The sequence below is a fragment of the Staurois parvus genome, unplaced genomic scaffold, assembly GCF_062004578.1.
Source record: "Staurois parvus isolate SC_StPar_1 unplaced genomic scaffold, SC_StPar_1.0 ptg000157l, whole genome shotgun sequence".
Lineage (NCBI taxonomy): Eukaryota > Metazoa > Chordata > Amphibia > Anura > Ranidae > Staurois > Staurois parvus.
In genome coordinates, this window is record NW_028317953.1 from 640,248 (window position 1) to 784,426 (window position 144,179).

The 144,179-nt window shown below is 40.1% G+C and overlaps 1 protein-coding gene across 1 annotated transcript; it reads right to left on the reverse strand.

Moving 5' to 3' along the window:
* Positions 1 to 7,074: 7,074 nt before the first annotated feature.
* Positions 7,075 to 80,019, reverse strand: DSG4 (desmoglein 4). Its single transcript, XM_089675697.1, has 16 exons — positions 79,853 to 80,019; positions 52,715 to 52,750; positions 51,143 to 51,283; positions 46,101 to 46,262; positions 43,355 to 43,499; positions 42,608 to 42,774; positions 38,380 to 38,514; positions 29,901 to 30,086; positions 29,527 to 29,798; positions 26,445 to 26,590; positions 23,880 to 24,089; positions 22,269 to 22,499; positions 18,059 to 18,186; positions 16,867 to 16,909; positions 16,311 to 16,576; positions 7,075 to 14,808 (listed from the first exon to the last, which is right to left on the reverse strand). The coding sequence occupies exons 1-16, from the start codon at positions 79,898 to 79,900 to the stop codon at positions 13,756 to 13,758; spliced, it is 3,369 nt and encodes a 1,122-aa protein (XP_089531823.1). The 5' UTR covers positions 79,901 to 80,019; the 3' UTR covers positions 7,075 to 13,755.
* Between the last annotated feature and the right edge of the window lie 64,160 nt (positions 80,020 to 144,179).

Genomic DNA, 144,179 nt, shown 5'->3' on the forward strand with positions numbered 1-144,179 from the left:
TATAAATATAGTATGTGTGTGGATAGATTGGACAGAGACCTAAATGTCTAGCGCAAAAATCCATAAAGTTAATCAGTAGTCACTGGGCCTGATTTATTATAAGAGTAGAGGTTGTTCACTTAGCGAGGACGTATGTTCACTTTGCATTGTGTATGCCAGTAAATAAGGTGAAGCTGTGTATACATTGAATACGCAATCATTGCTAACAAAAATGTGTTTTGACATATTAAATTTCTCTAACATATAATTGTTTTTTCTTGGTGAATCCAAGTTCATCCTATTTACCAACATTTACGTTGCTAATTGAACTGCCTATCTCGCTGTTGTTGCTGTCTGTTATAGGAGAAAGGTGAATTTGGTAAATTTTGGCCAAGATTTATGATGAAATAATATTTATTTGCAAAATTTTATAAGAAAAACACTTTTTTTCAAAATGTTTGGACATTTTCATTTACATAGCAAAAAAAATTAAAATTCCAGTGATGAATAAATACCACCAAAATAAAGCTTTATCTGTCTCAAAAAAATGCTAAAAAATGCATATGGGTACCGTGTTGCATGACCGCGCAATTGTCATTCAAAGTGTGATAGCACCGAAAGCTGAAAATTGGCCTGGACAGGAAGGGGGTAAAAGTGTCCCGGCTGGAAGTGGTTAAATAGGAAAACATAACGCAGACACCACATGTAAGGATTGGTAAGCTGCAATATATTACATTTTTGTGTTTGGATTTAGTACTGCTTTAAGCTACCCTGTGGCATCATATAATTAAGAAGTTTTACGACAACTATGCTATGTTGGAAATGGATTAAATTTCTTTTGAACAAAAACAAAAGTGAGCTAAAGAGTGCTTTCCCTTTAATTACAAATGCTGGATCCAATCAACATACAAGCCAAGTAGTGAATGATCACTAATGACCCCGGAACATTTTGGCCTTAGAAGCATAGTTTTGCTGACAGTGTTTTATAGGATGTTCAAAAACAGGCAATTATCTATACATTTTCAAAACTTGGCTGGAGTCCAACATTTTTGATAGAAAATATGTTAACTGACAAAGTGCTTCAGGTATAGGGTGGGGTCCTAATCTGTGATGCTATGTTGCACGCATTTTAGAACTGAAAATTGTTCTAAAATTTAATCCACACCTCTAAAAGTAAAACATATCTGTGTCTCAACATGTTATCCCAGAATGTAATTTCAGGATCTCTATTCATCTTTTCTTCTCTGCAAAGAAGTGACTACCACATACTTTAACTCAAGGACACACCCAATCAAGGTTGGATCTCTGCTGCCTGATTTTAGTATTTCTGGTCTACAGTATATTGTAGCTATTGAAAACTATTCTATATGTGCCCTAGTGTGCATCTATCATTACTGCTAGGGATTTCCTTCATGTTCAAGTCAAACACAAGTTTGACTCGAACATCAGGTGTTTGTACGTTCACATGTTCGTAGAACATACAAACACTTGATGTTCGAGTCAAACATAAGTTTGACTAGAACATCAGGTGTTCGTATGTTCTACGAACACATGAGCGGTTAAGGCGTTTGGTGGGCTGTTCACCCGCCGCGCCCCACAATGCATCTGACCACAGGTCAGGTGCAATGATTGGCCAATCACAGCACAATTGGCCGTAGCAGGTGGTGATTTCACCACCAGCTCTTCTCAATTGTTTACATCTGACTGGCAAATGTCAAATGTGGCGAGTGCACTGCGGGCACAACGAGTTGGCATCATCGTGACAATGCTGGGTGCCGTGATTGACGATGGATTACATTAATGGAACCATTTTTTTTTTCTTTTTTTTAATAAAGGACTTGTCAAAGACTGTCTACGGTCATTTTTTACACTACACACTTTTTTTTTGGGAATGTACCATGTACCCCATACTCATTCACATGGGCGGGGGGCTGGGATCTTGGGCCTCACTTGTTAAAGGGGGCTTCCAGATTCCAATAAGTCACCCCCGCAGACCCCCACAATCACAGGACAGGGTTGTGGGGAAGAGGCCCTTGTCCCCATCAACATGGGGACAAGGTGTTTGGGGGGGATTGTTGAGGGCATGTGGTGTGGCATGGTTCGAGGTGGGGGGTGCTCGTTTGTCCCCCCTTTCCTGGCCTGCCAGGCCTGTGCCCGGATCAAGGGTCTGGTAGGAATTTACGGGGGACCCCACACTTTTTTCCTTATATTTATTTGCATGTGGGGTTCCAATTAAAACCTACCAGGCCTAAAGGGTCTGGTATGGCTTTTAGGGGGAACTCCACGCACTTTAAAAATAATAAAAAAGAAAATTACTGTGGGGTCCCTCCTAACCTTCCTACCAGACCTAAAAAACAGTTTTGTTTTTTTTTTTATAAAAATGTAATTTTTTAAAAAATGTCAGGTTCTATACATTATTCAGATGTGCAACTTGGCAGGTAGTTTGAGGGGACCCCGCAGGCATGATATTTAAAGAAATATGGGGACAACTCACTTAGCGGTATCTTACCACAGCCGCGTATGCAGTAAGATACCGCACAACATTTTCAGGACGTGGTGGGAGCGCTTGCTTACAGGATGTTTTCACTACTAAAATACTGCAGGACTTAAAATAAAATAACTCATGCGGTATTTTAGTAGCTTTTTTTTAGTGAATGTTAACTTTTTTTGGAAAAATGTTGTGTGGTATCTTACCACATACTCGAATGTGGTAAGATACCGCTTAGTGAGCTGTCTCCTGGGTTTGAAGTTTGTGGTCGAACTTTCGTTAGGTTCTAATGTCCGACCGCAAACTGAACAGGGGGATGTTCGGCCCGTCACTAGTTACTGCAACCATCAGGTAATATCATGACACTAATGGGAAGATTTACAAAACCTGGAGCATTCAGAATCTGGTGCGGCTATGCATAGTGCCCCAATCAACTTCTAACTTCAGTTCGTTCAGTTAAGCTTTAACGATAAAATCTGGCAGCTGATTGGTTACTATGTACAGTTGCACCAGATTCTGTGTGTACCACTTTCAGTAAATCCTCCCCTAAATGTGCACTTAGAATATTGCAGTTTGCTAAAACATGTCATATAAGTAATACAATATAAAACTGACTTACCAAGGTTATAAGTTCTTCATCTGCCTGAGAAAAACAAAAGTTTAATTAGGCCAATGCCATTTAAAGGGTATCTAAATCAAAAAACCTACTTACTTATCCTTAGATGTGGTGGCCTCATTAGGTTTCTGTTCATAATTTTTTGTTCTTTATTTTCACCTAATGATCCTGACAGTAACACACTTCCTTTTTTTTAGGACGGCTCCTCTATTTATGGAGGTATAACAGAGACATTCTTAGCCAGCAGCATTTTTTGCGTAGGTTAGTGTTAGATAAACTAGTAGATTTAGATGACCTTTACATAAGGGATAAATAAATTAAAGCCCAACTCCATGTAACAGTTTGTAAGCAGTTACAGAAAAACGTTTTCCTTTTGGGATAAAGGTTAAATGCTATGTCTCAACACTCACAATTTCCACAGCTTGGTCATTAAAGGAAGTTGAAAATTAACAGACTTCAGGAGAGGATGAACAGGTAATACAACTATGTTACGGGGAACTCAGAAAAACAAAGACTGCTTTATTAGTGACACTGAGGGGGGGATTTACTAAAGCTGGTTCACTCAGGCTAGGTTCAAATCTGTGCGGGTGGTGCCACTGCGGATCCGCACGAAAATCCGTGCAGCCGCACAGAGAAATGTGGACCTGCGGGTGGGTGCCATTAGTTCTAATGGCACGCTGCATGCACTGGAAAATGCAACCGTACTGGGAACCATTCAAATGAATGGGCTCTTGTGCCCATGCACAACACGGCCCACATAGTCGCATATATGTGAACCAGGGCTCAGAATCTCATGCACCTGTGCATGGTAGCCAATCAGCTTCTAACCTGTCAGCTGATTGTTTCCCAAGTGCACCAGATTATGTGTGAACCAGCTTTAGTAAATAAACCCCTGACAGGCTGCATCTTTTATGTCATTTTTGATTTTGCCTGAATACCACTTTAAGGGTAATGGTATGTACATACCTTTATGCAGCACTGGCTTGTAATGGTAGAAGCAAGGTACAAGCATGTAATAACGTCACTGTTTCACATGCGGGGCTGCGGAACACTGAAACACATGATACAGATAAAATCAAGTACATTTAATACATTTTAAATGATGCTATGGGCTGTTTGGCTGGGCTCACACTTTTTTTGGAGCTTAAAATCTGATGCTGCTTTATTTGAATCTTTTTGAAAGACCAATTTGAAAATGAGACATCGGAGTGATAAAACAGCACCTGTGATTGTTTAAGGTGAAGCTATTTTGTTATAAGGTATTTCAGGGCAGCATTGTGGTAATCTGTATCAATTTCTAAAATTAAAAACCCATTCAGGCTATCATAGACAATTCGAATCTTCACCGGTTCAGCAGGAAGCCGTGAAGAATCAAACCATGTATGGGCAGGATGAATGTACCTAAGTTGATCGATCGATCGATCAACTTGGGTACAATCAGCCTGCCAGATTTTATATGAAAATATTGCTAGTGACTGGCACGGGGGTGGGGGATCAAACCCCACCGGTAGAACACAATGGTTCCACTGGTAGGATTCCCCTGTCAACACTGTCTATATTGATGGGAGAATTGACTCGTGGTTGAAGGAAAGAAGTTTTCTAAGTCTATGGCCAGCCTTAAAGTAGATCAAAACCCAATCACTAAAATCGCATATAAGCTTTACCATGTTCCAGCTTTTATTCAAAATACTCAGTGCTCCTTGTTCAGGCATTTACTGGTATTGTGTGACAACGGTCTATCATTCGGGCTTCTGCGTTGTCACACTCTCACGTGTGCTTCTGGTGAGACTGAAAGTGTCACCATCATTAAACTGGTCTGGAGCAATGTGCATGTAGTCAGGAAGTGGCTGAAAGAGACTGCAGGAAATCAGATGTACTGAAATTATAAAAAAGTGCAAACAACATAAAAAAAAACCCTAAATACCAGATAGGACTTACATCTACTTTAAGAGTTGCCATTACTGAAAACATTTCTTTGAAACCACAAATTAACTGGGCAAGGCATGTTTGTATGCGTATATATCTGTGTGTACATCTATGTATGTATGTGAATAAAAAATGAATCCCCTTATATTTTGATATCTCTGTTTTTGTTGAATACTACAGCTGGCCATGCACTCTTAGATTATTTTCATTCAACCTGTGGGCTGAACAAAAAAAGTAAGGCTGGTCAGACTCTATAGTTTTCTTGTACAATCGTTATTCAATCTTCCTTAGATTTACTAAAACTATGTAACATGAGGAGAAACCTAAACAATCCATTCAAATAGTATCATATAAGCCAGGCCCCTGTATTGCATAGTTGATGCAAGATCTAAAATAGATTGTACAATCAGATTTTATAGTGCCTGTTCAAGTTTACAGATTCCTTCTTTCATTCTACAGGTGAAACTCAAAAAATTAGAATATTGTGCAAAAGTTCATTTATTTCAGTAATGCAACTTAAAAGGTGAAACTAATATATGAGATAGACTCATTACATGCAAAGCAAGATAGTTCAAGCCGTGATTTGTCATAACTGTGATGATTATGGCTTACAGCTCATGAAAACCCCAAATCCACAATCTCAGAAAATTAGATTACATGCAATCAATAAAACAAGGATTGTACATAGAACAATATCGGACCTCTGAAAAATATAAGCATGCATATGTACTCAGAACTTGGGCCCCTTTTGTAGCAATTACTGCCTCAATGCGGCGTGGCATGGAAGCTATCAGCCTGTGGCACTGCTGAGGTGTTATGGAAGACCAGGATGCTTCAATAGCGGCCTTCAGCTCTTATGCATTGTTCGGTCTCATGTCTCTCATCTTTCTCTTTGAACTTTTGCACAATATTCAAATTTTTCGAGTTTCACTTGTATATGGTGCAGATAGGTAAATCTCCCACTAGACCTGTTGTATTCTCAGTTGCTGTTGGTGGTTGTCAGAATACCAGAAGAGCTGCTGCATCCGATTGTATGTGAGCACTTTTTAGCCTAAAAAAAATTTCTATCCAGCTCTGTCGATTTTTAAACCCAAGAAAGGCGGACGGGACGGGTTGACCCACCCACTGACCCACCCACAGAGAAAATTTCAACTGGTTCACCAAGAGCCAGTTAAAATTGCATAGTGTATGACCAGTTTAAGATTAATAGCACAAGGAAAAAAAGCCTAAACTTACTTATACTATACAGGCAATTGTAATAGTGAGGCTGTTGACAAACAAAATGAATTTGCCTGTAATGTCTGCTTTTAGGCTTGGTTCATATATATGCATTTTGCTTTTGATGCTTTCTCTAGTCCTTTTTGCAGTTTATTTAGCAATTTTCTATATGTGTTGTTGATGCGTTTTTACCACTTAGTTCAGCCCTTTTTTTTTTTTTTCTCCGTTAAGGTGGAATTTTTTTTGTTGCTGGGCAAAATGCAAAACATGGCAAAAAACACACTACTATGAATTTCAGCATCTTCTCCATTGAAAGCAAAAACACTGCTTTTTGTTTTTAAAAAGAGTCTCTGACCCTTTTCCAAAAACACAGCAGCTCAAAAAAGCATAGATGTGAATGGACTGTAGTGAGTTCTGAAAAAAGCACAAAAAATGCATTTGTGTGAACGGAGCCTTAGGGTCGGTTCACACTAGAACACGGTGTGGGAAAGGTGTGTTCCGTGCATGTTTCATGCACCATATTCAAAACACACTACTTTTCCGATCTGCTGTGGGTGCTAATACATTCTTAATGACACCCCAAGCACAGATTGCAAATGCAGTGCGTTTGTAGGCAACAGATTGCATGATACCACAGTACCATGCGATCTGGTGCTTTCCATTTTTGAAAAGTAGTTCATGCACTACTTATTCTGGGGTCAAATTAGTGGGCTATCAAATTGCACTGCAGGGAATGCACAGGAAATGCATTGGTGCACGTTCCTGTGTGATTCTGGTGTGAACAGGCCTTTAGGAAAAATAACAACAATTTTAAAACAAACCATATAGAATAATAATATACAACAGATTTTGAATTTATTTAAAAGTGCTTTATTAAAATATTCTCCAAATACAAAAATATTGCATAAAGGTTTGTTCATAAAAATGTAGGGCATATTTTTTGCAATGACAATAAGTTCTATGGAAAAAACTTGCCAGTTCTGCTTTTTTTGTAAGGAATTGATGATTTGCCATAAAGTGCAAGTGTATTTTTAAATAATAGCATAAACTTTAAACTACAAAAAAACCAACAGGTAGTAGCACATGCACTTACAGGGCAAGTCACTCACATCATAGATGAATGGTATTATGACATTGTTGGACTTCGTTTAAATTAGCTTTGTTGTGAATTATGGGAGGTGCAGCTCAGCCACAACTTGAATGCCCAGAATTCACAGGTCCAAACCCCACCTACATATAAAAAGTTATAGACACGTTCTGGGGAAACAAAGGCGTCACACACAAATTGTGTGCCCTGAGCTTCTCAAAGGTTTTTTTTATTGTATTTATTATGCTGATTTTCCATTTGAATGTATTCTTTCAAATACAGTAGGATACTCAAGTAAAGTATTATAGTATACAGTATTTGCTGGCATTTTGCTAGTTTACTTTACCACACTTCTGTTTAGACAATTACACATTAAAATATAACAATTACATATTGTTAACACTTCAGTAACTATACATTAAAGCGACTCTATTACAAAAATTAATCTTTAATATTCAGATAAACCTCTATAGAAGGAAAGCAATAACTTGCTTCTTCTGTTCTTGTTGCTGAACACCAATGTAATGAGGAAGAATCGTTCCCTGTTTCTGCAGTAAGTGACATGTAATGCTGGGTATGCAAGTATCAAAAGGTGTCCAGTTCAGCAGAAACCTGCCAAAGTTTGAACTGTGTAACCTTGTCTGTTCAACAGAAGCCAAACATTAGACTAGCTTCTGTCGAGCGGTCCTGCTGGAAGACCAGCATTTGATCAACCACTGCAGCCACTGATCAGTATATTCAGACAAAGGAGGAGTCCCTGCTGTCAGAATACAATAGCACAGTGAAAAAAATGCATGCATCTACGTTTAATGGACTAAAAATTCATAGTGTACACCCAGCTTAAGAGTGCTATACTTATGTGTCCCCCACTGATCTCTGTGGTTCCTCCTGCTGAACCCTACATCACCTCTGAGTCCTGCACTGACTTGGAGTTTTGCAGGAGGAACAACCTAGCACTGCGGGGAACACAAGAGATTGACACTCCTAAAAGTGTTGGTTTCTGCAGAGACTTTGGGGGATGACTTCTTCACATCAGTGCTTGGTGGCAAGGCAGCAGGACAGGTAAGTATTTACATAATTTTTTAGACATTCATTTTTCAGATCGTTCTAAAGTACATCTGTTGTGAGAGAAAAATAGAGGCTGCCTGCTGTCTTTTGAAAATACTAGTGCCCTGGCTGAAAATGAGAGAAAACCATTTACCTGTCAGCGGGGTCAGTTGGATGGAGGCTGTTCCCTTAACAAGTATGCGTTCACTTTGCAGAGGTAATGTTAGTAAATAAGGTGTTCACATGGCATACCTGTTTATGTGCGAACAGAAATCCTCATTCATGATAGGGTATTCAAAATATACATTCACCTGATGTACTAATATTCACTTTGCAAAGTGAACATACCCTTAGCTAAATGAACACTTCCTATTCCTTTAGTAAATCAGCACCACTGACTGAGCTAATGCCCTGGCTGTCAATTTGGCAGCCATGCACCTAGCATTGCCACCTACCGTCTCTTATGACAGGTTCCCTTTAAAAACAATAGAAAAGTAAAGCATTCCATCAAAATATACAATAATTATTTTGTTAAATCAACAATATCAAAGTTTCCTTTCAAGTCTAAACAAAAATATCCCTGGTCTGACAAACTCTTGAGTAATTAATCCTTTCTGTCTAAGCTGTAAACACAGAGAAATAAAACGTTTATTTCAGTTGAAAAAAAAAACAAACATTCTTCAAAAGCTATAACATCACATATGACAAGCCAATTTACTGTGTCAAGTTCTCTTTTAACAGTAATTATTCAGAGCTTTGAGACAACCAACTAATTAAATAAATTAATTTGTAAATACAGAGGCATACATATTTTGAAAGTAAAATTTACTTGGATTAAGACAATTGCCTAGGTGTGATTCCATTGTAGTTCGACACACAAGCATGTTCAAACAGAATAAAAAAAAAATTAAAAGAAGATTTGGTGGTCTATTGTGTTTTACGTATCAGACATTCGGTTGCAACAAGCCTCTAGAAAGTTATATGTTGGTGTCATATAAGAGAAGTCAGTTTATGAAAAGATGCAATTTATGTTGGAGCACAATTTATGTTGTTTTTGTTTTAAACATTTTTGAGCTTTAAAAACATTGTTCTTTTGAGCTTTAAAAACATTGACATTTCTACATAAACCAATTATTGGAGTAATTGTGGTTTAGAGAACTCTACTTTGCAATGCTGCATTTTGGTAAAAATAGTTAGAACTTGACTTTCATTATATTTACAAAATAATTATTTGTCAAACAGATTGCCATCTACAATGCCTGTATACCTACAAGATTATTATGTATTATTATTATTATTACTACAGGTGTTTATATAGTGCCAACAATTTATGAAGCACTTTAATTATTGTACATTCACATCAGTTCTTGTCCTCAAGTAGCTTACAATCTAAAATCCCTACCTCAAATACCTACATACACATACTAGGGCCAATTCAGACAGGAGCCAATTATCCTACCAGCATCTCTTTGGTGTACAGGGCAACGTCAATGATACATCTCCAAACATTTGTAGGAGGAGTTAGGAGAGTTGCACCAATGTGTTCTGGCGGGGATGGGGGGAACATCTCCTTTTTAGAACACAATAGGCCAGCGGGGAGATTGCTTTACTAATGTCACATAGTTGCTACATCGAGCTCCTCAGTTTTTTTTTCGCCTGCTGGGATTAACAATAAAAAACTTCCTGGGTGTACCAGGCTTTAGAACAGTCAGTCACGCTCTTACAGAGTCTGTGGACTTTCTACTTTCTCAGCCGGACTTACCCCCCCCCGCGCTTTGATTGGCTTGCGGCGGTGCACCTCCACAGATGGTGTTTTGGTTGCTAGGCAGCAGATGGCTTGAGCCACCCTGCCTCTTGTGCCTTGCCTTGTCCTGTCTCTCTATTACTGACCATTGCTTTGGATACCAATTCTCTCTCTAGTTGCTGCCCGCCCTGACCCTTGCTTTGGATGTGAACTCTCTCTGACTGCAGCCACTGCTTTGGCTATGGACTCTCTCTCTAAATGCTGCCCCGCCTGTCCCTTGCTTGTATTTACACTACTCTCTCGGAACACCATCTGCCCTGAACCTTCATTGGATTATGGAATACATCCTCTGTAAGTTAATGGCTCAGACTTCCTACCCAGATGTAGATTACCTATGTTCTTGGGATCATCTATCACAGCACTTGAACTCTCTCTCTGGGGTTCTTGGCGGTCATCCCAGTTCTGCAAATATAATGGCCAAGTCCGGGGGACATCCAAGTACTGGTAGGCACACTATCCTTAAGGGAAAGGTGGCTGCTAAGGGTGGAGCCATAACATCACCATACTATTTTCACAGACCAAGATGCAAACCAGTTCTGTTACAGTACATTTTAAAACCAGCATCTTTGGTACCTTACAAAGTAGGATAACATTGTAGTACTTACATTAACCCAAGTTCCCACCCAAGGAAAATTTTTGTATGCACTGATATCTTAGTAGGTTCGGAACTCCAGCTAGCTAATCAGAGTTTGATGAAGCCTAGTAAAGAAAACACTGCTTATAAAACACCAAGCTGCAACACCTAAAGAATGCAATATGCTGAAGATATATTAACTTTTGAGTACTAGTATGAACCACTGCCACTGTGCTAGGAAGGAGCAGGAACAAAACAGTGCCTGTGCATAAAGAATCCCTTTAGGTTTAGCTCAATAATAGTTCTCAGAATGCTTTCAGTTCAAGTAAGCATTTATAGTCAGAAATAGCCTGATGAGCCTGAAGCAACTGTGGTTTACCCAAATAACTGGCGACAGTAAGGCTTCTTTCACACTGATCTGCCGCAAAAACACAGCAAAAACGCATAGGTGTTTTTACTGCGCTTTTTCAGGTGCTTTTTTTAAAGCAAAAATGCTTGAACAACTCCTCAGTGTGAAAGTAGCCTAAAATGTGTTTTATTTATTTCTAAAACTCAAAAAGAACAAGAAGTACAACAGGACATATGATGAAACCCTACATTTATCTATCAACAAAAACAGAATTTTTGACTTAGCACTGTACATTATTTGTAAGGGAGAGAATGGCATTTATTTATGCCACTGTTTGCAACCAATTTCCTAGTAGTCATTAATGTGTATGTCCAGCCAAAATGTATTTTGTTTTAGTTTAGTTTAGGATTGGGAAACGATTGGGGAAGGACTGTGAAGTTCCCACAACTTTGATTTTTGAAATTCTTTGTGGGAGCATTGAAGTGCTGCTCATTTTGTGGTACCACTTCTGACTGAGCACTCTAATTTTTTTGAAATTGGAGGCATGTGTGTGGGCCAGATTTATTCTTTCTGTGGTTATTTATTGATATCTGTGTCCCTGTTGCAAAATTCTCCTCAATTCCAGTTTGGTAAATCAGTTATCTCCATGAATGTTGGAATAGTACCCGTACCCTTCACTCCTCACAGGACCTCCTTCTATCTTGCTCCCTGGTCTCCTCCTCCCACGCACGACTGCAAGACCTCCAGGTCCTCCCCCATCCTCTGGAACTCACTACCCCAATCCATCAGACTGTCACCTTCCCTCCTCACCTTCAGGTGCTCCCTGAAAAACCAACTGTACTGTATAATAATATAGCAGTAAAAAAAAACAATTAAGGATTTTTATTCTTCGTTACTCTATCCAAAACTAAAGAAAAAACATAGTTTTAGCTGGAATTACACTTGAGTGTTGAAATATGTATTTTTTTACTAGCATATTATTAAAAATTATAGGAAAGTTTATAATAAATTTTAGTCCTGAAATGATGATGCAATTTTTAAAAAAATACATATTAATAAACTGATAGATTAATGTGCTGTAGTGATGTCAATACATAACATATGTAAAGTCGTATTGACTTATGCAAATTGATCTACTTCTCTAGAATCTAAAGTGAATGTAAATAATCAGAATTGTATACCAAATGCTTTGGAGCTGATTTATAAACATTTTGAGCAAAACTAAAGCTATTATTTTTCTCAGCTCAAACCTTAAAATTTCAATTCATATATACTAAGGCTGCTTAAAATAAATTACTGCTTTTTTTAAAAAAAGTTACTTAAACAGACTAAGCCTATGAACCAGAAATTGGTAATAGTTATCTGTTCTTTTGTAAACCATAACACAATTGTAACCAAGCTTCTTTTTGTACAGTCTAGTATATGGCAAACATGTATGACATTTCTATATTTACAGCACAGCATAAATGTACATATTTTACATTATATCGTTTCTTACCACAGGCTTGCAGTACAGGACATTCAGTATCAAATATAAAGTAACCTTGCATAAAAATGAATGTCTGAGAAAATAAAAAAAACAACATTCTTCTATGCATAAGATATTTATCCCTTTAAAGAGGATGCAAGTACAGAAAAGTACTCGTTGATCTGCCAAAAATTCAGGGTGCTTATAATTTGCTATAGAGGGCTGACAGCACAGTGCCTCTATTTCACTGAAATCCCAAGCTGTATGGTCAGTCTTGCCCTGTTCTTGTCTCCTGGACTACAGAACATTTCTTTCGCCTCATCTCCATAAAATGGGAGAGATGTTCTCTAGTCCAGGTGACTGGCATAGCTGGCACACAGTCAGAGTATATAAAACGTTAGGTGCCCACTATTTCTATATTTTAATTTATTTATTTATTTTCTGTACTTGCAGAGGTTTTGTAGGCTATAATGTAGTTATTTTATTGGTTTTGTTTAGTGCTCATGGAAAATTTCTGTACCATCATGCACCCATTATTTGATAATATAGTACAAGTGACACCAAGTGATTGTAAAAAATATTCCAAAAGTCAAGATATCCATGCTGAAACTAATGTTATGGCACTTTGCTTTTTATTTCTATTTGTACTTAATTTTTCTGCAGATAAAGGGACTGAATTAATGGTGCGTGTTTAAAGAATAACTCCGCTTTCATTGAAGTTTTAATATATATATCATTTTACATGGGCCATTTGGTAATTTATGGTGGCCCACCATGATTTTCTAATACTGGCAAAACAATACTATCTAGCTTCCTTATACCAAGCCAAAATTTAAGATCATTCCAATGTATATCAGAGATGTCAAACTCCAACAAAACAGAGTACTGTAATTTTTTGAGGGACCACATTATGTCTTTTAGGGCTATACCTGCTATTCCAGAAAAACAATTATACCACTTCAGTACTTTATATTTAAATTTAAAATATTTCTTGAAGTATCAAGCTACGAAAATGACATAGCAAGTGGAGTCTTTCTTAAGTGAAGACTGATAAAATTTTATTTCTTATTTGTGGTTGATGTTTCAGTTGAATAGATCCCACCCTTGCTCAATATTCATGCCCTCCCTCGGTCAATATTAGAGTTTTTACTGTTTACGGAAATCATTTACATGGTATTTGAAGTATTGTCTACAGAAATTTATTGTTTAGTGTACTGCATTGTGCTGTACGTCCTAACAGAGCTGCGGGTTAAACTAGGAGATGTGGAACCTACTGATTGCATCAGCAAAGGTTCTGCACTCAACATATGGGTTGTTGCAGCTGGGCCAGACCGTACAGTTTTCTCTGTCACATATATATTTTGAGAGCTACCCATGTCAGGGCGAATGCTTAAACCTCCTTGAACATTGGAGATTGGCTGTATTACCCTTTCAGTGGAGATTGGTTGAATTACTGTCTCAGTGGTAATTGGCTGTATTACTCTCTCAGTGACTACGACATTTTGTGTATCACTTATGTCTGAAAAGTTGAATGCGTTGGAATGTCTTGAGGCACTAGGAGCTACAACACGTTCCCTTACAACGACATTGGATGCATCAGACAGATTTTGCAAATTTGGTAATCCTATAATTTCATGGACACCAGATGCTGGACGTAGGACCCTCTCTGTTACAATGACATTGGAGCTATTAGGTACATTGCTAAATACCCCATGTGGGGTAGAAGTAGAGCCAACCACCCTTTCCGTCACCAGAATGCTACCAGGGATACTTGGCTCCACAGTGCGTACAACCGGTCTCATGGGGCTCCCAGTGGTTGTATAGGTTTCAGTTACAACTACGTTACCTGGAATGATTGGTTCTGGTACAGGCATAGCTGGTTGGAGGCTAATAGGTGGAAATGAGTTTTCAGTAACAAAGGCAGAACTGTTAACTGATACAGAACGGTTACCATGAACATTCAAGCTAGACTCATCGAAGATAACATTTGTGTCAGTTTCTACTATTGGAACACTGGGAAATGACCTTGACTGATTACCCCCAGGCATATCAATCTCTGTACCAATGCATATTTCTGCTAATGTTTTAAATTTTGGTCCCAATGTATCCAAAAAGTCATCATCCAAATCATCTGCAATAAAACTGCAGCACCCCACAGATCCAGCTGGGCTTCCAACTCCTTCATTGTCGTAGATCAGAAGACAATCATTTGATGGGCGGCCCTCATCCTCATTGGCAAATGCTTCTGCTTTCTAAAATAATAATATTTGTACAATTTTCTAGTGAATACAAGCAGCCACATTATTGTTCTCTATCACTTATTCAATGCATTAAAAACATGTTTTATAAATCATTTAGTTATTTCTGGGTTCAGAGTGTAGCTGGGTGGCCTGTCCCTTGGATTCGGTTGTATGTACATATATGCAACAGGATGATTCATTAGTGTGGAGCTGTCACATTTCAGCTACCGACAGAAGCCATCTAACAAAATAATTTTAATATGATCTGTTTTTATATAATGATTTAAATTTTATTGACTAAGTCAACAATGGCATGAACAATAGGTTTGGATTATCGTTCTCCCAAAGATTACAAATTATCACTCAAGTGTCTATGTTTTTGCCTTGAGCAAATATCTGTCTGCAGCCAAATCCTGCTCTGATCCTGGGGGAACAATAACAAGTGAAATTTTTAAACAGCCAATTGACTTCCTCTTCCCTAGCCTGACTGGATGTATCTACTGAAATCTAAACTTGCTCATAGACACGGCAGTCAATAACCAACTCAGTCAAAAAGGGCAAAGTTTACTTAAGTCTGTGAGTACCTTAAGATTCAAAGGCAATGGCACCCATGCAGTATAATAGTAATAACTTATGCCATGGATGAGGTCAGGCAGCCAGTGAAAGTATTACTTGCATGAATATAGGTCAATCACATTATAAAATTCTCATCCAATTATTGTTAGCCTAACTCTACTACAAAGCAAAAAAAAACAAAAAAAACAAAAAACAGACTAAATAAAAAATGAGTTATACCTTAAAAAGACATGAATAAGCAAAAAAACCCCCAACCACTGATTCTCTGCTTCCCCACAATCTTCTGCTGCTTTGTCCCCTTGTAGAACTTGGGAGTTCAAGACCTGCCCAAGCTCCATGTTGGATACTAGGGGAACTTACACAAGGTAAACTTCTTTCTAACCTCAATCACATGACAGTGCAACTAACCACTCAGACCTTAGCCCTTCACTCTGAGAGAAATCTTCTCCATGTGAGAAAGCAGCGAAGGAGTGCGGAGATGATATCAGCAGATTGGGGGGGTATTCTTTTAAGGGAACTAATCAGGGCTAAATGATAGATAGGAGAGTGACACTAAAGCCATTTAAATGCACCTTTCATGAAAATATAAACAGTATGTACACTAATAACCAGATGAGGCAGACAATTTACTGGCTGTTTGCCATTTAATTTATATAGTGTGAGGACATTCTGAAATACTTTATAGTGTTCTTGCCCCCAGTGGAGCTAATTATCAGAGAAGAATGTTTCTGTGATGTAGGTGGAAAGTGAAGCACCTGAAGGAAACCCATATGAAGAGAATATATGAATCCATGCAGAGCCTTGGTGAAATCCATTTTCAGGATAAAAATTGCTGCAAGCCCAGAGTACCAACCATTAGGCCACCATACTGTTTATCTTTTTGTAATTTTAAATTACACATTTATGTAGAAGCAAAATAATATAGATCTATTACTTACATCAGCGAAGTAGTTTTCCACGTAAGCCATATTCAAGGTGCCACCTTCTTTATATGATGTTCCAAGTAGTGAACCATTAAATTCTTTCTCCAAGTATCTTCCTCCCCCATCTCCAAAGGTTTCAAAGCCAGTAGTAGAAGTACCTCTGCCACCACCACCCATACCAACTAAACCGATTCCACTGACTCCACCAATTCCACCGCTTCCTGATTGGACTGCCCGGTTTTCTTCTTTTAGTGGACCTACATAATTGGTTTGGTGAATCTCTGCAAAATAAACAGCAGATATATGTGGGAAAACTGCCACTAGTATAGTTCCACTATATTTGTTAATCTCTCACAAATTATCATATTATAAAAGCATGCTGCAATCTAAAGTTGATATTTATCCAAAGATATACAGTTTCATATTCATATAGCAATATAACTCTGTTTCAATTTCAGAAAATTTGTAGCTAAATGATTTATTATGGATATATTGCTTGAATTGAAATATAGTGCTGTCTGATATTTGGCTGTAAATTGCAAAGCATTTGAAAATAACTTAGTGGACTTACCTGAGCCTGCTCCAGGTGAAGCAATTAGCATACTTGTCATATCCTATAAAACAAAAAAAAAAACTTCTTTGAAACTGATATATATATATATATATCAGTTCACAGTCTAAGTGCAAATCAGACACTCAATAATTATTTCATTATTTTGTTCGCTGTGATGCTTTTTTTAGCTAAATGGTCATCTCTGACCATGTAAGGGTCTCTGTTGACAGGCTTTTGTTAACATCAGAACTTGCTTCTTTCCCCATACATGTCAATAGGAATGCACAATAGGAGGTCAAACGTAGGTCCAAAAGGAGGTTAACTGTAGGCCCAATGCACCTGTCAATAGACTGTGAATGATCTCAAAAGTGCCTCAAACTGATGTAAAATGAAAGCAAAATGCACTTGGAAGCAAACTGAAGTTGCTCATCAACAAAAGTACAATGCCTGTTGACACAGGCCATAAAACTAATTTCTACCGTGGTTGCAAGAAAGAAGATTGCTTAATGTATTACCTGCTTTTGTTTTATATGGCTGAATGTAAATTAATGAATTTCCCACACTCCCACACTTGGCTAAAAAGTGTTCACAGGTGGTACTAGTCACCAGACCAGAAAGATAAGAGAAATCTTCACATGGTGGTTGCAGACAGCAGTAAATATCTAGTAGACGTTATGACTGGAAAATGAAGCTTGCGAGCCTAAGTAATGGTAAGTAAAAGCCTTAAAGAACTAATTTGTTCCTTTTATAGCTTACATTTAAGATATTGGAAAGTCTCTTAGTGTTAGTTCTATTTAATTAAAATCTAAAGAAAACCTTTGAGAAAAAAAAAGAGAGCTATCATTGTTGACATCTTCTTCTAAATAATGCTAGTTGCCTGACTGTTCTGATACAGTGGCTTTAAGACTTTCAAAGTCACCAATCTGAAGCAAATATGAAGATCAGCAGTAATGTTACTCCCTTGCTGAATACTTGCTCCAGGTCAGGGACTCAAACTACTGAAGCCAGAGACAGCTAGACAAATAGCATTTTCAGAAGTTTTTATGTTTTGGATGTGCAATCCCAAGCCTGTCGTACTACCTAAAGAGTCATTGATAGCTCCAGAGCCTGCACTTACAAACTAAGTGATCATTAACAGTGTCAATATTTATATTCTTGCAGATTCACATTGATTATAATAATAATAATAATAATACAAATAGTAACTTACCACATCTTCGGGTTTTGCACCCTCAGTTCCCCACTCGTGACAGGCACCTTCATATCCAGCAGCAACAGGAACAAAGTGTCCCGCAGCTGCGGGTCCACAAACACACAATGGGAGTAAAAGAAGAGCCACTGGTAGATAGAGACAAGGAGAACAGGAAATTAGCTGTGAGTATGATATTTGTGCGCAACACATCTGTGTCTGTGCAGCTTAAAACCCACACTGGGCTTTTTCTATTAAATAAAAGCACTATGTAGAATAAAAATCAACTGCAATGATTAGCTCCTGTCTGGCGCTATTCTCTGCAGTAATTCTGTGGGTCTTAGACACCTTGCAATAACATACTGTTAGTGCAGGGCATCATAGATCCAGCCCCTGAGGTGGCATCACAATTGTACCCTGCACTCATGAGTGACTGTAGTATAAAACACATTTTGTTTAGATTCAGCTGAACATAATTTTTTCTGTGCAAAATATCTATGTAGCACCCTCCTAGTGTAGGATGCTAGGTAAATTTAGTTTTTGGCTCCTTCTGTAGTCAAAGGATCAGTGATGGTTTGTTCTGGTATGTTCATGGTTTCACAGGCTGCGAGTTTGATTGCTTCCACCTGCTTCTAGAGCTTGAGAGAGGGATTCAAATAACCAGCCAGAATATTAATCATGCTTCAGCCAATCCCTGGAGAGGAATGCCCAAAAGGAGGCTGGAAATGTGATAAATAGTCTGAAGCCCTGGAGAACCTTGTCTCCCTCTCTGCAGGAGAGTCCCAAAACCTGAGGGGCTGCTGCCCTTAGGCAGCCCATGGACTCTGTAGCTGTTCTTGAGACCTCAGCAGTGTCAGGGCTGAGGGCCTAGATGTATATCCTGAGAGGCTGGCTTTTGGACTGCAACACAAGAAATCTAGTTTGCAAAAGGACTGTCTCCCCCACAGGTCCAAGTCTGGAGGAAGCTGGAAGGTAGCAGCTGTCCTGGGTCTTGTGAGCAAAGACCCTGAATTGGTTCCTGGTGATTGGGTGCTTTTAGGGATGTAAGCGCCAGTGGTAGCTGTGGGCTGAGACAGCTTTGAAAGGGTCTCAGAATTCTGGCCAATCCACTGTCTTCAGCAGAATCCTGACGTTCGAGCCTTCAGGAAAAAGGCCCCTTGTTACAGTGCAGTGTTTTGAAAACCACATTAGGTACCAATAGTTTTGCAGTGGCACAAAGTAACCAGACGCCAAAGAGACTTTCCTCATGGTCTACAGCTGTGAGACCTTAGACTGTTCAATATGCACATTTACCTAAGGAGAAGATTGTCCTCCCATAGCTAATTGCTAATCGTTCTTTGGAGTATTTCATGCCCTAACCCCTCTCCTGTAAAAGTTTTCAAGCAATAAATACAAAAATCACATATTCTAGACTTTGTTATGGGGGCCAGTGTATGTGGACTGGTGCTTGCGGTGGTAAACTGCCTCTGTACTATTAGAGAAGAACAAGTTATTACCAGAGGCCCCTAGGGGGGTAGCGCTACACCTAAATAAAACTTTATACATATAATATTCCATGTGGCATATTGTCAGTTAAAAAAACACCTAAAATTAGTATTTTTTCATTTTCATGGTAACTAAAACCATGTACAGTAAACCTTTATGGCACAAAGTGAAATTTTAAGATTGTTACTTTTTGATCATCTAATGTCAACCTCTACTATCATTTTTTATTCCAGGGTATTTCTGATCATACATCTGGCCTAATTCGCATTATATGTAAACTTGGATTTTGCCCCTTATTTTCAGATGTTTATTTTAATTCATTATAAATGTAAGCAGATAATAGAAGGTCTCGCAAGCTTTCTTGATAGTGCAACTGGTGGAAGCACTTCAGACAGCAAGGATCGCCAACCTCTGACTTAGGAACCAATAATAAAATAAAGCATAAAATAGGATTGCTGTAGCCACAACCCTGTCGTGGCCTAGTTCATCCACACTGTTTGGTTTTGCGTTGGACCTCATTTGCCTTTGTATGATACATGCTTTGCTGTATGTCCTATGTACACTTCATCTGTACATTTGCGTGTGATAATTCGTATCTTGTTTTCAATAAACTTTGTTTTTTGGAAAAAAAAAAATAGGATTGCTGTAGCATATGAGCATTCTTTTTATGCTGTTGTCTGTGAAAAGTTGATATTTGATGCAAAGATATTTTAAGTTATATTACAACAGTCACAGTCAGTAAAGGCACATGCTAACTATTCAGTTATGAAAGAGGAAAACCCTTTTAAACCAGCTATCTGGTCCCATAAATCATGTGAATGTATATATGGCTGCATGGGGGCCTCAAATCTTGAGGTGCTCTGATATGCAGGTCAGAAATACGGAGGGTTAAAAAGGAATACCTCTTCCTGCAACTCCCCTATTGGACATTAAAAAAATGCTAAATATGAAGGATCCAGTCTAAGTACGTTATCGACTGTACATCTGCATTCAGGGCCCATGAGAAGTAGTCAGCTAGTGCAGATAATTTATATGAATACAGATGCAAAGAAATAATTTAAAGTCCAACTAAACTTTCAGCTTAAAGAAGCTAAATATACAGTATATTCCAGGTACATTAAATCAAAAGGTGTGCATAGTCTTACAGTTCTGTTTCTTTAGGAAGAAGCCACAGTCCAAGTAGAAAAGCCTGTCCCCCTGCCAGCTTGCTGAAGAGAAGGCTCCCTTCACACAGTTTGAAAGCAGTGTTTTTTTTTGCAGAGGTTTAAAACATGCCCTTCTCAATCAGAGCTAAAACTACCTAATCAGCAGAGAACACAGGCTTTGGTGATTGCAAATCTATAGGCCTGAACAGGGGCAGACTGACAACTCATGGCGCCCCCGGGCAATAGGGGATCATGGGGCCCCTGTGTCCTTGCCCAAACTCAAAAAAGTCTATGAAAGGTACCAGGGGCATCTCATGGGGCCCCCTACTGACCCCGGGCCCTCTGGCAGTGCCTGAGTTTCCAAATGGTCAGTCCGCCCCTGGGCCTGAATCAACAGGGCATATGCCAAACCCTTGCAGAGAGACCACTGCTTCCACACAGAGAAAGGGGGTATTCATTGCAGCACTGTTTAAAAAAACAAACCAAGAGACTTTGGAAACTTTTTGTTTTGACACACCAGAAATGTACTTAGCGACTTAAACTGAAAGTTCAATTGAGCATTAAAGACTAAATCCATGTAAAAATGATCCCAACAGGCTTATCAGACATATACAGATCTCCTTGCTCTGATTTCCAAAACCGCTCTGGTGTCCACAAGCCCAAGACTGTGTGGGAGGTATAACAGATGACCAGAGGCTCAGAGACACACAGTTCACTAATTCCCACAGTCGCTGACAAGCAGAGCATGTGGTGCCATCTGTGCATACGCCTGGCTCCACGCTAGGCTGAGGCCGCTCTTGAACAACTAGGAAGGATCAGACAGAGGGGGAAACAGGCATGAAAGCGTGTTTTGGAGGCATTGCCCTCTTTTCTCAAGGACTGCATCAGCTCTAGTTTCTTAGATATGCTCAAATATATATAATTTTTTTGTCAGTTTTTGAAAAGATCTTGCTGATTAACTTGTTCTTCTGTTACCCAGTTTGTGTTTTTGTGTACAAGGTAGCAGATATAACGAGTGCTTATATACTTCCAACTGTAATTTTACATTGAATTCTAAAGTGTGAGTTATTAACTGTATTATAGTTATGATCCTATGGGAGGTGTGTGTATATTGTCACTCATATCGTCATTCTGATGTATTTTGCTGTATTTATTTTTACTTATTTTGGGTGACCAGAGTGAAGAGTGGTATATGGTTATGCTGTATCTGAAAAACTAAAGGTGATAGGGAAAAAATTGTGCCATTTTTTAAATCAGCGGGTCAGATATACCCAGGAACAGGTCTAATATTTGAGGCTCCAAAATGTGTGTTGGCCTATGCAATCAATACACGGCTTGAGAAGTCTGTCAGGATCCCATGTATAGATTCTTAAGGAAAGATAAATAAATAACTGTGTGTAACTATGAGGAATAACATTTTCATTATAGCCTATAAAGTTTTAGAATCAAACCAAAATATATAACCGATGAACTCTCTGGGGGAAATATAAAGCAGCTTTTTAAACCACTGGTGTCCACTTAAAACAAAAATACAGTTTTCAGGTAGAGCAGACAATTAATTGACATTTTAATAAAATGAAAAGTAATGTTGTGTTACTTACACAAAAGCGCTAAAAATCCTAAAACCATGAGACCAATTGCAGCTGGGCCAAGAGCACCTTTGCTTGCTGTTTTTGTATCATCACAAGTTCCGGCAGGAGTGCATTTACAGACTGATAAAGTAACCTCGATTGGATTTGGACAGGATAAATTGTTTTTGTCAGCAACATAGAATTTCAAAGTGTAATTACCAATGCCCACTGTTGGTCCTGCAACCACGTACACAGCAGTATCTAAAATATAAAAGCATGAGTAAATAAAGACATAAAAAGAAATACTGTAGGTTAAAATTTTTAAATTGCTGTATTAATATGTTATTTTGTTAAAGCTAAACTCCAAGTATGATTCTAATTGCCTTGTTACATTGATCCACTTTGGAACAATGTGAGTATGCATATTTCATACCGGAGGGAAGCTGACAATCACTGTAGTAGTTGGATCTACTACACTGTCTTCCGGATCATGTGCCAAGCAGCTGCTCTTCTGTATAGTGAATACAGGGGGTTGCTTGCTCGGCTCCACTGCCATTCACAAAACAACTTGCATTTTTAGATGAGGTGGAGATTATGACATCACCAACCTGCTCCTCCACCTTATGGAGAATCACTGAGAGACTTGTATTCATTGAAAAAATTTTTTGTTAGCCTTTGGGATTTAAGACTAAATAAAGAAGACTGATATGCCATGAGTGCCCTAGACTTTGTTTTCTTGGAATGCTGGACCCCCTGTTATAGGATGACAACTCTCTGTCCCTGTCTCACAGTTGTCACCCTGTCACACGGGCTTTCCATGGAGACCACAATTGGCTGTTTCAGTACACATTACACAGGCATGAAGCACTGTTGTCACTTGTCACCATCAGGAAACCCACCCTGAGAGATGATCAAATCATCACTGGAGTGCATGTAAGTAAACAGACATGGCTGCAAAGAGGCTGCAGGAGATTTGCAGCGCTGTGGTACAACAAAAAATAAAAATAAAAGAAAACAGTATTTTATTTATAAAAAATGCAGTTTATGATTCAGTGTTTTAGTAAAGTAAGCATCATTCAAGTAGAATTTAAGCCTAAACCTAGGTCTTAAAAATGTCTCCCTCACTAATTCAGTAACAGTGGTGGTTGCAGGGGATAGGAGAGAGCACTCAACAATGTCTGGGAGCCAAGGGAGCGGTGACATCAGCTGTTGTCAGGGCTCCCTGCTCTCCCCTGGAGCTGTCACTAGCTGCCACAGGGGATCCTTATCACATGACCAGAGTGCCAGGGGGCTGAAAATAGTTACGTATATGTATCTTTTTTACACAGGTTAGCCAGCATTGGTGTTGGGAGATGGGGAGACATTTTTAATATCAGTTTAGGCTGGAATTCTACTTTAAGTTGGAGTTTGTACCTACTTTAAAGATATGACACCATGTTGCATGTGATTCTTTGTGCTAACTTTTATACATTGTCATTTCATACCCCTTAACCTATCCAGTTGTATGGCAGAGGCCATACCAAACCATTGGATCACATAAATAGACAAGGCAAGCATTCAAATGATGGCCATGTACATTTGAAGATGAAGTCATCATACAACCCAGATATAAGGTGAGCACATAGTGTATTTAGAACTTACCATTAAAAGGTTCAGTGAACCAGCCAGTGTTAGGTGGCAGACTTATCGAAACAGGAGGATTACTTGGGTTTTGATATGCATTAACGATTGCTTTCCCAGACCCCAGACATATGACACGGGGCTCTGAAGTAACCACTGGGCAATCTGGAATTATAGGTCCAGCATCTATGTTTGCTACAATTGTGCCGGTTACCGTTCGGATAGGACCATCTAAATAATTGTATTAAAAAATAGAACAATGATAAAACATATCAATATATAATAACAATAATAGTAGTGTGCATTCTGTAATAGTTTTACTTTTTCTGATCCTAATCAAAAGTGAAACATGCTATGTAGGGCAGCCATGAAGTTAAACAGCAAAATTATGGTAAACCGCTAAATACAGAGTTGAAGTGCATATATTTTAATCTAACCTTTCCAGACAGCGCAGTCAGGTCAGGGACCTCTCATTTCCCTAGACTCCTGGGAGTCCCCCCTAATTCAAATGAAGTCAGACCTGCTCACCCAAAGTGAGATGCTGGCCCATAACCACATAACATTTACAAAAACTTGAATAGCCACAGATGTGGTCACAAGATGGTTACATACTGTATAGTATAGGCCAATATATGGTATATCAAAAATTAGTACTTTATTATATCATATTTATTTATAACAAAATTAATAGATCCCTGGTGTCCAACCTGTGGCTTGAAGGCCACAAGTGGCCCTTTGGTACTTTCTGTGTGGCCTTTTGCAGACCTCATCAGTCAGTAAAGGAAGCATACATTTTAAGAGGCTATAATGACAGTGATCTAGCAGTTTTATGTAGCATGTGGCCAGTCTCTTTCTATCTTCTGTATTGTGTCTTCAGTCTCCAATCACCCCTATTTCATGTCTCTTGGATTGCCTCCTCTATTATGTCTGACGTTTCTCTGACAGTCTTCTGTCACATATTGAATATTATGTGCAGCCCTGTGGAGCTGTTGGGAGCCCTATACCATGTAAGTTGACAGAAACTGGAATACAGACATCTACTAAACCACCATCACAATAAAATTGACAACAATGTCACTGTAAAACACCACTAGAAGTCCGCACCATATTCACAATACCAAATGGGCTTCTGATATTGCAGTATTAAACTGATATGAAATGTAAACTGCAAGTAATCCGCCTTATGCTTATTTACACATCACAGCTGCATGCAGTACTCTGTTCATGCACATCGCACAGATTCAGGTCACCACCTCCATTTATTGTCACAATTGATCTCCAAAGTTGTATCACTATTGCACACTGGAACCTCATAACAATCATAAATTTATTAGTGGGCTCTGCAGGAGTTAATATGGCAAGCTGACCAAGCTGAAGCTCCCTTGCGTAATGTGCAGCATATGCGCCACAGTTGATCTCTCTTGGAGGATAACAACAGGTCAGCTTTATCACATTTCCACATCTGTACTGTTGCATAAATGCACCAGTTAATCCCCAAGAGCCTTAAAAAATGCAAGATCAATTTATCATATCTGTCTATTGTCACAGTTAATTTTCTAAAGACAAATTCATGTGTCCCATGCTTGTGTCCCTATAGCATACTTGAGGTGTCACAGCAATTGTTTTATAGATAAGATATGAACAACAGAACAGAAAGTGTTAATGTGGCTTGTTCAGTGGTCTACTGCATTTTCTTAACACCCATTGACCAAGTGCCTGTTTATTGTCCCTCTATCCAAGGAACAAGTCCAAGTGACATTAGCAGCAGCTATGAGTGTTTACAATAATGTACCGTAACTGTTCCCCCATAGCCTGGTCAGTTGTTCTAGCGGCAGTGGTCAGCAGTCCTCTCCCTACATAAGTAGAGACATGTGGAAATCAACTGTGGCATATGGCACACAGGGTAAATAGGCAGGCCTCCTGAGTTGCCACATCAACTTGTTTTGCCTGTATGATTGGTGGGCCTTTGTCAGGACCTCTCATTTCCTACTCTGCACTTAGGCAATACAGCTTGGTCAGGTACCCATTCCCAGCTTGCTGACTGGATATTAAAGATTCTCACCAAATTGATAAAGTCATCATTCTGCTTTCCTATCCTCTACAATTTTTTCAGTGTCTGCTGAACTTCATTGTGCTTTCAGTCTTTCAGAGTTACAACTGATCTGTGTCTTCACTGTCTATTACACATGCTGGATAACCCATAACAATTTTGCGGCAAATATATTTATTTTTTAATTTAAAAGGGTCCCATCTGAAAAGAACAGACAGGGAGGAGAACACAGAGAAATGTCAGATCATGGATTCTTTTGGCTATGTATGTAACTTTGAGCTTGAGCTGTTGTACTCTATAAACAGGCTTTTTTTTCAGGAAAGCAGAAAAGACTAGCCTGTTAAACATGTAAAAATGAGACTAGAGCTCCAGTGGCTGAAAATGTTCATATGATATACAGTACTTTATATTTGCAGACTATAACAATATCACAGAGCGTAGATCAATAAATCCACTAACAATAATCATAATAATTACTGTATATCAAATACAATCTAAACTAATAGCATAATACAATGAACAGCTTGTCTTATTACCTTCAGTCTCAGCAAAGATTAGACCAGTGAATGATCCATTGTTAGTTTCTGGACCATTCCCTCGTGCCATCTCGAGGGTCATTTTGATTTCACCAGTTGTAGAATCAATTATAAAATATTTGCTTGAAGCTTCGTCCAACATATACCTATTAGCAGGACAAAAAAACCCCAAAACAATACAATAAGGTCCTGAAAGATCCCTTTATAAGTTTACACACATAGTACATGCAGACTATGTACCTAGTTCCTATAGGCCATAACACGCTAATGCTTATTTCTGTACATTCTGTACAATCAGAAATCCAAGAAGATAAAGCAACTTTGTCAGAGGTAGGCACTGTGTGAATTACACTTCCTTCACTGATGTCCTCCTCGATATATGGCTCCTTAAAGAGACTGGTAGGAATGGGTAAACTGACACAGGTATGGAGTGAAGGCACCAAGAGGTGCTTGGATATAACCTCCCAAATCTTCCTGTCAAGGTCCAATTTTAGCCTATTCTGACAAGCAAAGCTTAAATTTTTCTGAAATGAAAACAGCTAGAGTGCACTGGGAGATCATAAATTTTAGAGGTATGGATTTCTTCTTGAAGAACATCATAAAAAAAAAATCTATATATACTGTACAATACACATACCTCCCACAGAGGTATTTAATTGATCTCTCCAGGATTTCTTTAAAACTGAACTCAGGGATCAGTGAATATTGTCTGAAATCAAATGGCATGTGCATTCTTATGCTTCATGCACACTAGTTGTTTTAAATGTTGCTCTATAAACGCCCCTCAATGTTAGCCTATGTGTCCATACACAGATAGGTGCAGAAAAAAACCCCACAGCCAGCATGTCCAGGAATGTTTCAGCAGAAAATACGCCTGAGGCACCTAAGTGCAAATAAACGCATTTAGGTGCATCAAGCTCTTGGGTGTTCATTAATTTCAGTGGGCAAAATAAATTTATATTCTGACACATGAAATGGATAAACACACAAGCACATCTAAATCGATTGTAATCTCCAATGAGCAGGACCCTCTGTTTCCTCTTGCACCAAATTGTATTGTAACCGTAATGTCTACCTTCATTTTGTAAAGCACTGCACAAACTGTTGGTGCTATATAAATCAGTATAATAATAATAACAAATGCATTTGCAAAAAAGGCGGTTTTAGGGCCCTTTCACAAGGGCTGACCCTGTTAGTTTTTTTCAGACGGACCTGACTGGACCACCCACTGTTCTCTTTGGGGAGGTGGATGTAAACGGACGTGTGTCTGCTTACACCCACCTGCATCTGATCCGCTAAAAACAGATGGATGTGGATCCATTCCCCATTTGTCATCTGCCTGCTCAGCAGGGATCAGCAGACAGATCCCCAAATGAGCAAGTGGATCTACTTGGCAGAGTCCGCTCATGTGAAAGGGCCTTTAGGTACTTTTTGACACTGCTTTTCTCCTGCAGGAAGAAAAGCATTTAGAAGATCTGGTCAAACACCCAGTGTGCGCAAGGCCTAAATTTACAGATCTGTGCAGCAATCCAGTGTGAAATTTTGCCTTAATGCAAGAGCTTCCTGTAATAAAGACTGGTCACTGCTGCTCCCTTTCCTTGCAAACGAAAATTGGTTCTGTAGCAACCACCTCCTGCAGTTGTGTGTAGGTTGTCTGTAGTGTGTAGGCCTGCTTGGTCCCTCCTACAGCTGTACTCTCTGTACAGGCTATGATGTCGCTGCTACTGTTAGAAAGCAATACCTGGGTTTGCAAAGGCACTTGGTGCACACAGTTGCATCTATGTCCTTTGTGACTATCATAGAATATTTTTAAACTAACATTTTTATTCCTGGAGATCTAGGTTATCACTGGGTACAGCAGGGCCATGTGGGGAGAACTTTGGAGGTATTGAAAGTATCTTTAAGCAGTGGTGGGTTTTGGCCACCATCTTATTTCTATTTCTTCGTATTACGAGATTATCACCTCACTTGGCTGCACGGTTATCTGCTTTATCTATTCAAGCTTCAAAAATAAAAAATATTCAGGGTTATTTGAGGGCATTACCTTTCAGTGGAGTTGACAATTAACTGAATGCTTTCTCAAATATATAGTATTCTTTAAAACTATACTAATAAAAGTTATAATCTGTGGCCCATGTATGGCACATATGTCTAAAGAAACAACATTTATGTTTTTAGATATGGTACAAAAGCTATTTGGTTATATTTCCAAACTAGCTTAATATAACTTTGTAGAGTACTGCAACAAACTTCAACTTTGTCTAGGAAAAATCCTAAAAGCACATCTGAAGCAAATGAGACATATACCTATACATGGAATATATCATTATATATATATATATATAGGAGATTGTATAGCCAGAATGTAATATGGTGATCTTTAAACTGAGACTATCAAAATATTTGAGGTTTTTAATTTAGCATAAAAAAAGCAAAAGATGGTGAAAATAGACAAAGTAGGAATAAGAGTTATCAAGGTGTGGATCTAGTAATGTGTATGAGCGGAAGTCACCATGCATGGGGATTTTTATAAAAGCTCCTGGTAGTCATTAGAAACTAATGGAATAGCAGGTATAGCTTGATAGTCTGATTAGGAAAATAGAACATCATAAATATGAAATTATGGCAGGAAAAGGTATTAAAAAAATTGTTTTAAAATATTAGATAAAATGAGATTTAAAGTATATGTAAACCCCCACATTTTAAAACAACCTTTCAGTTTAAAAAAAGAAAGGAAAGGCAAAACATTTGTGTATAGATACGAAAGCATTATAAATTCCTTTTTTCCCTTTATATAAGTGATCCCTCTAAGTTCCTTTTACAGCTGAGAACAGAGAGCTGTGGGAGGAGAAACAGCAACACAGTGAACTTCCCAGTGAATGGCTGTGTGTGTGTGTGTGTGTGTATATATATATGTGTGTGAGTTTGTGTGTCATACAAGTACATGGTACAGCAGGCACCTATCAGGAATATGAAATGTTGGGTTTACATATTCTTTAAATAGCTTTGTCATAGACCCAATATTGTTTACATGGTTTGAATAATGCTGAACAGATCTCATAGTCCTATCTTTATAACTTACACAACATTTGTGGCAGCCTGTCCTGTTTCCTGATTTATAGCTGTAACTTTTGCAAGCACATATTGCAGTAATTGTTCTTGGTTTAAACCATGAGGGATGTTCAGATGAATAGTACTTGGAACAAAAGCAGGTCCTTCATCCACATTTTGTACTTCAACATTAATGGTTGTCATTTTTGCTTGATATTCAGACATCACAGAATAATGAAAAGCAGCTCTGTTGGTCACTAGAATAGCGAGGTTGGACATTCTCATTGATTCATAATCAAGTGCCTATTAAAAAGATGAGATAATGTGGACTTAGAAAAGAAGACAGAAAATCAACCACAGTGTTACCAGAAGAGGCTAATTTTAGCATTATGTAGAAATACATACCTTAACAACTCTCAAAATGCCTTCATTTGTCTGAGCATCTGTATCAATCGCAAACCAACCGCCTTCATTGCCAGACATAATCTCAAATACTGCGATCCAGTTATCAGAGTACATTTCATCGGCATCAAACACTCTCATCCTCAAGTCAGTTAAACCAATCATGTTTTCTGCAATATAGACCGAGTACTGAAGAGAAAGACATACACATTGGTAAAGCTAAACGACACTGCATCTGAACACCACAAACCAAGAATGCCATTTAATTCATTTTTAATATGCTGATCTATATAATTCTATATATAAAATGCACTATTTATCTTTGAATAAGCGTTTTACAATACTAAGCCTTTCATCCAATTTCTAAATGGCCACATTTGTAAATTTCAAATTGCTAATAGGTGTCCCTCATTCCTGCGTTGTTACCTTAAGGGCCAATTCACACTGACTTGCAGTAAAATGTATAGAAAATGGATGTACATTTCCTTCCATTTTAGTAATGCGCTGACATCCATTGACATCCATTTTGACATCCTTTGACATACATTTTTTATGTCTGTTGACATGCATTTTAGTGTGCGTTAAAGCATACTGCATTTTCACAGAATATCCTGTGCATTGTGTTGACATCCACTTACATCCACTGCACTAAAATGCATACATGTTGCGGTGTGAATAGGACACATCAGAAATTATTGTTTTTCAGGCGTCCTTTCGTTGATTTCAGTTTTGCAGCTGCGCTAAAATGCAGCTCAATGCACTGGTGTGAATTGGCCCCAAAAAGAAATCTGCAGGTTCAGAAATATGGGAGCTGCCATTGTTGAAACTTTCTTGACAGTGCATGCTCTGGGGCTACCATCTGGCTATACTCCTAAAGTGTAGGGTATCTGGTACATACATACTTTTCCCAGCTCTGTGGCTCACTAGAATGTAAGCTTGGGATCAGTAGAAGAGACCCTGACCATGCACTTTTTTTTAAAATCCAAATAACTTTTATTGCCAAGACAATGAAAAAAATTGAACAGTACTTACAGATTCTACAATGATATTACTACATCAACGGGATTATACATAAACAGAACAATGTGGATACGCAGATCCCGTGATGGACAGAATAACAGAGATAGTAATCAATCAAAACAAAGAACACAAGGATCCAAGGCCTTCTTGACAATACCTTACTTTTTCCTTTTACCTTTTATTCCTCCCCGTACAGATGTAAACATAAATGGGGGAAAGGAACAAAGCCAAAAACATACCATCAATAAAAAAACCCAACATCAACCTTTGGTTCATCCGAGACATCTCATCAGAGAAAATGGGGGATGCACATAATCTCCCCTAAAGGGAGAAGTGGAGCTACACACCTGATATAAAATGACACACTTGATATAAAATGTCACACCTGCAAAAGTCGATCCACTATTAATTGAGGAGGGGCAAGCCCAGGTGTATCCAACCAACCCTGCCATACCTGCTGGAACTTACGATAAACATTGCGATGTTGGTATGTGAGTTTTTCTTGCGGGAGTAATGAATTAACATAATCTATCCATTGCTTACTAGTTGGCGGAGCCGACGATAATCAGTACTTTGCTGTCAACTTCCTAGCCAGATATAAAAGTCTAGATACCATAATATACACTCCTGGTTGGAACAGTTCTTGGTCCAGTGCCCCCAGCAGACATTGCAAAGGATCCTGGGGAACAGTATATTGTGATACTAGAGAAATAAACTGAACAACCTCACTCTGATATCTATATAACTTTGGGTAGCGCCAGAGCATGTGAATGAAATAGCCCTGTTGGACCCTACACCTCGGGCAATCAGGTGAATTACACCTGCCCCAACGGTACAGTTGCACAGGAGTCCTATACGCCCGATGGAGAATAAACAATTGAGACAATTTATGAGAGGGAGAAGGAGAAATCACTGGAACAGATTCCAGGGCAGCATCCCAGACATCTCCAGAAAACTCTCCAATATCACAGGACCACTGCACCCTACCCCGGAGACTAGCAGAATCCTGTACTGTGGACAACAGCTGGGAGTATACAGGAGAAATCATGCCCTTCCTTTGGGTTGCCTGAATTACATATTTAAGAAAAACTGAGTCTGTCAATGTGAGATTAGAGAGCAAAACTGAGCCTGTACTGCATGGCATAGCTGAAGATATCGATAAAATTGCTTATTTGTAAATGTAAATTCCATTTGCAGTTGTGAAAAGTACTTTAGGATTACCCCCAAATACAGCTGAGATATAAATTTCAGGCCTTAATCCCTCCAGTCATGAAAACCCTCCAGTTTAGCCAGTTCTATATATTGCGGATTGTTCCACAAGGGAGTACAGGAAACCCAATAATATGAAAGGATGCTTTTACTGCACTCCAGACGAGCCTTAAGAGGTCTGCAGTTGGAGCTGTGGATGGAAGGACAGGTAGAGCCATCTCGAGATGAGAGAGAGACGAAATGGTGGAATCAGGAAGGGAAAATCAAACTTATAATGGGATCAGTATTATCAGATGAACCCCAACCAACCAACCAGTTGCTGCAATTGGGCCACCAGGAAATAAAGTCTAGGCTCAGGAACTGCCAGCACCCCCGACTCCTTGCCATATTGCAAACATGGACAATTTTATCCTAGCCGTCTGTTTTTTCCAAATGAGACTCCTAAACTGGGTCTCTATGTGATGAAACCATTTCTTAGGAATCCATATGGGAGAATTATGAAAGATATAAAGAAGTTGCGGGGCCCAAATCATTTTAATTAAATTGACCCTACCCACCACTGACAGCGGGAGTTTTCACCAACTGTTACACTTCAAATTCTGCTGATGAAGTAGAGGTAAAAGATTGACAGAAATATACTGTTTAGTATCAGGAGAGACTACCACCCCCAAATACTTAAATGTAGACACTACTTGGATGTGTTGTGCACAGGCCTAGAGGGGGAGGTCTACAGGATCCATGGGCATCAACACCAATTTACGCCAATTAACTTTAAAACCTGAAAATCTACCAAAACGTTCAATAAGGGGCATAACAGCATCTAAGGATGTGGAAGTATTGCCAAAATATAACAGTGTGTCATCCGCATAAAGCCGAATCTGGACAATACTTCCCATAGAAAAGGCCATTCCACACTATCAAATGCCTTAGCCGCATCCAAAGATAAAATTGCCCTCCCCCCAGGATTGTCCACCGGAATTTGCAAATTCAAAAAAAGTCTCTGAATATTATTGGCGTTGCTCTAGAAGGGATAAACTACGACTGATCTTTATGTACGATATTACCAATAATTCACACCAGTCTAGTAGCTAGAGCCCAGGCCAACAATTTAGCGTCCGTGTTCAGAAGGAGAATAGGTCAGTCGGATTCAGGTTTTAACTGATCTTTTCCAGGCTTCAATAGTACTATAATAACAGCTTCATTCATGAAGGGGGGCAAACCATTTCCATCCATGGCAGCGTTCAGGGCATTGAGCAAGGCCGGGAGGAATTGTTCACCGTATCTATTATAAATTTTGAATTGCAATCTGTCTGAGCCCAGGGATTTATTACTGGGGGTGCCTGCTAAAAGCTTCGGACAGCTCCTCAACAGTAATTGGCAAATCAGTTCACTCTGGTCAAGGTCTGATAAAATAGGAAAAGGGCAGGTGTCTAGAAACTGAAAAAGCTCAGAATGGGTGTCTACAATTTTAGAAGCATACAGATAAAAGTGATGAAAAACTCTCAAGATTTCCGCATGACTCATGCAAATCACTCCATCATCATCCTCAATCTTGTCTATAGTGGACACAATGTGTTTTGATTTCGCCACAAGAGCAAGAAGGTGTCTCGTAGTCTTCCTCTCCTCAAAATATTTTGTTGCAAAAAATATCGCTTCTTATCAGCGATTTGAGTAAGCACTGATTCATAAAGGGTCTGGGCCTCTTTCCAGGAGGTGCAGTTACGGTGGCTTGGATCTTGGATCATCTGAACCACCCACTGTTGAACATCTAACCGTACCTTCTCCTCCCACTCCCTGGATCTAAGCTTAACCGCTGAAATCTCCCTGATAATCAAGCCCCCCAGGAAGGCCTTTATCGCATCCCAAACCATTCATGGTGGGGACAGGCCTTCATTCAGCTGCAGAAAGTCTGACAACTCCCCCTGAATCAATTCGAACTCTGGAAACAGCGTCAACCAAAATGGGTTAACCTTCCACAGCATACAAAAGTGGGTATAACACACCTGTAAATGTAAAATATATAGACACAGCGGCAATAAATTATATATAAAGCTGCAAACCTAACCTAAAAAAAAAGGTAAGTGACAAAAAATATATAAAGGAATGCGCTAAATACCAAATCACATGAAAATACAGATAAATACATAAATAAAATAAAGAATATATTTATAAATGTCCGTAATTCATATATAAGTCCAAACACCAATATAAGTGATAAAAATTCTCTTAAACAAGAAAAAACACTGTGTAGCAAAATCCACCACCGAATAAAATGGGTAAACTCACCAGAGCTATTTGCTGATCAAATTATAAATTGAAGGCATGATGACCACTTGCAGTTAAAGCTGTTCCATGTGTGCTGATTTGGCTGATTGCAGTCTATTGCTCCTGGATACTCCAACAGATCATCGCTCCCAGAGCAATTGCTATTTTTGCTGATTTATAATTTGATCAGCAAATAGCTTTGGTGAATTTACCCATTTCATTCAGTGGTGGATTTTGCTACACAGTGTTTTTTCTTATTTAAGAGATTTTATCACTTATATTGGTGTTTGGACTTATATATTTATAAATATATTTTTTATTTTATTTATGTATTTATCTTCATTTTCATGTGATTTGGTATTTAGCGCATTCCTTTATATATTTTTTAAAACACACCTGTAGTTTGACTCAGAAAGGGGTATGGTCAGACAGAGCCCTGGGTTCATATGCAGCATCAAACACATATGGCAGGATAATCGAGTTCCCAAGGACCAAATCTATTCGTGAGAGCCCATCATAAGTAGCAGAAAAACAAGAATAACATTTTGCTGTCTGATACTTCATCTGCCACACATCCCAGAGGCCCAATTCCACCAATAAATTAGCAAATGGAGTTGGGTGAGAGGATAATTGTCTGCTCCTAACGCCGCCAAGGGCAATCTATCCAATATAGGGAGTAAGCAATTGTTATAATCACCCAACACCAGTAGGGAAACATCAGGATGATTGCCCATAAATTGAGCTAGGAGTTTAATGACCTCTGAAGAGTAGGGTGGAGGGATATATACTGCAGCCACTATGCAGCAAAACCCATTCAAAGTACACAGCAGGAAAATATACCTGCCCTCTGCATTAATCCGCTCCTGCACATGAACAAAGTGAACAGAGTTAGAGATGTGGATACATACAACTCTAGAAAACGTGGAGTGGAAAGAATGATATTGTATGGGAACTAAATTGGAGCAGAGGGTACCGACAGTGTCAGATTTCAAATGGGTTTCCTGCAAACATACTACAGACGGTTTTAAATGTTTAAGTACATGGAAGACAGCACCCCATTTGGTTCTATCCCCCCGGCCCCTTACATTCCAGGATAAAAATATCAATTCTTTATGGGAGACAGACATAATACATATGGAGAAAATAGGAAGGATAACACAGTCGTGAACAGATAAAACGCCCCCCGAGGGGAGCGGTGAGCGGATAGGCAGTAGAAGGGACCCAGATCACATGGGTCAGGGTGGCCAGGAGGACAGCCTACAGGAAGCATGAAAGATAGACCCAGTAGCATGTACTCCACTAAATATAGACATCCCAGGTGAACCATAAACAAAACAAGAGAGAATACTGAAATTATCACCAACATGTAGGCCAACAGAGCCGTAATAATATTGACTGAAAACACTGGGAGGAGGCCAAAAGGTCCCCTCAGGACCAAAAACAGGTTGGGGTTTACACAATGTCTCATGGACAAGCACACAGTAGGTAAATGTAGGGGAAGCATAAGAGGGGAGGAGCCCCAACTTAAGCAGGAAAAAAAGTCAGAAACAAAAAGGGGAGAAAATGTGAGAGCAATAGCCTGCTGTTCTGATAAGCTGAGTTTAAAGCACTAAAGATCAACCAGGTACCCAAGGTCAAGTTCCATGGGAGTTTGCCAGGCAATGTTCTGCTCCATCCAACCACTGCAAGGCTGCATTAGGACTATCAAAGAAGTGAAAAGTGTCATCTGCAATCACTTGAAGTTTAACCGGATATAGCATGGCATATGGAAGGCCCAAAGCCCGAAGATGTTTTTTGACATCTAGGAATTTTGTGCTTTTGAACTTCCACAGAAAAATATGGAAATAAGGATACTTGGACATTATCAACCGACAGGTTACCCTTGCTTCTGTCCCTGGAGAGAATGGTATCTCTGTCCCAATAATTGAGGATTCTGAACAAAAAGGGCCGATGAGGAGCATCGACCGGTGGAGCACGTGCTGGGACTATGTGCGCACGTTCTACTGCAAACATGGGGAAGAATGCATCACTGCCATAGGTAGAGGTCAGCCAGGCTTCAATAAAGGCTACAGGATTTTTACCCTCAGTGTGCTCCGGAATACCCACTACGTGCATATTGCTGCGGCGTAACCGATTTTCCAAATCTATCAATCTAGAGGCATTAGTAGAAGTAGAAGCGATTGCACATATCGCACATTCCTATGTAATATTTGCCAATCATCTTCCAGGGTACTCACTTTCTCCTCCAAGGCTGCAGTGCGATTCCACAATTTCTGTATATCTTGATGCACCAGGGTCAATTCCATCCTCATCCCCTTCACCTCCCCAGTAAGAACTGCTACAGATGAGGTGCATGTAGTGACTGCGGAGAGAATCACGGAGCACACGTCCTACTGCATGTGAAGCTGGCCACGCCCCCCCGACCATGCACTTTTAGAAACAAGTCAACTTCCATAGCCACTTGCTGACTGCCCTATAGCAGTTTTACTACTACAGGGCAACCACTGTGTGCAGAATCACATATATATATATATATATATATATATATATGATTCTACACTTCTGCATAAGGGGCACATAATTTCAGAAGCTGATCAGTGTGTACTGGCCAATGGATGACCACCGGCACACACTGATCGGCAATGAGAGACAGAGAACACAGCTCTGCCTATGTAAACAAGGCAGAGCTGTGCCCTGTCAGCGACAATGTGCTGGGTTTTGTTTCCGTTCAAAGCAAGGAATAAAATCCAGCGCATCCCTTAGTAAAGACCTCACAGTTCACACACAAAGCACTGTTAAGCACACATTTAACCCTTTAATCACCCTTGATGTTAATCCCTTCCCAGCCAGTGTCATTTTTACAGTAGCAGTGCAAATTTTAGCACTGATCACTGTATTAGTGCCACTGGTTCTCACAAAGTGTCAACTAGTGTCACATTGTCCACTGCAATATCGGAGCCTTGCTATAAGTCACTGATTGCCTCCATTATTAGTATAAAAAAGAAAATAAATAAAAATTCCAGTATATATTCCATAATTTGTAGATGCTATAACTTGTGTGCAAACCAATCAATGTACGCATGTCAGGATTTTTTTTACCAAAAATATGTAGCAAAATACATATTGGTCTAAATTTATGAAGAAATTTGATTTTTTTTTATAGGATATGTTTCATATCAGAAAGTAATATATATATATTTGTTCTTCAAAATTGTTTATAGCGGAAAAAAAAAAACCCAGTGGTGATCAAATTCCAGCAAAAGAAAGCTCTATTTGTGGGAAAAAAATGACATAAATGTCATTAATATTCATTTTTGCATGACTGTGCAGAATTGTCAGGTGAAGTAACAGTAACGTATAGCAAAAAATTGCCTGGACATTAAGTGGGGTAAATCTTCCGGAGGTCAAGTGGATAGTTTTGTTGAGGAGTCACAGGCGCTGCACACTATATAAAGGGGTAAAGAAAATAGAAATATTCTTTATAAAAGCGAATATTAGTACAATGCTGTACCCTAACCTACCTGCCTAATAGCTGCAAACTGAAAATTGCTTCTTATGAATTGACACTGATCAGCAACTGCCTCTGTGCAACATTGCTATTTACACACTGATAACAAATATGCTTTTTATTTGTCATAAGGACAATGTTTTCCATAGAGTTTGAAATCTCTTTGTTTCACAGTTTGCCTGTAAAGATTGCACTGGAAAGAAGACTGGTATGTAAAAGGTAAACATATTTCTCATTATAAAGACAGAAAAAAACACATGCACCAGTTTTTGAAAATAAATACGCTGAATGAAATGTTGCTAATTGATTTATATGATTGCAAGGAAAAGACAGTTTTTATTCAACTACGAAATATAATCTCCTATCTGAGCTCCTCTTATGGGAAGTAATAATATAAGTAGCAACTCCATCAGTTTAATTGATGAAAGTAAGATCTAACTTTTTGTATTCTTGGGAAATGTATTTTTCAAAACTACTTACTGTAGGAAATTCAAGTTCAGGAAAGTTGTCGTTCACATCTGCAATTTTGATTTCAGCAGTACACTGCCCAGAAAGTCCACCAGCAGCCCCATTCAAGTCAGAGCCGCTAACCACAAGGCTGTAAGTACTAAACATCTAGAATATAGAAGAAAAGTGAAATAACATGAGTCCATGTAAACTAAAGAAAATTGTAGACTTTTTCCAAGTATAAGAAAATGAGGCAGCTTTTTCCTGTATATCCATTAGCACATATTGTCCTTTTTAAATATTAATGTAGACATACCACAAAAGCTTATTTACATGTATGCTGTCACAATGTTTTAAGCCTGAATATGTAAAACAAGAAAAAGTTCAGTGCAACAAGGATAGTGTTAGCACTGGGGTATTGATTTGGGTTCCAAAGCTTGTGTGCCTACAGGTTCCAATGATGGACTGACTATGATAAATGTATGTGTATTATATATGGGATGGCAGCACCTAGATTATCATTTTGTTTTTATTATATCACATATCTTTTTTTTGTATTTTTAACATTTACTTACAAACCAAGCTGTCCTAGAAAAGTTATAGGAAATATGAAAAACTATAACCCTGCCAGGGAACAGCTTCTTTTTTAAATGCATTTGAAATAATTAAACAATGTCAATAAAAGATAACTGCTGTAGTACCACTCTCAGTGCTACTGTCAAGTTTGCTGGACAGCTTGGTGTGCATGTAAATGTAGAAAAAATATGTGTAAAAGCATGTAAGATAAAACAGATACTTTTATTTACTGGAAGTTACAACAAAAATGTAAGATCAACGGTATTCTTTATATTTCCTAAAAATTTACTTATCCTGAAAAAAGGAAATTAATGCAGCCAACACATTTCAGGACTGGTGAGCTGCAAATGTTTGTGCTTGGGTTTAGATAATCTTTAACCTTGTACAGCTATACTAAAAATAATTACACAAAAAACAATCTGCGCAGTCAATCAACTACCTAATGTGGATTGCAAGCAACACAGAAAAAGTTATTCCACACCACCTAGGTAATAACATAATAAATAAAATAGTGCAGTGCTACCCAAACAACTAAATTATGTGCTCAAATCAAATTACTATGACAAAACATGTATGTGGGATTTTTAGAGATCTTCAATGATTTAGTTTCTCCCCATATTTAGAGGCAGATGTGAAAAAAGTGCAAACACATCATATAATTATATAAATAAAGAAATAGTCCAACAAAAATCTTCAATTATGAACAATGCCGACCATCTTCTGTGAACGTGCTCCCGTTTCACAAACCATGTGACATACATTCCTCGCAGTGGTACATGAGTCCGGTCACCTCTGTACTGGACCACAGAGCTTCCTCAGAGGTCGAAAGAGCTTTTCCATAATAGTTACATCCTTTCAATCTTCCTTTAGCCATAGCTCCTCCCAGTAACATCCTTCACAAGCCACAACAACAAAAATTTAATAAAACAACAAAAAGAGACAAATAGTGCTCACTGTATATATTATTTATTCAAACCAAAAGGTATAAAAACCCATAAAAAGGCATTATACATGTGAACACTCCAGATCACTGCCCTCCTTCAAATGTGCAACGTGATGGCACCAGCAACAGGTGCCTCTCCTACACGCGTTATGCCTCATTTGGAGCTTCCTCAGTAGGTGACCAGTAGGTGGGAGGAGTTATGGTCAAAGGAAGACTGGAAAAATGTACCTATTATGGAAAAGCTCTTTTGACCTCTGAGGAAACTCTGGGGTCCAGTACAGAGGTTAGCAGACTCACGTTCCACTGGGTGGGGTGTATATCACCTGTTTTGAGGAACATGTGAGCACAGTCACAGATGATTGTTGCCACTGTTCATAATTCATTCATTTGGACTATTTCTTTATTGATCTATATGATGTGTTTGGGCTTTTATCACATCTGCCTCTGAATATGGGAAGAAGCCGACTATTTGAAGATTTGACCACATAGTTTTGTTGTTTTGGTAGCGCTACACTATTTTATTCATCATGGACAGCTATGCATCATTGTTTGTTATAGTTGTCTTTTAGAGTGCATGTATGGTCAATATTTGTTTTTAGTTTTGGATAGAATGGGGAAGGATTAGCTTTTTGGGTTTTTTTTTTTGAGACAAGAATGCAGAGCCACACCCAAATTGAGATTTCAAATACAAGTTTGATTTAAGTAAACAAGTGGATATACTCCATTGGAAATTGCAATGCATTTCAGGGGGGCACTGCACATAAAGAGCTATGTGAGCACTTTTATTTTATGGAGTCCGACTCCCATTCTTATCAATATATGCTAAGTCCTGATGAACATATCAAACTGTTTTAATGAAAATAAAACATATATTTGGACTCTCAATTGGGATGTGGCGATCTATATATTAGGCAATAAAACACAACGTGGTTTCTAACCCTCTCCCCACACTAAAACAGTTGAGGTTAGTCGTACAATTTCGGCCTTTTATGCTAAGCTGCTAATCATTTAAATATATGTTTTCACAAAAATATTTGTATTAGCCTTACCAGCTGAAGTTTGATCACATTTTTTACATCTGACCACATCCCCATGCTGTTAATATATGTTTTGCACAAGGCCAAGAATATGGGCTAGACTTAAAGCACTGCCTTTATAATCCTTTGCAATAAACATTACTGCTAAGATAGGACACTGATCAAGTGTCTGAATGTGCACTCTGATACCCGAATAGCTTCTGCTGCATGCATTGCATCATATGATACATTGGACATCCAGACCTTTCAGCTCTACCTAAGTGTAAGAGATGCTATAGACAAGTATAAAACTGATGGGAAAAGTGCTGTATATAAGGAATATACCTTGTGACGATCGCAGCGTCAGACCCTAGCCCTTCTCACCAAACTTGTGACCGAAGGACTAGCCAATCTAAAACAACGCTGTCACATGTGTAATAATGCCACGCTCAGCTGCACCCTGCACAAAGATTTTCCAGCTAATGGACTACAATCTGTGTACCTGCAGCCTGGGAGCGATTGTTACTGGGTCAGGTTAATTACACAATTAACCCTTCACAATGCCACCACCTCCTTTTTGTACAGAGAAAGAGGAAACTCTGCAATATTAGCAATGACACTATGATGGTTGGATAATCATCTGTATACCACTGTCACCGCAGGCAGGTTATACAGAGGGTTAAACACACACAGTAGCGCTCTTCAGAGGCAGGAATTCGTAGTTTGCATTAAAGAGCATTAGAAACAGTTCAACACTTTCAGAAAGTGAGATTTATTACTAATAGGTCAAAAGGGTACAATGAAAATATTTACAGAAAAAGATGTAGCCAATATATATATAAATATACAGAGAACAACAGCACAGCAAAGAGATAACAGAAAGAAGTTTAGATAGATAAAGCACTTGCCAAAAGCCTTGGGTTATGCAGCTTCAGGTTTTCTGAGCAAAAGGGTGTTTTCTCCCAAAGTTGGTTCCGATGTTAAAAGGGAAAATCTTCAACTCTCACACATACCTCAACTCAGCCTAGCCTACTCCACAGGGTGTCTTCCTGAAGCAGTAAACCAATCGCCTCATTTGGGGCGGGAGTTTGTAGGTGGAGACCCAAGCTATGACCAAAAACTCTCATAGCTTATATTATGGTTCATAACTTATTCTCTGTGCATTTAGCAGCCTTGCCACTAGTAGACTAATATGCAGACACATCTGCTGAACGGTTAGATATGAAATATACGCTTGAAAGGTTCAAGAGATATACTTTCCTGCCCTCCTATATATGCCAGCTAGGGGGTGTCAAATATCAGGAAACTTGGATCAAAGTGCCCAGTCTAAATATATGCCTGGTTTTTATGTAAGTCTCATATATTCCAAGATATAAAATCATAGGGGAATATGGATGTTGAATGTGGTGTCTAGTTTATTACTTCTCTGGAATGTCTTTGAATTCAGTGAAGAGCTTGGTTTACATTTTTATGATATCCCAGACTGCACAGCTACCAGATAGCTAGGCCCCAGCTCCGTTGGGGTTCTATAGCTCTGGAGCTCTCCTGCTGTGCTTTGGCTGCCTGTGACCTCTGTCATCACCCGGACCACATGTCACTCCACAGAGAGGGAGGGGGGATGATTGGTGGAGGCAGCCTGCTTTGGGAATGAGAAATGGTACAACATGGAAAATTCTTAACAAAATGGAGGACTGCGTCCATCTCTGTGGGCATGATTGCTACATACCTCTCTGTCCAGAAAATTGGATATTGTGTAGACTTCACCAGTGTACTGATTTATAATGAACATTGGGGGATCCGAAGGTCTCTGAGAAATAATTTTATAAGCGATTTGAGAATTTACAGTATTTGGTTCATCAGCATCAAAAGCACTGAGCTGCATCACCAGCGTATCTAAATTGGACAGACAAGATAAAAAAAGTAAAAAAAACATACATATATTTTTGTGTATAAGGTGTGGAAGGCAACACAGTATAGAGAGTTTGCTTGTCATTTGATATTTATAATAAGGGTTGTTGTTTTTTTCACATACGTTGGCTAGACAACCTTGATGATTTTTTTCCCCTGATTTTCTCTTTGTTTTCTTGATACTTGAATAGTCAGGTATTTCCCCCTTAAAGAGAATTTGGTTCTCTTGACAGGCCAAACCCCACTGTTACCTTCACCACACTACCCTGCTGTTCCACTTATCTGTTGGAGCCCTTGAAAATATTCAGTATTTTCAGGATTGGGGCAGGGAAGAATGTCATAATCCCGTTGTAAACACTCTGACATGGAGCTCACAGGGATTAGACTCGAAAAAAACTAACAGACTAACAGGGCAATGCAGGGAAGGTTAGTATTACAGTTCTAAACTAAATCTAAACATTGAACAGCAGCAACAAGTCTGAGGGTAATGATATGATTCATGAAATAAATTTTAATCAAACTTAACCTAAAATGCTAATTTGTAAGTAAAACATTTGACTCTTACTTGCTTGGCATCTCTCTTCCACTGAACCATGAAATACCAGCAGAGAGAATATCGGTGGATTGTCATTAATATCGTGAATTTTCATAGTCATCTTTAGGGGCTTTTCTACTTCTTGGCCACTTGCGGTCACAGCATGGACTATCATCTAGGTAAACATTGGAATATAAATTTAGCTGTAATTCTAATCACAGTCTAGTAGTTAAATCAAACATAACGTTAACATTTTGAAACATACACTTCAACTATTGCTACATTATTGCAAGCAATACCCTTTGACCACATTTGACAGTATGAACACTGATGGAACAATATATGGTATGTTGCTTTTGCATCTTTGCACTAAATTACAAATGGTGAAACAAAGCTATAGAGAGAGGACATGGAGGCTGCCATTGCAGACCTCTAATTCTGAAAATAATAGTCACCTGATTGTCACAGTGATCCTATTGCTTCACTGCTTTGAGGCACTGAATTAGGACAAGTATGCTGACATTTGTAGATAACCAGTGAACTATTTTTCTTAGAAGGATATACATGTTTCTACTAGTATTAACAAAAAACATACCATGGGGCAAGGTTGGAACCACATTCCATATCACCCCTAGACGGCAGCCTCTGAGCTCATTGTCAACATTCCTCATAATAGGAATAAGCAAGTTAAAGTTTCTTTATAATTTGGGCTCATTCACACAACAGCCCTTCCCTGCAGCTTTAAGATGCTTGGCAGGCAGTTCTGACTCCTGCCGAGTGCCCTGCCACTTCATGGCAAGTGGTGGCACATAAGAGCCCAGTAGTCTGAGAGCTCTCTGCAGCAGCTGCCTATTGTTTCAATGTAGAGATCCAGCATTGACCTCTGTTGGCTGCTCTTTTTAATTGAGTGCGGTGTGAATGAGGTCTAATTTCTGAAATGTCAGTTTTGACCTGTGACTTTCAGTGAGTTTTTAGTCAGGACCCAAGCAACATGCTTGTGAGAGTATTTACCCATTCGCCCATAGGGCAGCTGAGTTGAAGCCTGCTTGATCCCATACACCTTTTTTGTTTGCTTTATAGTCCTGAACTTGCATATTATAATTTGTGACTATTTTGTGAGTGGCAATGCTTCTCCCTCATCAGTGCTCTGTGTTGGCATAGCTGAGTAATGTCCTCATCCATAGCTGGGAAAGGATGACTGCGCTGGGCGCAATGGTTTGCTGTAGGGATGGGAGCACCTTTTTTCTGTTACACAGCTGATAGGAGTAGTGACAGTGGCAGTTATTTTGACAAGTGAGTGACTGCTGGGTGTAGGATCCCCTAAGCTTGCACAGCATGAACTGAGGGGAGCAATTTGGCATCTTTGCCCTGGGTGCTGAATGACCTTGTCCCAGTACTGTCCTAATCCCATGTGTCCTCACACAGATTTGTAATACAGACAGGTGTGGCTGACCAGACTCCTCATACAACATTATATTATTGAAAATGTATGGCATTAACATTTTGTTTACTTGAAAAAAATCTACCAACCCTATTTTAAAAGGGTTATCAGCAATACCAGATTTTACCTGCAAGGGGCTTGCATTAAAGTACCAGTGTATGTTTTGCAAATACATCATTTTTTTCTTTTAACAGGTTCAGCAATAGCCATCACATAATGTATATTACAATTCTTCATGTTTTTTTCTTCAGAGAAACTCACCAATCTCAAAAGAAACAGAGGGTCTATATGTTAAAGGATAAGTTTACCTTTGAGAACATGTCACATGTTCCACCCGTTTTTAGGGTGCAACATGTAACATGTAACATGTTCTCAATTCTGCACCCGCTGACTGCTGCCCCCCCTAACCTCTGACAGAAGTACAGAGAGAAGTTCCTCTGTACTAGCGGTCAGATTTGAAAACAGTTCAGCCATGCGGGCCGCCGTCCACACGGCCGCATCATTCATTCACTGTGAATGAATGAACTGCATGTCCTGGCAGCCTTAGTGGCTGTCGGCTTGTAGTTTTCAATGCACTACCACGGTGCTCTGGAGTGCCATGGTAGTTCATTGAATCTTCCTGTCAGTATATCTGCTTGCCCATACATCTCATACAGGCAAGCAGATATACAGACAAGTCTGCAGGATATCTGCATGACACCAGTGATCTGCTGATCGCTGGTGCGATGCTTTACAGGCTCCTGCAGACAAAAATAATAAATGCACATTTTTTTACAAAATCATCAATGCAAATCATCAATGGGCATCTAATAGACTTGATAAAATTATTTGCATTTTTTTTCTTTTCTTTTTACTTGTATTCTCTCCCTGTCGGAGCAAAAGTGTCAGGATTAATGTCAGGCTGTAAAGCCATCCTGTTCCCTGCATAGACCTGTGCTGATAACAGATGCACAAAATTGTTATATATCAATTTTTTTTATATTTTTTATATTGACCATCTATCAGCTGCAGTAAGATTATGACTCTTTACCCTCTTTTGGTAACTCAAAGTGCTGACAATCAGCCCTGAGCTCAGGCAACAGAAAGAACAGCATCCACAGTGGCTTTACAGCTTGACAGTGTCTTATGTTTCTGTTTTCACAGAGAGATAATATAACTGCATAGCAACATACACAGCTATTCCTGTGAAATAAACCTAAACTACTATAACAATTTAGGAATAGAGATTCAGACTACATTCCTGACTAATTAACATGCTTACAGTAATGCAATTGTAAAGTTATATTTCCTTATTTTAAATACAGTTAAAATGTGAAACAGAGTAGCTTAACTTACTTGTAAATAAGGTATTTGTTCACGATCAATAAGGACCTCAGTCACATTTATGTATCCTGTTCTAGAATCTATAATAAACACATTGAAAGGTGGTAGATCCACACCTTGTCCAGAAAGTCTATAAAGTATAACACCCTTCTTCACTTCCAAATCAGAATGAACCTATTAAGACAATGGGTGTGAAAACAATGTTATATTTCACAGTAGTATTTCCAATAGTGCATTAGTGTTGTAAGGCAAACAAATGCAATGACTACCTCTCTTCTTTGGTTTGGAAAAAAGGAGGGGGTCTGTATGTTTTTTATTTATAGTTGCAAGGCATTGTGAGGCAATGAACAATAAATAAACAAAGGATGCAAATTATAGGCTCCATATAATAATACGTACAGATGTGTGGTACAGGAGAAGGGAAACTTGGTCATCCAGTGTATGCATGCATTTATAATACATCTTAAAGATTTCTCATTCCTATTCATTTACAGCTGTTTTAAACTAGTCAACTTATATTTTGGGTTCACACTCGTGTTCTGTTTGTGCTAGTGAATTTTATTTGGTTTATTACTCCCTCTGGCTCAAAGGGTGTAAGCCCATAGTTCTCAAAGTGGACAATACTGCCCTAATAGGGAAGGTGAAAAGATCCAGGGGCATGTAGGCATTTGCAGGTATTCTTCTTTTCCTGTAGATGGCACTATGCCAATGTTACAGGGGAAGGAGGGGTCTGTTATGAGAAGTTGTACCCTTAGTTCCCTTTCACAAGGGGCTAATTTTGTTCTGATCAATATGGGATCAGTTCATGGATCCCCTGCTGATCAAAGCAGTGAGGGCAAATGACAGAGTCCACTCTACTCTATGGGTGGCTGGGAGTAAACTGACTCTATTGTCCATTTACACTATCTACCCTCCGATCCACTCCACCCAAATGGAAGAGGAAGGATCCCATTCAATTTTTTTTAGCGGACTGGATCAGACCCGGAGGTAGGCAGGTGTAAATGGAAGTCCATTTACACCAGCTTATCCATAAGGATGAATAGGCCTTACAATCACATCCAGCTGACAAACTGACAGGTGGACCTTATCAGAATGGCTATGTAAAAAAGGGGCCTTAGAGACTTCATTAATCCTCTCTGTTCAGGCAGTCACCTTAATGAGGGAGTCTATAAAATAGGGATAGCACACTTTTTGTTCATGCTTTGAGTGAATGGTAGGTTAGGGTGAGGAACCCCTTGGTTAGGGACAGTGCTTAGCACAGGGAAAGGTTCCTGGGGAGTAGAGACAAAGTAAGATATGCTGTACAGTACCAAAAACCTTCTGAGGATCCCTCTCCCATTCAATTTGTTAGTTGTTAGGATGCTGCCAGCATCCTAACAACCAATTATGTGACATCATGCTGCACTTTACAGTGCAAGGGAGAGAGAGAAACTCCATAGAGACCTGTTTCTACCTTCTCTCTGCTCTGCCATGCTGCCTCTCTTCCCTCTAGTTGGAGTGCAATTATGGCATTTCACACGAGGATGTTGGAATATCCTCAATGATGCAGAAGGGATACTTCTTAGGAGTGGCTCCAGATGTGAAGGGGGGCTGAGAACTTTGATGCGATAGGGAGATCCAGATGTGAAGGGGGGTATCCTGATGTTAAGGGGGCTTTGGATGTGAACAGGGGCTCAAGATGTGAAGAGGGGGAGTTTGATGTGAAGGGAGGACCTGATGTGAATGTGGGGTTACAGATTGAAAGGGGATGCTTCACATGTGGAGGGGGGTGCCTATCATTTTATGAATATCTTTCTTATGGTTGGCTAGAAAGCATATATACAGTGGGGAAAAGAATTATTTGATCCCCTGAAGATATTGTAAGTTTGTCCACTTACAAAGAAATGAAGGGTCTATAATTTTTATCATAGGTGTATTATAAATGACAGAGACAGAATATCAACCAAAAATGCAGAAAAAACACAAGATAGAAATGTTATAAATTGAGTTGCAGTTCAGTAAGTAAAATAAGTATCTGATCCCCGAGCAAAACATGATTTAGTACTTGGTGGAGAAACCCTTGTTGACAAGCACATAGGTAAGACGTTTCTTGTAGTTGGTTACCAGGTTTGCACACATCTCAGGAGGAATTTTGGTATACTCCTTTTTACAGTTCTTCTCTAAATCCTAGAACTTTCAGCTCCCTCCATAAATGTTCTATAGGATTAAAGTCTGGAGACTGGCTAGGCCACTCCATGACCTTAATGTGCTTCTTCTTGAGCCAATCCTTTCTTGCCATGGCAGTATGTTTTGGGTCATTGTCATGCTGGAAGACCCATCCATGACCCATTGTCAGTGTTCTGGCTGAGGAAAGAAAGTTCTCATCCAAGATTTTACAATACATGGCCCTGTCCACTGGCCCCTCAATGCGGCAAAGTCAGCTTGTACCTTTAGCAGAGAAATAGCCCCAAAGCATAATGCTTCCACCTCTGTGCTGGACTGTAGGGATGGTGTTCTTAGGGTCATAGTCAGCATTTTTCTTCCTTCAAACTCGGCGAGTCAAGTTCATGCTAAAGAGCTTAATTTTGGTCTCATCTGACTACAGAACTTTCTCCCAATCCTTCTCTGAACCATTTAGATGTTCATTGGCAAACTTCAGACGGGCCTGTATATGTGCCTTCTCGAGGAGGGGGACCTTGTGGGCGCTGCAGGATTTCAATCCATGGCGCTGTATTGAGTTACCAATAGTTTGTTTGGTGACTATGGTCCCAACTGCCTTGAGATCATTCACAAGCTCCTCCAGTGTAGTTCTGGGCTGATTCCTCACTTTTCTCATGATCACCTTACCCCATGAGGCAAAATCTTGTATGGAGCTCCAGAATGAGGGCAATTGATGGTTATTTTGTATTTCTTCCATTTGTGAACAAACGCTCCAGCAGCTGTCTCCTTCTCACCAAGGTTCTTGCTGATTGTCTTGTAGCGCATTCAAGCCTTGTGCAGGTCTACAATCTTGTTCATGATGTCCTTTGACAGCTTTTTGGTCTTGCCGATGGTGGTGCTCAAGAAAGAATCTGTGGACAGGTGTCTTTTATATACATAACGAGTTGTCATTAGGTGCACCTTCTTTAATTGACAGGACCAGGGCTGGTGCTTCCACTAGGCAAACTAGGTGGCCGCCTAGGGTGCACTGCCACCTATGGGTGCCTGGATGCAGCACAGGCTGGCACTCTCTGTGGAACGTCGCCACATCATGAATCATCGTCTAGCTGAGGTGTTTGGGGCCAGTATAGCAGCTGAGCTGCCATTCCTGCCAGTGTTCCCATTACCTGGGGAATTCCAGCCTGGGATCTGTCAGAGTGTGGAATCATCATCCTCCACTAACTGCAACTGTGACCCTTCCAATGCCAGCCACAGATACAGTCCATCCGTGACACTGATTTTGTCATTAATATTGGTGTTGGTGGTATCTTATGGCACTTATTTTTGCAAAGTAAAAGTAGCTGGTCTTGCCTAGGGCGCCGGCCCTGGATAGGACTAATCTGTGTACCACATGAACACATAGCCAGGCTGTGGGAGCCAGAATTGTTGTTGGTTAGTAGGTAATCAAATGCTTTTTACTCACTGAACTGAAACACAATTTATAACCTTTGTATCATTGTTTTTTCTGGATTTTTGGTTGATATTCTGTCTCGGTAATGAGAACAATTATAGACCCTTCATTTCTTTGTAAGTGGACAAACTTACAAAATCTGCAGGGGATCAAATAATTGTTTTCCCCACTGTAATAGAAGTGTTATTTTTTTTTTTACAAAAATGATTGTGTTTGGACATGTTTTTGCCATTGTCTCTTTAAACCCCTTTTACTGGTCATGGAATCTGACCAAGCCCACTAACTGGCTCAGTGTGCTATGTGTGCTGTTTTGTCACTTTTTTTTTTACAAGGATTGTGGGTAGGGGCAGAGAAAAGGGTGTTCTGTGGGTGGTGAAGAGTAACTGCATCTATTCTCTGAGAAAAAAAATCCCTGACTAAATGTATTATTTTACTCGATTAAAGCTGAACTCTAGGCAAGCAGCTGTGTGATGCAGAGCATACAGTACAAGGGAGTTGACAAAGAATTTGTATTTGTCTCCATCTAGTTCTGATATTTACACATATAGAGTATGCCCCACATCCCTGCTAGGCATTGGAGATGACCTCATTTTTCTCTGCTGCAGTTCTGTAACACTTACAGGTCTTGTCCCTCCCCCAGCTAGTGACAGAACAGTTAAAGGGAAATAACAGACCGATAACCTCATTTCTCTAGCACTTAGATCTCACCTCCTACCTCCATGCTCCTTTTACTGCAGCACAACTGATCCCTCTCCTACTCTATTGTACAAGGACTGAAAGAGGCTGATAACAAGTCAAATTCAGGTATTTACACTGCTTGAAAATTATAAAAATAATAAAAAAATGTAAGAAGGTATTCAGGAATAGAGAGCTGCACTGAGCTACATCTTTTATATTCACCTGGATATAGAGTTATTAAATACATATTCTTGTTTACAATGTTATATTATTACTCCCTATTTTAAATTTACAATAGTCCTAATATCAAGAAAAAGGTGTGTGTTTGTACATGTATATGTATTAGAGCGCTAAGGATGAAGCATGGGTGGCAAGGGGTGGTAGCCCAGGAAAATTTGGAACCCTGGGTATTAGCTTAGTGTTGTGTCACAACTCAATGATAAAAGCATAGACCTTTGCAGCTGAGAAAGTTTATGTTACACCTTGTTCATTTGATTGCATCCCAAACTCCCCTTTATGTGGTACAGCATTATGTCATGGGAGCCAATACCACAATCAAAGTTTACTTTCTTTTAATGCCTTACATTCAGGCTACACTAGCAATGGTTAAAGAGTGATTTTGCTACATGTAGCTATTTGCCTTAGGTGCAGCACATTGAGATCAATATGCTGGTAATGAGATGACTGCTAAAGTGAGATCTCTTAGTAAAAAAGATTTAATCCCTAGTGTATCCATAGCCCAGGTGTAAAAAAAAGTTGCAATCACTGATCCAAATGTACTTCATACCTTTGCTATAGGATTCCTGTATCTGTTATCCTCTTCTTCTCTCATACCCAATGGAGGTACAACCCATGTACGCTTTTGGCGTGTGCTATGTTGAAATTCCTGCCATGTTATGTTTCCATATTCATCTTTCCCTTTATTTACCTGCAAAGAATGGGAAATCACAGAAGGATAGACACGTGATCCTTTTCTTATCCACCCATAATCAGTATGGACTGTGCAACATTCATTTTATGTATATACAAACCTTAAGACATTAATTTCAATGATTAGCCTTACATTATAACTCCAGCTAAACGCTAAGTACACACTAATGCATATATGTTTACTGTGTTATTTGTTATTCTGCTGTTGTTATTCTTGCTATTATTTGCTATTTGTTATAGTGCATCTCCTGCCTGACTGTGCAGTGAGGCAATCAATTCAATTGCCTCATGAAGGTAAAACAGGAAACCTGTATTTTAAACTGAATGGATCTGTTGACCTAGGGTTCTGCTTTAAAGAACAAGTTCATTTTAAAAAAATAATAAATGCACAATTTTTTCATAAAAAAAAAAAATGGGGAAATGTACTATTTTTTTTCTTTGGAGCCTGTAAGGCATTGCACCAGCAATCAGTAGATTCTGGGTTCAGTGTCAGTCTCCTGCAGACGGTCAGTGTAGCTGTCGTACCTCCAAGGCAGTTACTGAATGATAGGAGGATCAATAGACTACAAGAGTGCTCACCAGCACCCTCAAAGCTCATTGAGAACTAAAAGCCATCAGCCACAAAGGCTGATGGAGTTTGTAGGCAGAACTCTGTAAATGAATAACACGGTGTGTGGGCAGAGCAGCGCACTTTTTAAATTGTGACAGTGGATGCAGGAAGAAGATCCCTGGCCTGCTGTCACAGGGAGGAGGGATCGGGGGGAGAGCTGCAGGAGTGAGAACATTTTACATGTTGCACCCTAAAAATGGTTGGAACATATGCCATGTACCTAAAGGTGAATGTATTCTTTAAGCTGCTCATATATGTGACTATGACAATATTTTTTTTTAAAGATTTTTCCATAAACCTGCACTCTTGGACCATCCAGGTGTGTATGTTTTCTTCAAGTTTGCTAAAACAGAATTGAATTGACTCATTGGCTGTAGGCTACAGGCTGTTCTGCCTCCTGCTGCCTCCTCAGGCAATGGGTCATTGTAGTTTCCTCATCAGTCCCTCCCTTCTGATGTCATACTGAATCTCCCAAAACCCAGCCAGCTTGATTACTATGCAGGCAGGCCAGGGAAGAAATGTCCTATATCAAGGGAGGCAACCCTTACATACAGGCTCCTTGCCAGTATGGATGACTGCCTGTATCCTGTTATCAACAACGCTGCTTATAAAATGGACTGCTGGAATGCCCATGTGAAGGGGTCTTTAGGCAGGCATAAAGTTATCAACTATGATTTAGGCTCTGTCACTTTATTTTATATGTTTTGTGTTTTTCGGCAAAATGTACTAACTGCAATGGCATGTTAAAAAGTAAAATTTTTAGGTCATAATACGTGCAGTACTAAGTCTCAAAATGAAACATGAATAGACTTTCATTACCTGCACATTCCAGTTACAGCTACACTGCAAAGATATCTAGAAAGAAAAAATAAACATTGGTTAGTATTTAGGTGGTGTACTCCATATAAACATTTTTTTTGCTGGCTTCAGTACTTTGTGCCTTTGACCTGGAACAGGTATGCAGATCAGGAATGTCAAAGAAAGGTCATATGTCCTAAAACACATATAATAATTGTTATTTTTCTATGAATTAAAGCAGTAATAAAAAAGACTCAACATACCTATTTATTTCTCATTAAACCATGTATTGTCAAAAGTTTTTGGATACAGGGGTTTATGCCCCTTGTTTGTTGGTTGTTTATCCATGTCTTGTTGATGAGCTTTACTTAATTTCTTGTCCCAGAAACAGAACAGGACTTAAAAAGAAAATCTCCCCAAAGTAAAGCGATATCTCCTCTTAGATACTGTAGCTGTCACCATAACTAGTATACTCATTGAACGATTTCCCCTCACCTTCTCTTATGACAACTCAAACATTTTGGACTGAACATTACTTCCTGCACTGAGGCATAGGTCACTAGGACCAAAAGAGAGATAAACAAACAATACAAAAACTTACAGGGGTTCTAACCTTTTCACATTATATTTAAAAATGTTGTTATTTACACTGCGGTAGTGAACCGCAGGAAAGGAAAAAAAAGAAAAGTCCCCTACAAGGTAATGTCAATGTGCTTGTATGCATCACATACTAGCACATTATGTAACACTTACCCTAAATTGAAGCCCTCCAGTGGCACACTGTCAGGACTGCAGAGGCTTCCATCTTCACTCGGTCTTCCATTTGGGTTCTAGAGCTCCAGCCGTCTAACAGGCCGGGTCTCGTTGATGTCACTGCCGCTCATGTGCGTAGGAGTACAGGGCCATGGCACCCAGCTCTGAAGGAACAGCACGGGTATGCTGTTCCTTCAAAGTGCATGTGCTGGCTTAAAAAAAAGAGACAATATCTCCTAAATATGTACTGTATTCATTTTACCTACAGGTAAGCTTTATTATAACCTTATCTGTAAGTAAAATTTAAAAAAAACGAGTTTACTACTACTTTAAGGGGCATCGGAGGTGTATTTACCACAAGGCAAAAAAGGCATTTGCCTAAGGTGGCATTTTTTAGGGGGGCAGCACTGCCCCTGGAAGAAGGTACATATGCAGCATGGGGATCAGGTGGGATCTGAGAGAGGTTGCGAACTGCTTGATGGTGTATGCAGAGCCCGATTGGCTCTCTCGGGTGGGGGGACGATGGGGCAGGGGTGTTGTTGGTCACTGACAGGCTTTCTCCACGGGGGGGTGAGGGGGTCTGGTGTTGGTTGGTGTCAGGCTCTCTATGCCGGGGAGGAGAGGTGTCCGATTTTTGTATTGCCTAGGGCAGCACAAAACCTAAATACACCACTGAGGGGCATATTTATAAAGAAGTGAATGTGACAATTACTAAACATTCACTTCAGGTGAGTCAATCACTGTTATTTCAAACATTCACTAGGAAGATTCCTCTGCACTGAATGCTACATTCACTGATTTATATATATCTCCTTGCTGTTTGGTAAATGCTTATCATATCAACTAAATAATTTTAGAGATCACAAATGACTAATTACTGAATGCTGATCTACAGTATGGGAATGCAAGGCTACTGAACACAGGTTTTCTAATTCATACTGAATACAATCATTTTTTATTTTCTGCAAACAATGAACATTAGAACTCTGCAGTATAAAGCTGGCCATACATCAGGGGTGCTGAACCGGTGGTCTGCGGTGCTCTTTGATGTGGCCTGTGGCCTCATGCTCTGGGGTGGTGGGTTGGCAAGCGTAAATCGGGGGTTGCTGACCCACCATCCAAGAGCATCAGAGTGGATGGTGCCAGCACCGGAGGAAGCAAGTGGTTGTGGAGGGAGCAGGGGCCCCACATAAGCCAATACTTCCTCTGTAGGGTAAGCTCCTGTCCCAGGCAAAGTGCATTTGGCATCACTCCAGCTTGGGACAGGAACCTAAGAGCCTAGTGATGCCAGCAGAAGCTGAAAGATAAAAAGGCCAGTTTATTATACATCACATAGTTTTGCAATGGGCATATTAACACTTAAAAAAAAGGGTAATTAGGATGCTTTCACACTGATCCGCAAGTGCAGTGCAGTGTGCCTGCTGCTTTCCTGCAGGTTAGCTGCACTGAGCCATAGACTTCTATTATATCCTGCGGGTGTGCTGCGCTTTTAGAAAGCGCAGCACACTCGCAAGATATAATAGAAGTCTAAGGCAAAGCTCATCTAACCCGCAGGTGCACTGCACTAAATCCATGTTGAGGGTAAACAGCAGCTCATCAGTATGAGGGCAGCCTTAGGCCCCTTTCACATGATTAATCCAATCAGGTCTGCCCACCTGGTAGACCCCATCAGCCCCTCCATTCACCCTTATGGAACAGCAGATATAAACAGACTTGTGTCAGTTTACACCTGCCTACCTCTAATGCGATCTGATTCGCTAACCCCCCCCCCCCAAAAAAAAACAGAAGGGGTTCTGCCCCCCTCCATCTGGGTGGATTGGATCGAAGGGTCGATAGAGCAGAGCTGTATAAAATAAAAAATGTGAAATTCTGAATCATTTAATTTCATTATGGCCCATGAACTGTTACCAAATTACTTAAGTAGTCCTTACTCTTCAAAAGTTTGAGCGCCCTTGCCATACATGGATCGAAATTCAGGTGGCTCAGCAAGGACTGGCTGAGTTTTCATCCACTTGTGGCCACTGTGGTTGAACAATCTACTGGTTGACCTCTGTTCAACCGCCCTGTTGGATAAAAGCTATTTGATCAGCTCTGCAAGTAATAGACTGTGTATTCTGACAGCAGGGGAGTTTCCCCACTGTCAGAATACAGTACCTCAGTGGGGAGGATTCCCCCATTCACCGCAAATGTGTGGATGGAAGAATTGTGTGTTTTTTTTTTTCTTTCAGCCAGTCATGTATGGCCACCTTTATCAATCATATTTCCATGGGCAAAGTTGCAGGAGTTTTAACTGTCCAGAAGAAAGTAGAAAACTGCTCGACATGGCAGTTGATATTGATGGGTAGAGGTGTCCCTGATTGTAAACCCTTGTTCATCAGTTGTTGGCAATCTGGAAAAACTTGTCTTCAGGAATCCTATTAAAAACAATGCTTTGTCTTGCTTGAAAATGGCTGTTTTTTTCTGCACTGTAAACATCTGATTGTTTGGAGACTCTTTTTAATAAGCATCGACTACTACTGTATCTGAAGAGGTTTTTTTACTTTTTTACAGAAAAAAATCAGGGCAATTTCCTTTTATAAGAATAATTCAAAGTTTCAGCCAAATCCAAGGTGAGAATAAAAAGCACTTCTGGTATATTGTAAAACAAACAACATAAAGGTATTTGCATGTAACAAAATGCTGCCAAGCTTGCTGAAGCCGTAATGTTATATTGGATGCCACCAGCTCCAGCTCAGTTTGGTATGGAACACATATCAATAGCATGCTTTCACCCTGTTAGAACAATATAGGATTAATGCTAAGGGTGCCATATATCCATAAATTATTGATTTTATTTTTAAACAAGACCTCTAACCCTGGGATGGCTTTCTTTTACCTTCCCAGTGATTCAAACCTGTCTTTAATACATTTTGAGCACCAAGCAAGTCTTCTTTTGCCTTTCAGCCATCTATGACAGTATATTGACCATCACTGCAGGCACTCTGTAGGTACTCATTTTCCTCCATTAGTAAAAAAAAAAATATAATAATGTCTTATGATCGTCTTCATCTTCTATATCAGTGTGAATAATCAGAACAAATAGGTTTGTTTTAAATGAAGCACCATAGGTAGAAATGATGTAAAGTCCCTGTGCTCCCTTGCTGCTCTGATCTACTCTTCCTGTTTTTCAATATTGCAGTGTTGGGTTGCCTAAGTTGTGAGCCTTCTCACATAGAAGTAAGGTGGAGCCCTGTGCACTACAATTTCTGAGCGCTGTGGAACATTGGGTTGCAGAGAATGTAGGGAAAGTGAGATGTTTGTCTATGCTGTATTCCCTAAAGCAAACGTGCAACTATGTCTATTATAAGCATGTTTTTGCTTTAAGACTTCTTTAGCACTGCAAATTACAATTAAAAAAGGCTGGTAGCCTGTATCTAGGAAAAAAAAATAAAAAATCCAAACAAACAAAAAAAAGAGCACTGGTGAACATGTGGAGCAATTGCCAATAGCCAACAGTCTGGCAAATATTCTGATTGGTTGCTTGGGATAACTTGTCACGTTTTGTAAACCATCCCATGTTCTACATAGAAGATCTTGCTCAGGTTAAAGTGGAAAGAACTCTGGGATGTGCATTAGCTTGGCATAGGCAGACCTGACTTGAGAAAAGTAATACACACCCTGTACAATGAATCATAGATGAGCCAGCCAGCCTGGAGGCATGTATCGCACACCACCCATTATTACCAGCGGTGTGTTTCTGAAACAAGAGCTTTAAGTGGCAGCCTGGCTGAGTAGGTGAGGGTGTGATGGAGGCAGAAACATAAAAAACAATAGTACTAATACTTTAATCACATTTTTATCCACAATAAAGCAGCACATATGGTGTAACACTACAATACAAGTTATATGTCTTTATGTGGAACATATGTGAATTCACAATGATTTGTCATTCATTTGCCAGCAGCAAAAATAGGTAATGCTGATGTCATAATGACTGAATAACAATCACACTGAACTCACTGTTCCCATAGTGCTTATTCTGGAAAGAGAAAGAAATTGTACAATGGGATTTGATCAGTCTCATTATCTTTGGGTACTCAGTACACAATTTAAAAATCAGAGGGCATCACAGGAAACTGATTTGAAACAAGTGAATGACTTATTCATATTCCTAAAGCTAGCCATTCACAAGCAAACCAGGCCATCTATCCTTTATAGATGCACAATGCCTGATTTGCAATAGATTTGGTTTTTCAAATATAGCTTGACTATATATGACCTAAAATAAAATAAAAAAGCATTTCATGCATGGACTATACAGTCCTGGTACAAATACACCCTCTATGTTGGCTGTTTGATTTCTGAGTGGTACTTTTTCCGCTAAGGTGTTCAGGATGGCCCATGCAGGCCAAAAATAGGTCTGGACAATAATCAGGTCATGTATGGGTAGCTCTTCAGACAGGATCCTTTATAGATGGAACATACTGATAATGGAGATAAAAAAATAATGTTTTATAACCTGTACTGTATATGCCTTATAACCTGTTGCTTTTGCATGGTGTCTGATCTTGTGTTCATGCCCTCTGTAATTTTCTGTAGGAAGCCTGTAGTTAAAGGACTTTCTGGGTCTCACGCACATCTCTGCTGTCTGCACAGGCTATGTACAGCAAAATGATGATGCCATCTTTAAATTTACAAGATATTGTTGCACTTAAAGTGATTTTATATTCTTTGTGGAAATTGAGGATTATAATATTATCCTTTGTGGCTATGGAAGAATATATTTATATAAAAGTTTTTGTTTCAGTATTCATCCTGATTGAAAACTGAAACCCATGTTATACAATAAATACAGATATATGTTTTTATACTAAAGATGCAAAGGTTCATTTCAGGCTACCTGCATATTTATTTCTGCATGTACAAGAATGTTATTTTTTCTACAACTCCTATTGTTCTTGTGCAGCTAGACCAGGGGTGGGCAAACTTTTTGACTTGAGGGCCGCAATGGGTTCATATATTGGACCCGAGGGCCGGACCAAGAGTAGATGAATGATGTGTATGTGTCATCCATAGTAAGTATAGTAATATTCCCCCATAGTAAGCATAGTAATTAATCCCCCATATAGTAATTCATCCCCCATATAGTAATTCATCCCCCATATAGTAATTCATCCCCCCTATAGTAATTCATCCCCCATATAGTAATTCATCCCCCCTATAGTAATTCATCCCCCCTATAGTAATTCATCCCCCCTATAGTAATTCATCCCTCATATAGTAATTCATCCCCCATATAGTAATTCATCCCCCATAGTAATTCATCCCCCATAGTAATTCATCCCCCATAGTAATTCATCCCTCATAGTAATTCATCCCCCATATAGTAATTCATCCCCCATATAGTAATTCATCCCCCATATAGTAATTCATCCCCCATATAGTAATTCATCCCCCCTATAGTAATTCATCCCCCATATAGTAATTCATCCCCCCTATAGTAATTCCTCCCCCATATAGTAATTCCTCCCCCATAGTAATTCATCCCCCCTATAGTACTTCATCCCCCATAGTAATTCATCCCCCATATAGTAATTCATCCCCCATATAGTAATTCATCCCCCCTATAGTAATTCATCCCCCATATAGTAATTCATCCCCCATATAGTAATTCATCCCCCATATAGTAATTCATCCCCCATAGTAATTCATCCCCCATAGTAATTTATCCCCCATAGTAATTCATCCCCCATATAGTATTTCACCCCCCATAGTAATTCATTCCCCATATTAATTCATCCCCCATATTAAGCCCCCAAGTCCCCCCTGTGTCAATTCACTTACCTTTGCTCCGCGTGTTCCTCTCGCCGTGTCCCGCGCCGTTCCGGTGTAGCATGAAAATCTGTCTCCTATGAGGATCTGTCCCCCTCGACGTATCTGCGCATGTGCCAGTTTCAGGCATTAGCAGCCGATCGGCGATCTCCGGCACATGCGCAGATACGTCGAGGGGGACAGATCCTCATAGGAGACAGATTTTCATGCTACACCTGTCTTCAGGGCGGACTGTGAGAGGAGCCTAGCTCCGCGGGCCGGATTAAAAGGTCCGCCGGGTCGTATACGGCCCGCAGTTTGCCCATTGCTGAGCTAGACTGAACTAGCCATGGAGGCATGGGTTATCTCCATGGCAAACATATTCTGTTATTGTTTAGTTTTGCATTTCCTTCTTATTCCTCCTTTGCAACCCTTGGCCATTTTAAAAGTTTTGATTTACTGAAGCCCATATGTGTTCTAGTGTTTCGCATCAGGAATTTGTTTCCAAAGATATGAGCTCCATGCTTGCCAGATGGCCATCCATATACTTGGTAAGTCATTGACCTGGAGCAAGCATGTGCTTATAGAATGCTGGAACAATTATATACACATGCTTGTTCAGGGTCATTAATTCAAGTAAAGAGGTAAGGAAAAGATTCAATAGTGACAGCACACATATCTCTATACTGACAGATTCTCTGTAAATCTAGGCTTTGTCTTCATTGTATCATTTTGTTCTTATGTGGTTCATACAATATTATTATTGCATCTTCATTATTGCTAAATGGTTACAATTTGCTAATGCCACATTGATTCAGTTAGTTAAGTAGATAATTTGACATTTAATAGTTGCTGACGTGCTATTGCTATTTCATTTGTTCATGGTCACTGGCAATTTGAGTTACAGGCTAGTTCTGGTGGTGGTAGACACTCCTCTTGCCCAACTATCATGGCCAATACAAAGCTAAATAGTATGATATAGTTTTATTAAATGTAAAGCAAATAAGTAAATTGGAAAGCCCAGCCTTTTAAAAAGATAAGACATTTTTTATAGTATTCTATTAAAAATAACACTTTGTGCCCTTCTTAACAACCCTAAAGATAAAATATCTTTCAGATATGGAGTGTTGCTCAACTAATAGACTTGTATTTCCAAGCAGGAAGCTGAACCTGCATAAGTAATTGGCCGTATGTAATGTGACTGCACCAAGTACATGTATAATTACAAATCATACATGCAAACAAGGCTTTTAAAAAACATTAACATATACTGATAACATTATCTTTTACATGCACTGTATATCTAAAAAATCATAAATCAATGTTTACACAATTGTTCTTTTTTGTTGAATGAAGTACTTGTTTTCACTTATTTCACCTTTTACTGCAACTCAATACTGCTGATATCCTGTAGCCTCTTTGCAGCTCCCTGTTGTTTACATGGACTCCACAGATGGCTGCATGACATTTCTTACCTAATATTGACAACAGTGGACTATGCCTGCGTAAAATATCTCAGCGGAGGGAGATAGCCGCACTAATATTGCTTAGTTAGTACAGCGACCTCAGGTTTTTTTTTTTCGTTCAGCCCGCCGCTGGGTTTATTGAAAAAGAAAAAACCTTATGTGTACCTAGAAGTAGTCTCCATTGAAAACCTGTGGGACAGGGTGACAGTACAGAAGTACTAATTGGAGTTATAAAGCATTGTCACCATAGACGGGAAGTACCCACATAAGCATCATGGCAGGATCACCTAGTATTTTATAAAGGAGGCATGTTTAAAAATATATGGTTGATTACTTCTGAAATTGCATTAACATGTTAAGGCTCATATGAGACCATGTATATTGTGTTGTCACCTTGATCTGTGCACCAAAGCATAACTTATCAATATACATGTGTATTTTTGCACTTTAAAAAGGCATATGTGGGAGCCCTATGCACAGTCTGATATAACAAAACCAGAAATTCTTCTTTAACAGGAGAGGCGGAGCACATTTAGTCACATTTATAGGACATGCCATATATAATGGATACCTAAGTAGGTTTACAGACTCTATGTTGTGCTTACATTTATTGGCTTTGTGCTTTCATCAACAATCAATTATAAGGGAGTCTAATGAATAATGAGTAAGCTGTGTGTTCCACCCGCCACTCCTGTCATTGCAACAAACAACGTTTTGTCTGCATAGAGTATAAAGTAAAATAATGTGTATTGCTTTATGAAAATTGGAAAGACATTGCCGGAATGGCATTAAAAATCAAATGTGTAGAGAAGTAATATGCTGAGAATGAGTTACTTTCAGTTTCAAAATGTTTATGTTACTTTTGTATTGTAAAATTTAGCCAAAGGTAATTTTTGCACAATGTTTCACAATTTTGATTTCTCGTATGTATTAACATCTTTGTCAACAGATTTGGTTTGTACTCAAACATGAGACATGCAGCATGATACTACACAGGTTTATTTATTACCTCTGTATGTAGTGTAAGAACTGACACTTCCTGTGAAAAAACTAGATATCCCACAATCCTTGGGTCTCTGCAGGTGAGAACTACAGTAATTACACACTGACACAGACCCAAGCAGGCACAGCAATTAACAGAGAGATCACCATGTTGTCTTCCATCACATTAGTACTCCAACATCTGTGATGCAAAACATAACAAATGGTGAGGAATAGATTGGACGCTGTGTGACCTAGACCAAGAAGTTGCCTGTCCCTTTAGCCAAATAGGGACAAGCTAGGTGAATGAATACATGGACATAGGGGAATTGATTGGGCATGGCATTACAAACTGCAACTACAACATGTCAGCCAGTCATTACAAGGTAAGGCAAACAAATGACACAGGGAATATATTTACACTAATACCTAGTAAAAATAAAAACAACATTTGAACGTGTTCAATGCCTGGAAAGAAGCTGATTATATGCATTCTACATTAACAATGTAACAGCAACATAAAGAAACACCATTTTATATACTGTATTCAAAAATATTAATTGGATCGTGTGAAAGTTATAGCATCTACAACCTATAAAATATACAGTATATTTGAAAATTGATCAGTCCTGATGTACTGATGGCCTACTTTTTGAGGTCCTTAAAATGCCAGGACAGTACAAATCCCCCCCCCAAATGACCCCTTTTTTGGAAAGTAGACAGACCAAGATATTTAGTAAGAGGCATGGTGTTTTTTTGAAGTTGTAATATTTTGTCACAATTTTTTGGAAAATGAATAAATTAAATAAACATTTTTCCTTCTTTTTTTCACTATTTTTTTTTTACATACTGTTGCAAGGGCAGTACAACATCATCATATGACTGGTGTGGTGGTGATCACGGACATAGACTGACACTGACACTAACACTAAAGATTATTGTACCAGCAATGCTTTAAAATGTAATTAATGAGTTTTATGGTACAGGGTCCTGTGATTGGCCCAGGTACCATGTGATAGCTGTGGGCCAATCACAGCTTACTATTATCAGGAACAGAGCTGCTATGAATGACACAGCTCATGTGATCCTCAGGCTGCTCAAAGCTCCCTTTAGACTTGGTTAACCCAATGTCAAAATGTGCTCACAGTATAACTGTGACTGCCACTGGTTTAAATTGTTTTAGCTGGAAATGTGTTTTTAATTTTTAAATAAAGCCTTGCTTTTTCCAACAAAAGTTTTCTACGTGTGTTTTTTTTATGTGGGCAAGGTTACTCAATTATCAGTTGGGATTCAAGCCTATTCACAGCAGTCATGCCTTTGCAAGGTTCAAGTATACTATATCCACAGCCACTCCTTTGTGTATGTTTTTGCTTTCTTCCTCATAAAAAGAAGACAGATTTGTATGACAACTTCAATCTTTCAAGACTCCATGCTGACTATCCTTTATAAGAAATATCATTTATAGTAAAAGTTTTCTAGGTCGGCCCTTATCAAACTGTCAAGTATCTTCCCAACTATGGGTCTGTTGTTACTTGATAAAGACTTTGATTCCTTTTTAATGATAGACAGCACATTGGCCTTCACTAGCCAGTCACTAGAGAGTCTCTAAAAAGTAGAAACAATGACTCAACACTATGAGGTTGCATGCCATCTGGTCTAGATGGTTTATTCACCTTTATTTTGTCCAACTATTTCTGGGTAATTGTGGTTCATTTGAGGCTATCCTCAATATGGAGTAAAGGAATTACATACCTGATCTTTTTATTAGTACAATACTGTTTTTAAATAATTTTTTTAGGGTTTCCTTATTCTCCTTTGTAACCTATCATTTGTTTTCAATTTTTGAAATCTTGCTTTCCTTTTTATATCTTTTGTTATATTCTTTCAACTTTAAAATAATGGAACTTTTCCATATATATATATATTTTTTTTTTATTAGATGAGCGTAATACAAAAGTCATACAAAAAGAGCCAAAAAAAAAGGCACAAAAAAGGTACAAAACGCTGGTGGCACCAACTGTGCCTAAAGTTGCAGTTCTCCACTCCCTAAACCACCCCTTTTAAGTATGCATAACCACTACAAATAAGGCCTACAAAAGAGGGCAGCAGGAGTAATATATACGATTTCAACCCTTAGTATAGAAAGTAAATAACCATACTTAATAGCATAAGGGGAAGTGTTGAATTAGGATTAAATAAATAACCATAGTGAGGAACAAAAGAAACCTGAAAAAAGGGTTTCTGGCATCTCTTAGAATCAACACATAACCATTTAAAGAGACATACTCACAAAAGAATAGCATTTCATAATAGGACAGCTGAGTCCGGGGTCACCAGCCACAATTACTAAATTTTATCTAATTTATTGGGAGATCTACTACTATAAGCAGCTTTATATAGGGGCAATGCATATACTATCAGTGATTTCCATCTTTCTAAGGTAGGTAGGGCTTGAGTTTCCACTGAAGGACATTGGCATTTCTGGCTTAAAATGACAGAAGGCCAAGCAGAGTCCTGGTCACTTTTGTATTGGTCAGAGGCTCCACCAGGCCCAAGAGACATACCCCAACATCCAAAGTGACCACAATGCTGGTGAGATTGGTAATATATTGCAGAATCCATTAGGGTGTAATGGAGGAGCAGAAAATATGCAAAAAACATGTATGAGGAGCACCTCCAACAGCAGGTTACGAGGAGCACCTCCAACAAGCAGCAGAATGATTCATGGAGACTTTACTTAGCAGAGTTGGTGTGAGGTAACTGCGATTAACTATTTTAAATTGTGTGATAACCATTAAACAAACAAACTGGAGCGTAAATAATTTTGATTAATGCCAACTCCCTTCAATCAGGGTGGTCATTGTAACTCAAAAAGATATAACACCAACTGCTGAACCTAGTAAAGACACCAGGTCAAAAATTGTGACTATTAGTGACTCACGTGGCTTAAATTAAAAAAAGTATACAATAACAATTTTTACTGGTTAAAATTACATACAAATTCAAAAATCAACCTACAAAAATTGTAAACCCAATACCTTTCAATACTCAGTTAAAATTGACAATGTTCTAAAATCAGCAAAGGACAGGCTACACCTGTAGCTCACATGCCAATACTATGCTGTGAAAACCTGTATGTCATAGGAAGCAATAACAAACAAAATGCTCATGTTTGTCACTCAGGAAGCTGTAGAGACGGCATAGAGTATTATCAGTCACTCATGTAGATAGCAGAGAGAAAAGAGATCAGAGAGAAATGTACCTAATGCTTTGGATTGAGGCTTGTGCACACTGCAGAAGGATATGCTTTGTTCATTTTTAATGTTAGAGGTTTACAGCCGCGTCAACTTTGTGACACAAAGGAGCTGATTTACTAAAACTGGAGCATGCAAAATCTGGAGACGCTCTGCATAGAAACCAGTCAGCTTCCAGGTTTTATTGTCAAAGCTTAAAGTGTTACTAAACCCAGGACCCTGCATTCACCATATCTGGTCTCCCACAGTACACAGGACATGAAATGTCAATTATTTTAGTTAATATAAACTTCTAAATACCTTTTCTCCTTAGTAGTATATAGCAGTCTTTTGACTTCTATCAGTCTATCTATCAGTTCTATATAATCTTGCAGGAGGAGTTTCTATTCTTCTCTGACTCTCTTATGAGTCTACGTGACCCCTTCTGACCTTCTGTCTGGACAGTGCTGATTGTCCCTTTGCCGATCACGTGCACCCTTCCCCCCCAAAAAAAACAAAACCTCTCTAGCAATACACACCAAACTGAGCATGTGCTGAGTGTCTCTAAGGGCTCAGGAGGATCAGAAAAGTCAGGATCAAACAGCCTTTTTACATAATGCAGAAGATTAATCCCTTAGGTTCCACAGTGAGTATAACAAGCATGCTTTGGGTTTAGCAACACTTTACCTGACCAAGCAGAGCTTAGAAACTGGCTACCATGCACAGCTGCACCAGAATTTGCACTCTCCTGTTTTAGTAAATCAACCCCAAAGTGACTTGTGTTCTTCACAAAGTCAAACATTAAATATCAGTTTTGGATTGTTAGATACAGTGTTAAGGATCTGCATGCTGCTTATTATTGTATAGTTAAACTCTCTGCCTTGGTTAGTAACTCTCTTTTCACAGCCATATTTCCTCATTTGACTGGGTATAATACAATCAGTGTTCTTGGCTATTTATAATTCTCTGGACAGTAAAAGGGACATGCTTTTTAAGACTGGTATGAAAGTCAAATAGCACTCCAACCTTTACTAATCCAAAGTTGCCAGATAGGTTGGCTTGGTAAGTAAATCATCGTGCCTGTAAAATATAATTGATATATTAAGAGTATCTAAAGGAAAAACCTTTTTAATTTAGTTTTGTCAAAAGTGTATGTGTGTGTTGGCTACACATACAATTTAACTTTAGCCCCCTTTCATACTGACGGTCCATTGGGGTCTGCCTGTCAGTTTTTCAGATGGACCCGATCGACCATCCATAGCCCTCTATGGATCAGTGGGTGTCAGCGGACATGTGTATCTGATCCGATCCTGTCCGCTAAAAACAGATGGATTGGTATCCGTTTCCCATCTGTCTGGCGGATTGGGTGACAGCCGGGTGAAAATGGATAGGCGGTCCATTTCCATCCGACCGCCCCATAGAAAACAGCAGGCTGTGTCTGTGTCCACTCTGCAGCAGTAGAGCAGACACAGGCCTTGCATCCACTTGCTCAGAAGGGATCAGAGGAGAGCTTCCCCGCTGAGCAAGTGGATCTGTTGAAGGGTCTGCCCTGTCTGAAAGAGACCTAATGGTTTGATTTGAGGATGTAAAAATTAATGGAATGCAAACAATAATTCAGTTCATCTATTGTTATGCCAAATATTCAAACAGTATAGTGAATAACACTTTGATATTGTGTATTAATGAATGACTAAATAGAAAAGTATACCCGCAGTGAATGTTTGGTGAATGCCAAATCCAATGCTTTATAAAAAATAGTCTATAGATACTTTGCAGAATCACTTTTGTTATTAATAGACCTTTGAAATTTTTTGTTAGTTTCTAGAATGTTCTAGTGAAATGTTTCTACATAGCTGGATGCTTAATTGTGCTTTCATACCTACACAACATCTATGCAGTAAAATATTATACTTAGTCCTTGATGCCCTCTCAGTGCAAGGGACTTGGTTGTTGGAGGAAGCTCCTTGTCCCATCAACATTCTGGAACTCAGGGCAATTTGGTTATTCCTTCAATGCCTGACCTTTCAGCTGTGAGGTCATCTGACCAGAATCCAGTTGGACAATGCCACAGCAGAGTACTACATAAATTATCAAGGAGGCACCAGAAGTCACACTGCTCAGAGAGGACAGGTTTGTTACCAGGTCCAGTAACCTTTGGGCCTTCGCAGTGGATGTTCTGACTGAGTAAGCTCAGTTTAATCTGATTAAACTTTCTCACCTGCTCCACAGAATTAGGATGGAAGGCATTTCTGTTATCCTCATCAAACTGACTCGGGAGAGAGTATTACTCAGGCATACTCAGACATTTGGTACACCCTGAACCCTCCTGGATTGTTCAGATCTTCTATCCTAAGGTCTGATACACCATCCTGCCTATTAATCACTGGCTTTTACTGCATGGCTGTGGCCTCGAGTACCATAAAGAGACAAATCTCGGCCTTGGCTGAGAATGTTGGACTCTCATTCTTTAAACAAGGCTTTTGTGCAGGATGTCATGCATATTGCTTCCCTATACTTTTTCTTGTGACTCTGTGGGACCTTAACCTGGTACTCTCAGCCCTTCAGAAGCTGCCCTTCATACCTATTCAGTTTAAATCATTGTCTGTCCTCACTCACAGGGTGACTTTTCTTGTTTCTATCATCTCCGAGTAGCAGTCTCTGAATTACAGGCCTTGTCCTGTAAAGAACCTTTCCTAATGTTACACATGAACAAGACTGTCATGTGGGCTAAAGCCTTTTTTTTCTATAAAGTGGTTTCCTCTGTCCACCTTAACCAGGACAATGTTTTTCCCTCCTTTTGTTTTCTCCCCACTGTTTTGAAATGGCATGCTCTGTGAGAGTCTACCTTTCAGCTATAGTCTCCTTTCTGCAATCAGATTTGCCCTTCCTGAAGGTTCTCTCAGGGAACTGCTTCTTAGTCCACCATTGCTAGATGGATTAGAAAAGCCATCATTTTGAGCCCGTAGTCTAAGTGATAGAGCTCCTCCCTTCCCTGTAAAGGCACCTTTTACCCGATCTGTTAGTGCTTCATGGGCAAGGCTGCTATCTGGTTTTCTGCTCACACATTTGTTAAGTTTTACCAGGTGGATGTGCTGGCCTCTTTTGATGCCAGTTTTGGGTATAAGTTGCTGCAAGCTGCTCACTTAATTCTGTTGAGCCTTTTCTTGGCCCACTGTTATATAGGCCTTTTAGCTTTGGTTGCTGCACTGTACACTCCTCAGCTTGACTGCTTTAGGACATCTTATAGTTAAGAATAAAAGCCTGTGTCCTGTACTTTTGATACCTGTAAATTTTATTTTCATGGAGTACAGTTTATTTAAAATCTTGTGATTTAGTTAAATACCTTACAAACCTTCCAGATATCCCCATCAACATCCATTACCTTTACACTTGCGTCTACAATTTATTCTGCACTATTACTATCTCTCTTTCTAACCATCCATTCAGCTGCACCAACAGCAAAGTGTGTAAATGATGCGGAGTTAGAGTTTTTTCTCCATACTGGCCATTGGATTATGAAGACTGTGCCATTGATCATTTGCTTTAATTTTCACATTCAGCAGGAAGTTGATGAATCACTCCCCCCCCCAGTCATTATGAAGGGCCAGAAATACCATAACGGCAGCTGGAGCTACAGGCATGGACTGTGGATATTCAAACATTTGCAAAGTAAGATAAAAATATTTCAACAATAATAATACAGTGTTTTGAGTCAGTGATTAATACTCCATATTACTACTTAATGTAATGAATCTGACTTCAGTACACCTTTAAGAATGCAATAATAATAATTCTAAAGGAGACTATAAATCATTTATGCATTATGGACTTCTCAAAATAGCATTGTTATTGATTTCCCAGTATTGTGAATAGTGAACAAGTAATTTCTACTTAAAGAACAAGAATGCACACATTATAATTATAGGAGTATTAACCCTTTCATGGCTGGAGTTTTTTTAAACCTAAATGCCCAGACTAAGTGTAGCTGTATCAGTATCTGTTAAGCAATTTGACAATAACTCTATGACTAAGCTGACTGTTGACATCGGATCTGGGGACTAGGAACATTCACAGTTGCACTTTCCATGTTCTCTGCAACAAAGGTTAAGTAATATTTTAGTGACAAGGGGCATTCTACCTTTGAACTTAGGAAGTAATTTTTTGGTCATAAAAGGGGTTAAACTATGTTGACAGATTGGCATTCAGTTAACTCAGGTAGATCCCTCTCCATGACTTACTGTTGGTCTCTCCCCTGACATCCCACATCTTAACCCTCCCCCTATTTCTCGACCATCATACTGAAAACTACCCTCACTATGGTGGTGATATTCCCACTGGAGTTTTTCATTTACAATCTGGTTTCTCTATACAACTCTGGGCAAAAAGTATGGAATCAGCACTACTGGAAAATGTTAATTCAATTGTTTAATTCTGTAGAAACATTCCAAACTTCTGGTTTTAAGAAACACGTAAAAAAGAAAACTGTAGTCAGTTGCAACTGTTTTGCAGATCAAGCAGAGGAAATAAATATGGAATCACTAAATTCTGAGGAAAATATTATGGAATCATGAAAGAAAAAACACTACAGTACACCACTAGTACTTTGTTGCACCACCACTGGCTTTTATAACAGCTTGAATTCTCTGAGGCATGGCTTTAACTATTGACAAACAGTATTCTTCATCAGTCCGGCTCCAAGTTTCACTTATTGAAGTTGCCAGATCAGCTTTGCAGGTTGGAGCCTTGTCATGAACCATTTTCCTTATTTTCCCCCATAGATTTTCAATTGGATCGCGGTCCGGACTATTTGTAAGCCATGCCATTGACAATATTTGTCTTTCCTGATAGAAAGTTTTCACGGCTTTTGCCCTATAGCAAGATGCATTAGCATCCTGAAAAATGATGTAATCATCACCAAACATCCTTTCAATTGATGGAATAAGAAAAAAGTGTCCAAAACCTCAATACAAACTTGTCATCATTATACATTTCATTGGAACGGCACCAAACAAAAGTTTCAGCATCATCACCCTGCCCAATGCAGATTTGTGATTCATCACTGAATATCACTTTCATCCAGTCATCCACAGTCCATGATTGCTTTACTTTACCCCCCTGTAACCTTGTTTTTTTCTGTTTAGGTATTAATGATGGTTTTTGTTTGGCTATTCTGTATGTAAATCCCATTTTCTTTAGGCGATGTCTTACAGTTCGGTCACAGACATTGACTCCACTTTTTGCCCATTTGTTCCTCATTTGTTTTGTTGTGCATTTTCCTTTTTCAAGGCATTTTGCGTTAAGTTTTCTATCTTGACGATTTGATGTCTTCCTTGGTCTACCAGTACACTTCCCTTTTACAATCTTCCCGTTCGATTTGTACTTGGTCCAGACTTTGGACACAGCTGACTGGGAACAAGCAACATCTTTTGCAACATTCTGTGATGATTTACCTTCTTGAAGAAGTTTTATAATCCTCTCCTTTGTTTCAATTGACATCTCTCATGTTGGAGCCATGATTTATGTCAATCAGCTTGGTGCAACAGCTCACCAAGGTGTGCAAGCACTCTTTTTTACCTGTAGACTAATTAGCAGATGTAAGCTGATGCAGATGTTTGTTTTAGAACTGCAAAGTACATGGTGATTCCATAATATTTTCCTCAGAATTGAGTGATTCCATATTTTTTTCCTCTGCTTGATCTGCAAAAACAGTTGCAATTGACTAGTTTTCTCTCTCTTTTTTTTTTAAGTCATATCAAGGTAAGTGGGCTAAAGAAGTAAATAAAGTAAAGAAGTAAGTAAAGAAGTAAAGAAGTAAGCGGGTTAAGACATATCAAGTGGAGTCACTCTGCACATGCTCAGTTTGGTGTGCATTGCTAGAGAGGTTTTATCTTTCTTGGGAGAGGGCATGTGATCAGCACAGAGCCAATCAGCACTGTCCAGACAGAGGTCCTGTATCTTCCTAGAGCAGAATGAAAACTTCTCCTACAAGCTTTAACATGTGCTCTGCTGTACACTGATAGAGGTCACAAGACCGCTCTAACTGCTCATGAGAAAAGGTATGCAGCAGTTTAAATTTACTAAAATAATTGCACTTCCATGTTGTGTGTACTGTGGGAGACCAGATATAGCGAATGCAGGGTCATGGGTTTAGTAACACTTTACCTTTAATGGGAGAATTAGAGAGAAGTTAAATTGCCGTACCATAAAGAGACACATCATAAGTGCAGCAATGTGTACTCACCCCTCTAGCCTCCATGTTAATTTGTAAGTGGGCGGTCAATTGGAAAGGAGTGTGACAGTAAAATCAAAGATCAACCACCTATTTTTTTTGCCCCTTGCCCACCATGTGAAAATGGCCTAAGATAACTCCAAGTGTAATTATTCAAAGAGAGTGCCAAATGAAAAATCTTTAGGAATCCTTATCATTCAACTGATTATAACAAGCAGGGCAAAAGACAGCCATTGCATTTTGTGGGCCACACAATCTCCCTTTTCAGGGCAGGAGGAAAGGTTTAAAATAACACACAATGGTGATAAAGCAGAATTGCTACTAAAAATATATGTGTAGAAAAGAACAATTAACAAATAAAAATGACATATCCATTGAGGGAAAATAAAAAAAAAATATCCTCAGAACCAAAGAGCAAAACAGCTTGGATATATATATACAAAATAAGGGATGCTATCATAGAACGATCACAAAAATCAAAGTTTAACCAAACATGCCTCAGCTGGTGTGTGGCCAGATGCAAACATTTGTAACCTGTTGGTCCTAATGAAGGGGATTATGTGGCCCTCCCCAAAAAAATGCTGGCTGCCTTTTGCCCTGTTTGTTGTAACCAGTTGAAGAACAACAACTTTGGACTCCTAAGGACTTTTCATTTGGCACTCTCTTTGACCTATTACACTTGAATTTCTCAGTTCGGATGAATGTCCTCTCCTGGGGGATCCCCATCTTTGTGGTGAGATGCTAATCACAGGCCAATTGGGCTTAAATAATGACTTTGTCCACATTTTGGTAACCTGTAAAAATCCATGTCCAGCACTCCTCTTCCACTACCTTAAAGGCACAAGATAGTTATACTTATTTCTCAGATCTTCTCTCATATTGAAACAGCTATTTTTAGCACTAGGATCTTATTGAATTACACATTTGGGGCAGAACCAGGAGCTTGCAGCACCAATCTTTGTACATGAGGGCCCACTACTTTCGAGACAGAGAAGGTAGCTACACATTTGAAGAGGTTAACATACTATTAGGTAACAAGGTTTGGTTTGGTTAGAGTTATGATATATTCCCACTTGAATCTATCTATCTATCTATCTATCTATCTATCAATCTATATGCCCGTCTTGTGGGTGTTTATTTACTTTGATATAGTTCTAGTCTTGCCAAAAACACTTTTTAAATAGGAGCTCGAGTCCCCCTCCAAAACAAATTAAAAGCCAGAAGATACAAATACTATAGCTACTGACATTTAATATAAGGCTACTTACCTGTCCAGGGATCCAGCGATGTCCTCACACGAGTCGATTCTTCAATCAGTTTTGGTGCAGACGGTTTCCTACTGTGCATGCACTTTGTGAATGGTTCTGCAGTCTTCTGGGACCTGTGATGTGTCCCACAAGGCTACGGGGGGGGCGGAGGAGGGGGCCAAACTTCCGCACAGATCGCCACAGTGACTGACCGGAAGTAGAATCGGGTACCTGACAAAACCAGGTACCCAGTCCCCCCAAAAAGTGCCAAATATGGCAGTGGAGGGGGGGATGCAAACAAATGGAACTTTGTTCTGCTGTCAGTTTGATATGACTCAGGGCATTATTGGACAGATTTAATTTGTTATGGGATACTTATATGTGTCTTGCCTACTATAAGTAAAACATGACATTTACACTACAATCTACTCAAAGTACACTTTTCATTTGATGTTATAAAATCAGGAGTAGTGTTAGCACATAAATACAGATTATTTATTGTTCTTATTAAATTTTGACTGGACAACCCAGTATATACTTGACAGTAGGCACAACACAATCACAAGATAAATCTGTCCAGACCAGATGGCTTATAGTATATCTCTAAGGAGCAGTAGATACCATTGGTGTAATGATGGTCGAAAACACTACTGCATATAATCTGAGCATAGAGGAAACCATTCACATGATTTTCATTTAAAAATAATGGTTTGACCCTGAGCATTTCTGTCTAGTGCATTTTTGTTGTGTATTTTAAAGAAATGCATACTAGAAAAGATTTTTTACAACTGTCAGTTTCTAAGTTTATTTGTACTCAAAACCTGACATTGACTCAGTAAATAATTGAAATAATATTTCAAATTCCACATGCACTCCCTCCATATTTGACGTGGTATTGTACAGGTTTAGGAAATTAAGGTACTCCCCTCCCATATTTACAGCCAAGTGAGATAATTGCATCCTTAGGCACTATTTTCAGGAACAAAAAGTACACTTGCTTCAAACCATGAATAAAATGGATTGTAGAATTTTGTGTCATGTACTCATTAGCCTTTGTTACATTCTATACTTTTAAAAGACTGCAGTTTGAGGACATGATATCAAGTATTGCTCTCAACTTGTTTGCTTATGTAGTTATGAAATTTTAAATGCGTTATTAGCAATTCTGACTTGCACAGTGCAATGTGGCTTCATAATATTAATAAAAATAATACTAGGCAAGGAAAGGTGAAAGACCACAGCAAAACATCAGGGTTCAACTAAAGAATTTTCTAGTGTCGGTTGAAAAATGGAAGTAAACATCTTACTGGTTCTTATTAGGAACACCACCACATTCTTTTCCTCCAGATTTTAAAGAATGGCAATTTCTATAACCAGTCAAAGAGTTATAGAAAGTGCACGTAATATGCAAAAAAGATACAACTCCTCTCCTTGGAAAATACCAGTGGAAGTAACCATGTCACCAGGGCAGAAAGCTATGGAAAACCAAAACTATTATTCTTGTCACAACTATCTAAGGGTCCTTTCACACGGGCGTTCTGTATTTCCATTTTTCATCTGCCCGTTTACAGATGAAAAATGGATGCCCATGTATTTCAGTGGACTAGCGGATGTAAGCAGATGATCATCTGTTTACATCCGTTAATGTCTGCATCCATTAACATCCTGTTTTTTGGCTTTAGCTGTACTAACCCCTTTCCTCTTACTAGGAACTAGCGAAGCAACCTCATTGAGTAGCTTACCAGATTGGGATAATATAAGAAAAGGGATAATCAATAAAGACATGTGCAATTTTTTTTTTTGCCACCTAGATAGTAAAGCAAAGAAGGGTTACAATCTATTTAATTTTTTTTTTTATTCATTCCTATTTGGGAAATTTGGAAAATTTTCCCTCACTTCCTGTCAGGACAGGAAGTGATGTAAAAACTCTTTAGTGGATCCACAAACAAAAAAGAACAATACATTTCTAGCAGTTGGAAGAGTAGATATTATGACAATGTTTTTATTGCTGTCTGTGACTGTCCCTGGTTTTCATGATGACAACCACACCTCCCAATGCTTGTATGGGTACAGCTCCCCAGTGAGATATTTTAATTCATCTCAACCCTATCTGGTGTAAGACTATAGATGATAAAATAAAGATAAGTAAGTGAACTATTTTCTTTACTTTAGGGGCCATGTTGGGTTTGAACCTAACAAAACATCTGCTGTTTTAATAAATATTGTTTACTCTAATTAAAAAAAAAAAACAAAAAAACAAAAACACAATTACTTTAAAACTCACATCCTCTCTCAGTTGCACTGGGATTTGAAAACAACTGCATTGGAAGAGTGCCCTGTTTTGGATTTGCACCTCTCTTCTAATTAGGATCATGAGAACACTGTGAGCAAACAGTGTCAAAGAATGTAAATACAAAATACAAAAAAGAATGGTTAAACCTTATAGGACTATCAATAAGTCTCTCACTGATAACTCATTTGTAGTGCCCTGTCACTTTAATCGCACCTGTAATCGCATCTAATGAATATAAATGTCAGTGTCTTAATGTGTGCAATTTGCTGCAGCATGATTTCTAAAGTAGTTCTTGCATTACTTTTTTAGTTTTGTTGCAATTTCACATACATAGAATATAATGGAAATTGCACTGCAAATTGCAAGAAATAATTGAAAATCTTCACAAGTAGCAATAAAGTCTTCAGATATCGCATCTGAAATCGCACACAATCACATGATTTTAAATTGCAGCGGTGTGACTGATGAATTACTCAAATTCCCAAATATTTCTCTTGAAACAATAGGGGTTTCTAGAGGAGATCTCTCCTCTTGATGATATTGGAGTTGATATGCTAATAGAACAGTGGTCGATTACAAACATATATATGTTCACTTTGAAAAGTGAATGTTAGTGAACAAGTAAGGCTATGTTCACTTTTAAATATCTAATCATGTGTTAGAAAAACTTAAAGGATAAGTTCACCACTAGTAAATATAAAAACAATAAATGCACACGATTTTGCAGGTAACAAAATTTGCATTGACTATTTTTGTATATAGCATCCCACAAAGCATAGCACCAGTAATCAGTGGATCCTGGGTACAATGTCAGGATCCCGCAGACACTGCCAACAGCTCTCTGCCTGTACCCCCATAAGAGCAAATAATTACAGAGCTGCAGGAAGTGTTAGTGAACTATGAGGGCACTGATCAGTGTGCTCACAGTGGAAGATGGGACTTGTAGTTTATTCATTCACAGATCGCTGCAAATTAATGACATGGCTGTACGGGCAGAGTTCCGCACAGTTGCTCTGATTTTAAAATGTGACAGTGGCCCCTGTCCGCTGTCACAGTGGAAAATGCACTGGAGGCGGGAGGAGGAGGTGATTACCAACATGTTACACCCTAAATATGGGTGCAACATGTTACATGTTGGTAAAGGTGAACTGACCTTTTGAGTTTGTTAAATTCCATTTCCCACCTAAATGATTGGGTATTCAAAGTGAACACAGCTTTGCCATATCCACTAACAGTGTCTTTGGAAAGTCAACATTCACATTGCTAAGTGAACAACATTTACTGCTCTAGTAAAGCAAACCCATTGGGGTTTATTTACTAAAGCTGACGAGTGCAAAATCATGTGCACTTCTACATAGAAACCAGTCAGCTGCCAGGTTGTATTGCCAAAGCTTAATTCAACAAGCTAAGGTTAGAAGCTGATTGGCTACCATACACAAGTGCACCAGATTCTTATGGAACCAGTGTTTGCAAATCTCCCCCATAGGCTTCCTCTCTCTCTTTCCTCCCAAAGCCATGAAACATCTACTTCACTTTAATGTAGAACCATCTACTCCTTGTTTCATAAATGTAATGCTTCAGAGAAATATTGATGAAAAAACTTAAAAAAAATATATATATTAACAAAACTTAATACCACACATCGCAAAATATTGTTCATTGTAGAAGGTAAGTGAAATTTCAAGTGTTCAAAGTAATGTAAAAGGGACCCAAAATCCATCTCTCTGTCATTACTAATCTTTGATTGACATATACAAATGCTCCCACTGACATGACTTTAGAAGCATTTAAGCTTACACTTACAAAGAACTGAATCATTTGTGCGTAACTGCATAGCCATCCGCTGAGGGTAAGGCAAAAATCTAAATTGCATTGGTGAACATGGGAACTGTGAACATAGCCTTAAAAAATATGTCATCAATTGCTTGGTGAGTCTTCCCTCATAAAACTAAACAGTAATTACAAGTTTTGGGTGTAGCTAATTCAATTCTTAACATGCCCAGTTCTTCCTGCTTTGTTTATGGTATAAAAAATGACTTGCAAAGGTATGTGTAATTTATTTTACAAGGACCTGTTTTAGCTGCAAAGCTTGACAATATTGTACTGATAGGAATGTGGATGCTGTTGTCACTGACCTCCTGAAATGCTAAATACCTGGCCATATCTGGCTTCAATACTTTGTGAACTGGTGATATAGAAGAAGTATGCAGCCAGTGTAGCCAAGGTAAAGACTGAGCTCTTTATCTATATACTTGTTCCCAGTCAGTGACCCATAATGAGATCAGAATAACAGCCTGGCAACACGCATTTCCAAAAGGAGTGATCACAGGTAGCACATGCATGTTTTCTCAATACAGATTCACTTTAGAAAAACTTTAAATAAATAAAAGATCACCGTTTCTGCCCTAAGATAGTGGGGTGGTGTTTAAGAGAAGGTTTGTCACTTTATTATTTAGAACAGTGGTCTCCAAACTGCGGCCCAGTGGGTCAGATGTGGCCCTTGGGACACCACTCCCCCTACTGACACTATTCATGGGGCATTATTCTTCCCGACTGATACCAAAAATGGGGCACAATTTCTACCATTAAAACCAATGATGTGGCACTGATGCTGGGGCATTTTCTACTCCCAACTGGCCACAGTCCGGCCCCCACAAAACATGAATGGCAGTAAACTAGCCCTTTGCTTAGAAAGTTTGGAGACCCCTGATTTCTAATACTGATTGAATGAATAACATGGTAATGACATTTTAAAAGAACAAGATAAAATATATAGAAAGGGGTTTATTTTCTAAAACTGGATCGTGCAAAATTTGGTGCAGCTCTGCAATGAAACCAATCAGCTTCCATTTTCTTTGACAAAGCTTAATTGAACAAGCTGAAGGCAGAAGCTGATTGGCTACCGAGCACAGCTGCACCAGATTTTGCACTTTCCAGTTTCAGAACCTCTAAGAGTACAATGAATCGGTGTTCTCAGACCCAGTGACCTAGGTTCCATTTAAAATGATAAAAATCTAAAACAGATTTACTGAATGAAAACAAAATCTGCAACTAGGGTAGGGTGCAGTTTAAGCACATCACTGCATTTTAAAGGCAAGCTGTTGGCCATCACTAACTTGTTTGTGAAAGTTCAAGCTCCAAGGCTGGCTTCCTCTCTTTCCTTCACAACTTGAGAAGCCACTACTACATGCATGCAAATATCAATGGCATTCCAATTCTACATTAGTGATTTACCAAGAAACGAAGGCCAAAAGCCTTTACCCTCAAAAAACAAGTCAGCAATGTTAGGCCTGAATAAGGGTATTGCTTTGACTAATTAACCACATGTTTTTATGAGAGATGTTGACTGCAAGCATTGTTTAGCTTTGTGATCTGAGCTCATTGGTAGTAGCCTGGCAGTAATTGGATCTTCTGCAAATTCCATAGATTTAGGCTTGCTAATGTGCATATGTACATATTTGTCTTTTATTTAGAAAACCAATATCTTCTCCGATTTTATTATATTATCCTATTCTTGTCTTGCTATAGTATATTGTGTGTGCAATTCATTTTATGTGCTGAACATAGGTTGTAATATGTTCTATAGGCCAAAAATAGAATTTATACGCTTTCAAAAGGGTAAGATACTTTCCTTTCTAAGATTTAAAGAGTGATAATTTCAGTTCTTTAGAACATGCTATGGCTGCAGACATAAAAGCCTATTGCTGCACAATTGTTTGATTAATTATCAATAATTTATATTTGGAATGTAATGCCAAGAACCTGTGAGCTAGTTGTATATAATTTGTATGATTCACATATACTATTTAATAAGTAAGCAATGGAATTATTAAAAATTCAACATACTGCCAGTTTACCCTGAAGTCTTATCCATCATTATCATTTTGCAGTGAATAAAAATGTTCCAGAACTAAAAAATAGAAAATCTATGTGTCTAATTTAAACATACCATGTGCGAAGAGAAATGCAGAGGTTGACATTGCTAACCTAACCTTCTGAAGATGCTAATTGCATGGATGTTGATTTTCTGACTTCAATATTTTATGAATCAATGACCCAAATTAAGTATGCAGGTCAAGAGTTCTGACTTCACTTTCTGTATTCTTGTTCCAGGACTGTAAGGCCTCGTTTACACCATACGTGCACAAAAACCAATGGAAACTGACACAGATTTCACTGTATCCGCACATGATACTAGTGTTGTGGTGGGAACAGGGCACGTAGAAAACAATTGATTCTGTTCTGTCCTAGCATAACATGTCTAGAAAAATTGACGTCTCTGCACCATGATGTGAATGAGGCCTCAATCTACTGAATTAAGAGACAGACAGGCAACTAATGCCACACACCTTTTATAATAGAGCAGTTTCAGCTTTGGGAATCTTAGGATAGTCATGAATTGTTCCTTTGTTTCACAACAGTAACATGTCATTTTCTACATCACTTTGAAAACAATGAAGGCAAACATGAGAATTTTTAATAAATAACAAGCACCCTGTTAGAATAGAGCCATACAGATAATCCACAATCATCTTTGTGTGAACATGGGGCAGAAACTAGAAGTCAGGTGCCTTGGGGCTTGTTCATATATATGGAGTAGAGAAAAAAAGTTAGCAATGGCTCCGAGTTTCAAAGTGAGCTATATGCAATGTAAAGAGGCTTTTCCTTGCACAATAGGGACAATGGTCCTGAAAAGCTGAGTATATCACTTGGTTTTGTTTGCATACTGCACCATGCACGCATTGATGTGACAGGTATCCTCAAGGCATGGGAAAGGTTTAATATGCATTAACCCATAGCAACCAACCAGAATGCACCCAAAATTATTGTATCTGATTTTGGTATAGTGAAATCTGCTTGGGTGAAGTGGTTTTCTTCTGTACTAAACACATCATCCTTATTCTAAAAAAAAATGTAAACACCTTTCCATGTATTTCAATGTACAGAAGAATAATGGCATTTGCAAAACCTTTTAATCGTTTCAAGGTTAATCAGTATTGTCAATTATATTATAGGTACCTTGTTTAGACATTGCTATGTACATACATATCACACATTTGTGCAATGAATGACTGTATTTTTAATAACAGAAATCATTTTAAAAAACAACGGAATATTCTTAACTACACCAGAAAATATTACAGAGATATTTGAAGTTATTGCTTACCAGTAACAGTAAGAAGACATTGAGATGGGTAACCAGCTTCCAGTCCATTGTGAGTTGTATCTGTGCTACCCAGCACAATCCGCAGGGATTCTATTCCTTTCCCAGTAGTTAGAGTGCAGGGTGCTCCCTCCTGGCTTCTCTCACACTTAGATGTTAAAAGGTGCCTGTCCTTTTGCGAGGGCTGAACTAAAGATGCTCTACAGCACAGTCTATTTCTCCACCCATAATCTTGGGCTGGTCTCACCTGAAACACATGACAGCATCATTATTCTAGCCGGATAATTGACTATTCAGACACACCTTGTATCTTATTGCTGTGAAACCATCCTAAGAAATGTAATATGACAAATTCACAAATGAATTAGACAAGTCCAACATTTGTGTGCCATGCAGACACACACTCTCTCACTTGCTCACTCAAAGTTGGTCTAAGCCATCACATTGCACTCACACCGCAGCAAATACACTCTGATTGAATGGACTACAGTCTAGCAATGAACACAGATAAGAACTAGAATTGTTATGACTGGGAGTTGACTGCACACTTTAATTACTGTTATTTAGGGGGCATCACAGTGGCTAAATGGTTAGCACTTCCACCTGGCAGCACTAGGGTCATCAGTTTAAATCCCCACCACGGCACCAGCTGCCCAGAGTTTGCACGTTCTCCCTGTGCCTGTGTGGGTTTCCTCGGGTACCCCGGTTTCCTCCAACACCCCAAAGACATGTGGGTAGGTTAATCAGATCCTGTGTAAATTGGTCCTAGTATGTGTATGTATGAATGTAAGTTAGGGACTTTATATTGTACACCTTTTGAGGGTTAGGGACTGATGTGAATGTACAACATATATATGTAAAGTGCTACATACATTGACGGCGCTATATAAGTACCTGAAATAAATAAATGAAAATAAAATTTACGGTAATAGGATTTTTTCCAGACATATGCATATTTACAGTTAATCAATGTTGTATGATGCCAGCTCTCTAATCATACTAAAAAAGGGATGGCAAAATTTAGGGAAACTCCAATAGATCCAGTGATGCAAAGATGTGGTAATTGATAAAAATAAATGAGACATTCTCTTTCACTATTCTGGCTACTAAAATATGACTTTTCTGATTTGGGTTAATGCACTGTGCACATTATTTTCTTAAATGTCAGCCAATCCATTAATATGTTTTTTATCATTTCTAAGAAATGGCCAATGGATGTTCTGGACCACTGGTGCTTCAAACAAATTAAAGGTCTGTGTTGACAGGCTTTTGTTCTCTTCAAGCAGGTTTTGTATGCCAATACAAGTCAATATGAATGCAAAGCCTACTTAAAGCAGGTCACATGTAGGTCAGAAGGGGGTCAACCGTTAACCATATGCCCCATTCGATGAACCCTGAATGAGCTTATAAGTATCTAAAACAAAAATTGCTGTCAAACTGATATAATCAACACAAGCCTAAAGCCTGCCAACATAGGCCTCAAGGTGGTACAAAAGTGTATATGGTGGTTGATTTGTTTGCTTGCTCACCCTCACTCGGTGCTGCTGAGCTGCTGCCAGTCTGGGACAGTTTTCTTCTAAGTCTTCTAAGTATTGGGTCTAGTGGTTCTAAATTAGGGGGGATTTTTTTTTATTTATTCAGATTGATTCCTGAGCTGGAGAGTAGTATTTTGGGAGATTTCCATATTTCATCAGGAGTCTGTACACAGTCTGCATGGCTTGTATCAAGAGGACATATTAAAAAGGCACTATAATATCAATGTGCAACGCTAATAAAAATGTGTTATTATCAATGATGACCAGTGTGATAGTAAAAGAGAAAGGAAACATCATAAAAAAGAAATAGACAACAGTAAATATTCAAATGAAGAAACAAAATGGACGGTATAACAAATAACAAATGAAAATATATAAGTCCTCTAAATATCATAATAGTCCCAAAAATAGTGATGTTATCAAATCAACAAAATGTAGTAACTTCTGTGACTTCTGCACTGCACCTCCACCATAATGCACTCACCAGAAGTAAGTAGCAAGCAAGCCCAGAGTGGAATGACACTAAGGGGTATTCCTGCTTGTTCCTCCTGCTAGTGACCCAGTTGAAGGTGAGATCTCCCCAGAAGCCAGTGATACACCAAATGAACAATCAAGAGATCCACCCCTTTGAGAACATGCGTGCGAATGAAACATGTCAGGGTGGAGCCTACGTGCTGACGTCACGCAGCCACGTCCATGTGATGGCCATCTTTGTAAGTGCTGTTTATCCATTGATGATTTTATGCTCCACGTGGTTGCTATCTTTTTAATAAAACATACTACACTATATGATACTGTCTCCAGGCTCAGTCTACGAGTTTGCCCTGTAGGAGGAATCTCTTTCCTTGGTTCACCGTGGGCTGGAGATGGAGATTTGGTTACTGTACTCTTGATTGTTCATTTGGTATATCACTGGCTTCTGGAGAGATCCCACCTTCAACCTGGTCACCGGCAGGAGGAACAAGCAGGAACACCCCTTAGTGTCATTCCGCTCTGGGCTTCCTTGCTACTTACTTATGGTGAGTGCATTATGGTGGAGGTGCAGTGCGGAAGTCACAGAAGTCACTACATTTTGCTGATTTGATCACATCACTATTTTTGGGACTATTTTGATATTTAGAGGACTTGTATATTTTCATTTGTTTGTTATACCATCCATTTTGTTTCTTCAGTAGAGTATTCACTATTCTCTACTTCTTTTTTATGATGTTTCCTTTCTCTTTTACTATCACACTGGCCATCATTGATTATAACACACATTTTTATTAGCGCTACACATTGATATTATAGTGTTTTGTTTTGGTGGAGACAGAAGGTTTACCACGTTGTGCTAGCTGCTTAACTTTTTCCTTTTTTGTCTTGCACTCACCATTTATTCTTTGATTATATTAAAAAAGGCAAGCAAGATCAGCTTGGTAATGGCCAATGCTTCACATCAGGGATCTCATATATCAAGCAGTTATCCTCTAAAAATGTCAGAAATTAAAATAAAAGTATAAAGTATAGGCATCAACAGCCACAGTAAAATTAAACCTGCCACCAAGTTATCGTTGTATTATCATAGAAACATGTGATGCATAAGTATTGACAGAAATCCATAAAGGATTGCGTTCACAACCATTTTTTGAAGACTACAGGATTATCCCTTATGCTGTATGATATATAGGTAGTACTATATCTATTGAGGTCTTTTATATGCCTTCTTTGGGCTTCTTTGGGCTTAGTTGGTTAATTTACATGCTTATAAACCTGATGTTCAGTGGTGTATGTAAACTGCCCTTTACTGTATATGTCTAGTGGCCACTTACTCCTTCTTCTATGTTGGTTGTTAATCAGTTGTTTGAATTCACTACGCAATCCCTTAGGTATGCATACAAGTGTCTACATATGTCATATGTGTGTGTCACTTGGACCTGTATACATTTCCAACATGATGATGTGCATTGGTATACTTACTAAACTGCTTTTCATCTTTGTGTTGAACAGAAACTGTCACAGAACATGGGAGATTCTCATAATCTAGTTTCCACATTACCATATTAATTTGTTTTAATTGTTTAATCAGAAAATTTATGGTTACATTGTTTGTAATGCTTTTGTTAAATTAAAAATGGATAAATGCTATTATTATTTGTCTAGACTAATAAAGATAGTTCATAGCTCAAGCCAAAGTTCTGTATGCGTGGATCTTTAACCAACATTATGTTTCCTAATTGCACCTATCCTATCTTCTTTGAAAAGTATAAATATATAATTAGTGTAAATTTTTGTCTGCAAATTCATTTTTGCTAGTTTAAATAGCTTTTAAAGATAAAACCTAGTCTTTTGTACAGACTTTTTGAATTTGTTGAAAGGTCACAACTAGAGATGAGCGAATCGAACTAGGCGAACCGGAATTCGAGTCGAATTTCAGGAAATATTCGATTCGTGTCGAAACCGAAATTTTGCCTACTTCGGGTGCGCGAATCGAACATTTCCCGATCAGCCGGCAAAAGTGTCCCTGCAGTGAGCTCCGCTATTTCTGACAGTTCTCTGACAGAAGGAACACATGTTTAGCGGTTGAAACATTGTATCTATTAGTTTACATTTAGGATACAGATGTTTCAACCACTGTACATGTGAAGAAGTTGTGAGAGAACTGTCAGAAATAGAGGAACTCTGCACATACACTTTTTGCCGGCTTGGAATTATTCTTCTTTTCATCCTACTTCTTCTTCTTCTTCATCCTCAGAAGAAGAGGATGAGGATGAGGATGAAGAAGAAGAAGAAGAAGAAGAAGAAGAAGAAGAAGTAGGATGAAAAGAAGAATAATTCCAAGCCGGCAAAAAGTGTATGTGCAGAGTTCCTCTATTTCTGACAGTTCTCTCACAGCTTCTTCACATGTACAGCGGTTGAAACATCTGTATCCTAAATGGAAACTAATAGATACAATTTGTATCTATTAGTTTCCATTTAGGATACAGATATTTCAACCGCTGTACATGTGAAGAAGCTGTGAGAGAACTGTCAGAAATAGAGGAACTCTGCACATACACTTTTTGCCGGCTTGGAATTATTCTTCTTTTCATTCTTCTTCTTCTTCCTCATCCTCATCCTCATCCTCATCCTCTTCTTCTGAGGATGAGGATGAAGAAGAAGAAGAAGAAGAAGTAGGATGAAAAGAAGAATAATTCCAAGCCGGCAAAAAGTGTATGTGCAGAGTTCCTCTATTCTGCAGATACACTTAGAGGAGCTCTGCAGATACACTTAGAGGAGCTCTGCACATACACTTTTTGCCGGCTTGGAATTAATCTTATTTTCATCCTACTTCTTCTTCTTCTTCTTCTTCTTCTTCATCCTCATCCTCAGAAGAAGAAGAGGATGAGGATGAGGATGAAGAAGAAGAAGAAGAAGTAGGATGAAAATAAGAATAATTCCAAACCGGAAAAAAGTGTATGTGCAGAGCTCCTCTAAGTGTATCTGCAGAGCTCCTCTAAGTGTATCTGCAGAATAGAGGAACTCTGCACATACACTTTTTGCCGGAAACCGCTGTATGGAGTGAATGTCCCAGAACTGTCAGAAATAGACTATTTATGACAGTTCTGGGACATTCACTGCATACAGCTGTTTTAACCGCTGTATGGAGGGAATGTCATGGAACTGTCAGAAATAGACTATTAATGACAGTTCTGGGACTGTCCTTCAATGCAGCGGTTGAAACATTGTATGTATTTGTTTCCATAAATGGATCCATTTATGGAAACAAATACATACAATGTTTCAACCGCTGCATGGAAGGACAGTCCCAGAACTGTCATTAATAGTCTATTTCTGACAGTTCCATGACATTCCCTCCATACAGCGGTTAAAACAGCTGTATGGAGTGAATGTCCCAGATCTATCAGAAATAGACTATTTATGACAGTTCTGGGACATTCACTGCATACAGCTGTTTTAACCGCTGTATGGAGGGAATGTCATGGAACTGTCAGAAATAGACTATTAATGACAGTTCTGGGACTGTCCTTCCATGCAGCGGTTGAAACATTGTATGTATTTGTTTCCATAAATGGATCCATTTATGGAAACAAATACATACAATGTTTCAACCGCTGTATGGAAGGACAGTCCCACAACTGTCATTAATAGTCTATTTCTGACAGTTCCATGACATTCCCTCCATACAGCGGTTAAAACAGCTGTATGGAGTGAATGTCCCAGATCTATCAGAAATAGACTATTTATGACAGTTCTGGGACATTCACTGCATACAGCTGTTTTAACCGCTGTATGGAGGGAATGTCATGGAACTGTCAGAAATAGACTATTAATGACAGTTCTGGGACTGTCCTTCAATGCAGCGGTTGAAACATTGTATGTATTTGTTTCCATAAATGGATCCATTTATGGAAACAAATACATACAATGTTTCAACCGCTGCATGGAAGGACAGTCCCAGAACTGTCATTAATAGTCTATTTCTGACAGTTCCATGACATTCCCTCCATACAGCGGTTAAAACAGCTGTATGCAGTGAATGTCCCAGATCTATCAGAAATAGACTATTTATGACAGTTCTGGGACATTCACTGCATACAGCTGTTTTAACCGCTGTATGGAGGGAATGTCATGGAACTGTCAGAAATAGACTATTAATGACAGTTCTGGGACTGTCCTTCAATGCAGCGGTTGAAACATTGTATGTATTTGTTTCCATAAATGGATCCATTTATGGAAACAAATACATACAATGTTTCAACCGCTGCATGGAAGGACAGTCCCAGAACTGTCATTAATAGTCTATTTCTGACAGTTCCATGACATTCCCTCCATACAGCGGTTAAAACAGCTGTATGGAGTGAATGTCCCAGATCTATCAGAAATAGACTATTTATGACAGTTCTGGGACATTCACTGCATACAGCTGTTTTAACCGCTGTATGGAGGGAATGTCATGGAACTGTCAGAAATAGACTATTAATGACAGTTCTGGGACTGTCCTTCCATGCAGCGGTTGAAACATTGTATGTATTTGTTTCCATAAATGGATCCATTTATGGAAACAAATACATACAATGTTTCAACCGCTGCATGGAAGGACAGTCCCGGAACTGTCATTAATAGTCTATTTCTGACAGTTCCATGACATTCCCTCCATACAGCGGTTAAAACAGCTGTATGCAGTGAATGTCCCAGATCTATCAGAAATAGACTATTTATGACAGTTCTGGGACATTCACTGCATACAGCTGTTTTAACCGCTGTATGGAGGGAATGTCATGGAACTGTCAGAAATAGACTATTAATGACAGTTCTGGGACTGTCCTTCCATGCAGCGGTTGAAACATTGTATGTATTTGTTTCCATAAATGGATCCATTTATGGAAACAAATACATACAATGTTTCAACCGCTGCATGGAAGGACAGTCCCGGAACTGTCATTAATAGTCTATTTCTGACAGTTCCATGACATTCCCTCCATACAGCGGTTAAAACAGCTGTATGCAGTGAATGTCCCAGATCTATCAGAAATAGACTATTTATGACAGTTCTGGGACATTCACTGCATACAGCTGTTTTAACCGCTGTATGGAGGGAATGTCATGGAACTGTCAGAAATAGACTATTAATGACAGTTCTGGGACTGTCCTTCCATGCAGCGGTTGAAACATTGTATGTATTTGTTTCCATAAATGGATCCATTTATGGAAACAAATACATACAATGTTTCAACCGCTGCATGGAAGGACAGTCCCAGAACTGTCATTAATAGTCTATTTCTGACAGTTCCATGACATTCCCTCCATACAGCGGTTAAAACAGCTGTATGGAGTGAATGTCCCAGATCTATCAGAAATAGACTATTTATGACAGTTCTGGGACATTCACTGCATACAGCTGTTTTAACCGCTGTATGGAGGGAATGTCATGGAACTGTCAGAAATAGACTATTAATGACAGTTCTGGGACTGTCCTTCCATGCAGCGGTTGAAACATTGTATGTATTTGTTTCCATAAATGGATCCATTTATGGAAACAAATACATACAATGTTTCAACCGCTGCATGGAAGGACAGTCCCAGAACTGTCATTAATAGTCTATTTCTGACAGTTCCATGACATTCCCTCCATACAGCGGTTAAAACAGCTGTATGGAGTGAATGTCCCAGATCTATCAGAAATAGACTATTTATGACAGTTCTGGGACATTCACTGCATACAGCTGTTTTAACCGCTGTATGGAGGGAATGTCATGGAACTGTCAGAAATAGACTATTAATGACAGTTCTGGGACTGTCCTTCCATGCAGCGGTTGAAACATTGTATGTATTTGTTTCCATAAATGGATCCATTTATGGAAACAAATACATACAATGTTTCAACCGCTGCATGGAAGGACAGTCCCAGAACTGTCATTAATAGTCTATTTCTGACAGTTCCATGACATTCCCTCCATACAGCGGTTGAAACCGCTGTATGGAGTGAATGTCCCAGAACTGTCAGAAATAGACAGAAACTGTCACAGAACTGTCCTTCTTCTCATCCTTCTCCTTCTTCTCATCCTTCTTCTCATCCTTCTTCTCATCCTTCTCCTTCTTCTCATCCTTCTCCTTCTTCTCATCCTTCTCCTTCTGCTCATCCTTCTTCTCATCCTTCTCCTTCTTCTCATCCTTCTCCTTCTCCTTCTTCTCATCCTTCTCCTTCTCCTTCTTCTCATCCTTCTCCTTCTCATCCTTCTCCTTCTCCTTCTCATCCTTCTCCTTCTTCTCATCCTTCTCCTTCTTCTCATCCTTCTCCTTCTCCTTCTTCTCATCCTTCTCCTTCTCCTTCTCATCCTTCTCCTTCTTCTCATCCTTCTCCTTCTCCTCATCCTTTTTCTTCTCATCCTTCTCCTTCTCCTTCTTCTCATCCTTCTCCTTCTTCTCATCCTTCTCCTTCTTCTCATCCTTCTCCTTCTTCTCATCCTTCTCCTTCTTCTCCTTCTTCTCATCATTCTCCTTCTTCTCATCCTTCTCCTTCTTCTCATCCTTCTCATCCTTCTTCTCATCCTTCTTCTTCTCATCCTTCTCCTTCTTCTCATCCTTCTCCTTCTCCTTCTTCTCATCCTTCTCCTTCTTCTCATCCTTCTCCTTCTTCTCATCCTTCTCCTTCTCATCCTTCTCCTTCTCCTTCTTCTCTTCCTTCTCCTTCTTCTCATCCTTCTCCTTCTTCTCATCCTTCTTCTTCTCATCCTTCTCCTCCTTCTTCTCATCCTTCTTCTCATCCTTCTTCTTCTCATCCTTCTCCTTCTTCTCATCCTTCTCCTTCTCCTTCTTCTCATCCTTCTCCTTCTTCTCATCCTTCTCCTTCTTCTCATCCTTCTCCTTCTTCTCATCCTTCTCCTTCTTCTCATCCTTCTCCTTCTCCTTCTTCTCTTCCTTCTCCTTCTTATCATCCTTCTCCTTCTTCTCATCATTCTCCTTCTTCTCATCCTTCTCCTTCTTCTCATCCTTCTTCTTCTCATCCTTTTCCTTCTTCTCATCCTTCTTCTTCTCATCCTTCTTCTTCTCATCCTTCTCCTTCTCATCCTTCTCTTTCTTCTCATCCTTCTCCTTCTCCTTCTTCTCATCCTTCTCCTTCTTCTCATCCTTCTCCTTCTCCTTCTTCTCATCCTTCTCCTTATTCTCAGCCTTCTTCTTCTCATCCTTCTCCTTCTCATCCTTCTCCTTCTCATCCTTCTCCTTCTTCTCATCCTTCTCCTTCTTCTCATCCTTCTCCTTCTCCTTCTTCTCATCCTTCTCCTTCTCCTTCTTCTCATCCTTCTCCTTCTCCTTCTTCTCATCCTTCTCCTTCTTCTCATCCTTCTCCTTCTTCTCATCCTTCTCCTTCTCCTTCTTCTCATCCTTCTCCTTCTCCTCATCCTTTTTCTTCTCATCCTTCTCCTTCTCCTTCTTCTCATCCTTCTCCTTCTTCTCATCCTTCTCCTTCTTCTCATCCTTCTCCTTCTTCTCATCCTTCTCCTTCTTCTCATCCTTCTCCTTCTCCTTCTTCTCTTCCTTCTCCTTCTTATCATCCTTCTCCTTCTTCTCATCATTCTCCTTCTTCTCATCCTTCTTCTTCTTCTCATCCTTCTTCTTCTCATCCTTTTCCTTCTTCTCATCCTTCTTCTTCTCATCCTTCTTCTTCTCATCCTTCTCCTTCTCATCCTTCTCTTTCTTCTCATCCTTCTCCTTCTCCTTCTTCTCATCCTTCTCCTTCTTCTCATCCTTCTCCTTCTTCTCATCCTTCTCCTTATTCTCAGCCTTCTTCTTCTCATCCTTCTCCTTCTCATCCTTCTCCTTCTCATCCTTCTCCTTCTTCTCATCCTTCTCCTTCTTCTCATCCTTCTCCTTCTCCTTCTTCTCATCCTTCTCCTTCTCCTTCTTCTCATCCTTCTCCTTCTCCTTCTTCTCATCCTTCTCCTTCTTCTCATCCTTCTCCTTCTTCTCATCCTTCTCCTTCTCCTTCTTCTCATCCTTCTCCTTCTCCTCATCCTTTTTCTTCTCATCCTTCTCCTTCTCCTTCTTCTCATCCTTCTCCTTCTTCTCATCCTTCTCCTTCTTCTCATCCTTCTCCTTATTCTCAGCCTTCTTCTTCTCATCCTTCTCCTTCTCATCCTTCTCCTTCTCATCCTTCTCCTTCTTCTCATCCTTCTCCTTCTTCTCATCCTTCTCCTTCTCCTTCTTCTCATCCTTCTCCTTCTCCTTCTTCTCATCCTTCTCCTTCTCCTTCTTCTCATCCTTCTCCTTCTTCTCATCCTTCTCCTTCTTCTCATCCTTCTCCTTCTCCTTCTTCTCATCCTTCTCCTTCTCCTCATCCTTTTTCTTCTCATCCTTCTCCTTCTCCTTCTTCTCATCCTTCTCCTTCTTCTCATCCTTCTCCTTCTTCTCATCCTTCTCCTTCTTCTCATCCTTCTCCTTCTTCTCCTTCTTCTCATCATTCTCCTTCTTCTCATCCTTCTCCTTCTTCTCATCCTTCTCATCCTTCTTCTCATCCTTCTTCTTCTCATCCTTCTCCTTCTTCTCATCCTTCTCCTTCTCCTTCTTCTCATCCTTCTCCTTCTTCTCATCCTTCTCCTTCTCATCCTTCTCCTTCTCCTTCTTCTCTTCCTTCTCCTTCTTCTCATCCTTCTCCTTCTTCTCATCCTTCTTCTTCTCATCCTTCTCCTCCTTCTTCTCATCCTTCTTCTCATCCTTCTTCTTCTCATCCTTCTCCTTCTTCTCATCCTTCTCCTTCTCCTTCTTCTCATCCTTCTCCTTCTTCTCATCCTTCTCCTTCTTCTCATCCTTCTCCTTCTTCTCATCCTTCTCCTTCTTCTCATCCTTCTCCTTCTCCTTCTTCTCTTCCTTGTCCTTCTTATCATCCTTCTCCTTCTTCTCATCATTCTCCTTCTTCTCATCCTTCTCCTTCTTCTCATCCTTCTTCTTCTCATCCTTTTCCTTCTTCTCATCCTTCTTCTTCTCATCCTTCTTCTTCTCATCCTTCTCCTTCTCATCCTTCTCTTTCTTCTCATCCTTCTCCTTCTCCTTCTTCTCATCCTTCTCCTTCTTCTCATCCTTCTCCTTCTCCTTCTTCTCATCCTTCTCCTTATTCTCAGCCTTCTTCTTATCATCCTTCTCCTTCTTCTCATCATTCTCCTTCTTCTCATCCTTCTCCTTCTTCTCATCCTTCTCCTTCTTCTCATCCTTCTCCTTCTCCTTCTTCTCATCCTTCTCCTTCTCCTTCTTCTCATCCTTCTCCTTCTCCTTCTTCTCATCCTTCTCCTTCTTCTCATCCTTCTCCTTCTTCTCACCCTTCTCCTTCTCCTTCTTCTCATCCTTCTCCTTCTCCTTCTTCTCATCCTTCTCCTTCTCCTTCTCCTTCCTCATCTCCAAGGGCATTTAAATTAAAGGTACAGTGTTCTGCACTAATTTAAAGGCTCTCTGAAGCCTAGAAACCCTTTAAATAAGTCATCTTCGTAGCGGAGAAATTCGCATCGAATCGAATTTCACACTGGAATTCGCCGAATCAGCCGAATCGAATTTTTCATTTCTTCGCTCATCTCTAGTCACAACCAAAAATCGCATGTTTCATGGGAGCGGTATGCCACCCCTTGTTTTTTTAATTTAACACAAATTTTTTGGAAAATATATATATATGTAGGGGAACATTTAACTAATATCTGGCTCTGATACACAGCAAAAATCTTAGAGGTACTGCTTCTGGCCCACATAATTAAACAGCAGGCTATATGGATGAACTTGGTTCCATTTAGAGGTCTGTGTCACATTTTAGGCCTAAATAGTGGTTTTGCAGAATGTGGATGATCTTGTATAATTATAAGTGCTATCAATGTGTGAAATCCAAGTATGATTTGAGACAAATAGACCAAATAGTGGTTAACAAAAGAGCGAGTAAAAATGAAAAATCTCTGTGGCTGTTCAGCAATCACCACCTAATAATGGCAACAGGGTTTTTATCAGTCAATTTATACCTTCTTGAGATGAGAAAGAGGGATACATTTTAGCACAAATATGTACAGAAAAGACACAGGCCCTGCCATGTTCTCAGTTACATAGACCATGATTAATACACAAATAAAGATTGGTTAAACCCACAAGTGTTTCTATACCTATTTTTTCCTGTGTGTTGCCATCACAAAATATCAAATGCATTGATTTAGGCCTCATGCACACAGGGCATTTTTGCAGCCACATTTAGGGGTGTAAGGCTTTTTTTTCTACTGCTTCCAAACACCCCTCCATGTACACATAGTGGTTGATTTACTAAAGTTAGATATACTGTGCACTGCAAGTGCAGTTGCTTTACATCCGAGGGGAAGCACTTAAATGAGGCAAAGCTCTGCTGATTTCTCTCATCCAATCATATGCAAGCAAAAATGCAGTTTTTTTATTTTCCTTGCATATTTCCCTCAGATCTAGAGCAACTGCACTTTCAGTCCTCTTCCAGTCCACCTCCAAGTGCACTTGCAATGCACAACATACTTGCCTTTAGTAAATCAGCCCCATAGACTTTTAGAAGCTTTTAGTGGCAGGAGCTTTTAGAGGCAGCAAAAAAAACCCCACTGCCAGTGCGTCCAGGAGCAGCAGAGTTTGGGCAGAAATAACACTTGACGCAACTAAAAGCTGCTAAAAACTGCCAAACTCTCCTAAATGCTAGGTGCATTTATCACTTGAGCATTAATTCATTTCAGTGGCCAGAATAAATTATTTATTGTAAGTGTTCCTAAAAGCTTATCAAAGCTTTAGACTCTTTTATAAGCGTCAGGCTTTTTTTTCTGCAAAAATGCTGATAGCTTCTACCAGGGTTAAATAAATGTACTGTGTACAGTACGTGAGGCCTAATAGGTAGGATGAAAAATGTAGGGATATATTTATCAATGTTTTCACACAATTTTTACCCAAGATTCATGCTTTGAGAATCTAATCTTATGTGAATGTTGTGTGCATCTTGGGTGAAAACTATAAAAACAACTCGTAGCATAACATTTTACAGTTCTCCGTACATCAGACCAAAAAAAGGGGCAACTAAAGATGTAAGAGTGATAAAGGGATATGGGTTCCAAAAAAGGAACATTCCCTCAAAATGAGAGACAGTTGGGTAGCTATGTTAATCTGTGACCTCTTGTCTTTCCTAACAAAGGTGTTCCTCCTTTCTGGGGCCATTCTAAGATCAAAGCGTATCTCTTATAAAAATAGGAACTGTGATCAGAGGATGCCTGAGAAATATTAAAATATCATACCTAGGGTGCCTACATATATCTTAAAACATATTCATGAGCATGCCAGAAGCCCTCCAATCTTGGGCCTGCTAACTTGCAAACATGTAAAATCCAAAACTTCCTAGAGAACTGGCCAGCTCCTACATCCAGCACCTCCTTAATGACCCATGACTGTGATGAGTGGAGTTACTGGCCAACAGGACTTTTCAAGAGGCAGAAGAAATTGGGTTAGGTTTAGAATAAAGAATATTGGAATTTAATATTATTAGAACATTCTGGAATTTGGGATCTTGGATTGCTTGTGAAGACATTTGAAGATGTCTATATACGTCTTCAAATATCTTCACAAGCAATCTAAGATCCCAAAACCCAGGAGTATACAGAAGATGTATTTTAGTCATATAGCCTGTATTTTAGTCATATAACCAGTTTTGCATGTTATCCAGGAAATAATAAAATAATTTATTTCTGAATAAATATATTACATTACAAAAGTGCTAAAACTCTTATATTTTTTTCAATAGAATCATGGCAGTGGGTAACAGAAAATTAAATTTGGAGGGTCTTGCCATTTAATAATCTCATACATAGGTAGGTGAGGATACATCACGTGTAAAGTGTTGTTAGGATGTACCAGAAGGTAATTTGAATCAGAAGTAATTTGTTTGAAGTGTTAATGTTATTGGCAACTTCACTTTGCAATCCTGCCTGTAGCAGTATTTATCAAATTCCTTCCTTAAAGTGCACCTAGGTGCTTATGAAACCAGCAAATATTGCAGTACAGGTAAAAATTAGACAGCCTATGTTGTCAACTAACAACATATTTATCAAACTCTGTCCCAAATGTGCCATCCACTATGCAATTGTAATGTTCTAAAAGTTGACGTTTGCAGAAACATAGATATACTCCTGCTTCTCTATGTAACAACAAGCAGGCTTGTTTATAGAATGACATGAAGGCAACATGCATTTTCATCAATAGATGGAACTGGAGGAACTTCTACAGCGCTTTAGGTGGCACTAAGGAGACCAGCAGCTGCAAGAAAAGGTACAGTATGTGCTGATGACATATTGTGTCAGCTATTTGTCTGCTATGTTACTTAGTTCAACACACTGACTTGTTCTATGTACTGTATACCTAGAAGGTCATGTTTTTGGAATCTCCTTTGATTCAAAGTGATGAAAGATTTATTATACTAAAAGGTAAGTCGAATTGCATTTTATCAATTTGTATCTTTTGCAAGGCTCTGTGTTGAAAATATCCAACACAAAATTCAAAGTTTCACCCAGCTTTGGTATTTTATGATGGTAAAATGATGGCATCTTAATCACCAACTAATTATCCAGAATGTAGATAAAAATTAATCTATTAGGCTGCCATGATGACCTTCATGGTTCAGATCTTTGAATCACTAATCCAGAACAAGTATGCAGATAAAGAGTTCTGGCATTTCTAAGGTTTTCCTAATATGAACGCTTGGTCCATGGTCAATGACACAGGAAGTGTTGAAGATAGAGGATCGATATAACAGGTAAGCAAATGGTATTTTCACATGAAGACCAGCAATAAAGCCCCAACAGTCCTTTGAGCACACTTTTCCTTTAAAGCCCAACTCTAGGCTTTCTAGGCTTAGGCTTAGGCTCTTCCCTATTTTTTTCCTCCCCCACTTCACATCTGAAGATTATAATGGGAGAGCACAGCTATTATTATTATTATTATACAGTATTTAAAGCGCCAATAGTTCGCTCAGCGCTGTACATTACAAAGGGGGACAGAACATGTGACAGAACAATACCAATACAATGCAAAACATGAGGGGATTGAGGGCCCTGCTCTTTCGAGCTTAGCTATGCTATGTAATCAGGGATATTTTGCTGCACTGTCAGTGTGACAACCACCTGCTCTGTAAACAGGGCAGCATACAGGTGTTACAGAGCCACACTCTCCTATGTAAGGTAGCCTTCATTCACAAGGGTGTACTGATCTGCGAACCCATGTGAAGTGCCATCTTCACATGCACAGGATGCACAAATGTTGCAGCCTCATGGAAGCAGTCTGCTCAACATATATATAGGAAAATAAGGGTCAGGTTGGTACCACATATGTATTTTCATTGCAGTATTAGGACAAAATATATTTGGTCTTTACAGGTACCAAACAAGGATACATATATTGATAAAAGTACTTGATTTTTATTGTTACAAATATATAAAATTTAGGACAAAACATTAAAAAATTTCAGGTTGATACACAGTTTTTCATGTATTATAAGCACCCTTCCACATGACATGCCTCACTTCATTGCCTTAATGAGTATTCATTTAAACGTTTTATCATTATTACAATATCATCCTGCGTATAATAGCACAGTCATGGCCAGTCATGAAATGACATCTCATCTCAACAAATTTTGCAGGTTTTCTAAGGACAGGATTATGAGATTTTTTTAGAAATCAATAAAATAATTCCCCCAAATATCCATATATCAAAATACAATATATAATATATTAACGGTTTTGTAGTGCTATATATATATTTGTGTAACTCCCTGCTGTAATACTGGTTGCAGAATGTTAAGTGGACACTAGAAGGCAGAGTCCTGCAACCCAGTTGTACAGACTCTGTTGAAAAGCTTTGTGGCATTTGTAGTCGGACTTTGCTGTTTGGCAGCGGGGTAACAAGCTACAGTTCCCAGAGCAGCTGGCGTGTGTGGAGGCAAATAAATAGGGAAGGCCAAGAACCCAAAGGACAGGAAGTGAACATGGAGAGCTGGAGAACAGGTGTGAGGAGAAGGCTGTGTGGGATGCTGGAGGTCAGGCAGGCTAGGCCAGGCCACTGAAAGTGGAGGAGAAAGGAGGAATTGCTGACCGCTGACATCACTGATGAGTTTGGTGAACTGCCCTGTGTGCAGGCTGACTGGAGTGCTGTTGCCTGCTGTTGAATGATCTCTGAAGGAGGAATCACAAGAACACTGAGGCCCCCGTCTATAGAGACATTGTCTGCTACCTGGCCAAGGCCACCAACCATTTGGTGAGAAAGTTCCACTTTCAAGCCATTTAAGTTGCAAACATCACTACTCAATTCACCTACTTTCCACCCAGTTTGACTGACATTGTTTTCCAAGTTAAATGTGTTAAGACCCAGTTTTCTTGGTCTACTAGTTATTCCACTCTTAGCATGTCAAATCACAAGAGCCCGCAACAGAGTTTGCTCTCTGCAGGTCAAGCAGTACTATTGCTTTCAACACAGCAGGCCTCATTTGCCAAGGGGCTCCTTAATTGCCGCAGTTTGCCATTGTGGAATTAATAACTATAGAAGCGTGTCTTGCCCATTCATTAATCTTTGCCTAATCCTACATATCACCATGCGGAAGTTAAAGGGGTACTGTCCAAATTTAAATACAACTTAAAGGGGCAGCTCCTGTTCACCCTCTAAGGAGAAACTTCTACCTTTGCCTTAAGGAAGATTTGAATCTTTATATGCACCAACTAGGGCCCCATCAAGCACGCAAAAGATCAGATACTGCCTTTTAAAGGGACATTGTCCTATTTAACTGAAGAGCTCTTCTTCTCTCAGAATTAAACCCAGCCACCAGCCTCTGAGAGCTCAAAGTGAGCTAGCCTTTTTGTTTTGTAGTTTTTCTTTGCTCACTGTGGAATAAATATTTCAGGACTGGGGCTACCGTTTAAATTCTGAATTTCAGGACATCTATAACTGATTGAGATTGTGCTGTGTTGTCACCCTTTTTTGAAGTGATTATGAGTGATAACAGTTATTTCATGCACATATTTCTTTGTTGCTTTACTGTGCTTACTTTTGACCTTAATACAACCAAAATATCAGTTCACTCTAAACTGTGTGAGTCTATTTTATGCTTCCAGCCAGAGGGTTCTTGTGACCAGATGTTTAAGGTGGTGTCAGCAAGGGCTGAGCTTTCAGAGAGGGGTCAGGCAAGACAGGGAACCCAAAAAATTACTCAGCGGCCCCTGAAGGGGCAGTGCTACATTTATGTCAAAACTAGAACTGCTTTTAAAACCACTTCCAGAAAGACACAGAGGCAACAAATAGAGGTCCCCCACAGATGAAATATACCTCCTAATCAAAAATGTTAATACAGATATAATGTACATTGATACGTCCATTAAATAGTCAATGGTCAATAAAATAAAATCTCTATAATTTATAAAGCCACCACCCACATTTAGTTTTAATGCTCCAAACCATATATCGTTATCTCACCTCAGTGACTTTGGAGTGACATCTATAACAGGGGTAAGATCATATGTTGATACTTCTGTATTGTTGCGTAGTTGTAAACTTTTTAAATTTACATTTGTTAAGCAACCTTACATGGATTGAAATTTGGATGGTTCAACAGGGACCACTTGAATTTTGATCCATGTATGGCCAGGGTGGTTGTACAGAAGTCACTCTATTGATCAACTGTATAACCAGGTTTTTCCTGATCAATCAGTTCTGCAGGCTATAGCTGGCAGCACTGATCAGTGTATCGGTCTCCCCACTGTCAGAATACAACAACTCAGCGGGAAGGATTCCCCTATCTACATCAAGTGTGTGAATGGGGAAACTGAGTCATTTTCTTTCATTCGACCTGCTGGTTGAATGAAAGAATACAAATACCATATGGGCTGCCTTAGTGTTTGTAGTGCCAAAAGAGAAAAAAATGCTGTGCATCGGAAGCGCAATTCTAGTTCCTTTATGTAAGGATCATAAAATAAAATGTGTAGTTAACCGTAATTACTTTTTAACCCTGAAATATATTATTAAAATTATTATTATTATTATAATACAGTATTTATATAGCGCCAAAGGGTTTACTCAGCGCTGTACAATAGCAAGGGGGACAGGACATGAGACAAGACAGAAACAGTACAATACACGAGGGGTTCGAGGGCCCTGCTCTTTCGAGCTTACAATCTAGGAGGGAGGGGAGAGTGGTACAGGAGGAAGTGGCTGTGGGGAATGAGGTGGCGGGAGGAGTGGAGGAGGTCAGATGTTAGGTGAGGGTGGGGTAGGCCTCCCTGAAGAGGTGGGTCTTCAGGGTGCACCTGAAAGTGATGAGGGTAGGTGACAGTGTGATGGATTGGGGTAGGGAATTCCAGAGGATGGGGGAGGTCCTGGAGAAATCCTGCAATCGGGCATGGGAGGAGGAGATCAGGGAGCTAGAGAGTAGGAGGTCCTGTGAGGAGCGAAGGGCACGGGTAGGGTAGTATTTGGGTATCAGGTCGGTTATGTAGTTTGGGGCAGAATGTGGATGGCTTTGTAGGTCAGGGTTAGCAGTTTGAATTTGATGCGTTGGGCAATCGGGAGCCAGTGAAGTGATTGGCAGAGGGGGGTGGCAGATGTGGAGCGGTTAGTGAGGTGGATGAGTCTCGCCGCTGAGTTCAGGATCGACTGGAGTGGGGATAGCATTAGTTTGGGTAGGCCGGTGAGAAGGGAGTTGCAGTAGTCCAGGCGTGAGATGAGGAGGGAGTGCACAAGTAGTTTAGTAGTGTCTAGGGTGAGGAATGTACGTATCCTGGAGATGTTGCGGAGGTGGAGCCTGCATGATCTTGATAGCAATTAGACGTGGGGTAGGAAGGAGAGGTGGGAGTCCAGGGTGACACCCAGGACCTTGGAAAGTGGGGTGGGAGTGATGGTGGCGTTGTTAGTAGTGATGGAGAGGATGGGGGGGCATGGAGGCGGGGGGGGGAAGATCAGGAGCTCAGTTTTGGACAGGTTAAGTTTGAGGAAGTGGAGCGAAATCCAATCTGGTATGTCGTTTAGGAGGTGGGCGATGGGGGTGGAGAGGTAAATTTGAGTGTCGTCGGCATAGAGGTGGTAATTGAAGCCGTGGGAGTGTATTAGTTTGCCAAGGGAAGAGGTGAAGATGGAGAAGAGGAGGGGTCTGAGGACAGAGCCTTGGGGGACTCCGACCGAGAGGGGGAGGGGGAGGTGGCAGTGTTATAGGTGACGCTGAAGGAGTGTTGGGAAAGGTAGGAGGAGAACCAGGAGAGAGCAGCGTCCCTGATGCCAAGGGAGTGCAGTTTAGCAAGGAGGAGAGGGTGGTCAACGGTGTCGAAGGCCGCGGAGAGGTCAAAGAGCAGGAGGACAGAATAGTGGCCATTAGCTTTGGTGGTTAGCAGGTCGTTGGTGATTTTAAGTAGGGCGGTCTCGGTGGAGTGTAGGGGACGGAAGCCAGACTGTAGAGGGTCAAGGAGGTTGTTATCAGTGAGGTGGGCGCTTAGGCGATTGTAGGTCAGGCACTCAAGGAGCTTGGAAGTGAATGGCAGCAGGGAGATGGGTCTAAGCTTGTTAAGGTCAGTGGGGTCGAGGGAGGGATTTTTGAGTACAGGGGGGGATGTGCACGTGTTTTAGAGGGGAGAGGAAAGTGCCAGTGGAGAGGGAGAGATTGAAGATGTGGGTGAGGGAGCGAATGATTGAGGGGGAGGGGGGTGACTGGAGGAGCTGTGAGGGGATAGGGTCCAGGGGGCAGGTGGTGAGGCGGGCTTCAGCGAAGACCTTAGAGACCTCCTCAGGGGTAGCTGGGTGTCAGGAATGGACTCGGCACTGGTGGTGGGGCTCGCCTGCCATGTGGGTTTCAGTGCCGGAGCTGCCCGGCGGGTGCTCTCAGCGATGGACTCGGCACTGGTGGTGGGACTCGCCTGCCATGTGGGCTGCAGTGCCGGAGCTGCCCAGCGGGTGCTCTCGGCAATGGACTCAGCACTGGTGGTGGGACTCACCTGCCGTGTGGGCTGCAGTACCAGAGCTGACCAGCGGGTGCTGTCGGCGGTGGGCTCGGCACTGGTGGTGGGACTCGCCTGCCGTGTGGGCTGCAGTGCCGGAGCTGACCAGCGGGTGCTCTTAGCAGCCAGAAGCTCACAATCAGCCAAACCTGGGGCTGATTGCAGAAAGGTGTATTTAAGCCATGACCAGGCCTGTGCTCTGGGCCTTGGTGTATGTTTTCCCATGAGCCAATGTACCTAGTATCCTGTGTTCCTGCTTCGTTGCTGACCCGGCTTGATTCTGACCTCTGCTGACCGTCTCCTGTTGAACCCCTGGCTTGCCTGACCATCCTTCTGCCTAATCCCCTGTACCGCGCTGTCCGTGAGTTACTGAACCCGGCTTGTGACCTTGACTATTCTCTGCCTGCTCCTTTGGTACCTTGCTGCCCGCACGTTGCTGACTTGGCCCGTCTGACCACGCTAACTACTCTGCCATTTATCCATCCTGCACGGATCCAGCCGTACCTGCACATACCTCTGGCGGATCCCTCTACCACTAGCAGGTGTACTCAGGGGCCGCGACCTGGTTCCTGTCTGCTCCAAGTCCATCCCCACCATCAGGGGCCCTGGTGAATAAGCAGGCTGGGACTTAGACTCCGCGCCCTGGGGAATCCTGTCCTGGGGACCACTAGAGGTACCACCAAACTGTCATTACAGAACCCTGCGGCTGGCCTGACCGTTCCACCTCTCCAGCCCTGACTGCGCCTGTGTTCCTGCACCTACTAAGATTAGTGGAAGGTTGGTTTGTTCACTGTGCGTTTATATATATCTGGGTGGCTAATAGTAAACTGTATTAATATACTATACCTGAAACCTGCGTTTCCCTGTGTCAGTCCACACCTTTCTGGTCATTCTTAGATTCTTGACACTGGGCTGAAGGAGTGGAGTGTTGAAGAGGTGAAGGTGTGCGGGGCGTTAGGTATAGTGGGGGGCGGTGCGGCTGTGAGGTCGGGGGAGGGTTGAGGGGTTGAAGGAGGGTGGAAGGCTGGGTGGAGAGGTAGATTGTGAGTTGACAATGTCCTTACGGATTGCGTCAATCTTGTTATGGAAATGCTTGGCAATCTCGTGGGCGGTGAGTGAGGTACTGAGTGGAGGTGGGGGGGAGAGAGCAGGGATTTGAAGGTGGAGAAGAGCCAGCGAGGACAGGTGGAGAGGGTGTTGATAAGGGTGACAAAATAGGCTTGCTTGGCGCCGTGGAGGGAGGTGGTGTAGGTGAGATAGGCGGCTTTGTAAAGGGAGAACGCGTGAGGGGATCTGGTTTTGCGTCATAAGCGCTCCAGAGCGCTACTGCGTTGTTTGAGACTTTTCGTACAGTCGTTTTGCCAGGGTTGGAGCGGTCCGGGTCTGGTGTTACGCGTGGTTAGGGGTGTCAGGGAGTCAAGGGCAGCCGTCAGTGAGTCGTTGTACGCGGTAGTGGCCAGGTCAGGGCATGACAGAGGGAGGACACTGTCATACAGACGGTCAGCTACCGGGTGGAGATGGGTCGGGTTCAGATTGCGGAGGTTGCGGGTGGTGGTTAGATGCTTTGGGGGGGAGAGTTAAGGGAGGGGGAGATGGAGAAAGTGAGGAGGTGGTGGTCGGAGAGGGGGAAGGGGGTGTTAGTGAAGTCATGGGGGGAGCAGAGGTGGGAGAAAACAAGGTCCAGGGTGTTTCCATTGGTGTGAGTGGAGGACTGAGTGCGCTGTGTGAGCGCAAAGGAGGAGGTCAGGAGGAGGAGTTGGGAAGTAGCCGGGCTGTTGGCGTTGATGGGAATATTGAAGTCACCTAGGATGATGGTCGGTAGCTCGGAGGAGAGGAAGAAGGGAAGCCAGGCGGTAAAGTCGTCTAGGAAGGGTGATGCAGAACCAGGAGGCCAATAGATTACCGCAATCCTCAGGGGGGTGGGAGAGAAGAGCCGGATGCAATGGACCTCGAAGGAGGCGAAGGATAGGGGGGGGGGTTAGGGAGGACCTGGAAGGTGCTCAGCGGTGGCAGGAGCATACCAACTCTACCGCCTCTGCGGCCGCTCGGTCTGGGTGAGTGGGTCCAGACAAGGCCTCCAGAGCAGAGTGCTGCAGGGGAGGTGGAGTCAGTGGCTTGGATCCAGGTTTCAGTGACCGCTAGGAGGTTGAGGGAGTGGGAGACAAAGAGGTCGTGGATGGTGGTGAGCTTGTTGCAAACCGAACGGGCGTTGAGGAGTGCAACCGAGAGAGGAGGGGTGGATGCGGGGAGGAGGGGGACAGATAAGAGGTTGAGAGGGTTGCGGTGGCTGGCGGGGGTAAGGGGGTGCCGGGAGGGGGAGTGGGGGGATGGGGGGCCAGGATTCGGGGAGATGTCTCCGGCGGTTAGGAGAAGGAGGAGGATGAGGAAGGTGGCATGGGAACGGAAGTGCAGGAGCGTGTGGGTCTGTTGGTGGTGGCATGGGGGTCGACGGGGGAGTGGAGTATCAGGAGGAGGTGGTGAGAGCCGTAGAGGGGGGAAGGAAGAAGTGAGGGTGCAATGAAGCGCTGTTTTGGGGGAGTAGGGGGGTAGAGGGAGGCAAGTTTGGGAATGGAGGAGAGGAGAACGAGGAGGAGGCGTGTGGGTGGCATGCTAGGGTGAGCAAAGTGCTGGTCGGGTCGGAGAGGAGGGAGGTTTCAGTCCGGAGGTGAGGATGGGGAGAGTCCGTTATGCCATGTCGGAGTTCCTCAGTGTCCAATCAAAGGAGGGGGGTGGGTGGCTGGGGCCGCAGCTGGTTGGTTGCAGTCTGTGGGTTCTGTAGGCTGGCGTCCGTGTTGAATGTAAAATGTTGGTTAACCCTAATTTTTATTAAAAGTATAGTTAAAATTTTAGTTAATCCTTATTTTTACATGGCTTTTTTTTACTGTTTTAAATTGTTAGCTTTATAGCACCAATTTAGAGAACACTTTGGCATCCTTGACTTGGGTGCCAGAGGACCTTTTCCTGGTACTGGAGATGGTACTGGCTTATTTCTGTTTACTATACTATATAGTATGTATTCCCCAATTTAAAGTGACACTTAAATCCCAACTCTGGGCAAATAAAATATTATCCTTGTGCCTGCATTGTGAGAGTTAATTGCTCATTTCTGTCTAGGGGAACAAGAAAAGGAAATACATTTAGCCCATTCTCTGCTCCTCCCCATGTCTAGATGACGTAGGCTCTATAATGTGATCAGCTGTGCCCAATCACAGTTGATTGGATGTAAATAAGAAATGCTGGTTATCGGCAGTCCTCTCCTCACGCTGGCAGCAGGTGAGGAGAGGAGAGCTGGTAATCAGCATTCCTCAGAGGGGACATATACACTGATCATCAGGGCACTCATCATCAGTGCCCTGATGATCAGTGTAGCCCCATCAGTGCCACCTGTCAGTGCCCATAATTGCTACCTGTCAGTGCCCATCAATGCCACATACCAGTGCCCAGCAGAGCTGTCTTTCAGTGCTATCTATCAGTGCCAGTCAGTACCACCTATCAGTGCCAGTCAGTTCCGGCTATCAGTGCACCTATCAGTTCCCATCAGTGCCGCCTTTCAGTGTTTGTCAGTGCCACCTATCAGTACCCATCAGTGCCGCCTAACAGTTCCAATCAGTGCCGCCTATCAGTGCCATATATGAGTGCTGCCTTTCAGTGCCCATCAGTGATGCCTGTCAATGTCCATCAGTGCCTCCTCATCAGTGCCCATCAGTGCAGCCTATCAGTGCCCATTACTGCAGCCTCATTAGCACACATCAGTGAAGGAGTACTTTGCAGTTCTAAAACAAACATCTACATCAGCTTACATCTGCTAATTAGTCTGCAGTAAAAAAGAGTGCTTGCACACCTTGGTGAGCTGTTGCACCAAGCTGATTGACATGAATCATGGATCCAACACCAGAGATGTCAGTTAAAACAAAGGAGAGGATTATAAAACTTCTTCAAGAAGGTAAATCATCACAGAATGTTGCAAAAGATATTGGTTGTTCCCAGTCAGCTGTGTCTAAAATCTGGACCAAGTACAAATCAGATGGGAAGATTGTAAAAGGGAAGTGTACTGGTAGACCAAGGAAGACATCAAATCGTCAAAATAGAAAACTTAAAGCAATATGCCTTGAAAAAGGAAAATGCACAACAAAACAAATGAGGAACAAATGGGCAGAAAGTGGAGTCAATGTCTGTGACCGAACTGTAAGACATCGCCTAAAGGAAATGGGATTTACATACAGAAAAGCCAAACAAAAACCATCATTAATACCTAAACAGACAAAAACAAGGTTACAGTGGGCTAAAGAAAAGCAATCATGGACTGTGGATGACTGGATGAAAGTGATATTCAGTGATGAATCACGAATCTGCATTGGGCAGGGTGATGATGCTGGAACAATTGTTTGGTGCCGTTCCAATGAAATGTATAAAGACGACTGCCTGAAGAAAACATGCAAATTTCCATAATCATTGACGATATGGGGTTGCATGTCAATAAACACACACGTTTTTATTGAGATTTTGGACACTTTTCTTATTTCATCAATTGAAAGGATGTTTGATGACATAATTTTTCAGGATGCTAATGCATCTTGCCATACGGCAAAAACCGTGATAACGTTCCTTAAAGAATGACATATAGGGGTTTATTTACTAAAGCTGGAGAGTCCAAAATCAGACTCCCTTCTGCATAGAAACCAATCAGCTTCTAACCGCAGCTTGTTCAATGAAGCTTTGGCAATGAAACCTGGAAGCTGATTGGTTTCTATGCAGAAGGGAGTCTGATTTTGGACTCTCCAGCTTTAGTAAATAAACCCCATAATGTCAATGGCTTGGCTTGCAAATAGTCCAGACCTCAATCCAATTGAAAATCTATGGTGGAAATGAAAGAAATTGGTCCATGACAAGGCTCCAACTTGCAAAGCTAATCTGGCAACTGCAATAGGAGAAAGTTGGAGCTAGATTGATGAAGAATACTGTTCGTCAATAATGAAATCCATGCCTCAGAAAATTCAAGTTTTTTCATGATTCCATAATATTTTCCTCAGAATTGAGTGATTCCATATTTATTTCCTCTGCTTGATCTGCAAAAACAGTTGCAACTGACTACAGTTTTCTTTCTTTTTTATTTTTTACATGTTTCTTAAAGCCAGAAGGTTGGAATGTTAAATGAAAATAGTTTTGAGGCATGTCTGTTATTAGTTTTTTTTCTACACAATTAAACAATTGAAGGAACATTTTCCAAGAGTGGTGATTCCATAAGTTTTTCCAGAGTTTGTAGGTACGATAAGAACCAATAAATAGTACAATTACAGAGACCAAGGGAATACAGTTAGGAGGGGGTGGTCCACTGTATCAAAGACAGCAGAAAGGTTCAAGAGTAAGAGTACGGAATAGTGACCATTGTTTTTAGCTGTTAGTAAGTTACTTGTGAGTTTTAGGAGAGTAGTTTCTGTGGAGTGTTGTGGGCAAAATCCAGACTGAAGGGAATCAAGAAGGTTATCCGCAATGAGATGGCAGCTCAGGCAGTTGTAGACTAGGCATTCAAGGAGTTTGGAGGCAAAAGGAGATAAGTCTTAGGTTGTTAAAGTATGTTTCAGTATGGCGTTGACCAGTGCATGTTTTAGATGGTTGGGGAAGATGCCAGTAGAAAGGGAGGATTGAAGATGTGAGTTAAAGCGTGTAGGATAGAGCTAGAGGGTGACCATAGTATTTGCAAGGGAATGGGATCCAGGGGGCAGGTGGTTAGGTGGGCATTTTTAATATAAAGTTTAGTGACTTCCTCTACAGTAGCAGGGCTAAATGAGGGAAGCACTGAGCATCCAGTGTGGGCTTAGCCCCACTGCAAAGGATATTTGTGAATCCTTTTGGAATTGGGCTTTAAAGGACACCTAAAGTTTGATTGGGTAGCTTGCTATTGCTGACTGAGAACAATATTGGCTGGCTGGCTTTAATACTTTGTCAGTGACCCAGAACAAGAATTTAGATATAGGGTTCATTCACACCACTGCACTTTTTTAAAATATATTATGTGATGCTCAAACTAAATTGCTGCAGATGAAATTATCAGTCCATTGTTGTGTGTTAGGCATCTAATTCAAAAGAATGGGCTGCTGTAGTATAGCATATGTTAATGTGCAACATAACATGTGTTGACACACTTCAACTAACCCCCTGGTCAGAATGAGACCTACAGTAAGTGTTACGACTTCAATAGCTGCATTCTTGCTGCAGGTTAGTAACTCAGAAACTGCTGAAGCAATGTCAGCCTCCATATTTTTAAACGTACGACCATCTGTCCGCCAACTGAAGCTCCGCAGAGGATTGGTGATGCAACAGGACAATGACCCAAAGCATACAAGTAATTCAACAAAACAATGGCTGCAACAGCACAGAATATGCCTTCTGGAGTGGCCCAGTCAGAGTCCTGACCTCAACCCGATTGAAATGCTGTGGCATGACCTTAAGAGAGCGATTCATACCAGACATCCCAAGAATATTTCTACACTGAAACAGTTTTGTGAAGAGGAGTGGTCCAAAATGACTCCAGATCGTTGTGCAGGTCTGATCTGCAACTACAGGAAACGTTTGGTTGAGGTTATTGCTGCCAAAGGAGGGTCAACCAGTTATTAAGTCCAAAGGTTCACATACTTTTTCCTCCCTGCACTGTGAATGTTTACATGTTATGTGCAATTAAACCATGGCAACATCTAATGTTTGTGTAGTATTATGTTCAGCAGACTGTGTTCTTCTATTGTTGTGACTTAGATGACATTCAGAGCACATTTTATGCCCAATTCATGCAAAACTCCACGTAATCCCAAGGGGTTCACATACTTTTTCTTGCAACTGTACATCCCCCATATAGTAATTCATCCCCCATAGTAATTCATCCCCCATAGTAATTCATCCCCCATATAGTAATTCATCCCCCATAGTAATTCATCCCCCATATAGTAATTCATCCCCCATAGTAATTCATCCCCCATATAGTAATTCATCCCCCATAGTAATTCATCCCCCATAGTAATTCATCCCCCATAGTAATTCATCCCCCATATAGTAATTCATTCCCCATATAGTAATTCATCCCCCATAGTAATTCATCCCCCATAGTAATTCATCCCCCATATAGTAATTCATCCCCCATAGTAATTCATCCCCCATAGTAATTCATCCCCCATATAGTAATTCATCCCCCATAGTAATTCATCCCCCATAGTAATTCATCCCCCATAGTAATTCATCCCCCATATAGTAATTCATCCCCCATAGTAATTCATCCCCCATATAGTAATTCATCCCCCATAAAGTAATTCACCCCCCATATAGTAATTCATCCCCCATAGTAATTAATCCCCCATATAGTAATTCATCCCCCATATAGTAATTCATCCCCTCTATAGTAATTCATCCCCCGTATAGTAATTCATTCCCCATATAGTAATTCATCCCCCATAGTAATTCATCCCCCATATAGTAATTCATCCCCCCTATAGTAATTCATCCCCCCTATAGTAATTCATTCCCCATATAGTAATTCATCCCCAATAGTAATTAATCCCCCATATAGTAATTCATCCCCCATAGTAATTCATCCCCCCTATAGTAATTCATTCCCCATATTGTGTCAATTCACTTACCTTTGCTCCGCGCGTTCCTCTCGCCGTGTTCCCGCGCCGTTCCGGTCTTCAGGGCGGACTGTGAGAGGAGAGGAATTCGTCACGCTGCCCCGCCTACATCCTGACAGCCAATGTTTGCCACGCTCCACGGGCCGAATTAAAAGGTCCGCTGGGCCGTAGTTTGCCCATTGCTGGGCTAGCTGCAGAGTCCTGACTTTTGGGGCGGCCGCCCGAGAGGAGGGAGGGGAGCGGGCGCCCGGCACACAGAAGAGCCGCATTAAAGAGTGTAAAGAGCCGCATGTGGCTCGCGAGCCGCGGCTTGTCGACCACTGTCTTATGCGATGTTAGCCCAAATTCTAGTAATATCAACTTAATGAGCCCATTGTATGCTTGTCCTGCTCAGGCCAATTTTCAGATTTCAGCACTGTCACACTTTGAATGACAATTGCGCGGTCATGCAACACTGTACCCATATGGACTTTTTATAATTTTTTTTCACACAAATAGAGCTTTCTTTTGGTGGTATTTGATCACCACTGGAGTTTTTTTTTGCACTCTAAACTAAAAAAAGTGGAAATTTTTTGAAAAAAAAGGTTTTCCTTGTTTCTATTATAACATTTTGCAAACAGGTAATTGTCACCAGTCAGTCACTAATGTGCATTGATGAGGCTGCAATTATACGCAGCAATGATGGGCACTGAAAGTTAGCACTGGTGAGCACTGATGAGACAGCACTGATAGGCAGCACTGATGGGCACTGATAGGCTGCACTGTTGAGGAGGCACTGATAATGCTGCACTGATATGTGGCACTGATAGACGGCATTGATGGGCACTAATAGGCAGCACTGAAGGGCACTGACTGGCAGCACTGACTGACGGCATTGATAGGCGGCACTGACTGGTGGCACAGATTGTCAGCACTGCTGGGCAGCACTGCTCGGTAGTACTGTTGGGCACTGATGGGCAGTACTGTTGGGCACTCATCTGCACTTTTTGGGCTGCACTGGTAATCAGGGCACAGTTAATCAGTACCCTGATTATCAGTGCAGATGTCTGCTTTGACAGTTGCCAGTTACCGGCAGTACTTTCCTCACTCTGTGATAGCATGAAGAAAGTGCTGCAGATAACTGGCAAGTATATTTACATGGTGGTCAGCTGTGATTGGACACAACTGATCACGTGGTAAAAGGCAGCAGTGATTGGCCTTTTATGTCATGTGATCAGCTGTGTCCAAAGGACACAGCAATCACAGACAGTGCCGGGTGCACCCCGCAGGGGGTGCATGTTCTGCGAGGACATCATATGACACCCTCCCAGAACTGGATGACCGTGCTGTAGCCATCATTCGACTATAGCATGGTAGTAAAGTGGTTAAATATTAAACCGGTTATACTTACTTGCTCTGTGCAATGGTTTTGCATACAGCAGTCCTGATCCTCCTCTTTTCAGGTCCCCCGCTAGCGATATTGGTTCCTCCCTTCTGCTGAGTGTCCCCATTGTAAGCCGCTTTCTATGGGGACACTTGTGCGTAGTCACTCGCGAGCCCCACTCTGTGTGTCCATAAGACACACAGCGCGGCTTGGCCCCACCACCCATTCCCTCCTTACTGGCTGTGATTGACAGCAGCAGGAGCCAGTGGCTCTAAGACAATCAGTATATAAGCCAATGAGGAGGGAGAGAGGGAGGTTGAAGAAGATTTTTTTACCTTAATGCAGATAATACATTAAAGTAAAAAAAAACTTTCTGCCTTTTCAACCACTTTCATTTACTTAGTATATTTGTCCCAGTTAACATTATTCACCAAGATTGTTATTCTGTTATGTGCTAGTTAAAAAGCAAAGTTTTCATGGTTTCACCAAAACTGTATGCAAGAATACCAAATGTATCCATTGCAAGGAGTCATTGTTTACATATGCTGGTGTATCTTGCAAGAGGAAGTATGTTACTGGCCAGATCACCAGGTAAAATAAAGGGAAGTCTAAAAAAAGAAAACAAATGCAGCCATCACATCTAAGGAATGGTACATTGTATTATTTAAAGTTTTATTTTAGGTTTAAACTCTATTTAAGTGTCAGAGGGATCTCTATCGTCACAAAAAAATTCTTGACTTGCATTGCATTTTGGATGCTGAAGGGCCCTAAATACTGATATTAAAAAGGGTATTAGCAGGCTTTTCAACTGTTTTAGTTAATAGACAGAAAAGAGAGAAGGTCAGAGGTTAGGTTGCCACACATGCCAATGTACTTTATACAAGCTGAGTTGGCTGTAATCTAAGTCACTTAGGTCTAAGGAAGAGGAACACCCTCAAAACACTGCAGCATCTGCAATGTGCTTTTTGGATGTAATCTGAGCTGACCTGGGGCATGTTTAGCGGATCTGACTGATATATCTCCTGGTATATATGATGTGCATTAATGAATTCCCATTTGTGAGAGTAATTGCTTATATTTCCTTTTTAAATAAATGATGATTTGGGTAATGCACTAGGATGGTGCATCCTCTTTTGTTGTGCAGTGTTTTAGACCACCCTTGTCTGAGGAGGGCTGTAGGATGTAGTAAACACCAGATGACAGTGAAAAATAGGTTCGCGCTCCTTAATAAATCTCATACCATCTACAGTATTATAAATCATAATATCCACATAATAATAAAAAAAAAAATTATATAAAAATTATATAAAACAAAATCCACCACCAAATAAAATGAATAAACTCACCAAAGCTATATGCTGATTAAATTATAAACCAGCATAAGCGTTTTTTGCTCTACACTCACAAACAAGGTGTCCCAGCCAACACCAGCACAAAAAGCGTTGTCACCGACAGCCTCAGGAACGTTGTGACGTCCGGACGTCTAGTGACAAAACGCGTATGGAAGAGCCTGTGGATGTGACGTCACAACCTTCCCGAGGCTTTTGGCGTTGTGCATGCCGGAGGAAGCTTGGTTCATCTTTTACATGATAATGCTGTTTTTCCTGGTGTCGGCTGGGACACCTTGTTTGTGAGTGTATGGCAGATGTTATTTTAATAAATATGTTTTAACGATACTGCACCATGATCTTTCTTCTCTTGATTCCCGAGTACTGCTATGATCATATGAAGATGCAGTGACCAAAAAGTGAGATCCCGTCCTTTGCTGAGTGTTCTCCTGCAGAGTATTGCTCCCAGAGCATTTGAATGGTGCTGACGATTTTCCTGCAGACCATTGCTCGCAGAGCAAAAAGCGCATATGCTGGTTTATAATTTAATCAGCATATAGCTCTGGTGAATTTATTAATTTTATTTGGTGGTGGATTTTGTCATGATTGAATTATTTGAACACTGATATTGGAAATGTATTCTTGTGAAAAAAAAAAAAAGAAAAATAAATATTTATCACTGGTGTTTTAGACTTTATTTGGCACATATTTTTTGTATTTTATATAATTTGTTTTTTTATTATTATGTGGACATTATGATTTATAACACTGCAGATGGTATGAGATTTAGTTAGGAGCGCGAACCTATTTTTCACTGTTATATGCACCTTTATTTTTTGGTTAGGTTTGCAGCTGCACATATTATTTATATAATTTTATCACTTAAAAATTGTTTTTTTTCTTTGGCGCTATTCTTAATATTATTATTTAAACAACAGATTAATTGGGATTTTTCAAGTGGCAAGGAACACCAGAAGTAGAGACCTTTTATATCCATCATAAGTCCCACACTTGAGTGCAGAAGAATTTGTTACTTGTTTTTACTTTGTGAAATTTGAATGAGAAACATTTTCCATTCATCTCCTTCTAATTTTTTTTCCAATGGTTAACCCCACTAACGTTTATAAGAATTGAACAAACGTTCTTTATCAAAGTATTTTAAACAAAATTCTGCTAACGTATGGTCAGCTTTAGATACGAAGTTAGGTGCTTCAGTAATGTTAACATGGAATTTCACCACCTCTAAATGTATGTAACATTATTAACCTGCTTTCAGAATCACAAAACAGTAACAGATATCACTATTCTTAGAGGATAATACTAAAAGTTGCACGTTCAAAGGATACCAGTAATTATAAATTTCCTTATACAGTTTAAAGAACACAAATTGGTATGTCTTGGGATTTGGCAGCAGTGGAGTAGATCTTAGAATTATGCTCTTCTCGTAGGACATGCTGCAGCAACTACAGTAACTATCCCACAAAGCTAAAGCAGCCCATACATTAGTCAACCTACTGGTTGAAGGGAAACAAATGACTCAATTCCACCACCCACACACTGGATGTGGAGGAGGGAATAACTCCTTGCTGAGCTACTGCATTCTGACAGCAGGGAGACTACTCCACCATCAGAATACACTGATCAGTGCTACTGGCTATAGCTAGCTAATAGAGCACATTTATCAGACAGGCTGGTTGTACTGAAGTCAATTGGTAGATTGACTTCTGTACAACCAGGGTGCCTATAAATTGATGGAAGTTTTGCTGGTCCCTGCTGTATAGCCGGCTTTACTCAGATAAATTTAAAAAATCTTAAAAGTATGCTTTATTTCTTCATACATATAAGCCCTAAAACAGCAAAACTTCCCTTATGGTGATCAGTCCTAAAAACCTTGAGAAATAACTTTTGTTCTTTACAAACAGGCCCAGTACCATTGGTGACTAAATGCAGCAGTAATAAGATATAAGACACACTATACACCAGGGACCTGTGATCATTTAGAACTTCATAATCTCTACCAGCTCTGCCTCATCATATCTCCTTACTCTAAAGCCATTAAATTTACTAATAAATTATTTATTGTAGGTCTGGGTGAAACAATTTTTCTTCTTTTTTTCATAATAAAATTTGACTGAGGTTTTACGATATAAAAAAAAAGGTATTGCAATAAACCAAGAGATTTTCAAAGTACATTGGTGTATATCAGAAAATAACTGACAACTTGAATGGAGCCACAAACTGTACAGAGCATAAAAGAAGTAGTACGATTAGAATATGACTTTATACAGGACTTCAATTGTGAAGTGACAAGCTTAGTAAGTAACGTATGATGGCTTATGCAAGACAAATGAAAAGGAAAATAAAAAGGAAGAAATCACAAAACCTTACACAGTAAAGGAACCTGGGTATGTATAGACATAAGAGAATTTTTGAAAATTGAAGTTCATGTGTCTTACAATAAGTAAAAGGGTTACTTAACAACAAGGCCTAGTATGAGGAGTAACACTTTACACACCAGGTGCCTCTGGGATTATTAGATTGGTGAACTGTCCAAGCAGGTGGGCCCTAGGTATCTGTTATCCCATATGAATAGTACAACCAACCCAGCCATAGAGTTGATTTATGATTATGGAAGCGGAACAGTGGATACATGATGTTAACAATTGGCCCAATATGGTTGGCTCTTTCTTGGTTTCATTTTACTTTTTACTAGCCATGTTGGTGAAATACCAGACAGATGGCATCCTTGTCCCCAACTGGAGAGTTATTTAATCTGAAGAGTCATGCTTGATTTAACATATGAACTGTACAACATGACTTCTATATGACTAAAGCTTACCATGTTTGTCTTAATCTTATAATAAAAAAAAATAGGAAGAAGGATTCTTACAGTATTACATGTTTGTACAGCTCAGGCGTCAATAAAACACTTAGGTCACAGTATCATTGACTTCTCATGTGCTAGTGTGGTTTCTTGTTAGCAATTATCGGAGCAGGGTGGCCAGAGCACAGTCTGTGAACACAGGGAGAATGTTGGGAGGAGACAGGTGTGGCCAAATATCAACATTCTCTGTATGCTGAAAAAATAGGCAGCCACCCAGGAAAGACAAACCTTCCCTCTACAAACAGAGAACAGCTCCATTGTTTTCAGAATGGCATACAAGTGCATTGAGATATGCAGCCTGATATTTACTGTTTGCGGATTTCCTACACTAATATATACATTTGCATGCTGGAACATAAGTGTTTTGCATGACTGTAAAATTTGAGTTTATCTTTGCAGATTATGTAATAACACCCTTCATATGTATTGATATAGTTTATTAGCATGCAAGTTTAAAGAAGGCTTGTGATGAAAAAAAAAACCAGAAAACAATTGTCAGCTTCATAGGTGCAAGTATTCCCTAAAGCCTCTCTACAACTGCCATCAGATGTACTCTGAGCATCCTCCAAATATGACCCATAAAGCCTCCCTTAAGGATGATGGAGAATAGTCACACCCACTCCCTGCAGTGAACTGAGGATAATAGCTTGGGTTGCCACCTTTTCTTGAAAAAACTGCAGGCTAGGATGGGCATGGTATAATTGTGGGTGTAGCTGACTTCAGGTCTTGTTAAATACCTCACTCTTCCCTATTAACCCTGCCTGAGGTCAAGAGAAAGGCAAGCTAGTCTGTAAAGTAAAATATGTGTGTATAATAGTACATATGCATACTACCATGTTGAAATGAGGGTCAGTGTACACATCACTATCTGCATAATGAGCTAAAAATATTAATATTGCATTACACAGTATACACACTTGGCAATGGCATTTAGTGGCTTGGCCTGAGAATGTTGGGGGCATCTGCGGTGACTAGCCAAAAGTGATAGTAATACAGGGTAGTTAGTCTTTATTATTTCATGAAGTGTATTAACCTTATATCAAGGACTATAACTCCACAAAATTTGTGTTCACAAAGCAACACTGTAAAGGTGTTTGAGGTCCACACAATTAAAAGCTGGCTCCTTGTGGGAGTGTACCCAGTGTGAATGTGGGTGGGGAAGGCTTGCATAACATCTGTAAATCTGGTCCTGTTTACATGATATTGCAGTCTGGTAAGTGACCTGGAAATATTTATAAACATGATAAAATACAAAACTACATTTAGCTCCTCAACTTCAAAAATGTAAGACCATGGTCCATCCTCTGCATTATTCTGTTTGGCTTTTGAAAAACCACACTAAGTGAATTTGGCCAGACTTGCTCTTGGCCATATAACCACTGATTTTTCTATCCTAGACTATGGGATCTTTAACTTCATGAACAGCTCTACAGAAGAGCTAAGAAGACCACATTTAGACTAATCTTTCGCACAATAGCAGGAAATACTCTATAGGTGTTTAAGGTACAGGTGTGCCAGCAAGCATGTCTTTGTGTAAAAACCAGGCCAGGAAAGCAATGATTGAGTGTTGGGTCACGTTCCTTTGACAATATATCTGTAATATTCAAACAAACCAACAAACCATCAGGTATTTCTGGTATTAATCCTGACTCCTCTTTGTTGGTTTACATTGGCATGAGCACTGTTTGTGTTTGAATATAGTAATATGTTAGCCTAAAGTTTGCCAGCTTTAGGAATGGTAGTGAGACATGAATGGTCATACAAACTTTTATTAGTATGTGGCGTGTGCCAGAAATATACCTTCAGCATTGCTCCCTACTCTGGCAAAAAGAGAACCCAACCAACCGAAATATGGGAGCACCATTGCTGGGGTTTTTTTGAAGGTGCATTCTCCTGTTCATCATCTTTCCTCTTATTTCACAACTGATTTACTGGGTTGATGTATTAAAGGATGGATATTTTTCACTTTGAAACATGAATTTTTACTTGACTCAGTAAATAAGGAGAACTTGGCAAGTAAATTAAAAACACATGCACATTTGCATTTGCTTGTACATGACTGGATGATTAAAATGTCACAGATTGCATGTTACAACAATGGCAGCTCCAATATTTTTCCCTTTTTTTTAATATATATATTTTGCCTACAGTGGGTTGTTTCAAGTGCTCAGTTATGCCTAATATTTACTACTTTAAAGCTAAGTAGTAAAGGGAGTTTAACCTAGAATTGCCCTAAACCAAAAGGCACTACCACCCGAACATCCCTTGTAACTAAATATAACTAAAGGCAAAACTTATTATGTTTAGTTTTGGTTAGAGTGGAGAGGGATTAGAACACCTGTCAGTTTTTATTGCTTTTTGTGCCCCCATTGGGGAGCTTCACCCTCCCTATGTGTCCTGTATACCATTACCATCGAAGTCAAAGTAAGAGAAAATCCCAAATTTGGGGTTGACACCAGAACAGTAATAGAAGGGAAATCTCCCAATGGGAACCTGGTGACATCCCAGGATTCCCTCTTTTTGGGGAGATTTGCTCTTGTTTCCTGCTTTGGCTATGGAACAGAAAGTGAAGGGAAATTTCCACTATGGGACACATGTAAAAAAATGACAGGGATTATAAACCTCCCTTATTCTGTCCAAAATTGAAAAAAACAATTACCTTTAGAGACACTTTAAGCCTGGGTATACACATAGATCCCTGCATCCACACAAGCAATGTGGATGTAGGAATCTCCCTAGCTGTGCTATTGTATTCTTAGCAGGGACCCTTCCTGTCATAATACACAGATCAGCACTGCAGCTGCTGATCAAATGCTGGTTTTCCAGCAGGAATGTTCAACATAAGTGTAGCACTCTCCTAGGAAAGTGGCTAGGTGGGGTCTGCAACCTTTAAGACATAAAGAGCCACTTGGACCCGTTTCCGAGAGGGAAAAAAAGACTGGGAGCCGCAAAACCATTGCAACATTTAAAACAAATCCGACACTGCATATATTGCAAAAAGCGCTCTGGTCATGAAGGGGGTTTAAGGGCCCAGTAAGCAAAGGGTTAATCAGGGCCACAGTGTATCGTCATAATCACAATCATAGCCTTAGGTCAGTGGTGGGCAACCTTTTTTTTCAACTGAGCCAAATCTCGCCAAAACCACAATTGAAATTTATTTTGAGAGCCACATTTTTAAAACTGAAAATACATCCCCCATATAGTAATTCATCCCCCATAGTAATTCATCCCCCATAGTAATTCATCCCCCATATAGTAATTCATCCCCCATAGTAATTCATTCCCCATATAGTAATTCATCCCCCATATAGTAATTCATCCCCCATATAGTAATTCATCACCCATAGTAATTCATCCCCCATATAGTAATTCATCCCCCATATAGTAATTCATCCCCCACATAGTAATTAATCCCCCATATAGTAATTCATCTCCCATAGTAATTCATCCCCCATATAGCAATTCATCCCCCATATAGTAATTCATCCCTCATAGTAATTCTTCCCCCATATAGTAATTCATCCCCCATAGTAATTCATCCCCCATAGTAATTCATCCCCCATATAGTAATTCATCCCCCATAGTAATTCATCCCCCATATAGTAATTCATCCCCCATAGTAATTCATCCCCCACATAGTAATTCATCCCCCATAGTAATTAATCCCCCATATAGTAATTCATCCCCCATAGTAATTCATCCCCCATATAGTAATTCATCCCCCATAGTAATTCATCCCCCATATAGTAATTCATCCCCCATAGTAATTCATCCCCCATATAGTAATTCATAGTAATTCATCCCCCCTATAGTAATTCATCCCCCCTATAGTAATTCATTCCCCATATTGTGTCAATTCACTTACCTTTGCTCTGCGCGTTCCTCTCGCCGTGTTCCCGCGCCGTTCCGGTCTTCAGGGCGGACTGTGAGAGGAGAGGAGTTCGTCACGCTGCCCCGCCTACATCCTGACAGCCAATGTTTGCCACGCTCCGTGGGCTGGATTAAAAGGTCCGCCGGGCCGTAGTTTGCCCATTGCTGGGCTAGCTGCAGAGTCCTGACTTTTGGGGCGGCCGCCCGAGAGGAGGGAGGGGAGCGGGCGCCCGGCACACAGAAGAGCCGCAGCCAAGGTGAAAAAGAGCCGCATGCGGCTCTGGAGCCGCGGGTTGCCGACACCCGGGCTAGGATGTACATAGTTTAGTCTAGGAGACTGATAGGTAAAACATAGCAGCTTCTCTGCTTAACAGGAAGCTACAATTGTTTAGTGATAGATTCTGTGTAGCTCACAGTGCTGCAGTGATTAGCTCCTCTGTATCCAGGAGCACTTGGAAGGTTCTGGGTGAACATACTGACCCATGCAGATCAGCATCATGAATATGGATGCAGTACCAGCCAATTACAGGGAGTGGTGCTCCTGAGAATGCTGGGTATTGGTATTTATATTCAGTGAGCACATGTGATCTGGGTTCTTCCTCTTCCTGTGAGAAGGGAGTTCCAGCCAAGGGAGGCAGTTGCCTCCCTGGCTCATGTTGCCAAGAGGCCTCAGGTGGGTGACCCAAAAGCCAGAAAGCTGAAACCCAGGGTGCTTCTGAGAGGTGACTGAGGGGGATGTCTTCAGATCCTGTCTGGTATCATGGAGGAAGGTAACCTGCAGCAAAGGCCTTGTGAGTACAGACTGTTCTACATGGATTCTGGGACTTGTGCTTTTTAACCCCTGTCAGGATCTATATAGTTAGCTGCTGGGTGTAAGCTAGGGGGGACACTAGCTGGTGTCCAGAAGAGCAATAGTCCACTAAATCTGCATATCTACAGAGGGACTTTGATCCATTCTTGAACAGTCTGCTACACAGTTCCACTTTGAGAAAGCTGTCATCAATTGTGCATAGTTTGATTCGGAGCATCCTACAATATCCCTTCCCTATCCCAGTTCCAAAAAAACAAATAAAACTACAAAAAAATTACAACCCTTAGACTGATCATTGGAGTAAAAAGGAAGTTGTGTGCACATGACTAAGTAAATGCAGTGTGCTTGGCTGTGGGAGGAAATCTAGGGGAAAGCCTGGGAAAGACACAAGCCGCTCCTGTGGGGGTAGCACTACATAAGCCACTCTAACAACCGTCTTCTGTTGAACAGACAGGGCTACATATGGATTGAAATTCTGCTTAACTGGATGGATTTCAATATGTGTATACCCAGCTTAAAGCGGAGCTCCAGTCAAACAAAATAAATAAATAAATACAATTCAGCAGCTAAAAACTGTAGCTGCTGACTTTTAAAAAACAGCCACTCACCTGTCCTACAATCCAGCAGTGTACTCACTAGAGATGTTCTTGCTCCACAGTGCCAGCATCTTAAGTGTGGGCACCCTGCTATGACATCTTGCAGCTTCACAGCCAGGTGCCCATTGAGCTTGCGCTAGTAGCACTATACATTTTGAATGGTCCTGCAGTCTTCTGGGACCTGTCACATGTCCAAGAAAACTACGGGGAGGGAGGGGAGGCCTAGGAAATCACAGCGAAAAAGGAAGTGGGTACCTGTCAAAACCAGGTACCCGCTCCCCCATCCCCAAAGGTGCCAATTTGTCATGGGGAGAGAGGGACCAGTACTTAAAGCAGAACTTCCCCTTTTTGGTGGAGCTCCGCTTTAAGTAATGTGTCCTGCTGGTACTGACAGCTGTCAACACATACATATTGCAAACATACAAAGATACCTATAGACATGGAATGACTGATGGTTGATCCAACCAATTTCAATATTTACATTAGTGAACCTGAATGTACATGCCAATATTGAAATAACTCACATAAATGACTCTTTGAAAGGCTTGTAAAAGCATATGTAGATTTTCAGTCTTTTTCAGCTCTGATGATATTCCTTTCTATAGCCATCTGAAGAGTTCCCTGTCAGGTAGGATATCACATTAACACTAATGCAGATTTTGAGTACTGAATTTTGAGAGCTGCATTTCTAGCATCTAGTGATTGTATTTTTTACAAATGCAATGATCATCTCAGTCAAAATCTGAAATTTTTGCTGTATATGATTCAGTCACATTCTAGCTTCTATTATATCTAAGAAATTCCACTAGCTGGCTAATAATACAACATTAAACATGAACAAATGAAAATGGGGAACATATCCTCATTCTCAAATTTATATTGAACAACCTAGTTGAAAACAATAGAAACTTGGTTTTAAATGAATTGACAAACTTCATCTCTATTAGATGATTGGGGTAATTAGTCAATTAAGACAGCTCTCCTCACTAATAATATACCTCTTAGTGCAACCATAAAAAAATCATCAATATTGGTGCAAATAAAGAAAAATCAATAAATGAATAAATACATTGGTACAGCTAAAAAAATCATAAAACATGCAAAAAAGTGACTCAATGACTATGTGAATAAATTAATCAATATTCAAAAATAAATGTACAAAGAAATTGTTGATAAATGTATATCGTGAAAAATAAATATATATATATATATATATATTCCTCAGAAATTCTTCTTATTAAACCTGTGTTGTATAACCCAACACCACGTGAAATCCACCACTAAAAGAATTAAATGCACTCACCAGAGCTCCATGCTGGTAAAGTTATAAACCAGCTGAAAGCTCTTTGGCTCTGGGAGCAACGATCTGTAGGGTCACATGCTGATTATTGCAGCTCCTTAATTTGGATCTTCATGCACTCAAATGGGACCATAAAGGAAAGGAAGAAGAATCTACACAGCGTACAACCATCCAGGCATTTTATTAAGTTAAAAATTTGAGATACACTCACATTGAAAAGTGTCACAGCCAACACTGGCATATATTACATAACAAATGTTAGTAATAGGTTTGCTCCGTTCACGATCTGACATCGGCAGCTCACCTATACGTGGTGACGTCACCTTCAATACCCTGCCCTGTGCGTTTCGTCTTCCAACATCTTCCAGCAGGCAGTGCTTTTGAATATTGATTCAATTATTCACATAGTCATTTAGTCACTTTTTTTTGCATGTTTTATGATTTTTTTAGTTGTACCAATGTATTTATTAATTTATTGATTTTTCTTAATTTGTACCAATATTGATGACATTTTTTCTGGTTGCATTAAGAGGTATATTATTAGTGAGAAGCACAGTCTTAATTGACTAATTATCCCATTTAACACCTTGATTTCAAGGATCAGATAGCTGTTCTTCCCCTTTTTGGTTATATTCCTTTAATTTTTATTCTTTTGTGGTTTTCTCTATCCAGTGGCGCTGTCCACATTTTTTAGTAATATCTATTAGATGTTTCCCTTACTTAAAAAATTGTAATGATTGCTATTTATCTGTTTTTGACTTACTTATTAGAAAAGTGTTAAGCTGATCTTCACTTATACCTTTAACTTAACATATTTTTTGGTTATTTTACTGCATGAGAACTACTAAGGAATAACATTTTTAATAACTTTTTTTTCTAAACCATAAAGAACTTGAAAAATACTGTACATTTCGTAATTATCAAAACCTTTTTCAGAAATATATGTTATCCTACTAAATGAGAGTCTTAAATAGGACATCATAAAAAATTAGAAGTACATTTTGGTGCTTTATTGGGAGTGCAAGAAAAAAGATGTGTATCAGCTCTCACAAAACATCCATTTAAATACCAACAATTACAGATAAGCAATACAGATAGTATATGGTCCCACTGAACTATTAAATTTAGCCTAGAAAATGACACAGGGGGTTATTTACTTAAACCGAAGAGTGCATAATCTGGTCCAGATCTGCATAGAAACAAAATGAAGGTAGACATTACCGTTCCAATACGTTTTGGTAGAAGAGGAAACAGAGAGCCCTGCTTGTTAGAGCTTACAATCTAGGAGGAAGGGTTGAGTGATACAAAAGGTAATCTTAGCAACCTAAGATCCATTTCCTTACTACCTTTTGCCTCCAAACTCCTTGAAAGTCTAGTCTACAACCGGCTGAGCTGCCACCTTATTGAGAATAACCTTCTCGATCCCCTTCAGTCTGGATTTCGCCCACAACACTCCACAGAAACTGCTCTCCTAAAACTCACAAACAACTTACTAACCACTAAAACTAACAGTCACTATTCCATACTCTTACTCTTGGACCTCTCTGCTGCCTCTTACACAATTGACCACCCCCTCCTCCTTGAAAAACTCTGTTTACTTGGTCTCCGTGACTTTACTCTCCGTTGGTTCGAATCATACCTATCTCACCACACCGTCAGTGTCACTTACAACTACCTCCTTCTCCCCTACTCCTCGTGCTGTTGGGGTCCCCCAAGGTTTTGTCCTTGGACCTCTCCTATTCTCGATCTACACCTCTTCCTTGGGTCAGCTGATAGCTTCCCATGGTTTCCAATACCATTTCTATGCTGTTGATACACAAATCTATCTCTCTACTCAACTCACCCCATCAGTTTCCTCATGTATCACCGATTTACTAACAGACATTTCAGACTGGTTGTCACACCACTTCCAAAAACTCAATCTATCCAAAACTGAGCTCATAATATTTCCTCCCTCATGTGACTCTTCCCCTGATTTCTCGGTCAGGATCAATAGCACCACTATCACCCCATCCCTGCATGCCAGGGTGCTGGGGGTAACTCTGGATTCTGAACTATACTTTCAGGCCCACATCCAATCCCTGTCCAAATCATGCTGCCTCAACCTCCGCAACATCTCCAGAATACACCCCTTTTTAACCAATGATACCAAAAAGCTCCTAATTCACTCCCTGGTTATCTCTTGCCTTGACAACTGCAACTCCCTCCTCATTGATGTGAGTGATACAAAAGGTAATAGCTGTGGGGGGATGAGCTAATGGAGGAAATAAAAGGCAGTTTATTAGTTATCCCAATCTCTCCGGCTATCTCCTAATCTATCCACATTTAGATGATCCCTGAAAACCTTTCTCTTTAAAGAAGCCTAGCCTGCTTCTCACTAGTCAACTGCCTTTTATTTCCTCCATCAGCTCATCCCCCACAGCTATTACCTTTTATATCACTCAAACCTTCCTCCTAGATTGTAAGCTCTAATGAGCAAGGTCCTCTGTTTCCTCTTGTACCAAATTGTATTGTAACTGTAATGTCTACCTTCATTTTGTAAAGTGCTGCGCAAACTATTGGCACTATATAAATCCTGTAGAATAATAATAATCCATTCCAGGAACGTAGGTGATGAGAGCTTTTTAATTGCCCACCCACATTCAGAACATTATGTATGTGCGCTACTTTATGCTAATAGTGGCAGATAGATTCAACCATTCATGTCTATGCGTTACTGTATACAGCACCAGTACATCTGGGAAACCAAAATGACAAAGCTTGTGTACTCTGTGTGGACAAATGAGTCCATGTGCATATAGCCTTAGTAGTAGTTTATGATACCATTTTCTGCTTGTAGTTATGTATATAATATATTCAGAATATTATAAAGATAAATAATCTCACAAAAATGACAGCAGTGAAAGGTTGCATGTTTCACCAATGATTCTACTTTTAATCTGCAGAAGCTAAGTTGGTTTGGTCACTGTGTTCTCTCTATGTTACAATTGTAACCACACCTTTTTTATCCATAGACAAAGTTTGGATGCATTGTATTGCTTCATCACCGCTGATTCATTTATAAGGGTTGGCCTAAAGCAGGCTGGGAAGGGACAGTTTCCGCTCAACCTATGAATGTGGTTTCTATGTGAGTTTAATCACTCAATTTTTTTTAACTAAATATGTAGAAAAACATGCATACCAACCTGTCTGCTGAACAAATGGGAGTAGATGACACTAAGAAGCTGGTATACAAGCATTGTGCAATCACAAATACATTTCCAGATTTTTAAACTTTAGTACATTGCTGTCAGCAATCAAAGGATTACCTTGGTGTAGTCTGGAGAAAACTCAGGTAACCCATAAAAACTTTTGAAACATCTTACCATACCTTGCACGTAGAAAACAATTCTTTAAGTGTTTGTGTTTTGCCCTTTTAATTTGCTATGCTGTTTGGAAAAGTACGTGTATATAACACCCTATGTATAGTAAGAAGCGGTTTTAGTAAAATTGAAAATGCAAATAATTTCATAAAAGTACTAATTCATAACTTTCCAAATTTATCATAAATCGCTGATGCTGCTTGTCCCAGAGACTGGGTGGTTATAAGGTTTTACTAAAATTTCTAGTATAACAAATGTTTTTCATATAAACATGCTGAATGCCTAGGCTATATGCTGTTTTTTTGTTTGTTTCATAAAACATTTGAGCCCCTTAAGAGCTTGTGTTTTGCAAAGGCCATAAATGAACTTATAACTTTAGGTTATACAAATCAACATAAGTGTCAAAATGACAGACACAATGGTGACAAATGATTCCTATCATACTAGACTAGAGCATACTAGAAATGAAATTCAGACACAATTTTCATTATTCGGAGATTTGGACGTATCCGAATTTCCAAATCACAACAGTAATGAATTTCAAAGAATCCAAAAATAAATGATAAATAAATGATAATGAATTATTCAAATTCAAAAGTGAATCTGAATTCAAATTCAAAAATGATTTTGAATTTGAAATGAAAATATATTGCAATCAATACAGTAAGGTATAAAAGTGAAATAAGATGATGATTCCTACTTGAGCCGCTAAATAGAATAGCATAGAATAAAACTGAGGGAAGTAGAATAAATTGTAATAGAACAGAATAGAATAAAACAGAATAATATAGAAAATAAAGTAATAGAATAAAATAAAATAGAATAGAATAGACTAAAATATACCAGAATAGAAAATAAAAAAATAGAATAGAAAATAATACAATAGAACAGAAAAAACAGAATAGAATGAATATAGCCATTTTTTTTAAATTTGGAAAATAAGGAATATACAAAAGGTATCCAAATATTCTAAACAAATTCAGCTTTCAGATCATGTGACCACTGTGACAGCCAGTTATCGCAGTCACATGATCATGAACCCTGCCTGGCCTCCTGACATCAGAAACCCCTTAAAGGGTCAGGAGGAGCTGACGTTAAGGGGTTAACAATGCATACAGCATAAAAGACACAAAAGTGCAAATCTCATAGTGTAGTAAATTAAATAAACTGACCTTTATTTGTTAACCACTTTACAACTGTGCTATAGCCAAATGACAACTACAGCGTGGTTGTCCAGTTGTCCAGGGTATCATATGACATCCTCCCAGAATGGGCCCCCCCCCCTGCACTCCCCCAGTGGCACACAACCGGCGCTGTCTGTGATCGCTGTGTCCTACGGACACAGCTGATCACATGACTAGATAAAAGGCCAATCACAGCAGCCTTTGACCATGTGATCAGCTGTGTCCAATGACACAACTGATCACAAAGTAAATACAGTTGCCGGTTATCGGCTGCACTTTCCTCATGCTGTCACAGAGCGGGGGACCAGTCCTTAAAGCGGAATTTTCCCTTGTGGGTGGAGCTCCGCTTTAACTTCCTGCCATTCTTTCAGTCAGAGGTACACTTTCCATAATATAATGTATGCTGTTCATACAAGCACTTTTTTGTAAACTCTCAAATCCATGACTCTCAGGGGTTAATTTACTGAAGGCAATTAAGCTGTTCATTTTGTTGGGGGAAATATTTACTTAGCAAGGGACGTTTGCCTTAGCTTAGTGAATGAGGTAAAGCTCTGCTGCTTTCCATCATCCAATCATGTGGAAGCAAAATTACTGTTTTTTTTATTTTACTTGCACCTGATTAGTTATTGTTTCAAAGGCAAATCCCTGCCACATTTTCTAAGCTAAGGGAAAGAGGGAAAGTCCCCTTGCAAAGTGAAGAACTTATTTGCCTTTGAGTTGAAGAGTTAGGGTTCATGTACACTTTAGCTGATAAACTCACGTTTAGGAGATGTTCAGCGTTTTTTTTCAGCAGCCCCTGAACTCACCCTAGTGTTTTCCTATGTGTCCATGTACATATCTTCATTCACAATCGTTTACAGGCATTTGGGTTTACAGTCGTTTTTTTGAACGCAGAAAACTTGCGTTCAGCAGTCGATTTTATCAGCGTTTCAAATGCAAAACGCTTGTAAACGTGGCTAAACGTGGCAAATCGCGTTTATAAGCGTTTAAAATTTTTTCAACTCTTCCAGTTCCGGATGCTGTCCAGAGACTTTTTTCATCATGAAAAATGCATGCAAAACACTGAACACAGGATGTTCCTACCAAGCTTGTCACACATTGTAATGACCAATTCACACCTCAGACCTCTCCCACCCTTGAAAACAAAAGATATGTTAATGACCATTCACACTTCAAATTCCTCATGAAGACCTCCTGCCAGGAGGCCTTAATGACTCCATCAGTCACCTTTCTCACCCTTGGAAACAAAAGAAATGTTAATGATCAACTCACACCTAAGCCAATCTCAACACATACTGCTGTCTCTGCTTCTACTCTCTGTATTTCTCTGAAACAGTCTGAAATAGTTAATAATTTACCACTTTTCAGTGCATTCTGGGCATTTGGGAGGTTCTCCTGTGCTTATCTTTAACCACCTCCCGCCCGCCATATAGTAATATAACGGATGCAAGGTGGTTCTCTTGTTCTGGGAGGACGTCATATGACATCCTCCCATTATCACAGCGCATGCGCGGCTCAGGGAGCGCGCAGCGCGGCGATCGGCGGTGCGCGGTGTCCATCGGACACAGCGGATCACGGAAAGAGCCGAAGATGTTGGCTCGGTCATGTGATCAGCTGTGTCCAATCACAGCTGATCACATGGAAACAGGGAAATGCCGGTTATTGGCATTTCTCTCCTCTCGAGCTGTCACGCTGACAGCACAGCTCGGGAGGAGAGAAGAGCTGGTAATCAGCTTTCTGCGGAGGGGACATGTACACTGATCATCAGGGCACTTCTTCTCGGGTCCCCCGCCAGTGCTCCTGGCTCCTCCTCTTTTTCGTGTGCTGCCATAGGAAGCTTCTTCTTATGGTGGCACACCTACTGGCTCAATCCCAAGCCCCACTGTCTGTGTCTATAGACACAAACAGCGAGTCTCGGATCCGCCTCTGCTCCCTCATCACAGGATTTGACTGACAGCAGCGGGAGCCAGTGACCCCTGCAGCACTCAGCAAAGCCTGTGAGAGCGGGGAGAAGAGTAGAGAACCACTGCACACAGGCACAACGCTGGATAGAGATTGGGCTCAGGTAAGTATAAGGCCCATTTCACACGTGACGGATCTGGTTTTGCTCAGCTGGGGATCCTTCTGCTGCTGAGCGAAGCTGCCGGATGACAGGTCAATGTCTGCTCCACTTATGCGGTTTGCAACCATAGTTAGCCGCTTCCTATTGTGGCTCACCTGCTGGCTCAATCCTGAGCTCCACTGTCTATAGACACAGACAGCCAGTCCCGGCTCCTTCCCCTGCTCCCTTATCACAGGATTTGAGTGACAGCAGTGGGAGCCAATGGCTCCTGCTGCTCTCAGCAAAGCCTGTGAGTGCAGGGAGAATAGGAGAGAGCCACTGCACACAGGCACAGCGCTGGATCAAGATTGGGATCAGGTAAGTATAAGGCCCCTTTCACATGTGCCTGATCCAGTTTTGCTCAGCTGGGGATCTTTCCACTGGTCCCCTGCTGAAATGAGCAGAGCTGCCAGATGACAGGTTAATATCCACTCCGCTTATGCAGAGCAGACATGAACATAGCCCACTCTCCTCTATGGGCTGGGACCAGCTGTCCATTTACACCTGACTGCCCTCCAATACAGCAAAATGAAGGGAATGGATCCCAATCCATTTGTTTTTGCTGGATCGGAGGTAGCTACACAAGTTGGTAGGTAGATAACAGACACAAGTCTGTTTACATCCGACTACCCGTAGAGGAGAATGGAGGGTCCAAATGAGTCCACCTGAAAAACAGACAGATGGACCCAATCAGACAGCTTAGGGGGTAAGAGGGTGGTATACACACTGAAACATTTTTTACCCTAATGCAGGGAATGCATTAAAGTGTTATTAAACCCACAGCAGTAAAATCAGTCTGTATACGCAGTAAAGCATGCTTGATATACTCATTGTGGACCTAAGGGGTTAATCCTCTGCATTGTGTAAAAAGGCTGTTTCATCCTGACTTCTCTGATCCTCCTCTTCTTCCAGTCTCCCCCTTTTATCTCCTGATAAGACATATTGTGTGGACTCACTCTTCACATGCTCAGTTTGGTGTGTATTGCTAGAGAGGTTTTTTTTGTTCTTGGGAGAGTGCATGTGATTAGCACAGGGCCAATCAGCATTGTCCAGACAGAGGTCAGGGGTTCTGTATCCTCCTAGAGCAGAAGGAAAACTCCTCCTACAAGCTTTAACTAGTGCTCTGCTGGACACTGGTAGAAGTCACAAGACTGCTCTTACTGCTGATGAGAAAAGGTATTTAGCAGTTTATATTTACTAAAATAAGTGCATTTCTGTGTAGTGTGGACAGTGGGAGACCAGATAGAGTGAATGCAGGGTCCTGGGTTTAGTAACACTAAAGAATGTTTAAGTATTTCAACCACTTTAAAATGGAATATTCAGAATAATTCATAGACTGCTACAGATTATTTCCAAAGCGAAATGTTATTTTTTTTGGATGAGACTGTGAAGCAGTTGCATGTGTCTACCAATGATCAAAGGTCCCCTTTACAACTTCCTGTAGTTGTTTATAAAACAGGTTGACTGGGACAAAATACGTTATAAAATATTCTGTCTTTAAATCTGTAATCCTTTTGTTCAGCATGCTACGTAAATTGCTGATTAGAAATGTAATTCTGTATATGGAATTACAGATTGTAATGGAAGGGCTGTAATAGTCTACATTCATATTTGTATGAAATATTATATGCACATAATTACCTGCCCAGCACACAATGACAGAAATGTAAATTCAAATGTTAACATGTATACCACATAGGTGCATGTACTAAACCTTGATCATAGTCAGCTTCTGTTTTTTTTCTGGGTGTGGACAAGACTGGCGTTCCAAATTATAGTTTTAGCATTCGCTGGCTGAGTGCCACTAATCACACCCTTTATTATAGGGACATTTTCACTGTTGTATTCAGCATTAGGCAGCAGCACTACAATGGTCAAATACTGAAAGTTGTAGTAGGAAATACTATACAGCAGAAAAGAATTGTTAGGGATTACACAAATGCATGGGATCTAGTGTTTCGCTGGGAACTTAGTGTAGAGAATAATGACTCATGTGTGAGTGTGATTGTTACTTGGCAACAGGATGTTCTTATCAAAAAACCCTCCAAGTTTAATGTGGACATCTGGTACAGAGTCCAAAATCATTAGTTTCTCTGAAAACTAAAATGTAAGTGGAGGCAAAACAACTAAATAAAAAATATGTGCAAATTGTGTTGACTATAATAGTTTATAATTCTGTTCAGATTATTTTCCAATCCAAACACCACTGTCAGACAATATACCAGGTTCTGCTCACTAATTTTTCTCTATTCTAGTTAAAATGGTTCTGAAGGCTCTTCATGTATTTTATGCACGAAGGTAGAAAAAACCTTCTGCATGCAACTTCCCCCCAATACTTACCTGAACTCATTCCTTATCTAGCAATCTGCATGAGAGCAGCTGCTGTCCTGGCTCTCTCTCTCCTCCTTGGCTCAGACACAGTCATTGGCTCCTGCTGCTGTCAATCACAGCCAGTGAGGAGGGAGTGGGGGCAGGGCTAAGCCACACTCTGTCTATGGACACATAGAGCAGGACTCGGGAGCGAGCATGCACGAGTGTCCCTATAGCAAGCAGCAGGAGGGAGGAGCCAGGAGCGCTGGCGGGGCACCCAAGAAAAGGAGGATCAGGCTGCTCTATGCAAAACCATTTAACAGAGTAGGTGAGTATAACATGTTTGTTATTTAAAAAATACCTTTATTATCACTTTAAAGCAACATAGTTTAGTCAAGGCTGTGGTTACATAGTGTAGGAGTAGCAACTTACATATGTGGTTTTCTCTGTGCTCCCTCCTCCAATCACCATGCTTTGAACTTCGAGCTACAAAACACTCAGGTGTGAATGGGGTCTTAAGATTACATAACACTGCATATGAACTACATAACACCTCCCTCTATTCTCCATAACAGTGGGAGGTGTTTTAAAGTCCACAGAGATAGCAGGAAACACTGCTAACCAGACTTCTGCTTGGATGAACAGCTACTGGTTTTTGCACTTGTCAAACTGATATAATAAATGGACATCAATGGTTTATTTCACAGACCAAAAGGGAGTAAGCCCTGGTTCACATTGGATGCAACTTTGCATGCAACTTGCATGCCCTGCGACTTGCAAATTGCATGCCAAGTCGCACCGTATTGTCCGCAATTGGAGCGGTCATATCGGTGCGGTTCCAAAATATGTTTTTTTTCTCAAAATTGTCGGACTTTTTTTTATGGTGCAAAAAAATAAAAACCACACAGGCGATCAATTACCACCAAAAGAAAGCTCTATTCGTGGGGAAAAAAGGATGTAAATTTCATTTGCGCACAGCATTGCATGACCGCGCAATTGTCAGTTAAATTACCGCAGATCCGCAATGCAAAAAATGGCCTGATCAGGAAGGGGAGTAAATCCTCTGGAAGGCAAGTGATTAAATGCATTTTTCATACTTTTCACAACATCATAATTTATTACTTATTTTTTGAGCCAAAATATGTACACTTGCCACCCACACAAAGGGTCCTCATATCTGGTGAGTCATACACTAAGAGGCAAATCATACATTTGTATTATAATAACGTGTGTTGTGAAGTGCAGAGCCATTCAATTTGGGTAGCAACCAAATGCATCTTCCCCAACATACCTGTGTCTTAGTGCACCACAACACATGATAACACATGGTTTTGCATTACAAAAAAGGATTTTGTCAGATTTTGGACATGATGGGCTGTGTTGGCAGCTCAAATGAATGTGTGCATATTTTTATATATATATATATATATATATAGTGTCCCTTTACAAAAAACACTTTTCAGGATACAAAAAACAGACCTGAGAATGGCTGACCATACATTATACAATTTTCTTGAGAATTTTTCTTTACATTTACCAAAAACCATATAATATGAGGTCAAATCTAAATAACACTTTCAATTGTATCCAATTAGGCAGGCCCTTGTACTACATATTTAAAGGTAAATCTAAAGGAAATTGGGCAGAAATTGGACAGAAAATTGTATAGTGTATGGCCAGCTTTACCCACCCAGGTATCCCTTTGGTTGCAGGATACAACCTGAATACAAGTCAACAATGGCAGTTTCTATCTTTTTGGACAGGTTCCCTTTAAGTTTTTTTGTGCTTTAGCTAGCTTATGATTGCTACAGTGATATTAATTACTATAGTACATTACGGATATCTGGAAGGAGAGAAAGATTCTCAGACATTAAAAAGGAAGTTGTTTTATGAGACTCCGCAATTAGTAAAAGCTCATGAGAAAATAAATAAAAGGCCGACAGACACATGCTGATTCTGTAAATCTGGTTCATGCTACTGCAAAAGTGCTGAGTTAGAGCATTTATTGTATGGCTGTTCTCATGTTAGCTTGGCCTCTAGGGTGTGTCTCTATCAGTCATGCAAGCTTTACCCTGAGTGTATTGTACCTGAATAACTCACCCTTCTACCTAATTAAGCCTTCCACCCTTCTCTACCCACCTGTGTTTTATATCGTGTGATTGTGAGTTTTCATAGTTTCAATTCATTTTATATTCTACTTTTCTTATTCTCATTTGTGATTTATATTTTAGGCGCCCTTCACACCAAGGCCTCATGCAGACTGAACATTCAGCCCCAAAAAACAAGGCATTTAGCTGTGGCTGGAGGGCATGGGTGACCTATTCAGACCTTCTGTGGATAGCCTGTCAACCTCTATGGTCCCTTTCACACGGGCGTTTCATATGTCTGTTTTTTATCTATCCGTTTATGGATGAAAAACGGACACTCATGTATTTCTATGGATGGATGATCATCTGTTTACATCCGTTAATGTCCGTACTCATTAACACCTGTTTTTTTGAACGGAAGAAAACACTATTTTTCTTTCGTTAAAAATAATGGAAGGGACAAAAAACTGATGTAAACGGACAAAAGAATGATGTAAAAGGATGTAATTGGACAAAAAAGGGTGTAAATGAACAAAAACAGATGTAAACGGATGTAATCGGACAAAAACGTATGTAAATGGACAAAAACAGATGTAAACAGAAGAAAAACGGATGTAAATAGATGTAAACTGATGTAATCAGACAAAAATGGATGTAAACGGATGAAAAATGGATAAAAAATGTTTGTAAAATGATGAAAAATTGATGAAAAACAGATGTAAACTGATGAAAAACTTTTGTGAACTGATCCGTTTTTTCTTGGAAAAAACGTGACTGATCTGATGAAAAAAAACGGAACACCCGTGTGAAAGGGCCTATGGGAGCCAGACAGCTGCTGTGGCTGGATGGGGCTGAATGGTGCACCTTGCGGTATGTATGTTTAAAGCAATATCCAGGGATGAATGCTGGAACACAAGCAGCTTGCATTCTGGTCATTTACAAAAACTGGAGAATGTTAAATCTGGAGCAGCTCTGCATGGTAGCCAAACAGCTTCTAACTTCAGCTTGTTCAGTCAGGAAAACTGATGGAAACTAACATGCAGATTTCACTTGCAGAGTCATCAGTTTACATCAGTTTTCATGCGTGCTTCGATGAGTTTTAAACACGTTGCAGATTCCTGCACAGAAAAAATCTGCATGTGATATTAGTGCACCATGGTGTGAATGAGCCCTTAAGCTTTGACAAAAAAACTGGAATATGAATGGTTTCTATGTACAGCTGCACCAGATTTTCGCTACCCAATTTTAGGCTAGGTTCACACCTAAGCATTTTCCGCAGTGTTTTGCAGAAACACACAAAAGTCCATTCAAAATGATTTCCTTTGGGACAGGTTCACATCTCCGCGTTTTCACCAGATGCGTTTTTTTGGAAAGAGTCAGTGACTTTTTAAAATGCAAAACGTTGTGTTTTTGGTTCCATAGACTTCAATGGAGATGCCTCAGAAAAACATGTAGTGAGTTTTTGAAGCGTTTGACACTTTTTTGATGCATTTTGCATTTTAATCTGTCCAGCAACAAAGTACAAAAACGCAAAACGCATCAAAAACACACTGCATAAACAAATTAAGCGCAAACTGCATAGGTGTGGACCTAGCCTTAGTAAAAAAAACCCATCAAACTGTCATAAAAGGAAGTACTGCTGAGTGCACCACCCAGCCCCATTTAACCTTAGCAGCTGTCAGACACTCAAAGAGTTTGATAGGTTACTGGCAGCCTCAGCTAAATGTTGGAGCCTCACGCATCAGGCGTAAACACCCAGTGTGCATAAAGCCTCATGCATCCTGGAAGCACATACAACACCTCACAACTTTGTGACATGAGAAAGAGAGGCACTATAAATCACGAAGTTTACAAATGACATGCCCCTGCCATGCAGTAACACAGACCATGAAGGTTCATGTGCAAAAATGTTTGGTTTAACCCAATTTTTGTTTAACCCCTTGACGGCACGCAAATTTGCAGCCTCTCGGTGTCTGGGCCCGCATATTTGCGTGCAATTAGAAAATACATATGTCCTGAGAGCGCTCCCCATTCGATTGGGACCTTTTCCGATCATGTGACCGATGTGACGGTGAATCACAGCGGTCACATGACCCTAAACCCCCGCCCCGCCTCCCAACTTCTGAAACTCTTAAAGGGCTGGGGGGCGCCGGCAAGAAGTGACTAATTTTCAAAACCATCAAATTGAATGATATTAAGGTTAGATAAAAGGTTTAGTGCAGTAAAATATGTTGGATAGTTAAATAATATATTTTGTTATAGAGCTCCTTAAAGCCTTTGTTCCCCGCTCCCCATTAAGGATTGGTACCTTTTGGGGAGCAGTGGGGGAGCGGGTACCCGAATTTGACAGGTACCCGCTCCCAACTTCTGCTGCAATCGCCTAGGCGATCAGAAGTGGAAGTTGTCCTCCTCCCTCCCCGTAGTCTTCTGAAACACGTGACAAGTCCCCAAAGACTACGGGGCCATTCACAAAGCGCAGCGCTTCTCAAACATGCGCAGTTGTCACAGCCGAGTGCCCACACTAAAGATGCCGGCGCCAGGGAGAGAAGAGGGCCAGTGAAACCAGCTGTGGTGAGGGCACCGCTGGACCGAGGGACAGGTAAGTGTCTGTATTTTAAACATCAGCAGCTACAGTTTTTGTAGCTGCTGACTTTTTTTTTTTTCAGGTGGAACTCTTTAGCTTTAAATGATAAGTTCACCTTCAGGAGCATGTTGCAAGTCCCACCTGTTTTTAGGATGGAACATGTAACATGTTGCCACTCCTGCAGCTGCTCAGGGATCCGAGCACCAGGTATGACAGGAGAAGTTCCCCATACCAGCTGTCAATTTTAAAAAAACGTGGCCGTGTGGAGCTCCACCCACATGGCCATGTCATTCATTCACAGATTTCTGTGAATTCATGAACTATAAGTATTGACATCCTTTGCAGCTATTGACTTGTAGATCTCAATAAACTTACAGAGTGCTGTTGAGCACCGTGGTGGTCCATTGATTCTTCCTGTCAGTGTGAAACTGCCTGCCCGTACAATGTATGGGCAGACAGATCACACTGACAGTTTGCAGAAGTCCTGCATAGCACCAGCGATCAGCAGCGAAAGCAATGCTTTCCAGGCTACTAAAAAAAATAGTAAATACATTTTTTTTACCTGGAAAAATATGCATTTATATATTTTTTTAAAAAGGTGAACTCATCCTTTAAACCCCAGTCACATCAAACCCAACTTTGAAATCGTGCGACTTACAGTGAAGTCGCTCGATTTCAAAGTTGGGTGAACTGCCGATTTCAGGTGTGATTTGCAAGACATCTGACACATCTGGAGTGTTAAAGTGTTACTAAACTCTGGACCCTGCATTCACTATATCTGGTCTCCCACAGTACACACTACATGGAAATCCAATTATTTTAGTAAATATAAAATACCTAAATACCTTTTTTCACCAGCAGTTTGAGCAGTCTTGTGACTTCTATCAGTGTTCAACAAAGCACTGGTTAAACCTTGTGGGAGGAGTTTTCTTTCTGCTCTAGGAGGAACCTTTGACCTCTGTCTGGACAGTGCTGATTGGCCCTGTGCTGATCACATGCACTCTCCCAAGAAAAGAAAAACCTCTTTAGCAATATACACCAAACTGAGCATGTGCAGAGTGTCTCCACACTATATGCCTTATCAGGAGATAAGAGGGGGGCATTGGAAGAAGGAGAGGATAAGAGAAGTCAGGATCAAATAGCCTTTTACACAATGAAGAGGATTAACACCTGAGGTTCCACAGTGAGTATAACAAGCATGATTTACTGCATATACAGACTGATATTACTGTTGTGGGTTTAGTAACACTTTAAATCAGGAGGGACAACTGAGGGAGAAAGAGGCACAGAGGGATTTCATTCTAAAAGGGGGGCAGTCCCTCCAAATGATGGACTGTTGGGAAGAATTCAGAAACATGCATTTTACCAGCACATATAAACACTTGGAATGTAGTGGGGTGCATTGTGATGCCTATCCTTTATAACATCCAAGTACTTTAGATGGCCCTGGTAGATGCTAGGTTCTGTATTGGTAAAGGCGTTGGGGGATGCAGGCATCTGACACTGCCAGTAGTTTAACCGCTAGCCTACAGGGCACTTATACCCCCTTCCTGCCCAGGCCAATTTTGCACTTTGAATGACAATTGCGCGGTCATGCAACACTGTACCCATATGAAAATTTTATCATTTTTTTGTGACAGATAGAGCTTTCTTTTGGTGGTATTTAATCACCTCTGGGTTTTTTTTTTTTAAACAAACCAAAAACCACTGAAAATTTTTGAAAAAAACATTTTTTCTTAGTTTTTGTTATACAATTTTGTAAATAAGTGATTTTTCTGCTTCACTGATATGCACTAATGAGGCTGCAGTGGTGGGCACTGATAGGCTGCACTGATGGACACTGATAGATGGCACTGATGGGCACTGATGAGGAGGCACTGATAGGTGGCACTGATGGGCACTGATGAGGAGGCACTGATAGGTGGCACTGATGGGCATTGACAGGCATCACTGATGGGCATTGAAAGGCAGCACTGATACATGGCAATGATATATGGCACTGATAGGCAGCACTGATAGGCAGCACTGACTGGCACTGATAGGCAGCGCTGACTGGCACTGATAGGCAGCACTGATGCGCACTGATAGGCGGCACTGACTGGCACTGATAGGCGGCACTGACTGGCACTGATAGGTGGCACTGATTGGCAGCACTGATAGGTGGCACTGGTTGGCATTCATAGGTGGCACTGACTGGCACTGATGGGTGACACTGAAAGGCAGCTCAGATGGGCACTGATATGTGGCATTTATGTGCACTGGTAGGCACTGATATGTGGCATTGAATTGGCACTGATGGGCTCTGGCACGAGGCACTGATGAGCACTGACACAAGGCACTGATGGACACTGACAGGTGGTGCTGCTGGGGCTACACTGATCATCAGGGCACACTGATCATCAGTGCCCTGATGATCAGTGTACATGTCCCCTCCGCGAAATGCTGATTACCGGCTCTCCTCTCGAGCTGTCAGTGTGACAGCTCGAGAGGAGAGAAATGCAGATAACAGGCATTTCTGTGTTTACATGTGATCAGCTGTGATTGGACACAGCTGTTCACATGACCGAGCCGACATCTTCGGCTCTTTCCGTGATCGGTGATCCGCTGTGTCCAAGGGACACAGCGCACCACCGATCGCCACGCTGCACGCTCCCTGAGCCGCGCATGCGCGATGAGAATAGGAGGACGTCATATGACGTCCTCCCAGAACAAGAGAACCACCTTGCGCCTGTCATTGGACTATATGGCGGGCGGGAGGTGGTTAAAATCACAAAGAGTCTCTTTCAGATGGGCCTTCTGATCAGGCCTTTTGATCAGGTTTGCCTGTCAATTTTTCAGGCGCACCTGATTATAATTAACCTGATTATAAGGTTAATTCATCTCTATGGACAGGCAAGTGTCAATGGGCTTGTGTCTGTTGACACCCGCTTGCCTCCAGGTATGATCAGGCCCCTTTCGTTTAGGAGGAGCAGATCAGAGGTAGCCAGGTGTAACTGGACAGCAGAGTCCATTTACTCCAAGCTGCCCATAGAACAGAGCGGGCACTGTCCATGTGCTCTCTGCAGATACTGAGTGGATATGGATGTGTTATCCACCCGACCTTCTCCAATCCACAGGGGATCAGCTCACAGATCCCTGCTAATTGCAATGGAATCCACCCAGTTTGAAAAGGGCTTTCTGCAGGGGACAATGCTGGAACAGTGGAAGGTAGAAGACACAGGCTGCCATAGAGATATAGAGTATAATAGTTTTTCTCTTGTAGGAACCTCCAGGTAGGATTTAAATTGCAACAGTGCGAAGGTAGCTTTTGCTTTTTTTTAACAATAAGGGGGAATTTTGCTTCATTACTCTTCCCTGTTGGCAACAGGGACACAGACATAGTAGAAATAGAAAGTGAGGAAGGGTTTGAACCTCTGCTCTGGGTAGAGTTTGTCATTTGCTGTCGTCAGGAAGTGAGGGGACCAGGACACCATTTTTCACTTGACATTTTAGGAATTAATATTTTTTTTTGTGCATTGCAAATTCTACATGTTAAGAATTATGTTTCGATAGTTGCAAAGTATGTGATTTTGTTTTTGCCAGCTCAGGTGTTCCTGCTCTAACATAGTGAGTCATCGCTGTATTGAAGCAACAACCTGAATAGTACCTCCACCTGCCCCTCTGGTTCTGAAGAAGAATAGATACGCCAGTACACACCCAAAGATTAGTGCCATCCTCTGGAATCCATTAAATGAGTCCTGTGTATATCATAACTATTACCAGTTTATATTATAAATAATGAAGCCACACACACAATCATTGCTTAACCAATACTGTATGCCTCTATTTTGCTAAGACCCATCTTGACACAGATTGGAAGTATGCATGCTAACATTTCAGTACTTACAGTTGTGCTCAGAAGTTTGCACACCCTTGCAGAAATCCTGAAATGTTGACATTGATATATGACTGATCATGCCAAAAAACTGTTTTTGGTTAAGGATAGTGATCATATGAAGCTATTTATTATCACATAGTTGTTTGGCTCCTTTTTAAATCATGATAACAGAAATCACCCAAATGGCCATGATCAAAAGTTGACATACCCTGGAATGTTTAGCCTTGGTACAGACATAAGGTGACACACACAGGTTAAAATGGCAATTAATGGTTAATTTCCCACATCTGTAGCTTTTTAAACTGCAATTAGTGTCTGCATATAAATAGTCAGTGAGTTTGTTAGCTATCACGTAGATGCACTGAGCAGAAAAGTATTGTCAAAAGAACACATAACAAGGTAATGGAACTTTATAAAGATATAAAAAGATATCCTAAGCCTTAAATATGCCAGTCAGTACTGTTCATTCACTTATTGAATACCAAGCCAAGGCCAGGTAAATCAAGAAGGATTGCAGCCACAACTGCCAGAAGATTTGTTCAGGATACAAAGAAAAACCCACAGGTAATCTCAGGAGAAATACAGGCTGCTCTGGAAAAAGATAATGTGGTTGTTTCAAGGCGCACAATACGACGATACCTGAACAAAAATAAGCTTCATAGTTGAGTTGCCAGAAAGAAGCCTTTACTGTGCCAATGTCAAACAAAAATCCAGTGAGGCAAGTTAAGGTGTTGTTGAGCATATTGTAATTGGTGGTTTTTTGTGGCATTGGTGCAGTAAAGGCTTCTTTCTGGCAGTTTTTTGGTATGATCAGTCATATTTTCAATACCAATGCCAGGATTTCACAATTTCTGCCACACTATGAAAACTTTTGAGCACAACTGTAATGCAGAATGCCAGGAAAATTTCCTAGCTTTCAAGGGCTTAAGTTCAAGGAGGTTTAAGTCACTTTGTCATCTTATCTCTTTTTTTCACTATTTACAGTTTCACTGAATTCCAGGCATACAGATATCACTACACTTCCAGTGCTACGACACTGAACCTTCAGGTCTGTAATACTGCAGCTGCAGAATTGTTTGCAGTTACTTTGCCCACCCCTCCTCTAAGGCTTCATACTTTGTGAACCCAATAATAAAACACAAAGTATCCTGTGAATAGACAGCGGAGGGGAATGGCGTGCATGGCGGCTGCTGTGGTATATCGCATCTTCCGTGTTAGAGCATTGAGAGTAAAGCTATTGCTATACTCCTCAGTAAAAATGCCAGTAGTAAATAAAAGAGATCATTTCACAATGTGACATACACCTCATTGGACTTATAAATCGCTTATAAATCAGCATATGTTTAAAAGTGTGGCAGTCCGTAATGTTACAAATTAAGATTCACACAGTTAAGCAATGCATCAGATCCACTCAATCCACCCTATATACACACCTTAATAAGACAATATTGTGAATAAACTGGTAGCTAAACATTTCCAGCTTTTGACACAGGTTCTCTAAGGTTACTTGCAGCACTAAAGAGTACTCATAAGCAGTGCTGCCCATACTTGCATCAGCTTCATTTGCAAGACAAGGATTCTCCAATGCATATGATTTCCTTTAAAAATCTCATATTACCAGCGAATGACAAACAAACCTGAAATAGAATTATCTGTATTCATCCCTTAATCCAATCTTCATTTAGAGACCTTCAGTCAGGTTAAAGTGGGTCACAAAGTAAAACAAAAACCTACATTACTCGTTTGAAAGAAAACTTAAAAATATACTTACCTTACACTATGGGGGTTATTTACTAAAACTGGAGAGTGCAAAATCTGGTGCAGCTCTACATAGAAACCAATCAGCTTCCAGAGTTTTAATTAAACAAGCTGAATTTAGAAACTGATTGGCTACCATGCACAGCTTCCCCAGATTCTGAGTGCACTACTTTTAGTAAATCCCCCCTATGTCTCCTACATACAGGACTAGGCAAGGCTGGCATAATGGCCTTATGGTGAGATTTTGAGAATGGTGAGGATCTGAAATTTCACAAAAAGACACTGTGCAGTGCTGTGCAGTGCTAGAGTATCTTCTTGTAAGATTTGGGATCCTCACGGTTCCCGGGATCTTGCTGGAAGACCAAGGACATAACCCTTGCATAGGCACCATGGATGAAAGTTTAAGGTAAGTGTATTTTTTTCTTCAGGTTGGTGTAACCCATTGTGTAAGTTTTCATGGGGGTAGGGGTCTAAGAAAGAAGCAGATCTTGAATATTGATCTGCAGAGCACCACAATGCACATTTGATGGAATTCAATACGGCATTACTGACACATTTCTGATGGTAGTTTCATATAGAACTACCTGTGCCTAATTCAGGCAAGCATTTGTGCCAGTTTCTTTAACATTTCCAACATTTATGAAAATTCAAGTTCTAACTGTTGCTACATTAAGAACTTGTCATTATGGCTGCAACAAATTCTTAAAGAATTACCACCAGCTCCCAGATTAGGAAACTGCTGGTAGTTAAGATTAGCTCTGAGCTGGCATGTTCGCGCCAACACAAGGCTCTATCTCCTCTATATAGCTAAATGTAAACAAAGGGTGGTAGAATGGTGCTGTCATTACCCCAATTTGACAATGCCCATATTTGGGAAATGACTTGTGTCACCGGATGGGAAAACTTGATTTCAGTCTAGCTCCCCATCAAGTGGCTATAAATCCACCCACTGCCATATGCTGACAATCAACAAGATGGACCTGATGCAGAACGAGTCTCTGTTCCCCTTCAGGCTCTACCCACTATTACTACAAAACTCCTTGGCCATGCCTTTGTCAGTGTGTTGGGGGCAGTGGCTGGGGAAGGAGGACACGCATTGAGGAAATAATGTCCAGTATGGACCCTACGACCTCAGTGTGGTCACTGAGAGATTCATGTCAGATTCAGAGATGGCTACAGGAATAGGGTCCCAGCACTGACAATTTCTGTGTGGTGGACCAATGGAATTGTAAAGGGTGTCTACAAAAAATATAAATTTCCCTTATTGTGCTTTTTAACTGAAATGGTGCAATTCAAAAAGAATGGCATTGCAACACACTAATATGTTGCTTCTACGCATTATTGAAACATAGGTAGTGGGAACAAGCCCCAGGAGCAGAATCAGAAAGCTGGCAGGCTGCCAAAATTCTGCTGCCACAGAAAGGCCCCTTTCACTTGGGTGGTTCGATTGGGTCCACCTATCTGTTTCTCAGGAGGACCCAATCGGATCCTCTACTCTCCTCTTTGGGCAGTTGGTTGTAAATGAACTTGTATTTGTTTACACCCGGCTACCTCCGATCCGATCTGATCCGATCCTACAAATGGAAGGGAATTTGTTCCTCCCCATCTGGCCACATTGGATCAGAGGTAGGTTGGGTGTAAATGGACAGCCTTTCCATTTACATCCAACTGCCCTTAGAGCACAGTGGGCAATGTCTGGGTCTGCTCTGCATAAGCGGAGCAGACACGCACCTCTCATCAGAAAGATGTCCTGCTGAGCTAACCAAATCAGGCGCATGTGAAAAGGGCCAAAATCAAGGGAGAAGAGCTGTAGTTTTGGAGCCTTTGTTGTGAATTTTGAAGATACCTATAGCAAACAAAAACATGCATTCTTTTTGCAGGCACACTGAGATGCCATCAATTCTTACCATTATTACTATGGGTTTTGGTGAATCGCAATTTTAAATAAAGATGCACCACTTATTTTGTGCCATTGCCGCATATAGGGCAGCCCATTATAGTGAATGCACCTGTGTAGGAGGGGAACAGAGCCTTATTATATCATAATATGTAAATACTTTAATGTGCCGAGTCTGGACACAGACTCACTTTAAGCAAATAGTTTTTTTTCGACAAAGCTAACCTTTCCTTTTTTAGTTGAACAGCAGGAGAGCAGCTCGGACAGTTATAACTACAATATATAAGCCATTCCAATATTTGATTCAAAATTCCTGTTATTTCAAGTAGTAGTTCATAAATGGACAGAGGAAGCACAAAAAGCTTTTGCTATAATTATATATATATATATATATATATATATTAAATCTCATATGTTAGTTCATCCTTAATTAACATATGTGGTTTCTGGCTCTGATGATAAAACCATCACTAAAATTACTCAGAGGTTTTGTCTGTAAATGAGATAACACATCCATCAAAGTTACATCCATCACCATGCATGATGCTATGACTGGTATTTAGTAGCTGGTTGTGATATACCGATTGCTTTGAAACATTGATAAAGAATGAGATACAGGATTTCTTTTCTGAGAAGACTGGCACACTGTGATGTTTATTTATGAATTTGCAAGCATGATCAAATTTTCATAACTGCTTACACAAAATATACCAGCATAATGCAAAGCATTACAGATTGTATCTATTCACAAATTAGGTCTTATTTACTTGTTGTTTTGATATTGTGCTTTACCTAATTTTCTTGTGCAACTGATCCCATTGAGTCATTAGAGATGAAGTTACTTAATAGGGTTGATTTACTAAAGGCAAATAAAATGTTCACTTTGCTAGGGGGTTTTCCTCAAAGCTTAGGGAATGAGATGAAGCTCTTCCATCATCCAATCATGTACAAGCAAAAATGCTGTTTATTTAATTTTCCATGCACACAATTGGGTCATTTTCAAAGTGAAATGTTACCATATGCACTAAGCTCTGGGAAATATACAATTGCAATGTGCAACTTCCCTTTCAAAGTAAACCTTCTGTAAATCAACTCCAAAGAGTATGAGTCAGTGGTTTGGTTTAGGTGGTCAGTGCTTGCTAGTTACTTGTACTTGTTATTCAACAATGTTGAGTATAAAAACTTGAATATATAACCTTTTATTCTTACTTCCATGGAAATGGTAATCACTAGCGCATGTGTGCTCATCATTAGGAGCTTGGCTACTATAAAAACTGAGCTTTTATACACATAACCCATTTTATTGTAAATGATTTTTAGTATATTTTGTACAAATGAACCTTGATAATAAGACAATAAAAACATTATTACTTATATAAGTTTAGAATTGTTAATCAAATTGCAAAAACGTTTTTGGCTTGAAATTCACTTTAACTGATGAACACATATTTGACTTACTTCACATTTTTCTGTAATGTTGTACTAACTGTGTTTGGAAAATTGTTACATTTTTAAACATTTTTGCCTTCATCAGTTCACAGTAAGTATGCAACACTTTGTGTATTTGTCTGAGGACTGTCTTTCAATCTATACTGGTTATTCATTCAAAAATACCATTAAGTTTATTACACATGAATGAACTCTGTAACCCTCCATCTTTTGTTGGTAGGACTATTGTTGTTGGAAAAAGGGATTGCCTCTAAGAGACTACAACTAGGATCTTTGGAATCCAAAGAGATCCTGTAAAACAATCTAAACACACAATAGCAGATTTGGCTTCCAGCCCTTACCCTCTGACCCAATTCTCCAAGATTGATTTGTGTTCAGGAAATTAAGCTCTGCAAATGCAAAATGACCACTATAAACTCCTCATACCCAAACAGATGAAGAATAATACAATACCTTTATGGTGGATTTTTTGGACTTCACAAAAAAAAGAAAAAAAACATTAATGTTAAGTCCACATTACATATCTTAACTCTTTAAAGAGCTTGGGGTATACTGGGATCTTTCATATAAAAATTAAAAATCAACATAGGACCCACAAACATTATTCTAGACATAAAATGATAGTTAAAGAGCTACATCAGGCAATGATTTCACTGTGATAAAACTCACATGACTACTACTTAGCCAAACCTAGGAGTAACAATTTTGTAGCAGTTCAGAAAACATGTTCTGCTTACTATTTTTCCATTTTGTATCCTGCTTCCTTCTCTACCACCATTCCTTCAATTGATGGTACATGTAAGCTTAGCTGATTCAAGCTTGGAAGTTTATGCAGGGACACAATAATAACTTGCTCTAAGGATAATTTGAGGAAGGTACAGAGGTAGCTTTATGTAGAGTGTGACGGGAGTGACTTTGGGTGGGGGGCCCATGGAACCCAGCTCACTTTGGAGAGGTGGGAAGACCCCTGTCTCAGCTCCCCATATCTCTATTATGTGTAAATCACCCTGTGCCTCTTCGGGGTACAGGGTGATCTCTCCTAATATTGTGTGGGCTTTGTTATGTGGTTGCATCCCATTGTTCTATTGTGTGTCTGGCTTGGGAGCAAACTATTATGGGATATATGTGTTTATGTGTATTGGCTTGGTGGGGGGTGTCTCCAGCAGCCCTCCCTCCTGATGGGACTGTCTGTTGGTGTGTCTCTTGTTACTAAAGGTAGATTGCCCTGCCCTGTGTCATTATGCAGGGAGGGGGGGGGTTGTTCCCTTGAGTGTATATATCTTGTATCTGTGTTAAAATAAAATAGCCTACTTTCTGGATTACTTCAAGACTGGTGTCATGTAGTCTTGTATGGTCAGCTGTGGTGTCTGTTGTCGGTGTTCGGACAGAAGTCTGGGGTCAGTTACATAGAGCTACCCCCGAAGGTGCTGCTTGGTAATTTTGGGTTCTCTGTTCTGTGCTTCGACTCCTAGAACAACCTCAGCCCCCTGACACACCTGGTTGACTAAAAATCACTGCAAGCATGGATAAATACACAAGTGTAAAATACCTTTAACCTTGCTGTGGGTTACAACCAGTAAATAGACACACATCTGTTTAGTGGTAAATGCTCTTAATCTATTGATACGAGTTAGAATAAATGTCAAATTGAACATAAATGAGCATACAAAGGATAGATTATAACACAGTCTGCTAGACAGAGTAATAGCTAAATTAAATTGACAAAAATTAGATTTGATACCCCTAACTAGAATCAGAATGGTAAGTTAGTAAAACTGCAATAAACAATATTAGTAAACGTTAAATACAGTATAAATGATGATAACCCTACACTAGGTTAGAGTGCACTCTAAGGGATTGGCTGGGATGCAGCATCTCTTAAGAGGTACAAGGCCTCAGAGCAACAACTGTTAGGGACAGTCTTTGGTCCTGACTCTTTAGCCGCTTAAACGTC

Bases quoted from the DNA above. Each gene is read 5' to 3' on its own strand.
- DSG4 (XM_089675697.1), bottom strand. From the start codon at position 79,900: ATGGACTGGAAGCTGGTTACCCATCTCAATGTCTTCTTACTGTTACTG. The intron at 43,500-46,100 runs GTAAGTTAAGCT...ATGTTTACCTAG, and splicing joins AACAAATACCTTATTTACAA to ATGATAGTCCATGCTGTGAC. The intron at 42,775-43,354 runs GTAAGAGTCAAA...TGTCCAATTTAG, and splicing joins GGAAGAGAGATGCCAAGCAA to ATACGCTGGTGATGCAGCTC.